At 37.3% G+C, this 144,179-nt stretch overlaps 1 protein-coding gene across 17 annotated transcripts; it reads left to right on the top strand.

The window, feature by feature from the left end:
- Positions 1–56,797: 56,797 nt before the first annotated feature.
- C2CD5 (C2 calcium dependent domain containing 5) lies at positions 56,798–142,823 on the top strand. 17 transcript variants are annotated; one of them, XM_043880929.1, is made up of 30 exons: positions 56,798–56,939; positions 57,088–57,206; positions 68,331–68,417; positions 69,993–70,164; positions 71,714–71,809; positions 74,257–74,412; positions 75,907–76,105; positions 81,138–81,289; positions 84,534–84,725; positions 86,362–86,447; positions 87,028–87,060; positions 92,027–92,135; positions 94,797–94,862; positions 103,906–104,020; positions 106,465–106,560; positions 112,270–112,461; positions 115,874–116,060; positions 119,107–119,271; positions 121,124–121,264; positions 123,023–123,086; positions 123,595–123,656; positions 123,876–123,974; positions 124,608–124,697; positions 125,175–125,262; positions 126,033–126,119; positions 134,984–135,034; positions 135,953–136,024; positions 137,358–137,548; positions 140,663–140,809; positions 141,518–142,823. In XM_043880929.1, the coding sequence occupies exons 2-30, from the start codon at positions 57,117–57,119 to the stop codon at positions 141,647–141,649; spliced, it is 3,417 nt and encodes a 1,138-aa protein (XP_043736864.1). In that variant the 5' UTR covers positions 56,798–56,939; positions 57,088–57,116; the 3' UTR covers positions 141,650–142,823. The 17 variants fall into 17 exon arrangements, with proteins under 17 accessions (XP_043736864.1, XP_043736862.1, XP_043736871.1 ...); XM_043880927.1 differs by having other exon boundaries at positions 135,923–136,024; XM_043880936.1 differs by lacking the exon at positions 84,534–84,725 and having other exon boundaries at positions 135,923–136,024.
- The last annotated feature ends 1,356 nt before the right edge of the window (positions 142,824–144,179 follow it).

The raw sequence follows: 144,179 nt of genomic DNA, 5'->3' as shown, positions 1-144,179 counted from the left end.
TAAAAAGAAAAAAAGAAAGGCTACCCAATCCAGTATTCTGGCCCAGAGAATTCCATGGACTATATATGGGTCCCTAAGAGTCAGACACGACTGAGCAACTTTCACTTCACTTCACTTCATGTTTACTGTAGCCTTGCTTACTATAGGATGCATGGATAAAAAAATTTGTTATATATATCTCTTATATCATAAAAAAGAAACAAATCATGCCATTTGCTACAACATAGCTGGACCTAGAGGACATTATGAAATGTGAAATAAGACAAAGACATATTGTATAATCTCACTTAAATGTGGAATCTAAAAAAAAACCCTCACAGAAACAGCAGATTGATCATGGGGGATTGATGAGAGAAAGGAATGAGTGAAGACAGTCAAAGAGTACAAACTTCCAATTATAAGATGAATACATTCTGAGGATCTAATGTACAGCTTGGTGAGTATAGGGAAGAACACTATTTTGTATACAGTTGCTGAACGTGAAACCTACATCACACAAGGAAAAATGGTAACTATATGAGGTGATAGATCTGAGCTACCAGGGAAGCCCAAGAATACTGAAGTGGGTAGCTTATTCATTCTCCAGGGGTTCTTCCCAACCCAGGAACTGAACAGGGGTCTCCTGCATTGCGAGCAAAACTTTACCAGCTGAGCTACCAGTTAAGCCTGTTCTTAAGGATCAGTTCAGTTCAGTCGCTCAGTCGTGTCTGACTCCTTGTGACCCCATGGACTGCAGCATGCAGGAACTACATTTTATTTTCTTTTTATTCCCTACCTAGCATCGTGCTTCAAATAGTAGGCATTTAAGAAATGACTGAGGTAATTACTGAATTAACTCACATGTATTTCTCAGTATTGAAAAACAGAAGTAAGTTTTGGATAACTAGCACATTTTGGAAAAGTCACAGATATTCATGATCACGAAGTGTTAAATGTGCTAGGTTATTAAGACCTTTTTTCTTAAGATTACAAGAGATTTACCTAACAGAGCTGATAATTGACTTTATTATCACCCAATTGCCAACACTAACACAGCTCTTAAAATTATGAAAAGCATCTAAGTTTTGTTGGCTTTTTAAGGATCACTTTGTTTACTTCAGGCTGTGATGAACTTATAAGTCAATGAACAGCTCTAAGAGATCTTAATTTCCCAGTAACATGAGAGTGAGCTGGATGGTGGAATATGACCTAAGGTTTGCAATTCTACACGAGTGTTTAACTTCTTCAAGTAACTCATTAACTATTTGAATTGCAAATAGAAAAGGCATGATGATGCTGAAAGAACTAAGCAGACTGATAAACATTTCTGGAAATGGGAAATCCTTTAAATGTTTGCAGTGTTGTAGGGGTATACAGCTTGTGAGCTGTCTTTCATTCACTGAGACATTCTCTCAAATTTTTTATTGTATGTGTAGCTATCCCAACTTCAAACATGGTGCAGTTAGGGTTGTGAACACTTCCTTTGAACTTTGTTTTGTGACTCATTTCTCATAACAAGGAAATTCCAACTTGGCACATACTCAAATATGTGCAGAGAGATAATTCTTCAAAGAAATACACATGACGACACAGTGATTTGAAAAAAACACCCTATTTTTTTTAAAAAGCTAATTTAATATTGTTTTGTGCAGATTCTTATACATGGTTGTGTATCTTTTAGATTCTAACTAAAAGTGACATTGGTATTAATGTGGCTATTATCTCAGTTTTACAAGTCTGGTTATAGGTATCTTCATACCTGTTGACTTCGGTAACATGTCTAATGGAAATATAAAATTTCCTAAGATAAAGGAGAAATATTTTCAGAAGTAGTACTAAGTGAAAACTGAGCTAAGCAATCAATTAAGGCATTTATGCCTGTCTTGTTCATCTTTTGTTTTCCTGGCTAAAAAATCCCCTACAGAAATCTAATTGTTATTTTATATTTTAAGAGTACTTAAAGTCTGGGTGTTAGTCACTAGGTCATGTCCGACTCTGCAACCCCATGGACTATAGCCCGCCAGGCTCCTCTTTCCATGGGATCCTCTAGGAAAGAATACTGGAGTGATTTGCCATTTCCTTCTCTATGGGATCTTTGCAACCCAAGGGTTGAACCTAGGTCTCCTGTACTATAGCCAAATTGTTTACCATCTGAGCCACCAGGAAAGCCCAACTTAGATGCAATTAAAGAATTTTCTTTCTTTTTTGGTATATGACTGTTTTTCACACAAAGATGGGATTTTGAGCAAGGAAAGTGTTAATTCCACTGCACTGACTGCAAATCAGACTTTTATAGGATTGTTGCTAATTCATAATGCCATCAAAATAAAGACAAAAGAATAATATTCTTTCTTGTATATTAGCTCATTTATTTTTTATTTTAAATTTCTTTATTTTTTAATCGAAGGGTAACTGCTTTATAGAATTTTGTTGATTTCTGCCAAACAAATAATACTCTTCTAATGAGTATGGATAAACATGAACAGAAAATCTAGGTTGATTATATCTCTGCTTCCTGGGAGCTAATATAATACGGCGGTCACTAGTATAGAACTAACATTCATTGACCATTACTCTATGCCAGCCAGGGTTCTGCACACTTTGTGAATATCATTAACCTTCACAAACACTATAAAAGAGAACCATGATGAGACATGAGTTCTTAGGGGAACAGATGCAGGACAAGAAAGGGAGTAAAGTTTTGAACAGAGAGGTTATTCATAAACTTAGCAAGAGAGCTGTTTTGGGGGGACTCGAAGCAATGAGTACAAATATATTCATGCCAGGGGTTTTTAAATAGTAGAAAAATAGAAATAATATAAATCCAATTACAGAAGAATAACACATTAACCACAGTATTTTCACTGGACAGAGCCTTATGCTACCATCAAAAATCTGTTTCAAATAATGTGTACTAGTATAGACATTCCATTTCTCAACAAAAGAGACCACTTTTGATAAATGGAAACACTCTCAAAGAAATATTGTTCAGATATTTTTAAAGGAATTCTTTTATTTATTTATTTATTCTTGAGTCATAGAATTTAAACACACCATTGTTCGCAGCATTCCCTCTCCTTTTCATGTCCGTGGGGGAGACGTGGTCGGGGAGTCCCGAGGGGACGGCTGAGAACTGCCCACGGACAGCACAGCAGAATGGCCCCCAGGACCAGGCAGCCAGCAGAGGCCATGAGGATAGACTCGGGGAGAGCAGTCACCAGGGGCGATCAGACCCTGGACCTGCAGTCTGAGGTCCCTGCGGCTGCTGCTGCGTCGCTTCAGTCGTGTCCGACTCTGCGCGACCCCACAGACGGCAGCCCACCAGACTCCTCCATCCCTGGGATTCTCCAGGCAAGTATACTGGAGTGGGTTGCCATTTCCTTCTCCAAAGGAATTCTTTCTTAAAAAATTTATTTGGCTGCACCAGGTCTTAGTTTTGGCAAGCAGGATCATCAATCTTCATTACAGCAGCAGGATTTTTTTGTGACATGTGGAATCTAAAACCCTGACCAGGGATAGAATCCAGGGGCCTTGCACTGGAAGTGTGGAGTCTTAGCTACTGGACCACCAGGCAAGTCCCATTAAGGAATTCCAGTAATTTGTGTGGCTCTCCTATACAGTCAGTAAAAGCAAGACTGAGAGCTGACTGTAGCTCAGATCATGAACTCTTTATTGCAAAATTCAAACTTAAATTGAAGAAAGTAGTGAAAACTACTAGACCATTCAGGTATGACCTGAATCAAATTCCTTATGATTATACAGTGGAAGGGAGAAATAGATTCAAGGGATTAGATCTGATAGACAAAGTGCCTGAAAAACCATGGATGGAGGTTCATAAATTGTACAGGAGGCAGTGATCAAGATCATCCCCAAGAAAAAGAAATGCCAAAAAGCAAAATGGTTGTCTGAAGAGGCCTTAAAATAGCTGAGAAAAGAAGAGAAGCTAAAGGCAAAGGAGAAAAGGAAAGATATACCCATTTGAATGCAGAGTTCCAAAGAATAGCAAGGAGAGATAAGAAAGTCTTCCTCAGTGATCAATGCAAAGAAGTAGAGGAAAACAATAGAATGGGAAAAACTAGAGATCTCTTCAAGAAAATTAGATACCAAGGGAACATTTCATGCAAAGATGGGCTCAATAAAGGACAGAAACAGTACAGACCTAACAGAAGCAGAAGATATTGAGAAGAGGTGGCAAGAATACATGGAAGAACTATATAAAAAAGATCTTAATGACCCAGATAACCACAGTGGTGTGATCACTAACCTAGAGCCAAACATCCTAGACTGCAAAGTCAAGTGGGCCATAGGAAGCATCACTACAAACAAGCTAGTGGAGATGATGGAATTCCAGTTGAACTATTTCAAATCCTAAAACATGATGCTGTGAAAGTGCTGTACTCAATATGCCAGCAAATTTGGAAAACTCAGCAGTGGCCACAGGATTGGAAAAGGTCAGTTTTTATTTCAATTCCAAAGAAAGGCAATGCCAAAGAATGTTCAAACTGCTGAACAATTGCAGTCATCTCACACGCTAGCAAAGTAATGCTCAAAATTCTCCAAGCGAGGCTTCAACAGTACTTGAACTGAGAACTTCCAGATATTCAAGCTGGATTTAGAAAAGGTAGAGAAATCAGAGATCAAATTGCCAACATCCACTGGATCATTGAAAAAGCAAGAGAGTTCAGGAAAAACATCTACTTCTTCTTTACTGACTATGCTAAAGCCTCTATCTGTGTAATTCATAACAAACTGTAGAAAATTCTTAAAGAAATGGGACTACCAGACCACCTGACTTCCTCCTGAGAAATCTGTATGCAGGTCAAGAAGCAACGTTAGAACTGGACATGGGACAACAGACTAGTTCCAAATAGGGAAAGGAGTACGTCAAGGCTGTATACTGTCACCCTGCTTATTTAACTTATATGCAGAGTACATCACTCGAAATGCCAGGCTGGATGAACACAAGCTGGAATTCGGGTTGCCGGGAGAAATATCAATAACCTCAGATATGCAAATAACACCACCATTATGGCAGAAAGCAAAGAAGAACTAAGAGCCTCTTGATGAAAGTGAAAGAGGAGAGTGAAAAAATTGGCTTCAAACTCAACATTCAGAAAACTAAGATCATGGCATCCGTTCCCATCACTTCATGGCAAATAGATGGAGAAACAATGGAAACAGTGACAGAGTTTGTTTTGTTGGGCTCCAAAATCACAGCAGATGGTGACTGCAGCCATGAAATTAAAAGACACTTGCTCCTTGGAAGAAAAGCTATGACCAACCTAAATAGCATTTTAAAAAGCAGAGACATTATTTTACCAACAAAGGTCCATCTAGTCAAAGCTATGGTTTTTCCAGTAGTCATGTATGGATGTGAGAGATGGACCATAATGAAAGCTGAGCACCGAAGAATTGATGCTTTTGAACTGTGGGATTGGAGAAGACTCTTGAGAGTTGCTTAGACTGCAAGGAGCTCAAATCAGTCAATCCTAAAGGAAATCAACCCTGAATATTCATTGGAAGGATTGATGCTGAAGCTGAAGCTCCAATATTTTGGCCACCTGATGTGAAGAACTGACTTATTAGAAAAGACCTTGATGAAGAGATTGAGGGCAGGAGGAGAAGGGGACGACAGAGAATGAGATGGTTGGATGGCATCACCAACTCAATGGACATGAGTTTGAGCAAGCTCTGAGAGTTGGTGATGGACAGGGAAGCCTGGCGTGCTGCAGTCCATGAGGTCCCTAAGAAATGCGCATGACTGAGTGACTAAGCTTAACAGAACTTGGCTCTCCTCTAAAGCTGTTATCACTCCAGTAACACTTCCTGCATCTCTTTTTCTCTCCTTTTCAATTTTCTGTAAACTCATATTACTCTGGAGCCTCCTAGTTACAAGGGGTTTCCCAGGTAGCTCAGTGGTAAAGAATTTGCCTGCCAGTGCAGGAGACACAAGAGATATGGGTTCCATCCCTGGATGGAGATGATCCCCTAGAGTGGCAAAAGGCAACCCACTCCAGTACTCTTGTGTGGAAAATTTCATGCACAGAGGAGCCTGGCAGGAACCTCTTTGTTAAAAGCCACATTCCAATATTTTCTCAACTCTTTTCCCTTTCTGTCCACCCCTCTTCATTACTTATTTTTAAAACAATAGGTTTTACAGTCTATTAATTTTTCTCTTCTTCCCACCGCTTCCTGATTTGGAACCGTGCGTCTCAAAAGTCCCTCAATCCAACCTGGCAGAGGGACCTTTTCTCTGGAGGAAAAGATGGGATGCTGGAATAAAACAAAACAGAAAGTCAGCATTATCTCTTTTAGCGGAGGGAGTGTCGTTTCCACATTATTATCCTGCTCAGTTATGAAGAGGCTAACAGAATTTAAGATACCAAATATTGAAACTTGCTGTCAAGTTCCAAATATTTAAACTTGCTATCAAGTTCCAAATATTTAAACTTGCTATTCAGGTATGATTATCAAACTGGCTTTTTCTTGGTTTAAGTGTGACAGCTTGTAAATACTCCCACCAGAAATTCATCATATAAACCTTTATCAACATTAGATATTTTACTTCTTTGTGTGTTTTTTCATGCGAATCTAGGAAAATTTATTTTAAAATACTGATAAATACAGAGTAACAACAATAGTAACATCAATGGAAGAGCTAAAATATAGAGCACTGGAAAGGTCTCTCAGTTAGAAGGGCAAGGGTTTTGCAGTACAAAATGAAAACTTTTATTGGAATTATGTCCTAGGATCCTGCCAACCCCTTGCTGAGCCATATAAATATGATTTACATATAACCTTTGTTTACCCTGAGAGGTCAGAGCCCTCAGAAGTAGCCAGTTGTTAACAGGGAATATGTCAAGAGGAAATAAAACAGAAGTGAGAGCTTAAAAATACTTTAAGTTGCTTCCTTGTTTTTGATTTTTTTAAAAGTTTCCATTTCTAAATATAATTGATATTACTAGAGCCCTGCTGCTCTCTTTGATTAAATGAGAAAAGATTAATTGCTCTACTTTGCACCTCAGTAGATACTTCCTGTAATATCCTGTTTTCTGTTAACTACTTAATCAATAATTCAATTAAAACTCAGCAGACTTATAAGTAGATGGGATGAAGTTTCATGAGGTCTTGGATTTACTTTAAAATACTTTAGTAATAAGAAAAAAAAGGAGGGTAGATGCAGCCAGTACGGCTAATAATAACAAACTTTTAAATCTCTGATTTGCATGTATTAGGGTTCATTATACTACTAGTCTCTCCACCTTTGTGAGTATTTGCAATTTTTCATAATAAGATTAAAATCAGTAGTTACATTGAAGGCAATTTCTAGCTCTTAGCTTTAAAGAATAAAGTTTCATATTCCACCAATCAAATTTTTATAGTTACATCTTGATTTATGCAGAATAGTAGTAAAAATTTCTGATCTAAAAAGTGTTCTAAATATCCAAGGATGACAGAAACATATGTAAACAATAAATATCAGATTTAAGACATTTTGACATTAAAAGTAACAACAACTCTCATTTCTTGTCACAAGTAGAAAATCTAATTGCTTCTTCAACCCAGATGCTTCACCAGCTCTCTGCCACCTCCCACATCTCTCCTCTCCTTGCCCTTGTACTTCTGGAAATTAAGCTTTCAATTATTTTTTTAGCAACATTCCTCTACTTTCTTTGGAAAATCACCTTTATCTAAAATAGTGTTGTTTATATTTTAAAATTAAAGGAAAATAACTTAGAGTCAGTTTTAGAGGATGAAGCAGGATTGATTTCCCACTGCAAGCCCCATTTTTGCCTTGAAATTTCACCAATCATCTGGCTTCACAAAGCTGTGTTTCTGCCTCTGAATTCCTATCATATTTACTATTCATGTTCGGGCTCTTCTCTATTGTTACATGTAAGTATATGAGCTAAAATGGAACTCATTTAAGAGCAGTGACTCTTCTAGGTCTCTCTGGACTCTCAAGGGGCTGAATGTGATGTTTTGTTTGTAGGCTAAACATTGATCTAAAACTCTGCTTTGGTCAGAGCACATGCATCTTTCCCTTACCTCTCTTTGGTTCCTTTCAGCTTAGTAACCGTCATGGACAATTGAATGTGAATCTTGGGGCTGTTACTGGTTTACCTAGCAACCAGGAGGGTTCCCAAGGATACAAACTCTGAAGACAGACCCTTTTGATATGGTAATGAATGAAACAAAGGAGGGAGTCCTAAAACAGAGTGCAGTTCCATACAAAACAAATCATATGTCAATATTAGAATTACCTTATAATTAACTGTGGCTTTATGGTCACAGAAGGAGCCATTATTGCCTTTTCTATAATCAAGCATTTTATTTCAGTCACCTCAAGCTAATAGGTCTAACTTTTTAAAAATGAAATGAGAACATATAGGAGAGTAGTCAGAACAATATTACAGATAGCCATATTCATATAAGTGAGATTTAGCAAATATTAGCACTCACTTTTCCTGTGAAATAAAAAATTATTGAGTAGAATCCCTCTTATCTCATTTTCTTTTCTCTTTCCCCAGAAGAACAGCTATCCTGAAGTTGATATGTATATTCTCATGCATGTTTTTATATTTTTAGCATATGTATTGTTTATATTCATTATATACTATGTAGTATTATTCTGTGTGTTTACAAATGTTACACAAATGTTATATTATATGTGAGCTTCCTTGGTGGCTCAGCTGGCAAAGAACCTGTCTGCCAATGCAGAAGATGCAAGACATGGGGGTTCAATACCTGGGTTGGAAAGATCCCCCTGCCTGGAAAATTCCAAGGACAGAGAAGTCTGGTGGGCTGCAGTCCCTGGGGTTACAAAGAGTCAGACAAGACTGAGCACTCACATATCCCCTTGCAAACTGCTTTTATAAAGTTAATTTTTATTAGACTATAGTTGATTTACAACATTGCGTTAGTTTCTGCTGTAAAGCAAAGTGAATCTGTTATGCACATACATATTGAATTGGCTAAAAAGTTCCTTCAGGTTTTTTTCTTAACATCATAAAGAAAAATCCAAATGAACTTTCTGACTGCCCCAACATATCCACTCTTTTTCATATTCTATTCCCATATAAGTCATTACAGAGTATTGGTAGAATTGGTAGAATTCCCTGTGCTACACAATAGGTTTTTATTACTTATCTATCATATATGTAGTAGTGTGTATATTTCAACCCCATCTTCCAATTTATCTCACCTCACACCCCTTTGTAATCATAAGTTTGTTCTCTATATCCATGACTCTATTTCTGTTTTGTAGGTAGGTTCATTAGTATGATTTTTTTTTCGATTCTACACATAGGCGATATCACATAATATTGGTTCTTCTCTCTCTGACTCAATTCACTAAGCATGACAATCTCTAGGCCCACCATGTTGCTGCAAACGGCAAACTGCTTTTTCATTAAAAATTATTCACAGGCTTCCCCTACAATCTGAAAGTTCATGGAGCATTCCTATGGTATTTTCCTAAGCCAAAGTTGTGGAGAGCAAAGAAACAATTTCCTTTAGTTCACATCCTGCTAAAGGGATTCACAAAATAAGTCGAGATAAAGCACAGGTGCTCGGAATTCAAAGCTATGGCGGCTTGAGAGTAAATCCCAGGAGAGGAGCTTGATGTTGTCCCTCTCCCTCTCTGGCACACACGGCCTCCATAATCATGGGCTGCGCAACAACTCTGGTCATTGTCGACTTTAGCCCACCAGGTGTCCATGGAAATTTCCAAGCAAGGATACTGGAGTGGGTTGTCATTTCCTCCTTCAGGGGATCTTCCCAACCCAGGGATTGAACCTTCCATCTCTTGCTTCTCCAGGTGGATTCTTTACCACTGAGCTATCAGGGAATTGTCCAAAAACAAATGCTGAAGGCTATTTTACTTTTTGCCTTTTTCCTAAGCGTAAAAGCTCTCAGATTTGATAACCGGATTTCATTTGGTTAGCAAAGACACACACTAGTGTTGGTCTTTGGTAGAAAGGGAAGGGATATTAAGCAAACATTTGGAAAGTAAGGGATACTTGTATTTAAGATTGTTGCATGCAGATATATGTAATGGATTCATTTTAATTGCTGCATAGGATTCCAGGGTGAATGACGTACGATTTGTTTACATACATATTTTCTTATGGAAAAGCATTAAAATTATAATCTCCAATTTGGGGGAAATTACACCAAAAAAGTCACTGTGAAAAACTTTTACATGATAACATATGTGAGAATCTCTTTAGTATAAACATTTGAACATGAAAAAAATATTAATATGATAAATGGTTACAGATTTTCTGCCTTTGGACCATGCTTATATTCATGGAATAAACCTTATTTGGTCATAACTTTTTTCAGTTACTATATTAGAAGCACATTTTATATATGATCTTTGGCTCTATGTTCACAATTGAGGTTTGTCTATGATGTTATTTTCTTATAGGACACAATTAATTTTGGTACCAAGGCTGCTGTGCTGTGCTTAGTCACTCAGTTGTGTCCAACTCTTTGTGACTCCATGGACTGTAGCCTGCCAGGCTCCTCTGGCCATGGGATTCTCCAGGCAAGAATACTGGAGTGATTGCCATACCTGCCTTTGGGGGACCTTCCCACCCCAGGGATCGAACCCAGGTCTCCTGCATTGCAGGTGGATTCTTTATTGTCTGAGCCACCAGGGAAGCCCAAGAATACTGGAATGGGCAGCCTATCCTTTCTCCACGGGATCTTCCTTTCCCAGGAATAGAACCCGGGTCTCCTGCATTGCAGATGGATTCTTCATCAGCTGAGCTACAAGGGAAGCCTGAAAAAAAAAAATATGTATATATAATCACTTTGCTGTATACCTGAAACTACAGAATATTGTAATTCAGTTTTTTGTACTTCAAGTTTATACTAGAACATTCAAACACAGGCCTTAAGAGGCTTCTTTTGGAGATCCAGCAGCAGTATAAATAAACTTGGACTAGACTATTGAATAGGGCTTCCCTGGTGACTCAGACAGTAAAGAACCTGCCTGCAATGCAGGAGACCCGGGTTCAATCCTTGGGTCAGGAGACTTTTGAATAGTGGAGAGACCGTAGACTTCCAAAGAGGAAACTCTGGCTTCCTGTGCTCCCTGCTAAGGCCTCAGACTTAGGAAGGAAATCATCTGGGATATTTCTACGCATTAGCTCTTAGATGCATGAACAACTTCAGGTAGCACCATATCAGACAGAGATAAGCCATGCCACTGACCCCTGCTCAAACTGCAGAATCATGAACAAATAAATGATTGTTTTTAAAACAAAATTATTGGGCTGGTTTGTTATGCAACAATAAATAACTAAAACAAGGTGCTTGAGACCATTTTGGGAGGGGGGGTGGTGGAACACATTTATGGAAACAGATAATTAGGGATTTAAATATGTTGAATTTGAGATCAGAGTGGGAAATACAAATTGAAATGTTCTGCTGTCAAATTTATAACACCTTAAAGAAGAGTAAGAATACTATCTGGTGGCTCAGATAGTAAAGAATCTGCCTGCAATGCAGGAGTTCAGTTCAGTTCAGTTGCTCAGTCGTATCCGACTCCCTGCGACCCCATGAACTGCAGCACACCAGGCCTCCTGTCCATCACCAACTCCCAAAGTTTATTCAAACTCATGTCCATTGAGTCGGTGATGCCATCCAACCATCTCACCCTCTGTCATCCCCTGCTCCTCTTACTTTCAATCTTTCCCACCATCAGGGTCTTTTCAAATGAGTCAGTTCTTCACATTAGGTGGCCAAAGTGTTGGAGTTTCAGCTTCAGCATCAGTCCTTCCAATGAATATTCAGAACTGATTTCCTTTAGGATGGACTGGTTTGATCTCCTTGCAGTCCAAGGGACTCTCAAGAGACTTCTCCAACACCACAGTTCAAAAGCCTCAATTCTTCAGCATTCAGCTTTCTTTATAGTCCAACTCTCACATCCATACATGACTACTGGAAAAATCAGGAGACCTGGGTTCAATCCCTGGGTTGGGAAGATCCCCTGGAGGAGGGCATGGCAACCTACTCCATTATTCTTGCCTGGAGAATCCCCATGGACTGGTGGGCTACAGTCCATGGAGTCACAAAGAGTAGGGCATGACTGAGTGACTAAGCACAGGCAGAGAAGAGTAAGGAGAAGGAAATGGCAACCCAGTCCAGTATCCTTGCCTGAAAAATCCCATGGAATGAGGAGCTTGGCAGGCTACAGTCCATGGGGCTGCCAAATAGTAGGACACAACTTAGCGACTAAACAACAAAAGGAGAATAAAACAGGAGTATATATTTATAAAACCATATAAGCACTGATTGGTTGAACAAGTATTTACTAATAATCTATCATGTTTCAGGCATTCTGCTAGGGGTTGAAAGACAATGTAAATGTTTTAAAATGTCTTAGGTTAACTTAGCCAGTTAACAATTTTCAGAATATTTTTGTATGTACTAGTAGCTTCTAGCAAAGATAGACTGGGCTATTTCTCTAGTCCCCTCTACCCCCACTCCCAACAGCCTTGATATCCATAGTATCTTGCAATAAAGATAAACCATAGGCCAATTTTGATAAGTGTGCTAAGGTTTATTAGAATATCACATATATATATATATATATAGATATATATATAAGTTATGCACCTTCCACATTGAGAAAGAAGAATTTCATTTAAGAAATGCATTTTAAGTGATGAAGGAAACCAAAATTGCAGTATTAATATTTTCATGGTAGGTTTTGGAATTAGCTGTTCGCCACTTTAATGTTTTATGGTTTGGTGCTTTAAGTACTTGACATATTTAATATTTTACAGGTTATCCTCATGATATTCTCATTTTCCAATGTAAAAAGTTATGTTGATTTATGTTTGCAATTTTAAGGTGAAAGATATAAGACAATGTTATTAGGTTTTATAAATAATATTATAACTTTTAAAATAGCTTAAGATTCAACATAAATACATTTACACATTTAATTTTCTAGATTTAGGAGTTATTCAAAAACTTGGGAAGTTTTGCTGATCAGACAGTTGAATTATGTAACTAAAACCATAAACAAGACTTAATATTAATCAAAAGCCTCTTAAAAGTAATTGTTAAATTTTTTCAGATTTTAAATTAATAATTTGATTGATAAGTTAAAAGCTTAAGAAGAAATGAGCTTTTTAACTTATAACTTTAATAAATCAAACATTAATTTTAATAACCTCAAGTAATCTTTTCCCAAGTCATTGTCAAGGACACCCGAATATTCTCATTTAAATCGTGTAGATTAAGGGTTCATCAGTGTTCGGTGCAGCTTTTGTTGAAAAGGAACAAATGCTACCGTGTGTATGTTCTCCTGCTTTGTTTCTCTATTTAATAGCTGAAATGTACCTTTCTAAAACTTAGTTTGAGTGTTTAAATATTTCAAATAGTTAACTGTTAAGAAAGACATTTCTTCTTTTTTTTTTTTCTTTTGAGTGCTGCTCTATAAGGAGCAGCTTTGTTCAAAACTGGCCCAGAGAACTTACTGCAGGTTTCCCAGACAATAAGCAGCTGTCTCCCAGGGGGAGGGGCTGCCTTTGAACTCAGCTATCCACCAGCTGGTGGCTTCTACCTACCAGGAGGATTACAATTTTTCACGGATTGAAAGAACTCCAGAAAGGGTTGAATCTTGGATTTGTGGAGCTTGAAATTTATGGTCTCCGTTTGCTAAACTTCCAGTTTTGTTTCCCCAGTAAATCTTATTCCTTAAGCATATCATGGGACACTGCAGAATTCACTTTGACCCTCTTCTTAAGTTCTGCTGTTTGTATGCTGATTCAGTGCTATTACTTTACATCTCTTTCACATGCAGCAATGGAAGAAATTAATTAGAAATTTTATCCTGCTCAAATACAAAGGAAGTGTAAGATATACCCTTGTAGTCACAATTACATGCAAGTGGAATGGAAGAAAACTTAGAAAGACACTTGTAATAATTAAATTAGAAACAGTCATTCCTATGAGCAAATTGTGACAGATGTGAAAAATATTTTAGGAATAAAAATGGATACTGCTGTAAATTATGTGTTGTTGCACCATATAACCCATTTTCATCTATGCAGATAATTTGCCTTTGTAGTAAATCCAAGATCTTTAAGAGAAGATCTATCTTGAGCTTGAAAGAAACCATCTAAGTATATGAACTTCGGTGTCTTCAAATGCTCCCAAGTGATGAATTGTTTTGGTCCTGGCTCTGCCTCTTTTCTGCAATGTGACTTCATTCAAGACTTCATTCATATATAAAGCAGAGAACATACAGCTTACTTTGCCAGTGTGATAGTTATGTTGTTCTTTAGCAAAGCAGATGTGAAAGGATCTTGAAAATTCAGAAAAGAGGTGCTACTGCACCCAGCACTTAGCCACTGCTCCATATTCCTGAGCACACAGCTTCCCGGTGCTTAGAAGACACAACTTTCCCCTTTTCGTGTTCTGAACAGGTATGTCCATTTAAGTCCATGTTCAATAGCTATCACCTCCTAGCACTTTCATGGAAGTGTTCAACCTCATCTGAAGTCTTCTTTAGTCTTAAAGCTTTTACTGATCATAGAATTATTTGGCTCATATGTTTTGTTATTTACTTGGATCAGTTGTATTTTATTCAATTTGGCCACACTGTGAGACTTGCAGAATCTTAATCCCCCGAGCAGGGATTGAAGCCATCTAGTGAAAGTACAGAGTCCTAACCACTGGACCGCCAGGAAATTTGCAATTGTATTTTTATAATGGAGTGTAATGTCACATATTGAAAGTTGGAAGGGGATAGTATTCAAAAGTATTCAGTATGAGCAGATGTCTGCATATTTTTTGCTAGGCTGCGTGGGGACTCCGAGGTGATCATTCTTCTTGTTTCTAGGGGTATCATAATGTAGTAGTAGAGATGAAACATTCTGCTTATTAAATATTCATAGTCATTGCCATTAAACACCATAAAATCTTTATCATCTAGACAGTATCCGAAGTCCTAAGAGTAAAGGAGCTTGATCTGAAGAGATTTTAGAGAGAAGACAGCTTATCGCAGTGGCTCAGAGATTCAATAAGTAAGAGATTCAGGAAAGGAGGCTGAGAGTCCAGGAAAGCCTGTGAGCCTAAAACTGCTTTTTTTAAAATTACATTTAAAACAACTGAGCACTAAAAATATGTTCAATGTGAAATGACAGAAATACAAATTAAAACCATAATAAGACACCATTCCCCATCCACTAGAGTGGTTAAAATTTAAAAGACTGACAACGTCAAGTGTTGGAGAATATGAAACAACTGGTACATAGAGACTGCTGAGGGAAATCCAAATTGTGCGGCCATATTGGAAAGCAATTTGGCAGTTTCCTATAAAGTTAAACATACAATTAAAACACAGTACAGCAATTCCACTCTTAAAATATCTATTCATAGAGAATGAAAATATATGTGTCCATAAGGACTTGATCCTAAATATTATGAGCAATTTTATGCATAATAGCACAAAACTGGATTCAATCCAAATGTGGTTAATGAACAAGCAAGAACGTCTCCTTTTATTACTAAGTAATGTTGGATTTTATGGGTGGGCTGTATTTTTTTTTTAATTCACTAGCTGATGAACATGGGTTGTTTCTAATTTAGGGTTATAAGTATTTATGTATAAGTCTTTCTATAGACATAAGTTTTTATTTCTCCTGGGTAAACGCCTGAGAGTGGAATTGCTGTACTGTATGCTAAAGGTATATTTTGGGAATTCCCTGGTGGTCTGATGGCTAGGACTCTGAGCTCCCAATGCAGAGGATACAGGTTCGATCCCTGGTCGGGGAACTAAGATCCTACAAATTGTGTGATGCAGGGCCCCAAAAATGCATGTTTCAGTTTATAAAAATCTATCAACATGTTTCTACAATGGCTTCACAAATTGAATTCCCACCAGCAATATATGATAGTACCAGTTGCTCTGCATCCTAGCCAGCATTTGGTATTATCATTAAAAATATTAACCTTTCTAATACTATGGATTGAATTGTGTCCTCCCCCAATTGTATGTTGAAACCCTAACCGCTGAGTATAACTGTATTTGGAGACAGAGTCTTCAAAGCTAAATGAAGTTATAGAGTGGAGGGTTAATTCAATAGGACCAGTATCCTTATAAGAAGAGGAAGAGACGCCAGAGGCACACAAGCACAGGAAAAAGGCCAAATGAGGAGACAGCAATATGGCAGCAATCTACAAGCCAGGAAAAGAGGTTGCACCAGAAACTCACCCTGCCAACACCTTGATCTCTGACTTCCAGCCTCTAGAACTGTGAAAAGATTGATTTCTGCCAGTTAAGTCACCCAGTCAGAGGTATTCTCTTATGGTAGCTAGCACAGACTACTACAAGTATATAGTGGAATCTCATATGGTTTTAATTTGCATTTCCTGAGTGATTAGTGATTTTGAACCTCTTTTCATGTACTTGTCTGACATCTCTAGGTCTTCTTGTAAAGTATACATTTGCATACAATTAATAATATTAAAGTTCCAATACTTTGGCCATCTGATCCGAAGAACTGACTCATTGGAAAAGACCCTGATGCTGGGGAAGACTGAAGGCAGGAGGAGAAGGGGATGACAGAGGATGAGATGACTGGATGACATCACCGACTTGATGGACATGAGTTTGAACAAGCTCCGGGAGTTGGTGACGGATAGGGAAGCCTGGTGTGCTGCAGTCCATGGGGTCACAAAGAGTTGGACACGACTGAGTGACTAAACTGAACTGATGAATATTGTTGTATCAAAACTAATTTTTGCTCCAGATTTCTTAATTTGTTAGATCATTGTTTTTATCATAATACTGTGATTCATCAATATTTTATATTTGAATAAACTTTGCAAAAATTAAGTTTCAATGCTGATATCTTTAAATGACATTTACAGTAACCTTCACAATAATGTTAGATGTGTAGATGTTTTACCTTAGAATGAACTTTCAAAAACTTAATTTTGATTCCATGAATTGTATTAAAAACTACTGAAATGAACTGATTTTTTATTTGAAGATCTGATAACACTGATATAAAAGCAGGCACCATTTAACTATTTACAAACCACTTGTTCTGCTAATGGACCCAACACATTAATAGCCCTTGCTCCACTTTTCATAAAAGTGCAAAAAACATTCAATAAAAAATGAATAAAATTAATTGAAACCATCATTTGATCAATGCATCACAATGTGGTATGTTAAGGCTTTCTACAACTGCACATGTTAAATTTTTGGTTTGGGGGCATAGTCTTTTTCAAAGAAGTGCTTACTTTTGAAGTATATATCGCTTCTTCAACTAATTTTTCTTTTATGGATTTTTAGCAGTCATTTCATAGCCATTATTACTGTTATCCCCATGGTGGATTTAAATAGTAGCAAATATATTGTGCAAGTAATACTTGTATCATCAATATTCTTAAGAAATGGAAACACAGTGCTTAATTTTTCACTAAACACTCATGGTATGGATTAAATTGTGCTGTTTTTCCCTTTAACATTCATATATTGCTAAGTCCTAATCCCTTTGGTGACTGTATTGGAGACAGGGACTTTAGAGAGCTGTAAAATCTTGAGATCAATGAGAGCAAAAGGGTAGGGTTCTGATCCAATAGAATTAGTATCCTTGTAAGAGGTGCCAGAGAGCATGCATATTCTCTCTCCAACATGTGGGGATACAATGAGAGGTAACTGTCACCAACAAGCTCTCACCAGAACCCAGTTATATTGACACCACAATCTTGGACTTCTAGTCTTCTGAACTGTGAAAAAATAAATTTTTGTCATTTAAGCCACCCAGTCTATAATATTTTGTTAAGATTGCCTAAGTTAAAACATACAAGAGGTCAGTAGAAGCTTTTGAGTCAAAGAGTGACATAATCTAATTCTTCATAGGAATTATTCTGGCTGCTATGTTGAGAAAACCTAGACAACCATAGGCAGCTAAGTGAAGAAACAGGAAGACCAGTTAGAAAGGTGGTGAAATAATATACATGAGATGTGATACTGGTTTGAACCACTTAGATAGTAGTTAAACATACAGTGAGAAATTATAAGAATCTGGTTTCAGAAGCCACAAACAAAATTTGCTAAAAAATGTGAGGCACAAAAGAAAGAGGAAGGAGGACCTCCCTGATGGCTCAGAGGTTAAGACTCTGCCCTTCCAATCCCGGGGGCACAGGTTCGATCCCTGCCCTGGGAACTAAGATCCTTGGTTGGGGAACTAAGATCCCATCTGCTGCATGGTGTGGCAAAAAAAAAAAAAAGAAAAGATGGAGTCAAGGATGGCTCAAAGTTTTTTTCCTCAGACAGTTGATATGATGAGAACAATTAATGAGATAGGGAAGAATGAAGATATTAATTTAGGGGAAGACTTACTAGTAAGATCAGGAATTCTATTTGAGAATGTTAAGTTTGAAATACCAATGCACATCCAATCTGTAGGAGAATGATTCAGGATGCAGATAAAAATTTAGTAGTTGTGAGCATTTAAATGATAAAAAAGTCATGATGTAACAGAGAAGAACAAACCTGACTCCATATTGAACCTATTGTTTGAGTTCTAAACTTTGTGCTTTGTTGCCTGTGTTTAGTCATGCTGGGGGTTCCCAGGCAGTGCTAGTGGTAAAGAATCTACCTGCTAATGCAGGAGACATAAGAGACATGGGTTCGATCACTGGGTGGGGAGGATCTCCTGGAGAAGAACATGGCAAATCCAGCCTGGAGAATCCCATGGACAGAGGAGCCTGGAGGCCTACAGGCCATAGAGTCACACAGAGTTGGACACAACTGAAGTGACTTAGCGTGGTCATGCTGACTTTACACCTTCTGTAAAAGAATGTTGCTTATAGACTGAAATATACAGGATAGTCCATTGTCAAGGTTCTGACCTTTAAAGGTATAATACTTTTCCATGCATATAGAGCTGAAAAGACACAGAAGAAAGAATAGTATTTGTCTTGCTGGAGGTTTGTAAGAACATTGTGATCAGCCTTATGAGGACAACTGCAAAAACAAAAGCTTCTGGCACCAAGAAATTTGCAACAACCGGTCACATCCCTTCCTTTTTTGGTATAAAAGAAGCTTGAATTCTAACTTGGATAAGATGGTTCTTTGGAACACTAGTTCACCATCTCCTCAGTTTGCTGGCTTTCTGAATAAAGTCGCTATTCTTTGACCTGACAACTAGTCTCTAATTCATTGGCCTGTTGTGCAGCGAACAGTATGAGCTTAGACTTGGTAACTCTTCAACCAAAACAACATAATTCCAATAGATTGAGTAAGAAGCAGAAATCATAATCCAGCTGGTTTCTATTAAATGAGACCAATTTGACCAGGAATAGGCAAACTTTTTCTATAAAAGTCCAGATAGTTAATATTTTAGGATTTGTAGGCCATACAGTCTCTATCACAAAAATACAACTCTTCACTGTAGTGGGAAAACTGCCGTAAACAGTATGAAAGTGAATAAGCATGGCTATGTTCCAATAAATTTGTATTTACAAAAATAGGCAGTGGGCTGAATTTGATCTGTAGGCCATAATTTGTGGACTTCTGGGCCTCTAAACTGGATAATAAAGACATTTTCAAAAGTGCAAAACCATGTCAGTTTTCTTATTAATTTGTTTTGAAGAATACAGTTTTTGTTTGTTGGTTTTTCCTAAAAAGTACCCACATCCACTGTTGAAAGTCGCTCAGTTGTGTCTCCAGGCCAGAATACTGGAGTGGGTAGCCTATCCCTTCTCCAGGGGATCTTCCCAACCCAGGGATCAAACCCAGATCTCCCACATTGCAGGCAGATTCTTTACCAACTGAGCCACAAGGGAAGTCCAAGTATACTGGAGTGGGTAGCCTATCCCTTCTCCAGGGGATCTTCCTGATTTAGGAATTGAACTGGGGTCTCCTGCATTGCAGGTGGATTCTTTACCAATTGAGCTATCAGGGAAGCCCATCCACTGTTGATGGGATTATAAATTGGTGAAGTCACTATAGAAAAGAGTATGATGTGATCCAGCAATACCACTTCCAGGTATTTATCTGAAGAAAATGCAAACATTAACTTGAAGGCCGTATCATCACCATATTCACTGCCACATTACTTATAACAACCAAGACATGGAAACTACCCAAGTGTCCACTGATGGATAAATGAATCATCAAGATGTGAAGATGTGTCTATATATATAGGGAAACTCACACACACAATGATATATGATTCAACCATAAGAAAGAAGGAGATCTCACCAGCATGAATTGCCCTTGAGGGCATTATGTTAAGTGGAATAAGTCGGACAAAGAAAGACAGATACTGTATAATCTCACATGTATGTGGAATTTAAAAAAAACAATGAGTCATAGATACAGAGAATAGCTTGGTGGTTGCCAGAGGCAGGGGATGGAAATTGGTGAAATGAGTCATAAAATAAATGTCATGGGGATGTAATGTACAGCATGGCAACTATAGTTAATAATAATGGTATTGCATATTTCAAAGTTGCTAAGACAGCAGATCTTAAAAGTTCTCTTCACAAGAAAAGAATTTTTGTTAAGTATGTGAAGTTACATACCTAGTAGCTAGTCGTACTGTGGTGCTCATTTTACAATATATACAAATATTAAATCATTACACTGTACATTTGAAACTAATACATGTTTTATGTCAATTATACATCAATAAAAATTTTAATGAAAATGATTTTAAGTATTTATGTCAACATGTATTGAGCTTATAATTATTATTTTTAAATGAGTGGGTAGAGTTTTTACATGTGTTAGTTGCTCAGTCACATCTGACTCTGTGATACTAAAGACTGTAGCCTGCCAGGCTCCTCTATCCATGGAATTCTCCAAGCAAGAATACTGGAGTAGATAGCAATTCCCTTCTCCAGGGAATCTTCCTGATCCAGGGATGAAACCTGGGTCTCCTGGCATTGCAGGTGATTCTTTACCATCTGAGCCACCAGGGAAGCTAAATTTTTAGTGGAGTAAATATCAACAGATATAAGCCACATAACCAAAGCTCTTTGAGATTCTCAACAATTTCTAAGAGTATAAAGGGAGTCCAAAGTGTTTCACTAAACTACTGGTTTAAAAGTTGGGGACATGGGACAGAATCAGAAAATGAGACAGAAGAGGGCCAGCTCATGAGGAAAGAGGAAAACCAGAAATGTGATGTCCTGGAAGCCAAATGAAGAAATTGTTTCAAGGAGGAGGGTCAGGTTAAATGTGCGAACTAATACAGAATTGTCAAGTTGCTAATGATGAGGACCCAATAGACACGGAGCTTCAGGGGAGAGGAGGGCTAATCATTTGTGTCAGAGTGCTGACGAAGAAGGTGATGACATCTGGAGCAATGGTTGAAGAATTTGCCATAAATGAGTGACAAGTTCCCACTTCAGCCTGAAACAAGAGGCAGTAAATGAAGGATGAGGGCAACTACAGGCAAATTTGTAGGAACAGGAAGAGGAAACTGAGGGGGTGCCAATGTGATGGCTTCTGTTTTCACCTAGTAGTTGGAAGTGCAGCATTGTTAGGATAAGGATGTAACATGTTTGGAGGCTTAGAAATGCAGAAAGAGTGAAAGGCAAGGAGAGAGAGCTGACTAGAGAAATGAGATGGCTAAGCAGGTAATGTTTCCAGGTGGGGTTAGAGATCATGAATATATCATCCAATTTACCAGTTGATATAACTGAAGGATTTTTTTCTCTAACAAATATTTAACATCCCAGCTGTTGGGACAGAGAAGACAGACAACAGAACTGCTGGACCAGCGATCGGTAAACTTTTTCTGCAAACAGCATGATAGTACCTATTTTAGGAGTTTTGGTCAGAAGGTCTCCATCACAGTTATTCAACTCTGTTTTTGTAGCGTGAAATCTGTCATAGACAATATAAAAGTGAATAAGAATCACCATATTCCAATAAGACTTTATTTATGGACATTGAAATTTGAATTTAATACAGTTTTTCTGTTTATATGCATTTACTTATATTTATTTATATATATCACAAATTATTATACTTCTGATTTTTTTTTCAACTGCTTTAAAACCTACAAATAAATATTAACTTGTGGGCCATACAAAAACAGGGAACAAGTGGCTTTGGTCTGTGGGGACCAAAACTTGTGAGCCTCTACACTAGACAATGTGACAGATCAGCAAAAGGTGCACCCTTGAAGAAGAACCACCCCAGAGCTCTGAGTAGAGCCGGGGTTGCCCTCCGTTTGTAGGACGCACTTGTGCCGTACACAACAAGCACCTGTGTATATGAGGGTCCTCACAGAATTAAAGTCTATCACATGATATGACAACAGGAAGAAAAGCACAGGAACTGAGGATATTGGCAGAAAAATGGCTGAAGTCATGAGCCACTGCAGTGTAAGCTGGATAGGAGTGGAAGTGAAAGTAGAAAGGGGCTGATAGACATCCAGATAAGTGAATCAAGGGCCATTAAGTCTTGACGAACCCAAGGAACTGATGATAATAGGAATGGTGAAGGGGAAAATTGGAAGGAAGATGAAAGTCCTAGAGTGGTGTGATTTTAGAGTAAAATGTTTTCAGATAACAACAGTGTGTGTGTTTCTCATCCAGGGGTCAAAGTCTGTGATGAGAAAGAAAGAATGACCAAGCTGTCAATAAGTGACTGTACTAACAAAGGTTAGAGGTTGACATAGCTGATGATGTGAATCATATAGGAGCAGTGAGGATGAAAGTATAATGACTTGAAAATGGTTCAGGACCAGAGGGGAGATCCATCAATTGCTCTAACATATGCCAGATAGTCCCTAATCATCTCCCTTCCAAAAATGAGCTCCCAACCTTTTGTTCTTACATCCTAAGGAATTAGGTCCTTTAAGATCCTTTTCTTTCCTCTCCAAGAACTGGTCTGGCAGAGAAACAGTAGTAAAGACACACAGAAGATAATAGGTGAGGGAGAAGGAAAGCTGGGTCACTTTTTGTTTTTTTGCTTTATTATATTCATATATTTAAGTTTCCTACTGGCTCTCCAGTTGAAAGTATCACAGGCTTCTTAAACTCAGCATGCCCAAATAGAACTCGATTTTCTCCTTGACACACTCTCCCACCTCCCCCATCTAAACATTTGCCTCCTCTTGAGTATACTGTACTAGTGAAAGACATCATCAACCCTCCCCTGCCACAGCTCTTTTCTTTGTTCTTCTTAATTCATCCAACTGTCTTGAGACCCAGGGCTCCTCATCTGCATTAGGTGCTCATCACATCTTTTCAATGATTTCCCTAATAACCTGGCCTTTATTTAAAATTTTCATAAGTTGTTCATCATGGATTTTTTTACATTAATTTTTATTTTTGAAAATAATGCATTAAAATACCATTTATCTTATTTACTGGTCTCCGGGGGCCTTGTTAAGTGGTACACACAAAACAAGTGTTTCACTCACTGCATCCTTGTCCCACCCTCTGTGTGTCCTCAGTCACATCTGACTCTTTGCCACCCCATAGATTATAGCCCATCAGGCTCTTCTGTCCATGGGATTTTCCAGACAAGAATACTGGAGTGGGTTGCCATTTCCTTCCCCAGGGGTCTTCCCAACCCAGCAATCAAATCCGTGTGTTTTGCATCTCCTGAATTGGTAGGTGGATTCTTTACCATTGAAACACCAGGAAGCCCAAGATCTACTTTCTAAACAATTTTCAAATATGCAATATTGATTTATTAACTATAGTTACCATATTGTACAAATGCGTGCTGCTTTAAGGTATTAAGGTACTAAGTTACTGACAATTGTGTGGCAATTTGTTAAAGCAGCAATAGGGCACACTTCCTGAGAGAAGCCTTTTTTGATGCCCCCAAACTGAGTTCGATGTTCCTCCTCAATGTTGCCTCCTTTCCCTGACCTTGCCTTCCTCATAGTACCTGCCTTACTGCATTGCATTTCTGGGATAGGACCAAGACTTGTCACTCCCAAATGTCTCTTTGGTAAGTGGATTATTTTGAGCTGAAAGCAATCAAGGCCCAAAAGACTCAGGAAAAAACTTTGACCTTCACCTTCAGTTCAGTTCAGTTCAGTCGCTGTCATGTCCGACTCTTTGCAACCCCATGGACTGCAGCAAGCCAGGCTTCCCTGTCCATCACCACTCCTGGAGTTTGCTCAAACTGATGTCCATCAAGTCTGTGATGCCATCCAACCATCTCACCCTCTGTCGTCCCCTTATCCTCCTGCCTTCAATCTTTCCCAGCATCAGGGGCTTTTCCAATGAGGCAGCTCTTCCCATCAGTTGGCCAAAGTATGGGAGTTTCAACTTCAGCATCAGTCCTTCCAATGAATATTCAGGACTGATCTCCTTTAGGGCGGTCTGGTTTTATCTCCTTGCAGTCCAAGGGACTCTCAAGAGTCTTCTCCAACACCACAGTTCAAAAGCATCAACTCTTCAGTGCTCAGCTTTCTTTATGGTCCAACTCTCTCATCCATACATGACTACTGGAAAAACCATAGCTTTGACTAGATCGACTTTAGTTGGCAAAGTAATGTCTCTTGTGTGTGTGTGTGTGTAGCAGAGTTTTATTAAAGTGAAAAGGGACAGAGAAAACTGACGTAGACATCAGAAGGGGGATGGAGAATGCCCCCTTGCTAGTCTAAGCAAGGGGATTACATACTTTTTAAATTGGTTATTACAATAAATCAATATAAGATGACAGGATTAGAACTAACAATAGAAAGATCTTACCAGGCCCACTGCATAATATACATTTTAAGATAACAGGATTAGTCAGAAGGTTTTCAAGGAGAAACTGTCCTCAAGCAGGATACATTGTTTTTATATAATCCTTACTAAGAAATGTAGGAGAAAGTTTGTCCTTTCCTCCTCCTTGAGAATTCCAGACCCCTATCTCCTCTTCGAGAGGCCCAGGGCCCTTTCTCCTCCTCAGGGACCCTGGACTTCTTATCAACCTGCCTAGGAATTGACTCTCTCTTTCTCCCCTTTTCTTTCAGGAGAATTATGTTGCCAAGGGAAAGGGGCATTGTATTCATTCCATAACTACTTCCTGCTGTTGAGAGGCATTGTCCCTAAACTATTGAGGCGTCATATTCTCCTAACTCTCATATTGAGGGTCTCTGATCCAGGGGTCCCAGGTAATAGTTGGAGGAGGTTGTGGCACTCATAGGAGCTTGAATAACCATTTGTAACCTAAAAGCTTTCAGACGGTTAGAAACATCCAGTTACACAGTTACAGATGCAGGGATCAAAAAGTAAAAGCAGAACAATTAGAATTATTGCAATTAAGATAGTTTTTCACCATGAGGAGATAGTTAACATTTCCCAAAGTGAGGTGACTGAAGCTTCAGGAGAATCCATAGCCTGAATCATCTCGTTCATGTATTTAATAAAGTGAGTAACATTAGTACTCATATCTGGTATATATGTACAACGTTGGGTATGAATAATAGTACAAGTTCTTCCTTGTGCAGCCATTAGAGTGCCTAAGGCCAATCTGTTTTGTAAAATCACCTTTCTAATTTGTATTTGTTCAGCATTAAAGGCTGAAATAGCTTTTTGAGAATCTTGTAAAGCCTGTTGAGTAAAGTTAGTCAGAACATCAACTTGTAGCATAACATCTATAGTTCCCAGAGAGATAATCATACCAGTGAAATATAGACCTTGCACAATGAGTTTTAAGGTATGGCAGATTAGCAGGCTTCTCTGGAAACTCTGAAAATATAAAGTCATGAGGAAAAGCTAGACCTAGGGTTCACCTCCCTATCCAGCCTGGGGGAGGCCACACCCATAGGTAAGAGCCACATATACAGTAGGTCCATTTTGAGGCAAGCCAGCATGACTGAGGGATCCAGTCCCAATCAGTGCCTAGCCAGGCAAAAGGAGGACCTGAACTTCTTATGTGCAGCAAAATAGTCATTAAACCAAGTTAAAATATAATCAAAATTAAGAGTCACATTATGTCCATATTTACATCAGTCTACCTTAGGATTGTTAGATGTCATCACAGAGTTGAGATCCTTTCCTTGAAGGATCACATCACATCCTTTCCTTGAAGTGGAGAAACCCACCCTGGGAAGCCTTCAGTTGATGAAGAGGTTGGAAAGCTGAAAGCTGAGTCACATAGTTAATTCTAAGGCTTCAGGATCTATGACAATATCTGTGCACAAAAGCTGTCATTGAGATAATCCCTCCTTCTTAGGGGCAGTTAAGCCCTCATTAATGCTATGGGTCAAGCTTTAAACCGACTGTCTTGTGTTTCCTGAGTTAGCTTATGCAGATGTCTCTTAATAATGTCATTAGCCTTTTCAATTTTTCTGACATTGGGGTCTCCGGGAACAGGGTAAGTGATATTCTATTCCTCGAGTTTTTGACACCCCTTGAGTTACAGCAGCTTTAAAGGTAGAGCACTGTTGCTCTGAACTTCAGAGTTTAAGATCCCACTTACATCATGAGAAGTCAGTACAGTAAGATCTTTCCCATGCAATTAACCTTGGGCTTTAGTCGATACTGCTTTTGACGTGAAAATAGGTGAGGGTCATTGAGCTTGATAATGACAGGAACAGTATTTTGTGCTCAACTCATAGTTTTTCCATCAGTCCACACTCTAGAATTTACATTTTGTTCAATTAATGAGAGAGAAAGAGCAGGCTCCACATTCAAGAAAACAGAGGCCTGGACCTTGCAGTATATCCTTCCCTAGAAGGGGTGAGTGAGACTGGCAAGATCAGAAACTCATGAGAAAAACAGCACAGAGTCCCAGTTGCAGCTTAAAAGATGACTGAAATAATAGCCTTTGGCTCATCCTGACAGTCCCATTACAGTAGTGGACTGGGAGAAAAGTGGACCAGGGGCTTCAGTGAGCACAGAGAAAGTTTCCCCGGTGTCCAAAAGGAATTGACTGATTGGCCCCCCACAATTATTAATACCCAGGGTTCCTTGGGTATTATTAGGATGGGGGCTTGTGTGGGGACCCCCAGGCACCTTCGGTCCTGATTGTCTTGAGAGTCTGACCCCTGGGGCCCACAACTCAGAGGGCAGTCTCTTCTCCAGTATGGCCCTTTGCAGACCGGACATGGAGCTGGGGGCAGCTTAGATGCCTGAGGGCATTCCTGCTTGAGATGCCCTTTCTGTTCACAGTAATAACAAGTCCATCCCTTTTCACCTGGGTCCCTCTGGGTATTTTTCTCAGGCTGTTTCAGAGCAGGTCTAACAGCCTTTGTTGGGGCTTCAGTCTTTTGCCTGATTTTTTTTTTTTTTTCCTATTTTACTCCTCATATTCTCTACCATAATATATTGTCTGAGCCAGCTGTAACAGTTCTTCTAAAGACTGATTTGGTCCAAAAGCCTGTTTTCATAACTTATGGCAGATATCTGGAGCTGACTGAGTGAGAAATCTATTGTTTAATATTACTCCTCCTCTGAACTTTAGGGAAGAACGTCAGTAAACTTGTGGAGAGCCTTCCGTAGTCTATCGAGGAATTTACCAGGAGTTTCCTTCTCTCCCTGTTCTATGTCAGCCAACTTAGTATGGTTTTAAGTCTTAGTATGCGCTTTCTTAAGTCCTTCAAGTATACATCCGGCAAAGCAGCTCTGTTATTGGAACCTCTTGGCTCCCAGTAGGAAAGAGGACTATTTCGTGTTCCCTCTTTCCCCTTGTCTCACGTTCAAGCCATTCATCTCCAAAAGTAGTAGATTTCCCCAAAACTCAAGTTTTTGAGTCAGGAGTCAGTGTCTGTCCCAAGACATGCATTGCATCTCCCCAAGTAACTTCATAAAGTAAAGTTAGTCCTGTAAAGCCTTCTATGTATCCTTTGGAACCTCTAAATAGTTCAACCACAATTGGGACTGTTTGAATTTTTACCAAGACTGAGGCAACCCCTCCTGTAAGGGGGCCCTGATTCTCAGCCTGTTCAGTTGGGAGCCTCAGATACAGGGGCAAAGTAAGAGGACAGGAAGGAGCCAAAGTTTTCACACTCAAATCTGCACTTTTAGGACATAAGTCTGGCATGTCTTTCAGAGAAATAAAGAGCAACACATATGGCACTTCTACCCATTTCTCTTGTTTTCTAGGGAACTGTTCTAGTTGTAAAACAGTATTGTAATTAAGAGACCCTTCAACAGGCTAGCAGTCCCCATCTTCTAAAGGATACTGTGACCGTTCAGTATCACAGAAAAAGATCAGGTGTGTCTTTTTTAAACTCTGGGAGTCAAACTTGCCCCCCCCCCCCTTTTTTTTTTTTAATACATTGTAAAGGAGTGGTTCTGGAACTGCTAGCTTCCATGTGTAAAAGAGAAAAAAGCGGCATCCACAACTGTGGTTTCTTTCCACCAGAGGCATCCCTCCCCACTCTAGATGGGGGTGTAGACAGACTTTCCACGGAAGCTTTCCTTCCCTGGTCAGATTTAGTCTGCCCCTTATGGATGCGGGCACCTTTCTTGTCCCTCCTGGTTCTACCACAGGGGTGGGGTGGAGATGCACCAGGGGTAGACCTGATGGCATCCCAAATTGACTTAGTTCCTTATCACCAAGACCTTTGTTTGATTTCTTCTCCTCCTCTGATGTCACCCAGAGTGGATCAGAGTAGTCTTTTGGAATGTTTCTCAAGCTAGGACGACTAGGGGAAGCATCCATCATCCCCTCTGCCTGTGCACATATCTGAGTACAGTACTGACCGCAGTAGAAATGGTGAGTCATAAAGGGATGAAAAACAACCAAGATGTCCCTTCTGGGTGTCACCATGCCAGTATATGTGATAGCAAAAGGGTCGGCCAGCAAGGAAAAAGTGATTTTTGTCCTCAAGCTATTAGGGCCAATCCTTCCAGTTCATTTCCACAGATACCACAGAAAGAATATCTAACGAGTTGAAACAGAAGCCTCTGGAGCGCTTTCTCTAGTCTGCTAAGAGCTAGCACTACCAAAGGAAGAGGCCCATTGCACTTCCAATCTGACCAGATCCTGCAATCCCTGATCTGTGTCCTCAAAAACCTCATGGTCTCCAGCAGTGCTTCTATCCACATAGATCAGAGGCACAGTCATGACAAAGATTCACCTTCAGATCACTGGGCCCTGAGGCAGGTGACCAAGAGAGATGTTGCTGAAGCTAGAGTTCCACTTCGTTCCCAAACATGCTCCTGTAACTTGTGGCTCCTAGCAAGCCTAAGTGCTGCCATACATGTGGTCTAAGTAAAAGTACACAGCGACAGCATGGATCACAAGTCCCTTGAAAGTCTATAATCTGACAGATTACATTTGTAGTTCTAATTCCCTATGCAATTATGAAATATTCAAAGGGACCAGCAAAAGTGACCTAGAAAGGAAAGTTTGGTCCACACGCTCCGCCCATTTCTGGCCATTCTCTTCACAGGGACGTTGAGTGTCTCTTGGCATTGTTCCCCTTTTTGGGACTGCCTTCAGTCATTACAAGGCACTGGAAAACCACTGAGCAGGGCTCACCACTTGCTTCAAAAAGGGTATATCATTCATTCACACAAGCACACCATAGAGTTAGTGAAGTAGAGCAGAAAACGTTATTACTGAGAAAGCAGAGAGGCTAGAGCTCTTGAGTGTTCTTACCTTGTCCTGAAGATCCTAGACAAGCCCCCAAGATTGTAGCTTATGGTGAATGATGTCAGATTCGTGATCTCCGAAGAAGAAGATATAGCTTTGGGACCAGACACCAGGCTTAGTCACTCAAGAGTTTTGTATAGCAGAGTTTTATTACAGTGAAAAGGGACAGAGAAAGCTTCCAAGGAACAAGTATCTTTTGATTTCTTGGCTGCAGTCACCATCTGCAGTGATTTTGGAGCCCCAAAAAATAAAATCTCTCACTGTTTCTACTGTTTCCCCATCTATTTGCCATGAAGTGATGGGACCAGATGCCATGATCTTAGTTTTCTGAATGTTGAGTTTTAAGGCAGCTTTTTTGCACTCTTCTTTCACTTTCATCAAGAGGCTCTTAATTCCTCTTTGCTTTCTGCCATAAGGGTGGTGTCATCTGCATAGCTGAGGTTATTGATATTTCTCCCGACAATCTTGATTCCAGCTTGTGCTTCATCCAGCTCAGCATTTCTCATGATGTACACTGCATATAAGTTAAATAAGCAGGGTGACAATATACAGCCTTGATGTACTCCTTTTCCTACTTGGAACCAGTTGTTCCATGTCCAGTTCTAACTGTTGCTTCTTGACCTGCATACAGAATTCTCAGGAGGCAGATAAGGTAGTCTGGAATTACCATCTCTTTAAGTATTTTCCACAGTTTGTTGTAATCCACACTGTCAAAGGCTTTGGCCTAGTCAGTAAAGCAGAAGTAGCTGTTTTTTATGGAACTCTCTTGCTTTTTTGATGATCCAATGGATGTTGGCAATTTGATCTTTGGTTCCACTACCTTTTCTAAGTCCAGCTTGAACATCTGGAAGTTCTCGGTTCATGTACTGTTGAAGCCTTGCTTGGAGAATTTTGAGCATTAATTTGCTAGCATGTGAGATGAGTGCAATTGTGAGATAGTTTGAGCATTCTTTGGCATTGCCTTTCTTTGGGATTGGAATGAAAACAGACCTTTTCCAGTCCTGCGGCCACTGCTGAGTTTTCCAAATTTGCTGGCATATTGAGTGCAACAGTTTCACAGCATAATTTTTCAGGATTTGAAATAGTTCAACTGGAATTCCATCACCTCCACTAGCTTTGTTCGTAGTGATGTTTCCTAAGGTCCACTTGACTTGGCACTCCAGGATGTCCGGCTCTAGGTTAGTGACCACACCACTGTTGTTATCTGGGTCATTAAGATCTTTTTTGTATAGTTCTTCCATGTATTCTTGTCACCTCGTCTTATTTTCTGCTCCTGTTTGGTCCTTTATTGTGCCTATCTTTGCATGAAATGTTCCCTTGATATCTCTAATTTTCTTGAAGAGATCTCTAGTCTTTCCCATTCTATTGTTTTCCTCTATTTCTTTGCACTGATCACTGAGGAAGGCTTTCTTATCTCTCCTTGCTATTCTTTGGAACTCTGCGTTCAAATGGATATAATCTATCCTTTTCTACTTTGCATTTAGCTTCTCATCTTTTTTCAGCTATTTTAAGGCCTCCTCAGACAACAATTTTGCCTTTTTTGCATTTCGTTTTTTGGGGTATGGTCTTGATCACTGCCTCCTGTACAATGTCACGAACTTCCATCCATAGTTCTTCAGGCACTCTGTCTATCAGATCTAATTGCTGAGAATCTATTTGTCACTTCCACTGTATAAACATAAGGGATTTGATTTAGGTCATACCTGAATGGTCTAGTGGTTTTCCCTACTTTCTTCAATTTAAGTCTGAATTTTGCCATAAGGAGTTCTTGATCTGAACCACATTTACCTCATGTCAATATAATTCTTGAACCAGCCAGCAAAAAAACCTAGAAGGGTAGAGGAAAACTTCTTCCTCCCCAAAGGGGATATTCCTTACCTCTAGACTGTAAATTCCATCAAAAAGAGATCATGTCAGTCCTTTGTATACCCAGAACCTAACTTAAAGATACACAAGACTGCAGCTCAAGAGGTATTTGTTGAGTGAATGAATGAATGTGACTTCTCAAAGAGGGCTGATATTACATGTCGCCCAAAATAAAAATGCACAAAACTGGATAAACAGGAAGGTCATACTGTATAGCGCAGGGAACTAAATTCAGCATCCTATGGTAAAATATAATGGAAAATAAATATGAAAAAGAACATGAACACACACATGTATAGTTGAGTCACGGCTGAACAGCAGAAAGTAACACAACATTGTAAACCAACTATGTGTGTGTGTGTGCTCAGTGGTGTCCAACTCTTTGCAACCCTCTGGATTATTGCCCACCAGGCTTCTCTGCCCATGGGACTTTCCAGGCAAGAATGCTAGAGTGGATTGCCATTTCCTCCTCCAGGAGATCTTCCTGATCCAGGGATGGAACCCGTATCTCCTGTACTGGCACATGGATTCTTTACCACTGAGCCCCCTGGGAAGCCAAATCAACTATACTTCCATAAAATAAACACGATATTGTGAATCAACTGTGTTCAATAAAATAAAACAAGATAAATGTGAAACTGTGAGTTAAGCTTTATTTAGGGAACTTAATGAAGACTAGAGCCTGGGAGACAGCCTGTCAGAGAGCTCTGAAGAACTGCTCTGAAGAGGTAAGGGAGGAGCTAAGATATATATGATTTTCTTTTTCTTTTGCTGAGGAAAGCATGTATTAGAGCATAAAAATATTACTACTAATTGCAAAGAACAGACACCTAAACTTAATAATCTTCATTTCAGTTCAGTTGCTCAGTTGTTTTCAACTCTTTGCAACCCCATGGACTGCGGCATGCCAGGCCTCCCTGTCCATCACCAACTCCCAGAGTCCACCCAAACGCATGTCCATTAAATTGGTGATGCCAATCAACCATCTCATCCTCTGTCATCCCCTTCTCCTCCCACCTTCAATCTTTCCCAGCATCAGGGTCTTTTCCAGTGAGTCAGTTCTTCACATCAGGTGGCCAAAGTGTTGGAGTTTCAGCTTCAGCAACAGTCCTTCCAATGAATATTCATGACTGATTTCCTTTAGGATGGACTGGTTGGATCTCCTTGCAGTCCAAGGGACTCTCAAGAGTCTTCTCCAACACCACAGTTCAAAAGCATCAATTCTTCAGCGCTTAGCTTGCTTTATAGTCCAACTCTCACATCCATACATGACTACATCCATACATGATTAGATGGACCTTTGTTGGGAAAGTAAGTCTCTGCTTTTTAATATGCTGTCCAGGTTGGTCATTACTTTTCTTCCAAGGAGTAAGCATCTTTTAATTTCATGGCTGCAATCACCATCTGCAGTGATTGTGGAGCCCCCAAAAATAAAGCTTGTCACTGTTTGCATTGTTTCCCCATCTATTTGCCATAAAGTGATGGGACCAGATGCCATGATCTTAGTTTTCCAAATGTTGAGCTTTAAGCCAACTTTTTCACTCTCCTGTTTCACTTTCATCAAGAGGCTCTTTAGTTCTTCTTTGCTTTCTGCCATAAGGGTGGTGTCATCTGCATATCTGAGGTTATTGATATTTCTCCCAGCAATCTTGATTCCAGCTTGTGCTTCCTCCAGCCCAGCGTTTCTCATGATGTACTCTGCATATAAGTTAAATAAGCAAGGTGACAATATATAGCCTTGATGTACTCCTTTCCCTATTTGGAACCAGTCTTTTGTTCTATGTCCAGTTCTAACAGTTGCTTCCTGCTCTGCATACAGGTTTCTCAAGATGCAGGTCAGGTGGTCTGGTATTCACATCTCTTTAAGAATTTTCCATGGTTTGTTGTGATCCACACAGTCATTGAAATTCTTCCTTAGATAGATTTCTTAACTATTCAGGAGTCCAGTATATCCAAAGCATGGAACACTTCTGTGTTTCTTCATCCTGAATTCCCCTCAGGGTTCCCTGTCACTGGGGGACTTCAATGACTAATGGCTTGATCCTTCTGAAACTGGAATGCCAGGCAATAATGTTTTCTTATGTTCATACTAAAATCATGTGTCATGGTTATTAAGTTTAAAATTCAGCTAAATTTGTCTTCCTAGCCCGAAAAAAGATAAAAATTAAACAGGCAAGAAGTGGGCTTTTTCCTAAATACCCCATGAATACAGATGGAGGCAGTGGTTGCCTTGACAACTATGAGAAATCTGCTTTCCACAGGGAAACAAATGAAGCAACAAAGCAAGGGGAAGTGAAATTATTAAGTAATTTGAGGTTTAACAGGGATTTCTGAGTTTCTTACATAGTAAGACACATGCTTAGACATGACCTATGTGCCCGAGACTGGATGTTTTTATTTATGACAATAATGAATTGAATGTGCCTGGACTGGGCTTCCTACCTCTGAATATGATTCCAACATGAGTCAGGGCCACATGGCAATTTATTTATTCCTATTTTTCTTTTGTCATAGATCTTTGTTATCCTCTAGCTTCATGATGTAATGTTAGTATGTAAATTCTCAAAGGGAGTGGTCATTACCAAATTGTGATGGATTATTATAGTCATCCAAGTTTCTTTTCCATCTTCTGTCTCACCAGAAGTCCAGCATGGTGTGGCCAGGCTCTCTGTTCAGGACATTACGAACCTGAAATCAAAGCATCATATGGACTGAGATTTTTGCCTGGAGGCTCTAGGGGAAAATTATCTTCCAAGTTCATTGGTGTAGATGGCCACATTCAGTTCCTTGCGGTTCTTATAAGACTGAGGTCCCCTTTGCTTGCTGGATGTCAGCTAGGAGCTATTCCCAGGAACTAGAAGCTGCCCTTAGCCCCCTTCTGCATGGCCACCATTACCACTGCACAACATGGGAAGCCAGACAGTCCTCAAATGTCCCCTTCTTCAACTAGCCAGAAAAAATGCTCTACTTTTAAAAAACATTTATTTATATCTAAACATAAATAAATCTGCCTGCAATCCCTGGGTCGGGAAGATCCCCTGGAGAAGGAAATGGCAACCCACTCCAATATTCTTGCCTGGAAAATCCCACGGACAGAGGAGCCTGGTGGGCTACAGTTCATGGGGTCACAAGAGTTGGTCACGACTTAGCGACTAAACCACCACATTTATATTTATTTATTTATTATTGGCTACCCTGGATCTTCGTTGCTGCATGTGGGTTTTCTTCTAGTGGTGGCAAGCAGGGGCTACTCTCTAGTTGTGGAGCTTGCTCTTTTTATTGTGGTGGCTTCTCTGGTTGCAGGGATGGGCTCTAGGGCACCCTGGCTTCAGTAGTTGCTGCACGCAGGCACAGGAGTTTTGCTGCATGGGCTTAGTTGCCCCGACACCGGTGGGATCTTCCCGGACCAGGGGTGGAACCAGCGTCCCCTGCATTGCAAGGTGGATTCTTAACCACTAGATCACCAGGGAAGCACCAAAATGCTCTACTTTTAAAGATTCCATAAAATTATGTCAGGTCCATCCAGATAATCTCCCTACCTTAAGGTCACCTCTTCCTTGTAACAACATAATCACAAGAGGAAAATTCATCAGATTCACAGTCCCAGGGATTATCAGGGAATGCACAACCTGTCGGTGGGATATTTGGTGACCATTTGAGAATTTTGTTGAGCATACCACTACCCATGAAAGTTTATCAGAATGGGGAGTATATTTTGAAAAGAACCCAATAAACAAAGAACATTGAGGTTTTTCTTAGTACTTTCCCCCACATTCTCAAGGAGAACCATTTCTTTAATTAAACTTGAATTATTCACAATTACATAATTAGTTTCATTCATTGTGATTTATATGACTAAATCCAATTCTTCCAGCATGACTCTGAATTTCCATTGGTTAGACAATGATGGTGGCAAGTGATTAGCATGTGTAGGTTATCCTTGCTGGCCAGTGAGTTCATTTTGGGCTAATTTAGCTAAACCATTAAAGAACAATAAAATATTTTTTTGGAGCGCTAACAATATCCAGCGATGTCTGTATTTTTGCACTAGAGTTTTGTAAGATGTTACTTACTATTGGAAAAGACCCCGATGCTGGGAAAGATTGAGGGCAGGAGGAAAAGGGGATGACAGAGGATGAGATGATTGGATAGCATCACCGACTCAATGGGCATGAATCTAGCAAACTCCTGGAGATAGTGAAGAACCGGGGAGCCTGACCTGCTGCAGTCCATGGGATTGTAAAGAGTCAGGGATGACTTAGTGACTAAACAACAACTTACTATTGGGGGAAACTGGGTAAAGGGTGCATGGGGTTTCTTTGTTACCCTTACAACTGCATGCGAACCTACAAATTTCATCTTAAAACTCAAAGTTTAATTTTAAAAAACTATCCAAAAACAACAAAGAAACAAACAAAAAAAATTAAAAAAATAAAAAACTATCCATTTCTTTTGTGTGTGGCACATTAAATTCAGATGCCAGCTATATGGAACATTGGGGCATTGATTTTGCTTTTTCCAGAAGAAAAAGATACATGATAGGGAAGCAAGATAGAATTAGAAAGTATTTTTGGAATATCCTAAGTGAGGAATCTGATCAAAAGCTCTAGACAGGCTCTTCCCCAGCTTAAGTCAGCTGAGTTTCTAGATGAGTTTCTAAATTTTACAGAGTGAGTAAATTATCTATTCATGCTTTGGAGTTTGTGCGTTGTTTAGAATATTGGAAATCCAAAGCTTCCCCTAAGTTTCTATTATATTATGCAGAGGATCAGATGTTTTAAGCAAAAATATTGTGACTTTTGTAACCACGTAAAAGAGAATGATTTACAAAAAAAAAAAAAAAAAAAAGCTGTGAAGCACCCAAAGAGCAAGGAAATGTATTTTCTCCTAGACACTGCTTATGTGATTTCAGTTACCATCACCATGCGATGAACCCATAAATATATTCTTCTCTGCGGTTAGGCTACATCCTAGGTGAGAAGAGAAAAGAGTTGAAATGAGTCTTTGATTCTGTTCATTATGATTTTTACCATGAAAAGTATTTGAAAGAACTATTATGTTTTAGCTTGTTTTATAATGAAGCTTCAAAACAAAAGTATCCTATGCTAAGAATGATATCCATCTCTTACTTATTTCTTTATTTGACCCCAAGCAAAAAATTTTTCAGGTAAGTTCCAGATGCCATTCACCAGCTATTTTCTCCTCACATCTTTGTTAAAGATGCATCACCACTCCAAGCCTGCAATAATTGAAGTCATTAACTAAGATGTCCACACTCTGCTAATCTCTGCTTATTTTTCACAAAACTGCTAATCTTCAGGAAACATCTCAAACCATCATTTCTCTTTCTGTGTCAGAAAAACAGAAAGTGGAGAACGTTATGGATGACAAGGACTCTTGGAACATTAAACTTTAACATGGGCCATGTGGCCATCTCTCTTTAATCTGGAAAGAGACAGATCTGATACACTGTCATTAAAATTCAAGGCACCCCAAAGCTATATGGTCTAAGGAAAGAGTATGAAGGATGTTTTTGTCTTTATATCTTTCTCCACATTATGAAAATTTTTGCATGTGTGTGTTCAGTGCAGTTCAGTTGCTCAGTCATGTCTGACTCGTTGCGACCCCATGAACGGCAGTGCAGCATGCTAGACCTCCCTGTTCATCACCAACTCCGGAGTTTACCCAAGCTCATGTCCATTGAGTCGGTGATGCCATCCAACCATCTCATCTTCCGTCATCCCCTTCTCCTCCTGCCTTCAATCTTTCCCAGCATCAGGGTCTTTTCAAATGAGTCAGTCCTTCGCGTCAGGTGGCCAAAGTATTGGAATTTTAGCTTCAGCAACAGTCCTTCCAATGAACACCCAGGACTGATTTCCTTTAGGATGGACTGGTTGGATCTCTTTGCAGTCCAAGGGACTCTCAAGAGTCTTCTCCAACACCACAGTTCAAAAGCAACAATTCTTTGGCGCTCAGCTTTCTTTATAGTCCAACTCTCACATCCATACATGATTACTGGAAAAACCATAGCTTTGACTAGACAGATTTTTGTTGGCAAAGTAATCTCTGCTTTTTAATATGCTGTCTAGGTTGGTCACAACTTTCCTTCCAAGGTGTAAGCGTCTTTTAATTTCATGGCTGCAATCACCATCTGCAGTGATTGTGGAGCCCAAAAAATAAAGTCTGACACTGTTTCCACTGTTTCCCCATCTATTTCCCATGAAGTGATGGGACCAGATGCCATGATCTTAGTTTTCTGAATGTTGAGCTTTAAGTCAACTTCTTCACTCTTCTCTTTCACTTTCATTAAGAGGCTTTTTAGTTCCTCTTCACTTTCTGCCATAAGGGTGGTGTCATCTGCATATCTGAGGTTATTGATATTTCTCCCAGCAATCTTCATTCCAGCTTGTGCTTCTTCCAGCTCAGCGTTTCTCATGATGTACTCTGCATAGAAGTTAAATAAGCAGGGTGACAATATACAGCCTTGATGTACTCCTTTTCCTACTTGGAACCAGTCTGTTGTTCCATGTCCAGTTCTAACTGTTGCTTCCTGACCCGCACACAGGTTTCTCAAGAGGCAGGTCAGGTGGTCTGGTATTCCCATCTCTTTCAGAATTTCCCATAGTTTATTGTGATCCACACAGTTAAAGACTTTGGCATAGTTAATAAAGCAGAAATAGATGTTTTTCTGGAACTCTCTTGCTTTTTCGATGATCCAGCGGATTTTGGCAATTTGATCTCTGGTTCTTCTGCCTTTTCTAAAACCAGCTTGAACATCTAGAAGTTCACGTGTGTTGAATGCATGTGTTGGGGAGGGGGAAATTTCCCCTTCTCCCCTTCTTGTGTCCTTGTAGCTGGAGTAATAATAAAATTGACACAAGACTGATTCATAGGAGAAAAAGGAACACAATTTAATTCATGCACATGGTGGGCCCATAGAAATGACACCTAAGAAGTGATGAAAATAGGCAACTTTTATACTTTTTATACAAAGAAACAATAAATTTGTGAGGAATTGACCAGACAAAGAAACTTAGGTTTGAGGGCGCCCAGTTAGTGAAGAATCTGAACTGAGTTTGGGCTTGGGGTAGTAAATTTTAAGAGTCGCCAGGTTTATTTACACAGGCTTCTCAGCCCCAATTTCCTACCTCAGGAGATAAGAATGTCCTTCTGCCTCCAGCTGAAAGGAGGGCATCTTTCACATGAGACATTTATTTCCTGCTTCAGGGAACAGAGAGGAGAGTCAGAGTGGCCCTCTTGCACTGGCCATTTCTTTAGCAACTTTGATTCAAAATAATCAATATGCTATTGAGGTATATTTTGGAGTGACATAGTCTGAACCCCAACACATGTAACACTTCAATTGAAAGAAGCCTGCCTTTCAAGACCCTAAGTATAAAAAAATAATTTTTTTAAATGGTGTCGTTTTAAGTATCAAGTTCACTTTGCAAGGAAAGAGGAGACTGGGTCATGACAATGGTTCCTGACTGTTAGGTGGACTTTGGAAACTTTGGAAACAATTAAGGCAAGAAATTTCAGCGACAGACTGTTTCTGCCCTACTGGAATGCTGGCTGTGTCTACCGTATTAGAACCAGTCTCTGCAGGTCAGGAAGCAACAGTTAGAACTGGACATGGAACAACAGACTGGTTCCAAATAGGAAAAGGAGTATGTCAAGGCTGTATATTGTCACCCTGCTTATTTAACTTCTATGCAGAGTGTATCATGAGAAACGCTGGGCTGGAGGAAGCACAAGCTGGAATGAAGATTGCTGGGAGAAATATCAATAACCTCAGATATGCAGATGACACCACCCTTATGGCAGAAAGTGAAGAGGAACTAAAAAGCCTCTTAATGAAAGTGAAAGAGGAGAGTGAAAAAATTGGCTTAAAGTTCAACATTCAGAAAACTAAGATCATGGCATCTGGTCCCATCACTTCATGGGAAATAGATGGGGAAACAGTGGAAACAGTGTCAGACTTTATTTTTTGGGCTCCACAATCACTGCAGATGGTGATTGCAGCCATGAAATTAAAAGACGCTTACTCCTTGGAAGGAAAGTTATGACCAACCTAGATAGCATATTAAAAAACAGACATTACTTTGCCAACAAAAATCTGTCTAGTCAAAGCTATGGTTTTTCCAGTGGTCATGTATGGATGTGAGAGTTGGACTGTGAAGAAAGCTGAGCACTGAAGAATTGTTGCTTTTGAACTGTGGTGTTGGAGAAGACTCTTGAGAGTCCCTTGGACTGCAAGGAGATCCAACCAGTCCATCCTAAATGAGATCAGTCCTGGGTGTTCATTGGAAGTACTGATGCTGAAGCTGAAACTCCAATACTTTGGCCACCTGATGCGAAGAGTTGACTCACTGGAAAAGACGCTGATGCTGGGAGGGATTGCGGGCAGGAGGAGAAAGGGACGACAGAGGATGAGATGGCTGGATGGCATCACTGACTCGATGGACATGTGTTTGAGTAAACTCCGGGAGTTTGTGTTGGACAGGGAGTCCTGGCATGCTGCGATTCATGGGGTCACAAAGAATCGGACATGACCGAGCGACTGAACTGAACTGAACTGAACTGAACCCCACCATAGGATGGTGCACATTCTCAGAAGACCTGAGACCCCCTAGTTGACAGCCAGTGTTGAACCCCCAGTCTTGCAAATTCCAGTGTTCTTGCAAGAACAGCCATTCTTGCAAATATGCAGGTGCATGGGTGGGTCAGCAAAATTGACAGAGGAGCCATCCAATCAACTCAGAACTGGCATAAGAAATCCTTGCTGTAAAGTCACTGGGTTTGGGGGCACACAGAGCGGATTGGAACAGTTGAGGAAGACTTCATGAAACTCAGTGTTTTAAAAAAGAAACAATAGTCCCAAAATAGAGTTATTTATGCTAAGTCCACGTCACCAAATCAAGACTTAATACCTAATCTTAATTGCTGTCTCAACTCCCTTGGAATGTGACCTTTAACCAGTCAGCCTGGAATTACCTGTCAGCACTAATTAAAGCAATTTGGCCAATAGGTACTTTCTCTCCCCTTAGAAAGGTGATCCTGTCTGAAACTGCATTGTTTGTTAATAATTTCCTGTTTCTATCCCCTTTCTGCCTTTAAAAACTTTTCCATAACTCAAGGGAGCTCCTATCTGTTTACTAGGTGGATGCTGCCTGATTCATGGATTATTTAATAAGGCCAATTTGATGCTTACATTGACTTGGTTGAATTTTTGCTCTTTAAAAATGTTACAAAACTAAACTCATTTTTCTTGATTTTCATTTTCCCCCTTTTCTAGTAATAGTGCCTTCATTTCTGTGTCCTCAAGTTTCGAAAATTGAGGCAGGCTTTTTTCTTTCATTTTATTTCCCTCTAATGTGCAGAGCTACGTCTCATCAATTCTTCCTTAATAATTTCCGTCTCTACTTTCCTTTCCGTTAACAGTTACCATGTTTATGCTAATTTAATAGCTAAAGCACAGCAATGATTCTTTGGCCTTCAGCAGTTCAATTTATCCTGAATCCTCATGGAATTTTCATTTCATAAAATATTGCTCTAATTATGCCTCTTTCCTCCAAAAAATCCTTAGATGGCTTCCTTTGCCAACATAACAATGTTCTTGCTCCTTTGATTTACTGATTGAATCACCTCCCTCCCAATTCTGGTTGCCATTTGTTGCCCTGGGCATAACCTATCCTTCTTCCAAGTTATCACTTTTCTCCAAAATCCCCACATCCAGCCATAACTCTAGTCATTATTTCTAGACCATTCCATAAGCATTTCTTCTTCAATAGTTTTGCTCTGATTTTTTTCTCAAAGGAATCCCCACTGTCTAGACCTTGCTAATCCTCAGATTGCCAACTCAAATCTATCTTTTATGTGAGATTTTGTCCCTGACTTTTCTCAGATTCCTTAACTCCTTTAATATTTTGTCCAAGCCATCCAGTTAACACCCAAAAGGTGGCTCAGTGGTAAATAATCTGCCTACAATGCAAGAGACTGCTTGCAATGCAGCAGACATGGGTTCAATCCCTTCTGGAGAAGGAAATGGCAAAGCACTCCAGTATTCTTGCCTGGGAAATACCACGAACAGAGGAGCCTGGCGGGCTACAATTTACAGGGTTGCAAAGAGTCGGACATAACTTAGCGACTAATTAACAACATGTAGTCATTTACTATAGTTAACATTTTTCATGTGTAATAAATGTTTCATCCACACACCTGAACTACAAGCTTCTGGAGATCAAGACCCATACCTTACACCTTGTATAAGGATAAAGCATTGTCAGTGAATAGTAACTGATGCTGAAGCAGTAAGATTTGCATAAGTGGGGAGAGAAAGGACATTCTAGAGGAACAAGAGGGACAAGAAAATATGCACTGCTTGTTCCAGAGACTAGAACGATGATATCAAATAAAGGGTCAATTTAATTCCCTAACAACAGCAATGATAAAAGCAGTGCTCAACTATCCTTCTTTCATTTGCTTACTTTTCTCCAAGGCACATTGGGGCTCATTTTTGCCTCAGGACTTCAACTCTTGTTGTGGAAAATATGATCATCAAAACAGAATTTTAAAATTACTTTGTTGTTTGCAAGAGATGTGTTACAGGAAGGAAAGAGGGGGAGTGTTCACTAACCATAGGCAAATTATCACCGAACCCCAGTTCGTTAACACATAAAATGACAGGATCTATTTATACCTGCCCCGCCCCCACCCCCCAGCCTCTCTTCCCCAGAGTTGTGTTGTGGCTTAGCAAGAGGAAATGCCTCCCTAAATGAGCAGGGTGGCAGAAGAGAGGGCCCTGTAGTCAAAAGTTCTAAAGAGCTCTTTAGAAGGGGTGCTGTTGGCCTAAATTTGAAAGTGTCATGCAGTTGGTCCAATAAAACACTCAGTAACCACTATTTACATGAGCCCTTAAATTCTCTAACAATCGATATGCAGTGGTGTCACCATTCAACAAATTCATTTATTCAACAAATATTCTCTGAGTGCTAACTATGAGATAAACACTGTGCTAGGGGAAACATGCCTCACAATAAAAAATACGAAAAATTTATATACAGAGAAGTCTTATGAGGTGGCTCAGTTGGTAAAAAAATCTGCCTGTAATGTAGAAGAGACCTAAGTTCGATCCCTGGGTCAGGAAGATCCCCTGGAGAAGGGAATGGCAGCCCACTCCAGTATTCTTGTCAGGAGAATTCCATGGATAGAGGAGCCTGGGGGCTACTATCCATGCGGTCACAAAGAGTTGTACACGAAGAGCAACTAACATTTTCACAGGCAAAAATATACCACCCAGGCAGCACAGTGGTAAAGAATCTGCCTGCCAATGCTAGGAAACACAGGAAACATGGTTTCGATTCCTGGGTTGGAAAGATGCCCTGGAGAAGCAAATGGCAACCCACTCCAGTATTCTTGCCTGGAAAATTCCAAGGACAGAGGATATGCTGTGGGAATACTGACCAAGCAAAAGCTGGTTGGGCAATATTAATAGATAAATGCTTTCATGAAAAAAAATATTGTGAGCAGTTCACTTTGTAATGTTGAAATGATCAACAGGAAGAGATCACAATTTTATTTCCGTGTCCTCTGAATAACAGCCTCAATATATAGAAAGCAAAAACAATTGATAAAACTGTAATGGAAAATAAATAAATCCACAATCATAATAGTTTATTACGGAGAAGCTAATTTCTTTACCATCCCTTCTCCCCCTACATCGTTGCATTGTGTATTCCCTCCATTTTTCCTGATATTATCTTCTAAAAGAGCTATTTTCAAGTTATTCTATTTAAAATAATTCCTATTATTCTTTTTTGTGCATATACTTGCCTGAGATTACAGTATTCATTTACCTACTTCTTAATCTCTCCTCTACTGAAATATATCCCATAAGGGCAGTGATAATGTTTCTCCTTCACCACGAAATCTTTGGTTCCCTGAACAGTTTCTGCCACATAAAAATGTTTGCTGAATAAATGAATAGCTAAACAATAGTTAATGGTTGTTGGCTACTTCTGTGTTCCAGAAACTTTTTTTTTTTTTTTTTAAGAATTATTTACTTATGGCTGGGCTGGGTCTTAGTGGCTGCTCCTGCTTTTCTCTAGCTGCAGAGGGGGCTACTCTCTTGTGGTGCAAGGGCTTCTCGTTGCAGTGGCTTCTCTTGTTGCAAAGTACAGGCTTTAGGGCAAGGGGGCTTCAGTAGCTGCAGCTCCCAGGCTCTAGAGCACAGGCTTAGTAGTTGTGGCCCATACACTTAGTTGCTCCATGGCATGTGGCATCTTCCTGGACCAGGGATCGAACCCGTGTCTCCTGTATTAGCAGGCAGATTCTTTACCACTGAGCCACCAGGGAGGTCCCTCCAGAAAGTTAAAATGCATTATTGAAATGCTCCCAGCAATTCTTAATTTCATAGGAATCCTTGGTTTTTACAGCATAAGTAACTTACTCAGTCTCAAACAGTAAATGAGGGGTTAAAGATTTAAATCCAGGGCTATTGTCTCCTTGCAAGTCCTTAGCAGTTCATCAAACCTGAGAATCCAATGAAAGTTCTTCTTACACAGGGACATGACCTATTATTCATTTAATAAAAATATACTGTTTTGCCTACTGTGTGTAATGTGCCAGCGAAGCAATGATGAAGCAGAAATGGACAGTGCTTGATTTCACAGGGCTTATTACCAGGGCAGAGGGCTTTAAACAACTACTCGCCTAATTAATTATTTAGTTACAATTATTTTAACATCAGAAGGGGTAACTTAAAGAACTACACAATGCTGACCTAATGTGCAAATTCAGGGAAGTTTTCTTTGAGAAAATGCCAATTGTGTTGAAATTAATTCCTACTCATCTTTCAACTTAAATGTCTTGAGCACCCTAGACACAGGATGAGTAAAATAATTCATGGTAGACTTAATTTTAAAAGAAAACATTTATTAATTCTATATATTTCTTGTAGGGGTGAAAAAATTTCTAGGTTCTTGGGTTGGTCTAATAATTAAATAAGACAGAATAACAGGAGAAAAACACATTTAAATATATATGTACAAGAGCCCCTCAGAGACAATGACACACAAAATCAGTCAGGAAATTGAGGCTAATATGAGGCTGTGTCCTCTTCAGCTAAGGAGACACAGGTAGGGGCCTGGGACTTCAAAAGGAGGAAGACAAGTCACCGGAAGATGAGAAGAGTTTAGCTTGCCACACACAAGTCTTTCAGATAGAGAAGTCATCTCTGGTAATAAGTCTCTGGGCCGGGCTCCCTATTTACAATCTTTCAGACAGCTGAGAAAAAAAGTTTTTCTTCAATCTGCTGGGTCTTGATTGCCTTCAGCTTAGAATAATCCACATATGCCAAAGAGATACCTTTTGGGGTGATGTATTCTGCTCCTCTTCACTCTAAAATACAAAAAGTTAAAATAACTATGACACTGTGATTAAATACTTGATAATATTATCAAATTTCCTGTTAAAATTAAACTTTAGCTGTTTCAGAAATGTTCTCAAAGTTGATTTGTTAATATAAGGGTCTAATTAGGATGCATACACTATGTTTGGTAGAATTGTGTCTTAAATCCTTTAAAATATATAACATTTTGTTGACTTTATTTACAATATTTTTGTTGGAGAAATTAAGTCATTTGTTCTATAGAATTGTCCTTATTTTAGATTTTCCTGATTGCATCCCCATGATGTTATTTAACATGTTCCTTTGTCACCTGTATTTTCTGTAAAACTGGTAGTTATGTATAGAGATTTGATCAGATTCAGGTTCAGTTTCTTTTGGCAGGAATACTTCACGGGTGCCATACACATCCTATGGTATCAAGTTGGGAGACAGATAAGCCTAATTGTTTCTCCTTTTTGATGTCTGCATCCATTGATCACCATTGCATAATTCCAAGATTTTATTAGTGATTGTAGTCTGGTAATAAATTTTTTTAACTTTTTAAAATTAAAGTATGTTGATGTATAATATTATATGTTACATGTGTACAATTATTATAAAATACTGGCCATATTTCCCATGTTGTGCAATACATACTTGTAGTAGCTTACTTTACACCTAGTAGTTTGTACCTCTAAATCCCTACCCTTAATTTGTTCTTCCTCCCTTTCAACTCCCCACTGGTAACCAATAGTTTGTTCTCTATATCTGTGAGTCTGCTTCTTATGGGTTATATTTACTAGTTTGTTGTACTTTTTAGATTCCACATATAAGCAGTATCATACAATATTTGTCTTTCTCTGACTTAGCTCACTTAGCATAATACCCTCCAAGTCCATCCTTGTTGCTGCAAGCAGCAAAATTTCAGTCTTTCTTTATGGCTGAGTAGCTGAAACTCCAATACTTTGGCCACCTCATGTGAAAAGTTGACTCATTGGAAAAGACCCTGATGTTGGGAGGGATTGGGGGTAGGAGGAGAAGGGGACGACAGAAGATGAGATGGCTGGATGGCATCACCGACTCGATGGACATGAGTTTGGGTAAACTCTGGGAGTTGGTGATGGACAGGGAGGCCTGGCGTGCTGTGATTCATGGGGTCGCAAAGAGTCGGACCCGACTGAGCAACTGAACTGAACTGAACTGAACTGAGTTTTTCATTGTATGTATATGCCATGTATTCTTTATCCATTCATTTGTTGGACACTTAGATTCATTTCATATCTTGGTGATTGTAAATAATACTGCTATGAACATTGGAGTGCATATATCTTTTCAAATTAAAGTTTTTGTTTTCTTCTGGTATACACCCAGGAGTGGGATTGCTGGGTCACATGGATAGTTCCATTTTTAGTTTGAGAAACTCCACACTGTTTTCCACAGTGGCTGCACCAATTTATATTCCCACCAAGTAAAAAGATTCCCCTTTTCTTCACAACCTCACCATTTGTTATTTGTGTTCTATTTGATGATAGCCATTCTGATATTGGTGATATTGTGTTTTTTCTTAATTGATGTATAGTTGACTTGAGTCAGATACAACTGAAACGACTTAGCATGCAATGTTGTTTTAGTTTCTAGCATAGAGCAAAATGATTCAGCTAGATACATACATTTTCCTTTACAGTTTATTATAAGGTATTGAATATAGTTCCCTGTGCCATATGGCGCAGACTGGTAATATTTTAATTTTACTATTCCTTTATTTATGAACTGGAATGGATCTATAAAGAAAAACTTTAAACTTATAAGAAAAACTCCCTTATAAATTATTCCCTTAGGTTATCCTGAGGTGAAATTCTTCTAGGAAAGGCAACATAATACTTTATTCATTCCCTATTTAGTTTCTGTTCTCAGAATAATGTGTTTGTTTCCTAGCATTCTCCAAAGGGAACAACGAGGCTTTTTATTCTGTTGCTGTAAGTATTATGAACACTGGATTTTTACACATTTGATATGTTCCAATAAAATATACGTACTATTAAATTTGATGTGGCCCAATAATAAATACATATATACACACATATATTCAATATGGATATTATTACTAAAGATTTGATCATATAAAACAGATTAAGATTTCTCTGCAGTTATTTTTGTCTCTAGGATACTTTGTAGTAGGAATATATAGATGAACTTCTATGTTGTCAAGACCTTTGGAATAATTTTTTTGTGTGTGTGTGGTTAATTTACCGTTTTTCTCTTTGAGACCCACGGACTGTAGCCCGCCAGGCTTCTCTGTCCATGGTATTTCCCAGGCAAGAATACTGAGTGGGTAGCCATTTCTGTCACCAGGGTGATCTTCCCGACCCAGGGATTGAACCCAGGTCTCCTGCATTGCCGGCAGATTCTTCGCCATCTGAGCTACGAGGCAAGCACCTTCTATATAGTTGGATTTGCCTTATTTTGGTTTCAATTAAAATTTTTTTTGCAGTTTGCTTTGTTTCCAAAGTCTGTGCCACAGAATAAAGTACTTTTCTAAAAAGGCTAGCTTCTTTCCTATCTTCTCTCTCTCCTCACAGGTAACCATTATTATTAGTTTTCTTTTATTCTTTGCTTTAAAATAATATATGTGAATACTTTTCTATTTATTATTATTCCTCCCCTTCATTCGAGAAAAGATACTTGGTGGTGGTTTTTTTTTTTTTTTTCCCCTCAACTTGGTTGTTCTCAAAACATGCTTTTTTTTCATGCTTAGCCTGTATATCCTGGTAATTGTTCCTCAGTAGTATATAGATACTGTCTTTACTCATTTTACAGTTGCATACTATTCATATTTACATATGCAAATGACATAGTACTTTATTCAGCCTTTCATGATTTTCAGTCTTTTTCATAATAGGCATTTGTGTTCCTAGTCTTCTGCTGTTACAGAGAGTGCTATCATTAATAGCCTTGTGCACACAATCTTCTATGTTTTTGTTAGTGTTTCTTTGGGATATGTTTCTAGAAGTGGGATTTTTGCATCAAACAAAAATTCGTTTGTAATTGTGCTAAATATCCCCACATTCTTCCCCATGTGCATTATGTTTTGGCATTCCCACCAGAAATGTATATCTGTTTCCCCACAGCTTCGCCAACAGAGAATGTTTGTCAAGCTTTTAGGTTTTTTCCTACCAGGTATATAAGAAATGACAGTTCATTATGGTATGATTTGCATCCTTTAAAATTATGAGCATCTTTTTATATGCTCAAGGACCGTTTGATTTTCTTCTTTGTTTGCCCCTGCACTGTGCAGCTTTTGGGATTCTAGTTCCAAGACCAGGGATTGAAACTGCACCCTTGTCAGTAAAAATCCTAATCACTGGACTGCCAGAGAATTCCCTGATTTTCTCTTTTCAGATGTTGCAGGGTACAGAATCTGCCTGCCAATGCAGGAGATGCAAGATGTGGGTTTGATCCCTGGGTTGGGAAGATTCCCTGAAGTAGGAAATGGCAACCTACTCCAGCATTCTTGCCTGGGAAATCGCACAGACAGAGGAACCTGGCGGGCAAAGGCCCATGGATCACAAAGAGTCAGACATGACTGAGCGTGCATGCACAGGATGGACATGAACCATCTGTTTACATTTCTTAGTCATTAAGAAAAATCTCTTTTCAAAGCTCTTTATACACCAGAGCTATTAATCCTTTTTCTGTGATATAAATTCCAACTATGATGTGAGGAACATGTTCAATTTTTCCTTTTCCATACAGCTATTCAGTTATCTCAACATTAACTATTAAGAAATGGAAAATGGTAATGTTTAAAGGAGACCAATGCACTAGGAATAGGTCAGTGGGAGGGAGGGTCATGAAAATTAAGGTGGTAAAGTTGGGCTTCCCTTGTAGCTCAGTTGGTAAAGAATTTGCCTGCAGTAGGAGACCCGGGTTCAATCCCTGGGTTGGGAAGATCCCCTGGTGAAGGAAATGGCAACCCACTCCAGTATCCTTGCCTGGAAAACCTCATGGACAGAGGAGCCTGGTGGGCTGCAGTCCATGGGGTTGCAAAGAGTCGGGCACGACTGAGCAACTAACACATACTTACTTACTTAAAGCTGGTAGGGGCCAAGTCACATAAAATCTTATAGTACAGTTTAGAAATTTTGGTTTTTCTCTTCGTAGCAGTAGACAGACATTCAATAGTAATATATATCAGGGGATGTTTGAGCAAACTTCCTTTGGCTAGGTGTGGTGGTGGTGGGTCAGTTTCTTTACCCAAGCGGGAGTGAAGACAAGCCACCAAGAGTTAAGTAGGAGCTAAGGTCCCAAGGTATGTAGCTGAATTTATTCTTGGAATATGTATTCGGATCCCTACATCAACTGAGTTTTGTTGTTCCACTGTGGTCCCCATAGGTATTGCTAAAATTTCAACTGGTTGCATCTGAACTGCAGTAGCTGTCTGCATGTATGTTGCCTGTAATGTGTGAAGCTACTTTCTTCTGTGGGAAGCAACTCGACCGATTGCAGGTCTAGAAATCCTTTATGCAACTGTTTGCAACAGACTGCATGCGCGTCATATCACAGTGAGCTCTACAGGGATACTAGCTGTAGAATAGGTTCATAGGTTCCCTTCTGTTCTTCTCATCAATTGCAGTAATTAGTAACTGTCTCACTTGTTAGCATTCCTTCTTTAAATAGTCCACAATGAGTTCAGCCTAGAAGCTGAATCTTGCTTATGACAGATTTTAGTAAATATATATCTCTAGCTTTACTGTTCAAGATACATTGGAACATTATTGGACATCTCCTCTAACAATAGCAAAATACTGGACATTAACAAAGGGGTTGAGAAATTTATACCAGTGTATAAATTCAATTAATGCTACATTCAGTGTCTCTGTGAAGATAATGGCCTATAGGATCAGAAAAACTCTATTAATGTCACCTAACTGGCAAAGGAAAAATAATCTGCATCACAGGAAATACAGCGGCCGAGTTAAAACTTTTAAGGGTCAGTATCTAACTTGTATATGACTTCCCAGGTGGCTCAGTGGTAAAGACTCAGCCTACCAATGCAGGAGACATGAGTTCAATCCCTGGATCGGGAAGATCCCCTGGAGAAAGGAATGGCTACCCACTGCAGTATTCTTCCCTAGAGAAAACCATGGATAGAGGAGCCTGGTAGGCTGCAGTCCATGGGGTCGTGAAGCGTGGGACAGGACTGAGCAACTTCACTTTCACTTTTCACTTTCATGCATTGGAGAAGGAAATTGCAATCCACTCCGGTATTCTTGCCTGGAGAATCCCAGGGACGGAGGAGACTAGTGGGCTGCCGTCTATGGGGTCACACAGAGTCGGACACGAGTTACGCGACTTAGCAGCAGTAGCAGCAGTACGCTTACTAAGTTTGATTTACTGCTTTAGAAGTAAATCAGCACAAAAGTAACCCAACCGAGTTCAAGTTATCATTTGTATCCACCCTCAGTCTTAAACCAGGGAGCCTCTGGCTTGAGCACTTGACTAGGCATCAGGTGGTCCTATTGTTAGAGTTGGGGGACTATCGTGGAAGAGAAAGTGAAAGTGAAGTCGCTCAGTCATGTTCGGCTCTTTGCGACCCCATAGACTGTAGCCTACCAGGTTCCTCCGTCCATGGGATTTTCCAGGCAAGCATACTGGAGTGGGTTGCCATTTCCTTCTCCAGGAGATCTTCCCAACCCAGGGATTGAACCCAGGTCTGCTGCATTGTAGGCAGACGCTTTACCGTCTGAGCCCCCAGGGAAGCTCTCACACTGGTGGAGAACTGGGTCTTTTATTTTGTTGTTGTTGTTGTGCTTGCTAGTGCTGTAGTTCTGGGAAGAGATATTAGGAAAATAGTTCCACTTTAGAAATGTTGACTTTAAGGTCACTTTGATATTCCAGATGGAAATAGGAATTAGGCAGTTGTATCAATCAGTCCAGATCCCAGGATAAAGTTGTGAATTACAGATAAAAATGTGAGATTCCTTAGCTAAACAAATAGAAATGGAAATTGTGAGCTTGAATGAGATCACCCAGGGAGAGAAGTTAGAAGAGAAGCAAGAACGAAACACTGAGAAAAACACATCATTTCTATGGACTGAGAGTAAGCTGAGAAGACAGATGTAAATAGCAGAATAGGTAAGAGAAGCTTGGAGGACTATTTCAAGCTTAATTAACTGTCAAATGTTCTTGAGAGTCATGTAAAATGTGAACTGTCCACTGGATTTAGCAAGAAAAGTTTATTGGTGGCCTCAGTGAAAGCTGTTTTGGTAGAGGTAGCAAAAGCCAGATAGAAAAAGTTTCAGGAGTGCCTGGGAGGTGAGGAGAGGACACCACATGTAGACAACCCTTGAGAAGCTTAACTTTGAGGGGATGGAGAGAGATCAAAGGATTTTAGGAAGTCAGGAAAGAGACAGCAATGTAGTAATACTGTAAGTGTTACTTAAATTTAATTCAACAAGTATTTTCTTGATCATATGAAGGGCAGGGAACTGAGAACTGAGAGCTGAGTGAGCAGAAAGCAGTCCTCAAGTTGCTCAAAGTTGAATGGGGAGAGACAGGCCAATAATTATGTATATGGACAGTGCAATATTACACATGTTAGATGCAGTGGTAGCACAGTATGTTTATTAGGAAAGAGAACTGGGAAGACATCTAAATCACATTTAAACTGAGTCATGAATTCTTTACGTATCCCTGGTAGCTCAGCTGTAAAGAATCCGTCTGCAATGCAGGAGACCTGGGTTCGATCCCTGGATTAAGAACATCCCCTGGAGGATGGTATGGCAACCCACTCCAATATTCTTGCCTGGAGAATCCCCATGGACTGTAGCCTGCTAGGCTCCTCTGTCCATGGGGTCACAAAGAGTCGGACATGATTGAGTGACTAAGCATAGCACACACATAAATTCTTGAATGTTTTCTATGATAACTATCTCAGAAAGGCATTTCAAGCAGAGAGAAAAGTACCATTTATTAGAAAACTACATGTAGCCTTTAAAGAAGAAGGGTTCTTGGAATGGCATTGTCTAGATATAAATCCTGCCTCCAAATTACCAGCTCTATGACTTTGGGTAGTCACTATGTGTTTGCCAAGCCTCAGTTTCCTCATCTATAAAATGAAAGCTGATAATTACTATCTCAGGTTTTTAGGGAGGCTTAAAAGTTGAGATGCGCTGACTGTTGCACATCAAATATTCAATATACATTAACTCTGGTTATTATGGTAGGATCTAAAATGTAAAAAGTGTGAGAGGGTATGAAGCTTAAGAGGTAATCAGGAAGCAGATCATGATGGATTTATCAGGAAAGTCAGTATTGTTCCCAGAACTAATTAAAAGAAACCAGTACAATTATTAGAAGACAAACTGAAGTCAGATTTAATTCTGCTAAAAAAAAATCTTCAGGAAGCATCTTAATTATAATCTCCTGTTGCTAAGCCTAAGGCAACAGCTATGTACAAGTAGCTCTCAGGCTACTAATTAGGAGGCTGAATGGCTAATCTCTAATTGTGCAATTTACAAATTTTTTTATTACAACATCCTGTAACATAATGCATTATTTTTCCATTAAGATTGTTGCTAAACTTCATTTATCTAATTCTTCTCTTTATATATATTTTTTGTATTAAAAAATGATAGTATAGCTACATTTTTATTTCAGTAAAAAAGCTATTTCACCTCTACCATTGAAACAAAATAAAACAAACCAAGATTAGCTGATCATGTACTTACTGTAGCTGACCTTGAGAGTATTGTAAGGGCATTTTAAGTGTAGAGTTACACTCCACAAAAACTGCAGGTAGATTTAAGGAAATTTGCATTGAAACTGTTGCCTCTATTCATTTGTCATAGTTTGGATGGATAAAGGTTTCTCTAGTTCCATCTTTCAGATTTTAATTTTGAGGTGGTCTTTTTTGGGGGGGGGCAGTTCAACTTCTCACTTACATGAACAGTATTCCTTTTGTAAAGAAATTTTTGCTTTGAAAAGATAATTCTGGGTCACCACTGTCTAGTATACTTAATTTAACCTGTTGAGTATTCTTTTTTATTGAGGTAAACCTAACATATAACACTATATTAATTTCAGGTATACAACATGATAATTTGCTATTTGTATACACTATAAAGTGATCAACACAGTAAGTCTAGTTACCATCCATCACTATACAACAGACCACTTTCACCATTTTGCTCACTCTCAGCCGTCTTGTCCTCTAATCACCAGTTTTTTCTGTTCACCTATGAGTTTGGTTTTGCTTTTTCTGTTCTCTGTTCATTTTTTTTAGATGCCACATGTGCATGAAGTCATACGGTACTTGTCTTTCTCTGACTTACTTCACTTAGCATGATACCCTCAAAGTCCATTCATGTTGGCACAAATGGCAAAATTACCTTGTTTATGACTGACTAGTGTTTCATTGTATATACATACACTGCATCTTTATCCATTCATCTATCACAGGACACAGGTTGCTTTCGTGTGTTGGCTATTTTGTAAATAATGCTGCAATTAAAATGGATGCATCTTTTCAAATTAGTGTTTTTGTGTTCAGTAGACAAATATCCATAAGCCTGACCATATCATAGTTCAATTTTTAGTTTTTTGAGGAACCTCCATAATGTTTTCCATAGTGACTGTACCAATTTACACTCCCACCACCAATGCGCATGGACTCCCTTTCTTCACATCCTCTTCAACACTTGCTAACTTTTGTCATTTTGAGAGTAGTCATCCTAATGGGTGTGTGTTGATATCTCAATGTAGTTTGATTTGCATTTCCATGATAGTGATGCTGAATACCTTTTCATGTGCCTGTTTACCATCTACATGTCTTCTCTAGAAAAATGTCTATTTATATCCTCTGTCCATTTTAAAATCAGATTATTTTATTTACTATTGTTTGAATTCTTTTGACATTTTAGATACTAACCCCTTATCAGATATGTGATTTGCATTTCCATTCAGTATGTTGCCTTTTCATTTTGTGGATGATTTCCTTTATTGTGCAGCTTTTTAGTTTGATGTAAGCTCACTTATTTTTGCTTTTGTTGCCTTTACTTTTGCATGCAGTGTGCAGTTGTGTCCGACTTTTTGCAGCCCTTCGGACTGTAGCCTGCTAGGCTCCTCTGTCCATGGGGTTTTCCAGGCAAGGATACTGGCCTGGGTTACCATTCCTCCTCTGGGGATCTTCCTGACCCAGGGATCGAAACTGCATCTCCTGTGTCTCCTGAATTGCAGGTGGATTCCTTTACCCACTGAGCCATCGGGAAAGCCCTAAAAGGCTTTGCTTTTGGATTCAGTCTAAAAATTTAATGCCAAGGCCAAAGTCAAGGACCTCACTGCCTGTTTTCTTCTAGAGGTTTCATGGTTTCAGGTCTTATATTTAAGTCTTTAATCCATTTTAAGTTAACTGTTGTGTACAGTGTAAGATAGTGGTCTAGTTTCATATATTGCATGTAGTTATAAAATTTTCCACTGTATATTCTTGGCTCCTTTTGTAATTGTATATTGTATATTGTAATTGACCATATACTTGTGGGTCTATTTATTGTTTTCTATTCTGTTCCACTAATCTGTGTGCCTATGTTTATGACAACATCACACTCTATAACTCTGCAGTGTAGTTTGAAATCAGGGAGTGTGACACCGCTTTCTCAAGGTTGCTTTGGCTATTTGTGTTGTTTTTTTTTATTCCATAAAAATTTTACAATTGTTTCTTCTAGTCCTGTGGAACATGGCTTTGTAATTTAATAGGGATTGCACTGAATCTATAGAATGCTTTTTGGTAATATGGACATCTTAACAACAGTAATTCTTCCAATGTATGAGCATGGGATATTCGTCAATATTTTGTGTCTTCTTTCATCAATGTCTTAACAGTTTTCAGTATACAAGTCTTTCACCTCTTTGGTTAAACTTATTTCTAGGTATTTTATTCTTTTTGATACAGTTGTAAATGGAATTTTAATTTCTCTGATAGTTGGTTAATAGTTTTAAAAAAAGCAATAGGTTTCTATATATTGATTTTGTATCCTGCAACTATAGAAAACTCATGTTAGTTTTAACAGTTTTTTTCCATGCAGTCTGTCTTTATACAGTATTACATCATCTGTAAATAGTGAGTTTTACTTCTTGCCTTCCAATTTGTATGCCTATTTTGTTGAGTATTTTCAAAGTTAAAAATATCTTGATATCTTCATTTGGAATTTTCCGCTCCTGATGAATTCCAGTGGTATAATCTTTCCACTGAAATTTCTAATGCTCATTCTGGTATTTAACATGGCATGCATTGTTAACGCTGTTTTTGATACTTTTGTGGAGTGATTTGTGTTACCTCATCTGTGTGTTTCAATTTCTCTAATCTTTTTCTGATGATCTGAGCTTATAAATTAGGCTTCATTTTACCAAGTTTATGTATATATACAATTGGGTCAAATCTTCAAACTGTTTAACCAAGCACGTCCAATTAGCTGAACATAATTTCCTATGGTGTGCGTATTAGTTGCTCAGTCATGTCTGACTCTTTTAGTCCCCTGACTATAGACCACCAGGCTCCTCTGTTCATGGAATTCTCCAGGCAAGAATACTGGAGTGGGTTGCCATTTCCTTCTCCAGGGGATCTTTCCAACCCAGGGATAGAACCCAGGTCTTCTGCATTGTAAGCTGATTCTTTACCATCTGAACCACCAGAGAAGCCCAATTTCCTATGGTAGGGGGTCCTGAAATTCCGGCAGAATTGAAGATCTTTAGGTCTGTAGATGCTTAATAACCACACTGAAACGAACTAAGAGCGGAGGGCAAATTCCTTCAAGAAGGTATAATAGTGTCAGGGCAGGGGCAAGCTATAGCAGCTCAGCTTTATAGCCACTGGTTAGCACCGCAATGGGCTCCTCTGCCAAGCAATTGACAGGGAGCAACTGTCAACCCTCAGCTGTCACTGGTTCTGCTCAGCGATTGGACTTCTCAGGTGGCTCAGACCCGTAAAAAATCTGCCTGCAATATGGGAGACCCAGGTTCGATCCCAAGTTCGGGAAGATATTGTGGAGAAAGGAATGGCTACCCACTCCAGTATTCCTGCCTGGAGAATCCCATGGACAGAGGAACCTGGCCGGCTACAGTCCATGGGGTCACAAAGAGTCAGACAGGACTGAGCGACTAACCCTAACAGAGTGGGCCCCTCCCCCGCTTCTGTATAAAAGGAGCCTGAATTGAGATTAAGCAGAGGTAGCTTTCTGAGGCCTTAGTCGGCCATCTTCTCAGTCTGCTAACTTTCCAAATAAAATCGTTATTTCTTGTTCCAACAACTCGTCTCCTGATTTCTTGGCCAGCATAACCAGCCAGAGATGACCTAAGGGTACGAGGCAAATTCCTTCAAGAAGTGCCTTTGGATTTCAAAATGTTTCCGTCCAAAATCTACCTTAACATCTGTAACCCAGTACACGTGTATATGACTGAATAAAGAATGTTACTATAGAATACTCGACTGTCTTACTCCAATACTTAATCGACTCTCCGAGAGGTTCCTGAAATTTCTCACTCTATTTCATATAAAACAAAAACTGTAGACCTTACAGGTAGAAACCAGTTAAGCTGATTTCACGAACTACTAAAGGGTCGTTAAAGGCAAATTGAAACCGCTCCTCTATCCGTCTCTGCTGCTGCCCGGTCTTTCCTAGCCTTTTGGAAACGCGGCGCTGGCAGCCGGGAAGGTAACGGCCAGCGGAGTCGTTAGGAGCCGCACGTGCGGTCCGCCCTTGACCGGTAGACCGGCTTCTTCTCCGGAAGCAGCTGGGCCCCAACCTACAGCCCGCGATCGCTGGATGATGCGGAGCTCCACCAGTTTCCCTGCCCTCCGCTTCCTCGAAGTCCGTCCCGCCTCTCATCTGCTCTCAGCCAATTTCGCATCTCCTCCGCGAGGTGGGCCGAGCGCCGAGCAATCGATGCCTCCTCCCCAGCCTCGGGGGCCGCCATTTTGGGGGGAGGAGAAACACTAGTAGAGGCGGCAGCGGCTCAACGGGATGTCTACTGGCTTCTGCTTCTCTTGCCAGCGCTGTGGAGTTCGGGCAGGAGCCTCCATCGGGGCCACTCCTCCGCCTGCCTCTCCGGAATGAGGCCTAAGTTCCCGCACCGGAAGGCCCCCTTTCTCTTCCAAGAGTAAGTAGCACCAGGCGGCGCAGCGCGCCCCCGCGCGCCCTCCTCTGTCAGTTACCCCGCGCGTCCCCGCGGCCGCGCGCCGTTCCCCGCGCGCTCCCCCCCTCCCAGGCTGGGCGCTCGGCGCAGACTCGCTTGTTTGTTTCTGCAGGAGCCCAAGAAGAGGCCGAAGCCGAGACGATGCCTGGGAAGCTGAAGGTGAAAATCGTGGCCGGGCGCCATTTACCAGTGATGGACCGAGCTAGTGACCTGACTGATGCCTTCGTGGAGGTTGGTGCAAGGTCCTGCCCCTCCAAACGCAGGGAGCGCCAAGCCCTGTGAAGGATCCTAGCCACCTCGCCCGCAGTCCCTCAGCCCGTTCCCGGCCCACCGGCCTGCCGAATGCGGTGCTTGGCCAGCCCTCCCTGGAGAGCTGACTGCTCAGACTGCAGCCCATGTAATGGGTGCACGGCCCGCAGGCGTCAGCGGCACGCTCAGCCGCGAGGGAAGGCTGTTATTGCTCTGTCTGCAGGGGTGACCCTGATGTCAGGACTCCTAACAGGCCACCCGCCAGTCAGGAGATCCCAAGGCGTGGCCAGGCGGCCACTGAAAGACACACACACACACCCACATCCACCCTTCTTTGCGGGGAGGGTACCTGGTTTTTTAATGCTAGAGTGATGGAGATGTTGTTTCAGAATGTAGATACAGTCTGTTATGGACACGGGAGAGCTGCAAGGCGATCTCCTCTTTAACAGTGATTTCTGAATCATCAGTGCAAGTTCTGAAACCCAAGTGTAACACTTTTCTGCTCTTGTATAGACTGGTAGGTCTGATGAGCTGTTTCAGGGTAATTTAGTGCCTTGAGGTAGGAAGCCAATTAAGTGCCATGGGTTTAAATTGCAAAATTGCTTTTTAAATCTAATGATTAGTTTAAAACTCATGCAAATTAGCACAGGCCTGGGGCCCGGAAAGTAATAATCCCGAGTCTGAAAGAAGCCTAGTAATACTGTAATAAAAAATTGTCAGGACGAGCCAGAGCATTAGAACAGTAATTGTTTGGGCTATTAATGCTTTGAGTTGATAGATACATGATAATATACAGCCTGATTCCATCTCAATATAAAATACTGTTCATGGTCCCTAAAGATTCTCTAACCTAGACAAACAGACATTCTTGGTCTCAACTTCATTTTTATTTGAGAAACAGTTATTGAGTATGTTCTTGGGCCAGATGACAAGTCATGGGGTTGCACGGATTGCAAAAGCATAGTCTTTGCTTTCAGGTATGTCAGAGACTGACCTGCACAGTTCAGGTTAATAAATAGTAGCTCACATGTATTGAGTCTTGTTATTGCCAGGTCTGTGCTAAGTATTTTTCAATTCTTAGTCTTTATATCTTAAATTTTAGTCTTACATCTTAGTCTTTATATCGGACTTCCCTGCTCACTCAGGCCATAAAGAAGCTGCATGAAGAGCAGGAGACCCGTGTTCGATCATTGCATTAGGAAGATCTCCTGGAGAAGGGAATGGCTACCCACTCCAGTATACTTGCCTGGAGAATTCCACAGACAGAGGAGCCTGGAGGGCTACAGTCCATGGGGTCGCAGAGTTGGACATGAGTGCACGACTAACACACAACCCAGCCTACTATTATTGTATTCTTATTTTCCCATTTACAATGGAAGTACCAGAAGGACACAACATATTTGTTTTAATATCAAATGGACTTTTGTTTCCAAGCAATATGTACACATAATCAATTAAAACATATCTGAAAAGAATCATGATACCTGAGAAATGCTATGAAGACTTGGTGGTACAAAGGAACCAGGCAAGTTCAGGAGCCAGGGGAACATGTTCTGAGATAACATTTGCATTGTCAACCTGTATTGACTGTTTTTACAATTAAAAATGCTTTATAACTTGAAAAAAGCCTAGGAACAGTAAATAATTTGCCAGAGGTAACTTAACCTTGTAATTCTCCATAGCCTTGTGGTCTGTTAATCCACTGTGCTCATTACCGCCTTTCCAGACAAGATGATGGGTGTTTCTGTAGACTCTGGAAACTTACTTCTGTCTCTCAAGGTTGAGGCGGTCTTCCTAAGAAAGAGACATTGGAGCTGGGCTTTGTAGAATACCCAGAATTTTCCAGGCAGAGTGGAAAGGCACAGAACATCAGAGGTGCAGAGTGGGATACATAGTGTGTGAGACCAACTTACTTTGTGATCTGCTTGGTGTCAGAGGGGATATGTGGGTAGTGGAGCTTTTGGGGGGTTAAAGCTGGAAAGGTAGGTTTGTGCCAACCTCATTTTCTGTATTAAAGGCATTTTCCTTTATTTTGTGAGTGTAGGGTAGACTGGGGAAGTTTTTCAAGCAGAAATTAAATAAGATCAGTTTTGTATTAGGTTGTTTCTTTCTAGGATGACTTGAATGGCGATGTTATTGATAGACTGGATAGATGAGAGACGAGGCAAGGAGATCAGTTGAGAAGGTGGTAAAATTATCCAGACAATGTGTGCATGCTTAGAATGATAGTGGGAATGAATTAAAGGCGGAAGATTTGAGAGACGTTTCTGAGGTAACATTCTCAGGCCTTGGTAACAAATGGTGTTTGCTGGAGAGGGAGGAGTTGGATTTAACCGTGACTCATTCATTCCTTCTTTCAACAAATAGTTACTGAGTGTGCTGTTTGCCAAGTCTTGTAGTCACCGATCTAGCTGGTAGTCACCGATCAAATATTCTTGGTTCCTGTTTTTATGGACTGTATATTTTGGTGGGAGAACCAGATGTTAAAAAGTAAAGGGAAATTAAATTTATAATTACAAATAGTTGTGAGAGACATGAAAGAAAAGCAATAGAGAACCTCAGCAAGTTTACCTTCACTGTTCGCGTGAAATTATCATGACGTTGTTAATCGGCTATACACCAATCCAAGATAAAAAGTTTAGAAAAAATTAAATACCATGTACTTGTACCCTTTTAGAAGTAGTAGGCTATTAAAAGTTTAATTTTGCATAGTCACTGTCCTGGAGTGAAAAAATAAATATATGCAGATATACTTTTCTAATTGTCAGTAACTAGTAAAAAGGAAGAATCATCTCTGGGACTTTAGGTTGGATTATCAAGGGAGGCCCCCGAGGAAGTGCCAGCTAGGCACAGAGCCGCTGGGTGAGAAGGAAGAGCTGCGTGGTGGTGGTGGTGGATGTGCGTGTGGTGGAGAGGCTGGAGGAGAAGAACGCCTCAGCAGAGGGAAGATCCTGAGGATTGGCTTATTTCAGGAAGTGAGGGAAGAGATGTGTGCTGGCAAGTAGTAAGGGAAGGAGTGAGTACTGTGAGATGACACTGGAGTTAATCAGGGAGCCAATTGTGCAGGATCCTAGAGGCCATGACTGAAGTTTGGATTTGATTCTCAGTTCAGTGGGAAGCTCTTATTAAGATGAGTAATTTCTGTTACCGTCTGGAGAATGGACTGCAGAGGGGAAAAAGCAGAAGCAGGCAACTAGTTAAGAGATTTCATAATAGTTCAAAAAAGAGATCGTGAGGCTCAAGGTGATGGTTTTGGTAATAGAAGTGGATGGATTCCAGATACACTTTGAAAATAGTAGAGGAATTGGTAGGTTGGAGTAGGGGCCAGGGAGAGGGAGACGTAAAGATGATTCCTAGCTTTCTGGTATCACTGGAGTAATTTTCTCAGTCTCCATGGGGTTCAGAGAGATTGATTGAGTGGGCTGAGCATAATCTTCCATTTGGGATGTTCAGTTTGAAGTGTCTTTGGGTCCTTTAATTGGAGTTATTGAGGAATAAAGGTCGGATTTTTGTGACTATGGTGTTTTGAAGAGAGGTGTGAGTTAAAAATAAGCTCCCACAGTCCAGTACTTCTCAACTCTGTGAGACCCAATCTTGCATTTATATAGCAGGTATTTTGGAATCTTCCCTTTACTGTCTTTACATGCTCACAATTCTAAAGAATCAATATAATGCTCTAACTGTAATATGATACAGAAATGAAAGTATTTTACAATATGTATTTTAATATGGACATACTTGTTAATGACCATAGTAGAAAACATGAAATATTCAGATTGAGTCCATGATATTTATTGAGGCTTTGTATATATCAGATACTGTACTGGCTATAGTACAGCATGCAAGGATAGAGCAGTGAGCAAAACAATTTCTGTAGTCATGGAACTTAGGTTTTAGTGGAAGGAGAGAGTTAATCAGGAAAATTGTTAAGTAAGAGAGACTATGCAAGGTGGTGAGAAGTGCCCCATGTGGAGAGAATAAAGCAGGGATTCAGGATAGCAAATGCCTCACCTCCATGTACAATCTCCTGAACATGACTGCTCCTCTCACAGAGTGAGACAGTTATGTAGTGTTGGCATCTCAGATGGGCCTTCACTGCCATAGGTTATCTGATTTTCCAAAATAGGCCGCTCATGGGAAAAAAGTCGTCCACTAATTTTCACAGTGGTTGTATTTCTTGACAATTATGTATATTAAAGTGAGTATATATTTAAATCCCATTACAATACTTATATTTGTAAAACTGAGTTAGGTTCTAGGTAGGTTTTTAACCCATCTGGCTATCTGGTGGGAACATTTGATAGTCATGACATGGGACAAGTCTTCATTGTTGGGGACTGTCTCTTGAATTGCAGGACACCTAGGATCTCTGGCCTTCTTCACTTAATACTACTACTGTTTTTCCCAAAAATACCTGCTGGCAATTTTTAAAGTTCCCTTAGAAGTTGGTTCTGTCCCTTTTGCAAACCACTGACTTTGGGGGAGAGAAGAGGGAGCAAGAAGAAGGATGGATCCTTGAACGAATTTGACATTAAGAATTTATTAGAGGTTGAGAATTGTGGGAACGAAATGTATTGTCAGCCAGTGATTTTCGGAGAGAATCAGGAAAGTAATGTCTTAGAAGGCATTGACGCTCAGAAGGAGTGATGAGGCCGGAAACCCATACAGTAGTAAAGTAAGTACTCAGGAGGTTTCCCAGGTGGCGCTCGTGGTAAAGAACCCACCTGCCAAGACAACAGACAGTGAGAGACCCAAGTTCAGTCCCTGGGTTGGGAAGCTCCGCTGGAGGAGGGCATGACAGCCCACTCCCTGGGAGAACCCCATGGACAGAGGAGCCTGGAGGGCTACAGTCCACAGGGTCGCAAAGAGCTGAACCCGACTGAAGCGACATAGCACACGTGCCCTGAACACGGGACTAAGAAAGTAAGGGTGGTGTGAACAGGCAACCATTTCAAGAAATATGACTGTGAGGGGAGAGGAGAAATAGTGTGATATTGGGGCGGGGGGCAGTATGCAGCTTTTAGTACTTAAAACATAAATTAGAAGATATTAGAACATATTTGTGTGCTAGTAGGAATAATCCAGCAGAAAGGGAAAGATTAATGCAGGAAAAAGGGGATAATGAAGGATTACAGTATAATAAAGGGATACATTGTATGGGGTAGACTCTCATTACTGTATGAATGCATAGGAAAGGGACATAATGAAGTCTGGGCTGGTGATAAGAAACCTTTGTGCTGGACTGGGAAGATGGTAACATCTCCACAGGCAGAGAGGAAAAGGGAGCATTTTTTGGATAAATAGGACAAACTTGATAAAAGCAAAAGGAGGGGGTAGAGCACATGTAATGGAAGAGAGGGTTCTTGTTGAAAAGAAGTGGGAAATAAAATTTGGCTGGGTAAAGGGGATAAGGGCTGCCCTGGTGGCTCAGATGGATACAGATTACTAAGTGGCCTGAAAAGGAGGGGGAGAAGTCTGTATGGTTGGTCCTCTCTTAACCAGTTTCTCCCAACTGACTCATTACGGTCTCCAATGCTCTGCGTTTCTGCCGTAAACACATTTTTGAATACCACGTATCATTAGATTCTGCTCTAGTGTGCGTGTTTCTCCCATCAGCTCTGATGTATTACTGAGAGGCAGTTGTGTTTATTCCCTACCCTATTTATGCCAACTCTGATTGTTATTGTTATTCGTTTAAACCTCATACAAATCAGTGATTTAAGTGGGATAATGAAGCTGATAATGCTATGTAAAGACTTATGGATACAGTTGCTAAAAATTACTCCTGACTTAGATGAAGATTTTAAAACGAGTATTCTCTATCCATAGCTTTTTTTTTTACTAGTAATTTTAAGTCTACTGCTTGAAAAAAATAATTTATTTGTTTATATGGCTGCACCAGGTCTTAGCTGTGGCATGTGGGATCTAGTTCCCTGACCAGGGATTGTACCTGGGCCCCCTGCATTGGAAGTGCAGAGACTTAGCCACTGGACTACCAGGGAAGTCTCTCTACTGCATTAAAAGGAAACCCAAACTGGCAGACATAGATAGTACATTAAGGGTGTTGTTTATACAAAAAAGATGCTATAGAACTATCAGCAGTGGATCCTTAATCAAAGATGAGGCCTTTAGTTCTATGATAAAAGATAGAAAAATGAATACTTATTTGCCTGTTTTTATTTGAAAATGTTTACTGCTTGTATCATTTTTAATGATTATCTGATCTAACCAAATTATTTGACTACTCAGATATTGGTCCTGGTTGTATTGGTTGAGGGAATTTCTGCTATATATGATGTGAGGCTTTCAGGAAGCCAGTGAAGACCAAGCAGTACTTAGAGATGACTATTAAATGGGAATCTCCAGGATGAATGGGATGGGATTCTGTACAAGGGAAGTATTATATATTAATGTGCATGTTACAAACTGTTCTGCTAAACTACATTATCATTTTGTGTTTACCCAGGAGCCTTTGAAGGAACTGGGAGAGGAAAAGAAATTAATATTTAATGAGCATCTTCTACCAGACATTTTGCTAGGTCTCTACATGTATTATCCTGATTAATGCTTACAGCAACTCCTCTTTTCAGAGGAGGAAGCAGCTTTAAATAACAGGTTAAATAACTTTCTCAAGGTAATTTAGCTAATGAGTGGGAAAAGAGAATGCCTTTACCTTACCAGGGAATCTCATTAAAATCCCTTATGTTCTTTAGGTAAATGGTGAGGCATTCATTTAATTGCTGAGTAATAAAATCTCCTTTGAATTAAATAAGACCAAATGAACTCTGATTCTTTAGTAGGTTGGGAATCACCACAATGTTGGCAGAGTACCTGCTCTAGCCTTTTTCTTCTTCTAAAATCTTTTGTTGGTTTAGAGTAGTATGGGGACTGTTAGATTTTTACTGTAGATGGAATTGGCAGTTGACCTCCCCCTCCTCAAAGAAAAGCACATTATAGCACAACACTGTAGTGGGACAGAACTTAGATTGTGGAAAAATCATAATTTAGGGAATGATATGCTGGTTTTGGGCAGTTGAGCCAAAACCCTTGAGTACATTTGGCTTTTGAATGGTGTTGAATGGTATCATGAATCCTAATGATATTCTACTTCAAATAAAGTAGTTTTTAGGTAAATTAAAAAATAAATATTTCTTTCGTGTTTTGAATGTTGAAATGTAATAAACATTAGAGAAGTAGTGAGCAGGTTTATTCTGTGGGGTCTTTTTCATCATTTCATTTCTTTTACATTTGTGATTTAAAGGTAAAAAGATAGTTACACGGTAATACAGTTGGCCCTTCACACCCCTGGGGTCCGCTTCCATGGATTCAACCAACTGCAGGTAGAAAATATTTGGAAAAAGAAATTCCAGAAAGTTCCAAAAAGCAACACTTGAATTTTTTGTGTGTGACAGCTATTTACATAGTATGGGCTTCCCAGGTGGCATTAGCGGTAAAGAACCTACCTGCCAATGCAGGAGACTTGAGACAAGGGTAGGGTTGAATCCCTGGGTTGGGAAGATCCGCTGGTGAAGGGAATGGCAACCCAGTAGTCTTGCCTTGAGAATCCCATGGACAGAGGAGCCTGGTGGGCTACAGTCCATAGGGTCACAAAGAAACAGGACTGAAGTGACTTAGCACACATGCACATGTTGTATTTACAACTGTTTACATAGCATTTTAGAGAAAGAAGTGGCAACCCACTCCAGTATTCTTGGCTGGAGAATTCCGTGGACAGAGAGCCTGGTGGGCCACAGTCCATAGGGTTGCAAAGAGTTGGACGCGGCTGAAGTGACTTGACGCGCACGCATATAGCATTTACATTGTATTAGGTACTAAAGGTAACCTAGAGATGATTTAAAGTGTACAGGGAATTGTGCATATTTCCTGTACAGGAATTTATGTGGAAATACTGTACCATTTTATAGGGACTTGAGCATCACAAATTTGGCTCTCTGTGGGTTGGGTGAAGGGTAGCGAGGAGTCCTGGAACCAATACCTGGGTACTGAGAGCCAACTGAGCATGAATAACCCCTGTTACAAAAGATTCAAATACTCAGCAGTAAACTTGAAAGCCCCTTACTTCTTACAACACTGTCCTGTGTTATCTGCTCCCTCATCAGTTCCTTCTTCAGAGATCATTGCTGTCCCTTTTTTGGCATGTACCTGTCTACTCCTGCCTCTAAATAAAGCAACTTTTACATATCATATGTTTCTTGTTTTTTCTAGTTATTATGCCATGGACATATTCCCCTCACAGCGTATATAGTCAACTCCATTCTTTAGTAGGGAATGTGTGATTCAGTCACTTTCTTGTTGTCAATAGGCTTTTGTATATTTTTTGGAGGAGGGGCCACATGTGAAAGTACTTCTTTAGGATAAATTCCTGGAAGTAAATCCAGAGTTTTATAATTTGAATTTAAACAAAGTTTTTGCCATTTGAATTTATTTTAATTTTTGATGTTTTTGACTTTTAAAATAGCCCATTTAAGAAATAGGTAATATTCATGCGTGTCAAAATTCAACAGGCACAAAACGAGTCAGCCTCTCACTGCCTCTCCTTCAGCTGATCTGCTTTGTTCTTTTCGGTGGCCTCTGTTAACATGTGTTGTATATCCTTCCAGAAATAATCTGTGCACATATAGGCATACGTCATATGCCTTATGATTTGTCATTTTTTTCCTCCACAAAGAATGCTGTACTCACCGCCCTGCAGTAGAGATGTATCTTAGATATGGTTCCTTTTTTTTTTTTTAATTTTTAAATTCAATTTATTTTGGCTGCACTGGACTCTTTCGTTCAGCACACAGACTTCTCTGCTTGCAGCACACGGTCTTAGTTGTGGTATGTGGGATCTTAGTTCCCCGACCAGGGATCACACCTGGGCCCTTAGACATTGTTCTGCACTAGTGTTAGTTTTTCTGTTTAGCACTGCATCGTGCAGCTTTCCCATACTTGATTTAGCCAGTCTCCAATTGATGGACATCTAGGTTACTTCCAATCATTCGCCACTATAATGCTGCTTGTATATGTCATTGTGCATCTCTGTATGAATTTAAAGGGTATGGGCATTTAACATTTTGATAAATGTTGTCAGACTGCACTTTGTGAAGATTGTTCAAAGTTGCACTCCCAGCAAGAGTATGAGCATGAAACTCTCACACTGTTTTTTCAGACTTTTTGACCTCTGCCGACCTAAGTAGTCAACATGTTGGTTTAGTTTGTTTTCATCTTTTGATATATTAAAAAGACATCTGCATTTCCATTTCTTTGAATTTCTGATTTTCAGTTGGTTTATTGATCTTTTTCTTACTGCTTTGTAGGAACTTGTTAGAAATCAAGGAAACTAGCTGTTTGTGACATATTTGGCAAATCCTTTTTCTCAGTTTCTTATTTATTATAGTCCTTACCATGCCTGATGGAGTAGGAAATGGCAACCCACTTCAGTATTCTTGCCTGGAAAATTCCATGAACAGTGGAGCCTGGCTGCCTACAGTTCATGGGATCACAAAGAGTAAGACACGAGTGAGCAGCTAAGCACACACACCATGCAAAAACTTAACTATTTTTGTGTGATTTCTTAAACTTTTTCTACCCTCTGACGCAACTGCCTAGGTACAAAATGGTGGGTATCATCCCTGATAATTCAAATTGTGCGATAAAATGTACAGAAGATAATGACTATAGTTTTGGGTATTTTGCTTTTAGAATATTTTCTGGACTGATTAAACATTAATATCTGCCAGTATTATAATACTAAAAGTAGGATTGTGAGTCAGGAAGGAAAGATTTCATGGGTGATCTGACTGAACCAGCATTTCCTAAGTATCTACAATGTGCAAAATTCTTTACTGGGTATTGGGATAAACCTTTAGTGAATTTTGAGGGTGGGTGATACATACTAGTGAAAACTGATAGAATTGGGAAAGAGCTTGGCAAGATCAAATTTAGGAAAGATGAGACAATCTAGGAAGTAGTTTCTTATCTGTTTTGCTCTTAAGCCTCCTGACCGCTTCTCAAGTCCAGTCTGAGGTTTCACAATCTCCATTCTTTGTTAGAAGCGTCCCAGGGATTTAGCCTGCTTTCCATCTTCATTTCCTTCTTACTTTTTCTTTTTGATTTAGTGCCCGCCAAGACTGTGAAACCCGATAGACTCCCCATCCAGCCCCTTTTATTGTCCCCGAACGTAGGAACATAAAACCCTTAATGACCATGGTTTATTGTTGATCACTGTGTATACACAAGTAAAGATTTTTTAAAATAACAAATATGAGGAAGTAAGAAAATAGAGGAGTATATGTTACTAAGTTCTTGTAATAATAGGCTGTAGTTCTGGATTCCCTTGATGAGCTGGTAAGACAGTTGTCCTTTTTACCTTCTACTTTTGTTTTGCTGGTCCTCCACCCTTAAGACTTTCCTCTTTTGTTTAAGCTCCTGTTTAGTGAAGGCTGTGTTGGGTACTTCCTCCATACGGACTTGGTGGTGGATTAGCCACTAAGTCTTGTCCCACACTTGTGACCTCATGGACTATAGCCCACCAGGCTCCTCTGTCCGTGGGATTTTCCAGGCAAGAATAGTAGAGTGGGTTGCCATTTCCGTCTCCATGGGATCTTACCGACTTGGGATTGAACTTGGGTCTCCTGCATTGCAGGTGGATTCTTTACAGACTGAGCCTCCAGGGAAGCCCTCGCACTGACATCATGGTCTGATTTTAATCTCTCCGTGCCGTGCTGTGCTTCATCGCTCAGCTGTGTCCGACTCTGTGCGACCCCATGGCCTGTATCCCGCCAGGCTCCTCTGTCCTTGGGGATTCTCCAGGCAAGAATACTGGAGTGGGTTGCCAAGCCCTCCTCCAGGGGATCTTCCTGACCCGGGGATCGGGGATCGATAGAGCTAGTCAAACAGAACAGTGGGCGAGCCCTTGTTCCCTGTTCCCAGGTATCATCTAACAACTTAGCTGGACCTGTCCTGTTTTCTCCCCTTTCGTCTCAGGGATAGTTGTCTTTTCCCCCTGCATGGTTAATCTTCCCATTGCTTAGCTGACGTTAAATTTTATTTTTATTCACATTTTTGATCTTTATATTTGAATTGTTTCTCGTTTGTTTTTAGGTGAAATTTGGTAATACCACCTTTAAAACAGATGTGTGTCTCAAGTCCCTCAACCCGCAGTGGAACTCAGAGTGGTTTAAATTTGAGGTAAGTTTTTAAATGTCAGCATTTTTTATGTGTGTATTTTTGAGATGACCCATTCCCCTCCCCAGGAATGATTGGACTACATTTTATTTCATGTATTGTAGTTTTTCTGCACCAGGAAAATATTTCCTATGTGTGTGCTCAGTCTCTCGATTGTGTCTCTTTTCGGCCCCATTAGCCTCTGCCCATGGGATTCTCCAGACAAGAATACTGGAATGGGTTCATCTTCCAGGGCATCTTCTCAACCCAGGGATCAAACCTGCATCTCCTGCATTGGCAGGCATATTCTTTACCACTAGTACCAGCTGGGAAGCCCTAAGAATATTGAATTTTCAAAAAAATTATGTTACAGTTTAGAAAAATGGTGTATGAATAGGAGAGCCCAGATTAAAAAGATATTATATTATTATGTAATAATTTTCCTCTGGATTTTAGCATATACCAAAAATCACTTAAGAACTGTGTACAGATTAAAAGTTTTTGAATTTTGTAAAAATATATCATAAATATCACCACTTTAACCATTTTTAAGTGTACAACACAACATTAATTGCATTTACCTGCATACAGTGATATGCAAGCATCACCACTATTTCCAAAACTTTATGGTCACTTCAGAGAAACTACTCATTCAGCACCAACTCCCTATGCCCTCCTCTCCCCTACTGCTTATAACCTCTCATCTACTTTCTGTCTCTGAATTTGCCTTTGTAAATATTTCATATGAGTGGAATCATAAGTATTTGTCCTCTTGTGTGTGGCTTTTTTCACTTAACATGATGTTTTCAGGGTTCATCTGTGTTGTGCACTGTGTATCCAAATTTCTTTTTATGGCTGAATAATATTCTATCTTATGAACATACCATATTTTGTTTATTCTCTTCATCTGTTTTTGGACACTTGGATTTGTTTCTGCCTTTTGGCTGTTGTGACTAATGCCACACTGGTGAACACCGGCATACAAGGATCTATTTGAATCTTTGTTTTCAGTTCTTTTGGGTATATACCTAGAAGTAGAGTGGCTTATGGTAATTTCCGTGTTTAGCTTTTTAAGGAACTGCCAAACTTTTCCACAGTGGTTGCACCATTTTGCATTCCCACCAGCATGTCTTGAGAGTTTCAGTTTTTCCATATTCTTGTCAATATTTATTTTAAAAATGTCAGTCATTTTTAAATGACTAGTAGGTCTGAAGTGGTTTTCACAATATAATTTTAATGTGCATTTTTATTATGAATGAGGTGAGTTTGATTTCTTATGGCTAAGGCTCATTTGCATTCTTTTACTTTGAACTGTCTCATATTTTAACCACCAGAGGAAGATATTTAAATTTTGGAGGTAGATTTCACCAGACTTGATGACCATTTTAATACAAAGAATGTAAATGTGAGGTGGTATCTCATTGGTTTTCTTTTGCATTTCTCTGATGACAAGTCTCTCTACCTTTACTTAGAGATAAATCTGTAAGATTTTTTTTCCCAGAGATAAGTAATCTTCTACATTATGCATACGTTTATGGTAATGAAGATTTTTATGATATTTTTATTATAAGACTTAACTTTTAAAGTATCCTTTTTTAGGTGGATGATGAAGATTTACAAGATGAACCTCTCCAGATCACAGTTCTTGACCATGATACGTACAGTGCAAATGATGCCATTGGTAAAGTGTACATTGACATTGATCCTTTACTGTACAGTGAGGCTGCAACTGTCATCTCGGGATGGTTTCCAATTTATGATACCATTCACGGTAAGCAGTACATCTTAAGAAATTAAGTCACAACCTTTTTTAAAAAATTAATTCTTCAAAATTATTTTTGGTCATGCTGGGTCTTTGTTGCTGCGTGGGCTTTTCTCTAGCTGAGGTGAGCAAGGGCTACTCTGTTGTTGTGGAGCATGGGCTCCAGGTGCCCGGGCTTCAGTAGTTGTGGCTCACGGGTTCCAGAGCTCAGGCCCAGCAGTTGTGCACGGACTTGCCCCGGGTGTCATATGGGATCTTCCTGGGCCAGGGATTTGAACCCGTGTCCCCTGCATTGGCAGACCTGTACTTAATCACTGGACCACTAGGGAAGTCCTCACAATCTTTTAATTTATCTTAAAGACTTCTGTGCTAAACTTGGTTTTTTTAAAATATGGCTTTTGTTTTAATAGACATGTGGTAGTATGTATTGTTGGTAGAATTGTAACTTTTCTGACCGTAATTTGGAATAATGCTTGCTGCATTTGTGCAATACAGTAAGCAAATACATCATTTGAAAATCATCTAATGTTAGTACTCTGTTTCTAAAGCATACTTTAAAATGAATTATTTTGAAACTTTTCTGCTTAAAAATTCTTGAAAGGAAGAAAAGTGTTCAAAGGCTTTTTGTTACCTAAAGTTCTCAAAGTCTGGTCTGGGGACATCTGTGTGTCCCTGAGATACTTTCACAGGCCCCGAGAAATGAGATGAAAATTGTTTTCAGCATGACACTTATATGTATGCCATTTGCCATTTTTAGCCTTACTTTCTTACGAAGTTACAATGGAGCTTTCTAGAGGTCTTATGATAATATCATGTTACCACACGCTGAATGCAGAGCAGAAATGAGAATCTAAGTATTTCATTAAGTTACACACTATAGAGGTTCGAAAAAATGTAATGCCACTCTTATCATTAAACATTTTTTTGTTTTTCAAAATATAGTTATTTTTACAAAAATATTTATTTTGACATAAATGGATTTCCTGTTAGTTTAAATGAAGTAATAGGTAAATATTTTTCTGAATTCTCAGTTTAAATTTGTAACATGGTAAATATTGAAAATAGGTTTTGCCCCACCTAGACAAAGACTCTTTGAGATCCTCAATAATTTTTGAGATTAGAGGGGCCCAGTGGTCAAAAAGTTGAGAACCACTAACCTAAAAATAATGTAATCTCTTTAAAAGGGCAGGTGGACTCAAACTGGCAGATGCTTCTGCCTACAGTCTTGCACTTTTCTGCCTATTTTACATTTTTGACCTGGCAATTCCATTGATAGTAGTTTATTATAAGAAGGTAAGATGTTTGATGAGATTTGTGTGTATTGTGACATTATTCATATTCTGTATTTTTACTGATATTTAAAATGGTAAAATAAGTTGGGAACAGTATTTACTTAAATAGAGCATCTGTAGAATAAAAATAATTAGGAAACAAGATTAGCATTGCTATTATGATTGATACATTATTTTAAAATCATTAATTGGCATTTATTTGCTGATTATTTAATTATACTTTAATTTCTAAAGGAGGAAACTTGATTTTCCTTTTGAAATTACAGGTATCCGTGGGGAAATCAATGTAGTTGTCAAAGTAGACCTCTTCAATGATTTAAATCGATTCAGGCAGTCATCATGTGGAGTCAAATTCTTTTGCAGTAAGTAAATATATTTTATTACTCATTTGACAGGACATTTAATAAATTTATTAATAAATATGAGAAAATTTTGTTAACTTACACATTTATATGAATAAATATGAAAATATTAATAAATATGTTAAATATTAGAAATCAAATTAATATCTCGGAAGGCTAACAGAAAACCTATCATACTTCGGTCTTAATGTCAAAGAGAAAATTGCTAGTTTTTCAGAACTAATTGCTGTAGCTCTGGAAACTTAGATCTGATTTTAAAGTAGATGATAGCCAATTTTTCACAAGTTCATAGAAAGTTTTTTCCAGAAAAATCCAGTGGGGCATTTCTGTGCGTGTGGTTGTCATGACGATGTCACAGGGGCCCACAGGGAGGCTGCCTTTGGCTGTTCCACCATTCTCTGACTTCTCTAGTCTCTATGCCAGCCTCCGCCCAGGCCCACAGAGCATGATTAGAAGGAATCACATTAATTACCGCTGGTTACAGTCACTTAACACCATTAGAAAGAGTAACAGGTGAAGATTTTTGACTCTTTTTCAGAATTTTTAAAGAAGAATCCATATGTTAATGAGAGAGAATTTACTTAAACCTTATGTTTAGTGATATTGGGTTTGAGGTGGAGAATTGATTGGTAAAACACTACATAAGAAATATCTAAGAATGACTAGAAACAAGATTGAAGATAAAGGTGAAAAGTTTTTTTCCTGCAGTGCAACAAATTAATTTAGCCTTAGAGAAATTAGTTACAGGAATGCAAAGTGTGCTAGCATTTGGTACAGTCTTAACTCAAAACGTAATAATTAAGGGAATAAACCCAAACTGATATATAGAGAATGAGCCCACAGTTCATCAAGGCTACATGTTGAAAGAAAATGAGTGCATTCTTAAACTAGGTGTGAGCCCATGTGTAATATAAAACAGCTGATACACTATATTTGAACATAGCCTACACTACCTTGATGTCAGCAGGTAGTCAGTGGTCAGAGACAACGCGAGTGGAGAGAACTTGTTGCACTTTCTCAATCAATGAAGACAAATCCCATTAATATCTACATTTGGGAAACATATTTGTTGAGGCTACATGTGTGGAATATTCAGACCTAATTCAAATGGGTTGTTCAAAATCAGACAATATAGACGTGGAACCATTTGTGGTGGATGGACATGTATATCTCACAGAAGTCTCACATGGCTTTAAAATGCAGAATTATTTAAAAAGCATAATTATTGGACACTAACTTATAGAGAAGATTGCAAGCTACTCATCTAGTTTAAGTTTTACTCTTGTACCAGTAAACAAAATCTTAAAATAATTTTCACGTATTTGTCTTATTTTATAAAAATTAATATTTTATTGCCTATTACATTTTTTCATAAATTAGAACAAGTTATTTTTGTCAAATGAGTGAAAGATCCGACTATAATTAAGCTTTGAATAACTGTCACAAAAAAGAAAAATGGAGTGGCATTTTATGCTGGTATAGGATGCTGAAAGATAGGAGCAGAGTACCGTGGTACTATCCAGAACAACATAAGCATCTACAGATATGGAGCCCTGCAAATGCCATGAAATATGGGGTTGCAGTTAAGTAGTTCTGGGCAGTTCATAGCCAGCCTGAACTAACAGGGTTGAAAACGCCTAAATAGTTGAGTTAGTTTCAAGGTACATGAATGGCTTGAAACTAATGACTCCACCACAAATGGCTCCGTATCAGTATTATCTGATTTTGAACAGCCCATATGAATTAAGTGTAAATACGCCACACATCAGATTTGTTTCCCAGATGTTGATATTAATAGAATTTTTTTAATTGGTTGAGAAAGTATGAATTCTCGAATTCTCCCCTTTTTGATAAATCCAGTGAGCTTTGTTGTTCTCAGTTTTGAATGAGTCTGTTGAGTAGTGAGATGACTACTGAACCAGTTGGCCATGGAGTCATGGATTATTAGGAACTACAAACCTGTAGGACTTCTCAGATTAAGTCAGAAAGGTAATGGTTTGATTTTTGAGTCTGCATTATGAGGTGTTCAGAACTTCTTAAAAGGACTTCCAGTAATTAGAGGTTTTTGACATTCATTATCTGCTTTCTGATTTTTTGTATAACACCTACTTAGCTCAGTTTAATTTTGACTTTTTCATATTTTGTATTGAATACTATTTAAGATGGTGTGTAGCTGTTTTGTATATTATAAAAATAGTTTGTATCTACTATGCTTATATGAGAAAGGTGAGAAGCCTCATGAAAGAAAATGATTGTTTCTAAGAATAATCATTAGAAGCAATAGAAGACTGTTTGATTGGAAGTATTATTATGATTCCACTGAGGTTATCACAATAAAAGATGTTCTTGTAGTATGTATCCACAAGGTAAGAACTAGTTGTACATTTTTAAAGGGTTGAATTTAACTTTGTGGTAAACAGAACATAATAAATAATTTTCTTTAACAGCAACATCTATTCCAAAGTGCTATAGAGCTGTAATAATTCATGGATTTGTAGAAGAACTTGTGGTCAATGAAGACCCAGAGTATCAATGGATTGATCGAATTCGCACGCCAAGGGCATCAAATGAGGCCAGACAGAGGCTCATTTCTTTAATGTCAGGTATTTGAAAAATAATAATAATAACTTCATGACTTATTGACTTAATCCTCCAAAATTCTTCACTTCCTTTTGACATGTTACTAAAACTACAGTGAAGGCTATGAATTGTAACTGACTGTTTCCCTACCCTTGGCCCCTTTCTGCTAAACACATGTGCATTGTTGACTTATAACAGGAAGAAATCTGAATCAGAAGCTTACGGTTCCTTTTTATCTAGGTGGTCAAAGGAACTTGTGCTTATGAAGTGGAATAGTAGGAAGTAGTTTTCCTCCTTTGAGTGTTTATTTGTAGTCAGAGCTTAGGTGATCTCTCTGAGGCTTTTTGTTTGCCTGCCTGCTCAGTCGCCTCAGTCGTGTCTGACTCTTTGCGAGCCCATGGACTGCAGCCCACCAGACTCCTCTGTCCGTGGCATTATCCTGGCAAGAACACTGGAGTGGGTTGCCATGCCCTCCTCCAGGGAATCTTCCAACCCAGGGATTGAACCCAGGTCTCCTGCGTAATAGATCATTTTTCCTGTATTGTGGGCAGATTCTTTACTGCCGAGCCACCAGGAAAACCCCTAGGCTTTTTGTTTAAATGTCTTTTCATAGTCCTTCTCTGATAATACCTCCTTTTAGCCCCTATTCCCCTGCCACCCTTACACCCATTACTTTATTTTCCTTTGAAGAACTTATTTCCATCTAAAGTTTGTATTTGTATGTATGTGCATGTGCACACACATACGCACATACATTCATTCTCTCGTATGTATCAGATAATACATATCTTATATTCGTATTTAATAAAAGCAAATGTGTTTATAATAAATTTGCATATTTAAATAGAAATATAGATATATTTATAGTTATTAATATATTATTAAGTATATTAACATGTACTTAATCTTTATAAATTTTTAATATGTTATAATTGATAGAATTTTAAATATTTACAAATATTTAATTTTGAATGCATATGCATGTGCATGTTATATTTAATGTTACTGTTAATATATTAATTTAATGTGTTTTATTATATTTAGTCTACATATTAAGAAATCATCTATAATTTATTATATTTATAATATATTAAAGTATATTATGTGCTGTATATTCTATGTATTTTATTTATATTATATGTAATACTTGTTTACTTGTTTTTTATCTGTTTCTCCCCCAGTATGTAAATGCCACTAGTTTTAGGGCTTTATCTTTCTTGTTCCACTCTGTATCTCTAGCACAGAAGAAAAGAATGCCAGGCACACAGTATACAGCTAGAAATTATTTAGTAAATGGATGCATGAATGAGTGAACCTTACTTAGCACGTCTGTAAAATGTAGCTAATAATATCTTACCTCCTTGACTATAGGAGTAGGTATCAGGTAATCTTCTAGATTCCCTTCAAGTTCTCAAAATCTGTGATTTTTCTGGACTCTTTCGAATCACCACCATACCCAGCTTTGTATTTTGAAACATACAGATAAAAAGCTGGCTGAATTTTTTCCCTTTTTGTAGGCGAACTGCAGAGGAAGATTGGCTTAAAAGTCCTTGAGATGAGAGGAAATGCGGTTGTCGGGTACTTACAGTGTTTTGATCTGGAAGGCGAGTCCGGGTTGGTGGTGCGAGCCATAGGGACAGCGTGCACGCTGGATAAGCTAAGCGGCCCCACAGCGTCCCTTCCCGCCTGCAGCTCCCCGTCCAAGGAGATGAAGGAGTAAGTATGAAGTGATGAATTGTTCTTACGGAGCTTTTTATCTTTTGCGTACATATTTTCATTTGATTTGAAACATTTTAGTAGAGTTGTTCAAAATGCATTTTTTCCTGTGGCAATTTTACTTATCAGAGATGACTATCAGAATTTGAAACTTAGATCTTCCTAGTATTTTTTATACTGCCTTGTGAAATTCATATTAAGTAATGTATATTTAAACTTGTTCTACCTCTTTAGGCACTGTGTACCTAAAGCATAAAATGAGCGTTTATGCATTGTGGGGAATTTTACTTGTTGTATGGGAAGTGCTTACTACCCCATACCTCATAATCCAATTATGCATATTATTAGCAACATAGTATAGAAAGCAGGGAAGACTGACCTGTTCAGGGGTCTTAAACTTCAGTGTCTATAGAGGTCAAGCAATTTATAGAAATAAAATAATTGGGTATAATTAAATGGTGAATACTGGGACTGCATAGAGTAGATGTTGGCAGACTTTTTCTGTAAAAGACCAGATAGTAAATATTTCATGTACTGGACATATAGTTTTTATCTTTGTTTACCAAAAAAAAAAAAAAAAAAGAAATTTGCTGGTTTTGACCTAAAGGAAGTTAAGAGTCTCACATTTTTTTAAAAAACTCCATCTGATCCAACAACACATTTCTGTTGGCTTGATTTGGCTTATGTGTCATCATTTGTGCTTAAGGCAGAGATTCTCAACATGGTGGTGGTGCTATCAAAAAGGAATACTTGAAATGAAAATTTTCTCTTGTAATGTTTGGGGTAAGGTGGATGATTCTATTAGGGACCAGAAATGCTGCCTGTTCTGCAGAGCAAGGGACAACTCTATACAACAACAAAGACTTGTTCTGTACTAAAAATGCTGATAGTATTTCCACTGAGAACCATTGCTCTAGAGATTCTTGTAGATCACAGGTCAAAACACTTTTTTTGGTAAATGACCAGAATGGGAATAGCAAAGACTCAACTTTGCTGTTGTTGCATGAAAGCAGCCAACAATACTTTGCAAATGAATGGGTGTGTCTTTTGTTCCAATAAACCTTACTTATTTTTGAAAAATGAATGGCAAGATGAATTTGGTCTGTACTGTGTAATGTGCTGACCTCTGACTTTCATCATCAGGGAGTCAGGGTTCTGTAGTCCAAAAACCTAACATGTTTCCTAATTCAGCAGTAAAGAGAGGTTGCCTAGAAAGCAATCACAATGTTTTTTCAAACAGTCTTTATAAAGGTGAAATTTTTCTCTGTCTCAACTTACTCTTTTTAATTATTTCTTTCTGCTGACCTTTAGTTATTAGAATTAAATTTTAATCACAAGAGGGAGCACAGTGTATGCTACCTAATTTTATTTAGAAGTATTGATAATTTTATTTAGAAGTATTGATAAGTGTAATTGTTTTAAATAAGTTGAGTGAATTTGCTTTGTATTCCATTTAAAATATGTCTTTAAAAAGGTATGAACTACTGTATGCTATAGATAAAGTCAGATGGCAGGTATAACCTTTTGGGGGATTGAGATTTTTTTCTCTTTCCATAGCAAATTTACTTGAAGACCTGGGTCCCTCCTTCCGCCACCCTCCTGCTTTATCTGTACTGCCTGAAGGGGCCTGGCCTTTGCAACTGTGATGTCTAAAGTTTTCCTCTTTTTACTAAATTACTTAGTGGAAAGAAAGCTGCAGTACCTGTTGTTATCTTAAAATGGTATATGGATAGTAGGGAAATACATTTTGCCTGCGTTCAGGGAGAGTTCTGTTAATAGTAAACTTGAGCTTGTGTAAGTTTTCCCTTTTTCTAATTTTGTTGCAGCCATTTGCCTTAAATTTTCAGATATTCACACCATGATGAATTTAAGTGGCTTCATTAGGATTTTCTGATGGCATCTTATTACTTAAGTCATGTTATTTAAAAAAAAAAACTTTCAACCAGCTTCTTTGTCTTTTTGATAAAGAATTAGTTTGGGTGCTAGTTTAAAATTGTTTTATGAGTCATCTGATTGTATTACTTTGCTATTTAATTTTAACTTTGTTGATTCTAGACAGGAATTTGATAAAGGTAGTTTGGATTATGTTCTTGTCTGAATGGATTTAATGTTAAGAAATACCACTAGCGTATTCTTGTAAGGCAACCTTTCATATAAGACCAATAAGAATTAGGGCTCCAAGAATACATTAAGGTGATGCTCCCTCCGCTGTGCTTGGATTTTAATTTGATGTCATGATTTGAACATTTAACAATGTTCGTTTTATTTTGCTTTTATTAACCATGTGTCCTATTCCATCAGTTTGTTTCATTTTAGATGTGTGGTGTATTACAGAGTATAAATCTCTTTGGTGCTTCCTAGTTGAACTATCTTAATGGTAGAAAGTACATTTAAATATGATTTATCAATTCCCTACTTTTTTTAAAAAAGTACTTTTTAGGAGCTTTTAGTTATAGTTTCTCCTCTGTATGGTGCTGATTCTTAGACTTTTTAACTCCATTAGTCTCTTGAACAGAGAAAGAAAAAACGAAAATGAAACCTCACTCAGTTGCTTGTATAGAAATTGGTCACCCGTGAGATATTTGATTTTTATTCATTAAACACTTAAAAATTTAAGTTAGAAACAAAAGCAGAAACAGTTGTCCTATAGTAAAAGCAGTGATATTTTCAGAAAGTAGATGGTCTGTAAAGGACCCCTGTTGCCAGTTAATGAGAACTCATGTTTGAATCTTGGCAAATTGTGACTGTTGGGAATGTTCACTGGGCAATGGAAAAGGAAGAAAAACCAGGAAAAGTTGGGCTCTTGAACTACTTTTAATTTGAATTCTAAAAAATGGGAGCATGAGAGCTTTTCAGACTATAGTCACTTACTTGTTTCTCTCTATTGTACATTAGGGAAGGAATTGCACAGCGAAATAATTGATTATATGAAGTCCAGGATTCTTAATTACATAATATGCTTTTTTTTTTCTTTTTGGGCATCCATTGAAACTGTGCTCTTTCAGCTAAATTTCTTTGTGAAAATTTTAAATGTTATAGATGAATGTATATCTGTGTATCTGGTCTAAATATGTATCTTTACATGTACATAGATGTGATCTATTGCAAGATATTAGTTGATATCCTACAAAGTTTCAATTCAGAATGTAGTTGAAATAAATTCTGTTTAAGTTTTAAATAATATTATCTGTTTGAAAGTTACAGAAGAGTCATTTATATTGTTTAATTAATGTTTTTATTTTTTTAAAAGCAGTGTTCTTTGCTTTGTTTTGTTCCCATTGTAACCTGGTTTTAAGGTAGATATTTGGTGTGCAGAAATAGGGATGATTGGATATACATATATCTATACATTTGATTCACTCATTTATCTTTATGCTGTCATTTTTCATATTCTTATGTACCCCAGTCTTGATATTCTAGACAGAAACAGTTCTGTTGTTAAACTTTCTTTATAGTAAAATATAATTAATTATATTAGCAATTATTCATATCTCAGTTTCAAAGGCCATGTAAGAACTTCATATTTGACTTTTCATTTTTATGGGTATTTTCTTCCTGAAATACTGTTCAGTAAGCTCAGTGGTGATCAAAATAATAACACATTTTAAAGTAACTGAAAATCCAAATTATAGTCTTTTTCTTATTTAATTCCACTGACAGTTCTGCTTGCTGTTTTTCTTATTCACAGTCATAATTTATTAATCTGATTCCTAACAAATTAATATCTAGCTCTTCTTTTTTTATCTCAACTTGTTTTGTGCATGCTAGGGATTAAAAAAATAATCCTCTCCCCTAACTAAAGCTCGTTTGAAACTATTTTAACATAACTTTGCTATCTGTTGTATGTATTGTTTTCTTTTCTTCCACTTTGACCACAAACTCCCTCAGGTCTCCGCTGGTTCATCCTCCAAGCCATGGATGCCGCTCGACTCACAACAGCCCAATTCACACTGCTACTGGCTCACGACTTACTCAGAACTTCTCTGTGTCTGTTCCCACTCTCATCTATACTGGTACGAGACTGCTCAGACTCCAGAGCTGGGGAAGCAGGCCACGGGCAGAGTGGCTGCAGAGGGCAGGCAGGCAGGTAGTGTAGGCAGGCCCCACTAGTCTTTGCTTCCTGCTTTTCTCACTCCTAGTCCAGCGGCAGTGAAGAATCCTGTATTTAGCCGCCGCAGAGGCTCTAACTACATGGAAGTGAAAATGTTCTTCCAGCTTCCAAAGTCTCTTCCACAGATCCTCTAAGAACCCTATCTTGTGTGTGTGTGTATATATGTACACATATATATATACACATACGTATAGATACTGTGAATTTGAGGAGAATCCTCCAGTATGTATTTTTGCCGTTATTTCTGCATTAGAAATAAAATAGATAATTGGAATCAAAATAAAATAGCTGCCAAAGCTTCCAATTTGCTTATTTTCTTTATGTACAAAGCTTGTCACAGTAGGGTCTGTTTCATTCTGTGGAAGAGAGCTGTTGGAAAACAGGTAAGCGACTCTTGTGCATAAAATGCAATGTCTCTGTGTAGCTAAATTCATTTTCCACTCTGCTGTGTTTTTAGCTGTGGCACTCTTGATGCTATAGGATAAGGAAACATGTTTTTTTTCCCCAAGATATCCGTGTGTGCAAATATAAAAATTATTGTGAATATTTACACACACCGTTTGCAGTCACCATTTTTTATTTTGTAACTTAAAAAAGCATTGTTTGAAAATATTTTTAATCATGTATTGATCCTTTTTGTTTATTTCTTCTTTTAATGTTTTTTTACCCCTTGAGTCTGCCATTTCATGCTTTTTTGCTTTTTCCCTTGGCTTATTAACTGTTTCAATGCAGATAATTACTTATCTGGAGAGTGGTGAATGGTTAAACAGCAGTTGGATGCCTTTGGCCTCAGACCCAGCTCCACACTTAAGAAGTGACTGCTGGCCCTGCCCCAATCCTTCCCTGGTGTTTGGATCATGCTGCCTCTGTCAGGTCCTTCGGCACATGATTGCTTAATATTTCTCCACCTTCTTCTGGCAGGATTCCCTTCAATGAAGATCCCAATCCCAATACTCACTCATCAGGACCCTCAACCCCTCTGAAAAACCAAACTTATTCCTTTTCACCTTCCAAGTCCTACAGTCGACAGTCCTCTTCTTCTGACACAGATTTGAGTTTGACACCCAAAACTGGTAAGGCACTTCCACTCACCTTTTCTTTTTTTCTTTTATTTTCCAAATTTGTTTTTTGTTCCTTATTAGCTTTCCATCCAAGCCTTTCTTCCTGTTTTTGGCATTTAAGTTAAAAGATAATGGAAATACTGATCATTTTCAGTGATTACAATTAAAATGTGAAAACTTTGTATAGTTCAGAAGTTATTTTCTTCAAAGCATGACATTTTGTTGATTTAATTATAGTTTAGATATGAAGTCCAGGATTTATTTTTGCATGTAGACATTTTTCATTTCATGCTCCAGTTAAAAGGAATAACATCTCAAAGCACTTGAATAGAAAGTAACACTAGTAGCTTGCAATCCAGTTCCTCATGTAGTATAAACATTTTTGAATTCATTGTTTCTATTTTGAAATTTAATTCTAAGATTTTATTATGAAAATAATCTTAAAAATAGCTGATATTGTTATACTGGAGTATATATATTTGTTAGCTTATTATTTAAAATGTTTGGTTTTGCTAGTTGTATTCTCTAGGTTAGAAAATAGCATTTACGCTTTACTTATTCTTGCATATTTCTTAGTGTATGAAATGTATAATTTTTCCCTCTCCTATTTGTATTTTGCTGATCTCTCAGTTTTGTGAATATGTTTTATGATAAAACTGATTAATGAATCAGATTAGTTTCTTAGGCCTTAAAATAAAATTAGCTTATTTAAATCATCAAATTAATATTCTTAAGAAAAATAAAAGATAAATGAAACATTTAAAAGTTAATAGTTTGCAGTTTTTGCAAATAGCATGTTTGGGAGTTTCCTTGACAGATTGAGGAAAACATTTTGCCTAGTTCATGTGTTATTTTTAATTTGTAATCTTTAATAACTTTATTTTTATGTTAGACAAGAAATTTAGAACATGACCCCAGATTTTATGAAAATAATGAGAAGAAATCTAATTCTAGAACCAGTGCTACTTTCAAAGTAAAGATAGGGTGTTTTTAAAAAGCCTGTAGTCATAATACCTGGAGAAGGAAATAATAACAGACTCTAGTATTCTTGCCTGGGAAATACCATGGGTGGAGGCAGGCACCTGGCAGACTACAGTTCATAGGGTCACAAGAGTTGGACACAGTTTAGTGACTAAACCACCACCACCAGACACAATATTATTTTTTATAAATGTAGTCACAAAATGTAAAGAAGATAATTATTAATACCTAATTCTTTGAAAAGCATTACTTTATTTTTACATGTATAGCTATGAACAACAACAAAATAATGAAATAATGTGATATTTGATAGTAATGGATGCTATGGAATGTGACATCTTAACCATATTGGTGTCATAAAAACTGAATCATTGAAACTGTAGGGAGGTGGGGGTGTTTTGTTTTTGGTATTTTTAAATTTTGTTTTTAAGTAAAGAATAAGATCCTGGCTTTGAAATTCATAATATCAAAACAATAAGCATGTAGCATAGCATTTGATGAGTAAGTTTTCTTAAATTTTTGAGACTTTGTCCACTGCTTGTTCATTTTTGTATTCCAAGCCACTTTTCAGTATTCCTTATCTTTTTTTTTGCTGTGCTACAGACACATTTTTTAAAGTATTTTCCTTTGTCTTTCTGTTTCTTTTTAATTCACCAAGAAAACCAAATCTAATGAAGATTGTCAAGTAATAAATTAACCAAACCAGACTTCTGTTCCCTTAGCTTTCTACTAGGCAATCAATTGTATTATCAATGAAAACTTTTTTGTATTTTCATGCTCCCAAATTTTTGGTTTTTAAAAATTCATTTACAAAAAAAAGTATTGTTCTCATGTATTTCTATATAAGCTGCCTCTAAGTAAATTACTTTGTTTTGCCTGTAATTATTCACTATCTCAGTTGCATTTTTATAGGATATTAACAGTTTTTAGGTGCTTGTCCTTATCATGGATCCTTAATACTTCTGAAAAAGTAAAAGTGTTAATTGCTCAGTCCTGTCTGCCTCTCTGCAACCTCATGGGCTATAGCCTGCCATGCTCCTCTGTTCATGGAATTCTCCAGGCAGGAATACTGGAGTGGGTTGCCATTCCTTTGTCCAGGGGATCTTCCTGACCCAGGGATTGAACCCGGGTCTCCTGCATTGCAGGCAGATTCCTTATCGTCTGAGCCACTAGGAAGTATTCCTATTTTTCATGGAGATTGAAAGTGCCAAAATTATGAATGTTCTGAAATTTCTAGAGCTGTAGGTCAGCATGTATTTCATGATAGATTGGTTACTCATGATTGATTAATTATATGTACATTGGGAAACAAAAACAGAGTAGAATAAAGTTAATAGAACTTAGACTGAGAAAGTTGTTTTTCTGTTTGTAGTTAAAGCTGTCATCCACCTTCAGATGAGTCTTGTTTTAAAAAAATTTCACGTTTATTTCTGTAGATTTTTATTTTTTGACATTTTACCAGATTTTATTTTCTTTTTTTTCAAGTATTCAACTAGGAGAAGTGGAATTTTAGAATGCTAGTGTTAAGATACTAATGTGACATCTGACTCAAGCTAATTTTTACTTTTTTTTGATCAGGCTTTTTGCCATGTATGTTTTTTGTGATTCAGAGCATATTCCTTTGACTCTCGCGTACTCAAATCTTTGTAAATGCAAACAGTGCTATGATGAGATTGGAGTATTTAAAATTTTAGAGGAAAAAAAAAGCATTCACATACATCCTGAAGCAGGATGGAAGGAAGTTAATATTTTATTTATTTAAACTTAATGATGGCTATCTGCTTAATGTGGTAGCAGGTGTTTGATTTTTTTTAAATTCAATTAAAATACTCATAAGTCAGACGTGTTTTAGTTAGTAACATTGGAAGAACTATACTCTTACCTCTTGAAAAAAAGTTTTTGTATTTGAGACAACAAATTTCTGGCTTAAAAAAATGTGATCCATTTTAACTTTACACAGTCTTAAGCAAAAAGATGGCAAGTAATTTAAATGTTTTTAAGGAGTCAGCTAAAAGTAATCAGAATGGCATAAAATCCTGTTAACCGATTTAAGTGCAGAGCTTGTAAAGGTTTTGTTAAGTTTTAGACTATGCCTTTATTTATATTATGTTGAACAGATGATCTTGCTAATGACTTCATATGCTTACTGTAATTTGTGTATGCATTTTACAGTTCATTTTTACTGTTACGTTTTGCTTCACCATTGCTTTCCTTATCCTGCATTTTCTGGTCATCTTCTGAATCTGCATCTTTTCTCTGCTACTTTCCTCCACAGCACCTTACCCACAGGGGCCTAGGATTTACCTGTGTCCCAGCTCCCCCTCTCTCCCTTGTGGGTCCCTTCATCTTAAAAAGTCCTGTCTCCTCCTCTCGGAATCTAGCCTTCCCCCTCATCCTTCTAGCCTTGTCAGCCCAGTTCTGAGGAAAAGTGTTTCTTTCAGTGAAGAGCTGTTCCTGGCTGCTTCTGGTAGGATCATATTATGTCAGCTTTTTAATCCCTTTATTCGAAATCATCGTTGAAAAAAATTAATTATTTCATACTATACAGAAGTATTTAGTATTTGACACAATGTATTTCTTATTTTTCTTATTGGCAGACAGAGTTAAGTGGTTAAAATTACCATGAGAACACGATTGAGGATTACTTGATGGATAATTATGAATATTCTGCTAAATAATCTTATGTATTAAAAATTATATGTCTAAGTGCTTAGAGCTGCATATTTCCAGTAATTACTAGGTTCTCATTACTAGAATTTCTGTTTTAGATGCTTTTACTTTCTTTCCCTTCACACCAACTCCATTCACATTGGACCTATGCCATCATGTTGCTAAACCATATGGTTACATTAGTAAATTATTCTGTTTGAATCAGTTTAAGTCTCATTTTGGTGATATTCTTCCATTATCCATTTTTTTCCTGTCCATTGCATTAATTTTCAAGTTATTCTGCTCTATTTTCTGATATTTCATTTATCTCTACCAAATTACATTTTATTTTATAACTTTCAATACGCTTCATATGAAGATCTTAGTTTTGTTTCTGTGTTTAGTATTGTATAGTCTCTAAAAATTATGTTTAGGTTACTGCAAGAAAAATACATTTCTTTAATTTTTAAAGAACAAAATGGGACTATACACATGCTAACTTTGTTTCCTTATCCAAGAACAGCTAAAAATATAAAAGTAAATTAGTTCCTTTCTTAAGTCATTGCAGTAAATATGCTTGCATGTATCTTCAGGTTTAAAAGGTGGGACTAAATTATTAGTTTGTAGAGCACTGGCTTCTCACCTGCCCCCTGCTTTCTGTAATTCTTTGACCATAGTTGGTCTATTAGTATTATCAAAAGAACAAAAGAAGGAAAGACATTTAAACTTATGCCTTAAAAATAAATACATCTAAGAGCTTGGGAAATGTAATTCTTCCATCCATAACCATGTACATTTGTGATGTGTCTATTATATGTTTTCAATTTTTAGTTTTTAAAAACTTTATATCAGTTTTTGTAAATGAGTTGTATGATATGAATATTAATGCTATTTTGTAATGAATATTAATGCTATTTTGTAATGAATAGTATGTTTATGAATGCATAATTATCAGAAAATAGATGTGACTCTATTTCAAAATTGCCTAAAATTCATGCTCTTTAGAGAATTTTGGAATATTTTAAGCTCAATTAGTGCTTTCTCTCTCTATATATATTTACTTTGAAATAAACATTTAATGTTTCTCTTATTTCTTTTAGTACTCTTGTTAGCAGGGTATAAATAATTGATATTGCATTGATTTTTTTATTAGAAGATTCAACTTTTAGAATTGAATATTACATTAAAAAGTTCATCACCTTAATGTAATTTTAAAATTCATTTTTAGAATAAATTAAGTCCACACTCACTGATCAAAATTTTGACATCTTGCTTCTAAAGAAAACCTTATGAATAAAAAAGAGTATGTGCTTAGTTGCCATCACAAATACTTCAGATGTTTAGATTTTTGTTTTTAACAGATTTTGTTCATGATATTTATGAAGATAAATGCAATTAAACTTTCTATGTCTCTAGTTGTTTTTGGTCGTTATTTACATACTGATGTTCTGTAGGAATGGGAAGTGGTAGTGCTGGAAAAGAAGGGGGGCCCTTTAAAGCTCTTTTAAGACAACAGACTCAATCAGCATTGGAACAGAGGGTAAGGTTCACTCAATATTCTTTCTTCTTACACTGTTAATATGATTTTATTCTCATGCTTCTATGCACTTACAACTTGTTTTCATATACTAGTTTTGATTAATATTGTAATTTCAATCCAAAAGGTATCACAGTAATTTGCTTATAAATGATTACTTTTAATTTTGAATAATTCTATAACTATTTTTGTCTTATCTCCCAAAATTATATTAGAAATAGTCTGTTTGGAAATAACCATTGGATAATGAAATCATTTCTAATTTTACATTAGAGTTTAATATATAAAAGGAAATAGTGGATAATTTTCTAGAAAAAAGTTTATTGGTGTTGTATTAAAAATAATTCTTTAGTATATTAACATATATTTGCTGAGATAATTTTTATCAGTGGCCAGTCTCTTTGGGATTAAGAAATGCAGATTCCATATTTTTACATATTAACATAGATATTATGATTGTTCAGTATGTGACTACATCTCTTTTAAGTACTGTAAATTTATTTAATTAAATATGTTGCATGAAGAGCTAAAGTTTTTGGATGATTTTCTCTCTTTATTTTTTTGTATAAACTTCATTGCTAAGGGAGGATCGCCTCATAGGTTCTGTAGAAGGCGGGTATGTTTCTGAACATGTGTGAGAGCCTATTTCATGTATTGGTAGCTTTTCTAGTTTTAATCTTGATCATTTAAGTTTTATTTAAGCTTTTAACAAATGTTGCCAGCTTTTTTTCTTTTCATAATGCAAAGTTGTTTGTTTTTTGTTTTAATTTAATGGCACTATGAGGCTCATGTTTTTTTTTTTCCCCCTAACTAATACAGTGCATGATTTTATATGTCATGTCAGTTATTTTAAGACACAGTTCCATAGCTTTCATTATGTCTGATTTGGAAGTTACAGGCATTTACAGAATTTTTCTTTTACATGTTCCATTTTATACGAGCAGTAAAAAAAAAAAAAGCTGAAACATAGCAAATATCTGTAAAAGGATGCTTTTATAAAACAAAGGTATTTATTTGCTAGAAGTTGGCTTTTGACAAGTGTTTTTCAGATCCTATTATTATAAACAATACAACAGGTAATTTTTTTAGATTTTCTTTCCCTGTGCTGAAAGTATCTGTGTGTACAGTTAAAAAAATCAGTTATAAAAGTCTGGAGAAAACAGAGCTGAACTCAACTTGGGACATTGGTAGGACTTGGGTGGTACCTAGTTCTTTGCCTTTCAGCTACTACTGTCACATCGGCAGGCATATCATGCCAACGACTGCCATCAGATAGCTCACCTAAACATTCAAACTATACATTGAAACCAAATATAAAAAGACTAACACCATGGGGAAGAGGATCAGAGTTAGTGAGTGTCACTTAGTTTTTAGGCCAGAGAACTCTTATCGCCTGCCCCCTCCCAGTGTTACGTTTTCTGGAGTCCCTTAGGCTAGGAATATTTTCTGTAGTCTAATTACCATTCCAGAATTCACATGAACAGAAAAACTTGACTTGTCTTGACATTTGATATAGTGAGACTTTGCCTTTGTGTTGAGTCCATGACTCTCCTGTCTGTACTAAGAGCTTTAAGAAGCACCTAGTTTTAAAAGACAAAAGAAATACTGATCAATGAAAGTGCTTTGGATTTAGTTTGGATAAAACTTATGTCTTCAAATATGCTTTCAAATATCCTTAAACTTTTGGGCACATTAACACATTGGACATACATTACTAGATAATCCTTGAGGCACTAGCAGCAGAGATGTGGAGGACTAGAGTTTTCATTTACCACTCTGTAAACCTCAGTTGGCAATAGATTTACCTTATCAACCTTGCAGTGGCAATGAGTTGTATTTGTGAGCCTCCTTCTACACCCTGTGTACATAATAGGTAGAAAAAGCATTGTCATGCTTGGTTTCCCCATTTACCTGTGACTGCCATCAGTATCAGTATGGGAAAAATTTGTGCAGAAATAATGGAGAATTCTCCCTGTATGTGGTCACTTATGCTTTAACTCTGCCAAGTTGAACACTAGGTCAAGTTGAACATACCTATTTATCATTTTATATATTCATTTTAAAAATATTCACTTCTGCCCCTTGCTACCCTTAATAAATTATATAGCTTTTTGTTTCTTGTGGAAAAGAGGAACTGTATTTGTCCATCATCTTTTACTTTGAGTTACTCAAGTAACAGTTATCAAAAATAAAAGTGCTTTTTTCTTCCTCTGTCACAAAAGCATTAAAAAATAAGTTGACAAGATCTTGGTAATTGGTATCAGATTATTGGGAGGTAAAAGTTTAGATTAAGGTTCTGCCTGTGAAGTATTTGCTGTGAGGCAAATAGATTTATTTTTCCAATATGATTCTTTTTTAACTTGCCAGAAAAATGAAGTTACTTTTTAGATTCTGGAATGTATATTTTTCTTCAATAAAGAATCCTAATTGATGTAGTTTAGCTTAGTATTTCCCAAGAAGTCTTTCCGTTTAAAATGCCTATTAGGAACCCACTTTGGGAAACTTAGACTAAAAGCAGATTCTTTGGTAAATTATGATCTTTTTTGAAGTAGGGATAAAATTATATGATAAATCATTGTAGGAACCTGGTGGGGAGTTTTGTATCTAGAAAGTTTACTATGGTGTCTTGGGATAGTAAAAAACATCTCTGATTTCAAAAAATGAAATTGACTGAATATCTTCTGAGAAAAATCCTATTTAAATCTTTTAAAAAATTCCATTTGTTCTCAGAATTTTCAACTAGCCTTCCTCTGAGCACATGCTATTAAATGATTTATGCTGCATGCGCTTGGCTTATGTCAAAGCATCAGTGTATGAAGTCTTATCTAGGCTGCACAGGGCAAAATAAGGGCTTTCCAGAGAAAATGTGGTCCTTGGCATTCCCATCTGGACACTGAAGGCAGGGTGTGCTTGGGCGGACCTTAACAAAGCTGTCCTTTTCAGTGGAGGAGAACCTATAGATTCATCAGGTGTAGTGATAGACTAGAGATTAAAATCATTTTTGTGGCTCAGAGAGTATAGGCCCTCTTCATTTCAGTGTTTCACCTGAACCATGGATTTGATAGGACATGCATCTCAGTATGGTAACGTCTGTGAAGCCTAGTTTTAAGGTACTGTGCAAAGGACTGGCACATTGGAAGTGCCATAATGGTTACTGGTGATACCGGTGGGAGGACAGCTATGTAACCCTCAGTTGAGATACTGGCGGTAGCTCTTCTGAAAGTGTTGTTTGCCGATCATAGTTTGGGTTGAATAACAATGCCATTTTAATTCTAGGTTAAGTTTGTTGGTTTGTTTTTGGCCATGCCCTGTGGCATGTGGGATCCTAGCCTAACCGTGGGTGGAACTCACGCCCCCTGCAGTGAAAATGCGAGTCCTAAGCACTGAACTTCCAGACAAGTCCCTCTAGGTTAAGTTTTGTGTTAAACTGGGGAAGTGTGCTGCCTGGATGAACTGGGGACAGTTAGGACAGAGTCTAAGTTGGCAGGACATCCTTCACCTTTAGGTCAGCTGGTCCCCTCCTACTTCTGGAGTGATGCTTCCCCTATCCTGTTCTCCCATTTTCTGAAGTTTGGGGAGAAGAGTCAGAACTCCCAAATAGAGAAATCATTTAGGTTCACTTTCTTTTTCTGTCTTATCTAAAATCTTATATGCAGATTTCCAGCATGGAATTTACTTATTTCTCAAGTTTAGGTGGAAGTATTACATTCCATTTAGCTTCCAAAATTTGCATTTTCACTGTCTGTTATCCAAAATATTTAAAATGTTAAGTATAAAGATAAAGTGTAACATGCTTTTTGGACTTTACCACAGTAGTTTGAGGAGATTTTATAACTTCTGTATTCTTAAATTGAAAACAAATCTTAAGGATCTCAAGGACACAACTTAGAAACTGAACAAAAGACTCATGTTTCCAATAGTATGAGCTTATCTGTACATTTCTCATTTAAAATTTATATGTAAAAAATTTAGGTGGAAATAAGGGGCTGTTTTGACTCACCATTTTAAGTAAAATTCCCTTCCCTTCGTCTGCCTTTTCTTCCTTTTGCTCTACCTGTCAACTGGGTCAAACCTGTCCACTTCCACTGTTTTTTTACTCCTTTTTACATAGCATAGGTTTTTCTTGCTTGTTAAAGATTACTTTTAAATTTTAATGAATTTCTAAATATGAGAGTGTGTGTGCACACACCCACACATGTATATATATTTTAATACTATACCTCATGGGTTATTGGGGTGTAGAGGACTGTTTGCCTCTGTGCTCAATGACTCCAAGTTGCTTTGCTGTGTGAATTATGCTTTGGTCAGTTCATATCTCCATGCTTTAAGCAGCCAGTCAGTAATCTTGCTGTGGTTAATGTGCTTGCTTCTCGCAGTATTCTGTATCTCTTTACTCCCAACTTTTATTTGCTGCATTTAATCTGCTGTGGTCCAGAAAAAAAGATACCAGTAGATTTTAGAATACATTTGTAATGTTATACACTTGTAATTACCATATATCATTGTATGAATATAGTCTGTGGGGATCTCTTAGGAATGAAATACATGAAGTTTAGTCCTTGCAACTGTAACAGTTCTTTTGACTGTTGAGAGCCCTGTTTTGCTTAATTTCCAGTTCTCAGTTATGTTCTGAATAGCTGAGGCTACTGGTAAGTGATTTGTGGTTAAGTGAGCTATGTTAATCTTGCAGCCAGACAGGTCAGATATTGTTTTCCTTTCTTGCATCCAGTTTTTATCATATGAGCGGCCTTAGGAACTCTCCTTTCTTTTGGGTGCTGTTTCAATAAATTTTCTTTCTCTGCTTTACCATTTCTTTCTTGCCTGCATCTCTTCATTTCTAAGTTGACAAATTTGATGTCCTCGAGAGAGAGAGGGGAATAAATCCTGGAGGAACTTGTAGAATTTGATTGCCTCCCTTGCTGTCATCTACAAACCTCTCCCCTTTCTTAATGTGCATTTATATATTTAGATTTTTTTTCCTGCTGCCCCCTTGTTGGTAGAGGAAATAAGCCCACACAGTAATTCTCTGCTTACTTGAACTTGACATTGGCTCTTCTCTTCACCTTTCTATGTAGCTGTTAACCTGCTCTGCTCATCCTCTCCTTCCTCCTCCCTCAGTCCCACCTTGTTTTAGACCTCCTGCCCCAGGACTTCAGAGTCTACCAGTAGCTTGGAACAGGCTAGTAGGTGTCTGAGGCAGAGTCTCCCCCGTGAAGAAGTAGATGTGGATTGTGGTTCAGGCAGATTCCCCATCTCATTGCCAAGTTGGATCACAATAGGCGATTAAGAGGAAGGAAGAGTGTGTTCAGATAGCTCAAATTGAAACTCTGAGAATGTTGTGTTTTTCCTCATTTAAAAGTGATAAAAAAGGTGTTCAGATTCTGTGTAACGTAATACATGTGGGAAAATGGATTGGGAACTCAACATCCAAGGAAGCTTTTCATTACAAATCATCTGTAATGTATAATTGGTAGTCTTTTGTTAACGGGTAGAATTCATTTCTTTATGACAACCTTTTTAACAGGCACTCATTTGTACTTCACACATGGTCAGGCATATTTTTCCCCCATTCTTTCTACTAGGAATTTCCATTTTTCACCCTGACGGCATTTCCTCCTGGATTCCTCGTGCATGTTGGGGGCGTTGTTAGTGCACGCTCTGTGAAGCTTTTGGATCGTATCCACAATCCTGGTATGTTCTCTAAACATTTGTTTTCCGTGTTTCATTTACTTACACTGTGATTATTATTAACACTGATTTTTATAATTTTTTAAGCTGAATTTATCCAAAAAGAAAAATGACGAAGAAAGTATAAACTAGCACACGTTGCTTTCAAATATTTGCAGTAATCTTAACTAAAAATAAGCTAAGTAGAAGTGTATATTTCAGTTACTTTTTTTTAATACAAAGCAAATCTTGATTCATTTTTGGCCAAGCTGTATCACTCTGAGGCAATCCTTAAGTCACTTTTGAGTCAGCTGTTTTCTTTGACTCAGGCAGATAACTAAATTTACAGTTTGATCATTGTGGCCATGAGCTTAAGAGGTTAGGTTAATTCTTTTCACTGGAATAATTCTTTATGGGTTATTCAGGTAATTTTCTTATTCATAAAAGAAGTCTTCTTTTGAAATGTATACATTGTGTAGAGAACCTAAAAGTTTTAAAAAAGTAATTATTGTCTTTGGGTCCTTGGTTTCTTTCAGTAGCTATTTATTTCATATAAGAAAGAAAATAGCAGCTCACTTCTTTAAAACATGAATCTTGATTATAAAAGAGAAAAAAAGCATGCAAATCCTGGGAATTTCAGACCCTTGGATTAAAAATGCTTTGCTGATTTTTCTAAATCTAAAATAAGCATGAGACGTATAGTAGGAACTTTCCCTGTGGAACCTGGTCTTGCATCTCTCATTGACTAGATGCCCAGTAACTTGCTCAAGTCACTTATTATTTTGATGACATACCTTAAACTTGAAGTTATATTAGTATTCTTACCTGGCATGTATGCAAATGTATTTTTGAAAATTGAAATGGTCACTTCCAGTAACCTATTCCTGGGGCTTGTGCTGACAGCTATGAAAAAAGAAAAATGCTTTGAAATTATTAAATGGTGACTTTGAGGATACAAAGCATTACTGTTCTTTTAGATTTTTTAAAAATTTAATCTGGACCCCATAGTTTGATGTCATTTGAATTAAAACAGAATGGAATTTTTCTAGACCCTGAATGGAATTGCAGAAAAGCAATACTATTTGGGATTAGTTAAACTCTAACATTGAGCAAATACATATTTTAAGTACCAGTCTTCTCTTTTTCTTCCCTGGTTTATTATTTTTTTCCCCTGTATCTTATTTTTGGGGTCAATTTAAAATCTTTTCTTTGTGTAGTATTTTCTGCATTCTGTAGTACTTTAAGGCAAATTTAGACTGATGCCAGTTTTAATGGATCAAGATCTTGAAGACTATGCCAAGTTTCATATCTGTGCATTTAGGATCTTGAATTATTTGAGAAGTGCAAGGAAATACTGAGTTAAGATACCTGACACTAACTGGGTGACCCAAGGCCAGTTACCTGTGTTTCTATGTACCCTTGACTCAAGTATTTTGATAATTGGCACCCACCCATCGATATAATAGCTCCAAAAATGGTTCTAGGAATATATTCAGTTGTTCATGATGGAAACATTTTGATTTCATCATTGCTCCCATGTACTCCGAGTAAGCTGTAGAGTCTAGGAGAAGAAATGAAGGTTATTTAAACTAAGTTTAAGTAGAGAGCCAAGTTTTAAAATGCATTACTTAAAAAAACTCCCCCAAAAACCTGCTTTTGAGCGTTTTCCATACTTGCCGGTTTATTTTTAGCTGTGTAAGAAATATAAAAGTCCAGGCCCAGGGAAGAAAACACAAGTTCTTCCTTCTTATAAAATATGATTTGTATATTGTAACCATAGCACATCCGTTTTCTTTCTCTGCTTCCCTGTCAGAATATTTTTTCAGTTTACGTGGAGAAATTCTCAGTTACTAATGGTTTATTTTCCAGAAGATTATGGGCATATATAATACATATAAATACTTGTAATGTTATAAATGTTGTATTTCAGTTTTGTTTTTATTTTCAGTTAAATGTAAATCTCATTCTAGTGGCCCCAATATTACATTATTTTGATAGAATTATCACATTATTTGGGTTGTTTTTTATATATGTATTGTGCCTGAAAAAGGAACATTTGTTTAACATTTTGTTAATCTTCAGGTCCCGTAAATAATTATTTGTGAAAAAATTTTAATTTGTTGACAGAAGCTGAATGTCAGAACAAAACTCAGTTAGCATCTACCATAATAAAGATATATTAATTTTATGATTCTGAGTTACTCTGCTGAAAGAAAATTATGACAGATGAGATACACGTGCTAATGTTAAAAGTCCTATATTTGCACTCTCAGATGAATCTTGCAGCTATTTTTTGACTAGTGAATATGCGAAATTTTCATTTCACACTAAATATAAAAGGAAAAGCCTTATTTTAAAATGACTACCACCTGCTAACTATTGATTATTATTTTGGAGTTACTTCTTTAGAACTTCCTCTTCTTCAATATTAAACAAACAGGTCAATACAATAAGGGAGAGAATGGGATGGTTTTAAAAGGTAACAATTAGACTTCAGTTAATGTTAGATTACTATAGCATGTTCCTTCTTCTCTATTTCTCCTTCTTATTAACTCTGCTGTCTGTGTCTTTCTAGTTCCTGTCAAGTGGTGGTGTCAATTGTGTTCTGATTTGTAGTATTTTTTGGTTTTTTTCCTACTATTCTGCACCTAAAACTGATCTACTAATTTGCTGTTTTGAACTCAGCCTTTGTCGGAATTATGGGTAACACAAGATCTTACAAACTGCTAGACTGGAATAGTTTCAATTCAGGTATTTTAATGGTCATTCAGTACTACATATGCTGACAAAAATTATGGCAGCTCAGTGAAGTTTTTAGAAGTGTTCTCAATTAAATAGGCTTAATGTCAATTCAGTTAATACAGATACGTTTTGGAATACATATGTGATAACTTTTGTAATTTCCATGGAAATACAAATATAAAAATGTTTTTACTAAAATGAATTAATCAAAACCATAGAAATACCATGAATTATGAATGACTTCTGTTAGGTGATGAACTTTCAGAATGATAATTTTAAATTATATTTATTATATTTTTGTACAGTTTTTTTCATATCAGGTAAATGATTCTAGCGTTAGCTTTATCATTAAGGGAATAGTAATTGTTAAATATATAAGTATTAAATGGCTAGTTTGATCATCTTAAAGTATATTTAAACTTAAGTTTAGATTTGAATATATTTAGTGTTCTATAAATATTATAAAAGTGTAACTGTTTTTTATTATTTTTAATTTTTTAATTTTTTAAAATTTATTTTAATTGGAAGCTAATTACTTTACAATATTGTGGTGGATTTTGCTGTATTTTTATTTATAATTCTAGAAGTGTTCCAAAATTTGCTAAGTAGGAGCAGATTTTGGGGAGATTAACAGCTTTCGTAAGCTTTCCTCCCTCCCTTTCCAAATAGGATATATTTTTTCTTTCTAAGTAATTTTACATGTGAATATAGTTTGTAGCTTTTAAAGAAACTTAAGATAGCTTTACAGCTGATGATGTGGTTTAGAGTCAAAGCCAATTAATTTTTCTTTTTGATAAAAAGCATGTTCTCAACATAAAAATGTATATATTTATCTCTATTTTAGAATTAAATAATAGAGCTGTTTTGATTCAGTATCAGAAACTGGCATTTTCCTAAAGAACTTTTTTAGTTGTGTCAGAAAATACATCTATTTACAGGAAAACAAAAGCAGAAGCACCAAGAGGCTCAGCGTTTGAGCTCATATCCCATAATCTTTTCAGAATTATAAACTTTTTTTGTTTTTAGGAGTCCAGGATGTAAGTTCTGATGTAAGTAGTGCATGTTTGACTATGAAGTAACTCATGTTCATCATGTGGATTTAACCTAAAGTCAGTCTAGTAAACAGTCTGATCTGGTCCAACCTTTGCAGATTTGGACCGACATCAATTGGTAAATCTTTGAGGAAATTACCTCTATTTCCTATCCAAGTTTTTGCCAGCATGTATCACATTGATTAGAGTTAAAGTAATCATTTGTAATGTAATGCTTTATATTGTTTTTTTTTAATGAGAAATTGAAAATATCCTGCTGGATTCATTTAGTAAAATAAGAATATATTTAAAAAAACATGGGCAGATTATGGTGGTGGGCAGAGAAAAGACTAGTTACATAAGAACAGGACATTGAAGCATCATCGTTAATAATTTAAGGAGCTGAAAGTTTGTGAGGGCAACAATGTTTAAGATGAGAGATGTAATAGATGATAGAACTGTTTTAGAAAGTGGAAAAGGCAAAAGTTAAATCTTATAGACACAGTAAAGACTTTGTTCCCTGTAAACAGAATTACAGAATTTGGTGAGGAGGAACATGGTTTAGGAAGCAGTATATCTTGCCATCATTTAAAATAAAATCCAGTAGTAAGTGTAGGAAGGAAAAGATGGATATGTAACAGCATATTAAAAGAACATAAACAATGATGCTTTCAGTTTAATGTGCTCATAGTTTTATGCTTTTGATTGGGGGTATTTAGAGTCTTTCTGGTAAGAACTAATGCATACTTAGAAACCAGGGTTTTTCTGATACTAGTTTCAGAAAAATAGCTTGATAATTCTGAAAAAAAAATTATATCTTTGGTAAATGTATTCAAATCATTTATATATTTTTCTCTGTAATTAGGGAATACTTAGCCACTCCTGTATTACCACAGAAAATAAAAAATTGTAGAAAAGTAGTTGTTGATACAGTTTCTATTAATGCTAGAAATTATTTTTTGATACTATATTTCCTGGTCTCTTTGATACCAGCTATAATATGATATATCATTGACTTCGTAAAAGCCTTCTAAGAAAAAAGAGGAACACATGGTAGTCAAACATGCTAATTATTCGATATTTTTATTTCAGAAACAGTAAAGTGTGGAACGGTATAGGAAGACATTTTATATCACACAATAGTGTTTCATGCAAAACAATAGACCATGTGGATAGTTACTAGAATTTATTTTGTACTGTGCAATTTGCTAGATAAAGAGATGCGCAAAGGTGCCTGTCCCCCTATTTTTATATTCTGGGAGGATAGAAGAATAAATGGCTTACTGTGTGGTATGGTGTGATACAAGATTCTGAGTTAAAGAGGAAGCTGGGATTAACTCTGTGGCAGGGTACCTTATAGAGGTAGTAATCTGGAGCTCAGTTTTGGGTAGTATATGAAGATTCACTTAGATTTATATTTCAGACAGTGTATTTGGAACCATGTTAATATATTCTTTGAGTGTAGTTCTGAAACTTCAAGCATTTGCAAAACAGTATCCTAGCCATTACTCATTCGATGAAGTTTATTACATAGCTAATTTGTACTTTTTGCTTGCTATTAATACAAAATGTCTTAGTTTACTTTTTTCCCCACCCCCTTTTCTTCCGCTTTGTCCTGTTAGTTTGTGTTAACTACAGTGATAGAAGGTATTTTTATAGAGCAGGAAGAAAGGAAGTCAATATTTGAAAATTTATTCAAAACTCTTCCCTTTTATTACCTTGTTTCTTATTTCTTTGGTCTGTTAACAGACTTGGAGAAAGACAAAGTGAACCTTGCTACTAGGAAGGAGAATGTAACATTTGCAGATCTTGTGTGTGACATGCCAGGGACAGGAGATTCCTCGAAGACAGAATAGTCAGATTTGCATTAAATCGCCGCCTACTCATGCAGAATGAATTTAAAAGCAGCAAGACTAGAGAGAGCACAGTTAGTGCAGTGCAGGAGTCCTAGCCAGACAGTGACCTGGGATCTGAGGGTGACAGGAGAGCTAAAGTTTTGTGGCACACTTACTGTGTACTCTTGTAAGATTTGATGGTGGTAGGTCATTTAATCCTCAAGCACAGCCCTCACATAGGCATTCTCATTTTGTACATGAGCAGTATGAAACATAGCCATTTGTCCGAGGTCAAATAGGAAGTGACTGAGCCCCAGTTTGAACCTTACAATTTTGGCTTCAGGGCTTACACTCTTAACCACAAATTTACAACTGTTTAGAATGTGAAGCCTGCAGGACTTGGTAATTATAGGAGAATGTGGTGAGTGAAGCAGGCTCTGTGCAACTTCAGCTGAGAGAGAGAGAAGGGTAATGATTGTCCCACGTGTCTGCAAGTCTTAACATCCCAGGGGGCAAATGATTCCTATCTTTTAGAAACTCTAGTCTGTTTGAAAGTTCAGTTGTAAATAATATGTTAAGAGTAAATTCTAATAGCCCTGGCTCATTACTTCTCAAATGTCTGTAATCTTTTTTTCTTCTGAGTTTACCACTAGAAATATTTCTGAATAGGTCACACATAGTTTCTTACTTAGTAACAGTCTCAGTGAGTTGAGGAAAATTCGTTATTCTTTCCTGTGTAGGATGCATGTCAATTACATAACTTTTTTAGAAGTGACAAGAGGAAATTTAAAGTAGTTATATAATGTCATTTGAAAAATACTAGTTTGAAGTAGCTTATGAACTTAGACAATATTTTTAAAGAGTGTTTTAGTGAGTTGGTAACGCAAGATGTTTGAATAGCCTTTCTTTTGTTTTTGAGCATATTCTAAAAATATTTTTTCTTTTTTTACTGTTTTAGACAGATTGTAGGTTTTAAGACTTATTAGACTGAAAATTTTCTCAATCTTACAATGAATGAACTTGAGCTAATGATAGATTTAGTGGTTTAAATTTAGAAAATGTTAACTCTTTTTCTCTTTTTTGTTTTCAGAAATATAGTTAGAAATTTGACTTTATTTTGGAGGCAAAATTAATAGTTAACATCTAAAAGTGTAGTTACTACTTTAAAAATATTTAACAAAATATGAGTCAGCTGAGGAAATATTTATATAGGGAAATTAAGGAAATATTTATGTAGAATATACTTATCACTCTGATCATTCAAATTTTTCTCCAGTAGATGTTTGTCAAGTGCCTACCATGTCTTAAGCACAATTCTGGGAATTGGAAATAACCAGGGTTCAACCAGGCAAACCTCCTGTTTACATACCAGTCTAGTCTGTTTCTTATACTACTTTGCTCTGTGTGTGTGTGTGTGTGTGTGTGTGAGAGAGAGAGAGAGTTAAATGGATAGACTTTCTTGGAATTTGAATTCTACTGATGATCTCAGCAGTCATTATTTTTCTACATTTGAGGGACATTCATGAGAAGATGTGCAAAGTAAGCCTAAAGTAGTTAAGCAGCATTTGGTTTTCAGTATTTTACTAAGGTTTCAGAAAGTAGATACAGAGAGTTCAAGAAGGCATAAATATAGCATGCATGACTTGTGAGCTTCCTTTTATAATGTGACATAAATGTAATATTTAACTTTCTATTTATATATATAATGTAACTGGATATTCATTACTTTTTACTATCTGTAAAAAAAAGTCAGATGGGTTATCTGCTTAAATGTGAAATTTCACTCTTCATATATATGGAATATGTAAAATGTAACTGGATATTCCATTACATTATTATAATGTAACATGTAAATGTAATGTATCATTCTCTGTATGAAATAATGTAACTGGTCACCAGTTACATTATATATATAAAGAATGAAATGTCACAGTCAAGGAGTAAATTACTTATTTGACTTTTTTTTTTTTTTTAAACAAATAGTAACGACTGCAGTTTGGTCCAACATGGACTGTACCTGAGCCACCATCCTAGTATTCCAAATTACCACATCTTGAAGTTCACTCTCAGTTTGCGCATTACTTCTTCTATAATGAGATTCTTCTTTTTAGTCTGTACTGAATTCCCAACCAGTTTGAGGTTCTATACTTCCTTGAACCTGGACTCTAATTTCTATTCTGTTAGTGGCAATTTATCTTCTTCAAAAGGTTGTTTTGGGTTGGACTATTACTTTCAGATATTTGAGAAGATAGCTTTTAGTGCTGCCCATTAACAAGATACATTATCCTTTTTCTGAAAATCCTACCTAACGCTTTATCTTCTCTTGTTTATTTAAAAATTAGATTGAATAACTGCCCATTTCCTTTTTTTTTTTTCCTTTCAACTTGATTAAAAGGTTCCCATGGACAGAATTATTCTCTTCTAGACCAATATAAAAATAGAACTACATTGAACTCTTCAGGTAGTCAGCATTTCTTAGTTGCAAATGTGTAATTGCCTAAAATCTTGAAGGAATTGACTTTTATAAAGGCATATTATGTTGTTCACGTCTTTACTTTTTGAGGTGTAAACTATTACTGTCATTTTAGGAATCTTTACCAGTGTCACCTGTACTTTAGAAACAAGATAAAATACTAAAAAGATGGCAAGATATCAAGCTATGGCCATGCTCTAGACAAGTAATAGAAAAACGAATTAACTGTGGTGTCAACGTAAGTGTGAGGACATTACCCTTGTAAGAGGCATCAGTGAGGCATTGATCTAGAACTCAGTTCATGCTTGCAATTAAAAGGATATAGTAAAAGATTTGTGATAATTATCTATGTATAGTTCTGACCCTTAGAAGAAAAGTACAAAATAGTATGAAATACAATTTGTATAATAAATAACTTTTAATATCTCCTAAAATGATCATCTTTTTATGATTATCAATAATTCTGTAGATTCTTGGGAGGAGCATGGTATTTTAAGTGAAGATATTTTTTCTTCACATCTCTGAAATGTTAATTTGCAACCCTCACATCTCAGCTGTATATCCTTCAAGTGACAAATTGTATCCAGTTTCATATAAGGCGTATATAGTTGCCAGTAAATTTTTAAGCCAGGTTCTTTGTTTTGCCTTTTATATAAGTATGGTAAATCCTCAGTTTTTACTTTTGTAGGGTGAAAAAAACAGTTCAGATTCACTAATGTATTTCCTATAAGAAGTATAATTAGCCATTTTTAAGCGTTAAGATTTCCATTAGTAGAGATTAAATACTGATGTTTCTGAATTTTCAGTACTAGTAAGTTAAACTGAATCCTGATTGCTACTTGAAAATTCTGTGGCTCATCTCTGGCATTAAGTATGAGATAAGCTTTGAAAACAAGTTTTTCTGTAATATTAAATAAATTGATTTTTCTTAATTTTATCTTAATTAACCCCTAAATTTAATAGCCAAAAAATTCATGCTTTGACTTCCTGCTCACAGTTGTAGGTAGTTATTTTAATCCAATGACGAGTTTGTGATGAAGTGCTCCCTACTGTATGCTTGCCTCGCTTTCACCTAGAATCTAGGGCCATTACTTTCTGTAACCATTTCAGTGAGCTGCCATAGTTTTCAGTCTGTACTGTCACCTGATCCAAGCATGCGCCAAAGTTTCCACTGTTTCTGGCTCCTGTCTGCTGAATCTGCTTTGCAAAACCCTTCGTTCTTTGAGCTTTTGCTTTAGCCAAAAACCAAATTTAAGAAATTCTTTGGAGTGTGGATATAACACCATTTGCTTCCTTAGCCCTCCTGTTATGTAACTCTTTAGCTTTTATTAAACTTGTAAATACTTTATTAACTACAACAGTGGCATCCCCCTGTGCAATTGTGTGGCTCATGTGTCAAAATAAAGGCTGCTTGTGAACTTGTCAGAAGAGTATGAATGCTCTACTTGCGCTGCATTCAGCTTTTTGTTGGTTTTTTGTTTGTTTTTTTAAATCAGCCACTTATTCTTTCATAGTGTTTGGTTTAATTATCTGATTATTTTATGTGTTATACCAAGGTAAGTTTGATGTAGATAAAACTTTGTATTCTATGTGGTTACATGTATCTCATAGCAATTATTATTACATACTTTTCCATTTAGGCATGCTGGCCTTTCTAAATAAATAGATCTTGAACTTAAGTAGCTTCTTCCAAATTTTTCATTAATTAAAAAAAATATAATACTGTTGATTACATCCTGTAAAAGTTTTAAAGCAGAAAAACTACCATGTATTACTATGTAGTAAGATGTAGGCAAACCTAATGTGAGAAAATCTATTTTTATAAAAACGTAGTATATGATTATTTGACTTAGTAAATATTATTGTAAACTTCCAGAATGATTTGAAAAGTAAATTGCAGGTTTTACTATTATATCTTAGAAAGTCAGCTTTTCATTTTACATAGTTTTTCAGGAAAATAATTTTTTTCTAAACTGAGATATAGTTCTTATTTTTGCTATCTTTTTAGAAAATCATAAGTAATTTGATAGATGGAGCAACTAGTTGAAAATAGTTTGTCTTATGATATAAAATTTCACTATTAGGAAAAGATGATGTTAATAGATGTCCAAATTGATCTGGAAACGTGTATGTCCTAAAAAGAGAGAATGGATATTAAACTGTTTTTGTGCTCTTGATGTCTACATTTCAGCTAGGAATATGAAGAAATTCTTTAACATAGTAGCATATGTGCAAAATAGGGCCACCTAATTGTCTCACACATTTCTGAATTCGTAATATTGATTGCTAACACCATATTGTAGTATTTTCTATTTCTTTTCCTTCTTTATCTCATACTTTGATCTTTTCCTCAATTTCCTGGAGTTTTGTGTCTTTTTCTTCTTTTTTGAAAGAAAGTTTTAGGGTAGCACGGTCTTGGATCTAAGACCTTAATGCAAGAACTGGCTGGCATCATTTGTAGTTCTGGTTTTTACCTCCTCACTTCTTTTTGCTGATCTCCCTGTGGGGGAAACAAAATTCCACCATAGGAATGTGAGCTATAACAAGCCTTTTAACCTTTGTTTACTTTGCTGTCTTCAGTATTTCACTAGTGAGTATGATTCTACTTATTCTACTTACTTTGAAAAACGTATTTGAAAACTGCATATGTACAGAAACTCAGAAGGCTTTTGGATTGTTGGATTTTCAGTCGTAATAGTGCCTTTTTAATGTGAAAGATTTACAGTAAGAGCGTAGCATCTTATTTAGAGTTGATCAGGTTTTTTCTTTTCCAAATTGTTCCCAAATGGAATTGGCACAAAAAGAGAAACAATTTAGGATATGCTGATTATAGACCGTTTCTGTTTTTAACATCTTTGCACATGAAAAGTTAACTATATATGCAGCTGCTGTTCATCAGTAGTTTGCAGCTAACTGCAAGTAATTAGAAGTGTATGTGACAGATGTTCCATCTATAATGCTCCATTGCAAGCAATGTTGGGCTACTCTATGGTTATAAAATGTGATCTGTGATTTGAAAGCATTTTCTTAATGACAGAGCCATATATGGAGTTACAGTGTTCTTTCTGAAATTTGTCCTTACGTACATTAACTAGATTCTTTGTGCTAATGTTTTCAGTGTATTTGCTTTCTTTATTTTGAATTGGCCAGTCCCTTTATTTCTTGTCACTTTGCTTCAGGACCCCACATCTCTTTAGAAGGATGGCTACAGATGGCTTTCTGCTTTTTAATGTTGATAAGTCTATGCCTTGCAGAGATCCCAGAATGTATTGCATTATTAAAAATTAAGTACCAGGAAATGAAATCAGAATTTAAAATAAATTTATGGATATGACTCAAGGTGCTCACTCAGTGAGGTGAGACATAGGAAGTCCTTTTAGTTTAAGATTAGAGTCTGAAAACTCTGGGTCTACCTTTCAAATTGTATCTCATAAAACAGATCCCTATAGATAGCCCTAAAGAAATAAAGGAAATAGAACTAGGTGATTTATTTTCTAGCACCTGAGTTTAAAATGTTAAACTTCTTGAGAAGTAGCATTAAATGAAAATGTTAATAAGCTTTTTGAGAAGTAGCGTTTTAAAGATGTGAAGTTTGAAAACCTGTTGTAGAATAGTAGTTCTTTGCCTTCCAGAGTATGCATACTTTACATATTTCTTGTTCAAATAGACAATGTGCTATTGAGTAGTGAACTGATTTAAAATTTATTTTTCAGATGAACCAGAAACTCGAGATGCATGGTGGGCAGAAATCAGACAAGAAATAAAATCCCATGCCAAAGCATTAGGCTGTCATGCTGTAGTGGGCTACAGTGAATCAACTAGCATCTGGTAAATGATAACAACAACTTGATTTTCTAGATGCTGTAGTTTACAGATTGTCATCTGAAAGGGTAAAAGCTTTAATGCAGATACGGAGAAAAGAAGAAAAGTGGATTGATCCAGTTAGCATGGGCTTTTTTAGAATACATCAGGAGGAGGTTCATATGCTATCTTTACTGCTTAATTAATGTGAAACTTCAGGAAAATTGCTCTACTCCTCCGAGCCTCAGTTTATACATTGGAGACAATAACTACCTATCAGTTAAGGTTATTGAGGCATTAAATGAGAATATAATACTGGCACACAGCAAGTATTAACTCCCGGCCTACTGTATTCCAGTTTGTGACTCCACCAGCTCCTTCCTCTGGGATTTTGAAACCCTTAATCTTTTGTAAATGAACTGCCATGTGTCTTTCAAGTTCATTTGTAAACTCTTTCTGCCTTCATTAATTAACTATAACTTAACTTTTTCCTACCAACAAATCTCCCTAACGCTACCCAGTTAGGAAGGGACTTCCATACTCTCAGTTCTCAATTTCTTTTTCTCCTGTCTTTCATTTGGACAACCTCTTCCCCATTTAAGTCTGTGCCAATCCACTGTTCAGGATTTTCTACCTCCAAAACTTTTTTCTGCTCTTCTTAATTAACTGCCCTGCCCATCTCCTCCAGTTAAACACAATTATTTCCCTTCTGACAGCCTGGCATTGTACTTTCTCGTTCTTAAGTCCTCTATCCTCAGTTGACTTTCAACCGTATTTTGACTTCATTATCACATGAAACTGTTCCTCTTTAAAAATTTGAAACCATAAAATTTCACTCTTGGATCACAACCTGATATTTTCCTACCCATCCCATTTGCTTATTTATTTCTGGTTTGTTTTGACCCTCCTCTTAATCAAGAGTTTTCCCAGTTCCTTACTTAGGAACTTTACTTAGACTTTAGAACCTTAAGTTCTAGCAAGAACCCGTTCCTGTTCATTGCTGAGGAGTACTCGTTTGTATATATTACACTCTTGAACTGCTCTGTTCTCATAGTAGCTGTTCTACTTTTGTTAACCTACTAACCGTGTTAGGCTTATCCTGCCTTTCTTCCCAGTAGATAGTCTTGCTCTGTTTGTGGATTTATTTTCATATACTTTCAGGTCTTAGGGATATAGTTTTAGAAGACATAGTTCTTACCATCAGATTCACATTCTTCTGGAGAATTATGACAAGCATAATACATTTTATGGTAGAGCTATCCCAAGATATCTTAGGATCCTAGAGGGCCATAGGTTAGGATTGGAAGAAAGTTTTAATGAAGTAACTGAAGCTTGAACTGTGTCTTGAGAGATGAGTTATAGCAACGAAGAGAAAAGGCATAGGGAGGGTTTTCAGGGTGAAAAGAGTAGCATGTGGAGAAGGCCAGAGGGGTGGATTCAGTTGCTGGAGATAAGTCACCGATGCAGGAGTCTACAGAAATGAGTCTAATTCATTTACTTAGAAGTTTGCATTCACCTGATGTAAGCTTCTGTTTTCCCTGGAGACCTCAGAAAATCTTTGTATTTAAACCCTGTCTTTACTAGTTTTTTCTGTTCTAACCTGTCCTACTTACTGTTACTGGACTCAGTTCCCTGCAGTGCACACCTTGAAATGCACACCTGCTCTAGTAGCTCTTTGATTCAGCACCTTCTGTGGCTTTGTGTGTTTTTTATATTCTTAGTGTGCATTTAACCATTAGAAGCCTGGCCTCTTGCAGATCATTCTATTATGGCCTTGCTTCTTGTCCATTTACTTTGTTTCAAGTGTATTGTCCCTAGATTGCTACTTTTCACATTAGCTTTGGGTGATCTCATTCATAATTCAATAATTATGTTGATTGTTTTTTGACTTTCAAGTTGGGTAATATGTAATAAAGAGTTTCAGAGAATTCTTTGGAAAACCAGTTTTTATCACATATATAATATAATGTAGCTTAAGCTCTGTCTAGTATACTTTGGATGTTTGTGTCAGTTGTCTTTTTATTATTAAGTTTAAATTAAGCTAAAGCAATATAGATATTTATAGTTGTGCTTTTAGAATAATTTTAATAAAATTCAATATTCATTTAAAGAGTATTTTATTACAGTTTAGTGGGCTGTTGCTATATCCAGCAATATAATTTGTTACTACCATTATTTTGAAACATTCCAGTCTTTATAAGCTTTGCCATATTTTAAAGGCATTGTCACTAACAATACTATATCTTTTACAATTTTTAAGTGATAAATAATACTCTTCCTCTTCGTTTTAACAATATTACTTCTATTTTCTATCCTAGATTTAGGAGGTAATCCTGTGATGATAATATTTAGTAAAGTCTATCTTAAATTTAAATTGTCACCTTGGTAATGACTTTGATATTTAACATTTTCCAAAGTTAGACTGCCTGAAAATATTAACTTGTTTTTTTTTTTTTTTTCTTTTTTTGTAGTGAAGAGGTCTGTATTTTATCTGCATCCGGCACGGCAGCTGTACTGAACCCTAGATTTTTGCAGGATGGCACCGTGGAGGGCTGTTTGGAACCGAGGTTGTCACGACAGCATGGCTTATTTTCCTTAAGGGTAGAGAAGGGAGAGTTTGACTTTCTTCTTCTCAGAGCTGGGATGATCCTTCTCTATGAGGGCGGGTTACAGGGGTGTGGTGCAGAAATCAGGACCAGGCACTTGACTGGTTTTTACCTAATCCATAGCAACACCTTAGCAACAAAGAAGTATGGGGTTCTGCACTGCATGACGCACATTATTATTTCTAAGATCTCAGTAAATGGCACATATGATTACCAACTGAAGAATTTCAGGTATACATTTTTGTGTTTGCTACAATGTAGAAATAATTTCTTTTGAGTTTTCTCTTCCTTTCTTTTCCTTTCTCTTACCTCCAAAATAGGAAAAGGTCATGAAACAATTTCCATAAAGAAAGTTCCTAATTTACACAACAGACACTATGTTGTATGAAAACTATGTATAAAAGCTTCAATTATGTATAAAAACCTTGTGAAATATGACTTTAAGATATGTGAAAGAGAAAGTAAAAGTGGAAGCATTAGGTAAAACGAAACTACTTTTTGGTTTATTTGATTATCAGTTCCTTTAATCTGTTAGTGTCCATAAATAAAAAGATGAGGTTATCAACTATATGTACAGAAAGCTGTAAGTTTGATACCAGAGCTTGCCTGAATAATATAAATCTTAAATACTTCTTACCTAACACTATGCATATTTTTCCGCAGTATTAATATATTAGTATATATTAAGGAAGAAAGCCAAAAAAAAAATCTATGTGTTATCAAATTTAGTAAAAATTTACAAGTCTCTGTGTAGCCAAGAAAGATACATTACGAAGACCTTGGTCAGTTTCTTCTTTTGTCAGTATTAAAAATAGATTTTGACCATAATATGTTTCAGAGCATTAAAAGTCATGGTAAATAATAGGAAAGTGAAGGTTGGACATTTTGAAGTATACTAAACAATTGGAATATTCTGTTGAGAAAACTGACTTTGCCGGTGAGTTGTCCCAGTGCTGCCAAATAGTTCTTGCTTGTGTTGGTAGCTTCCATTCTTTAGTAGGTAGAAGCCTAATTTAACGAACAGCCTTTCTCATGCAGTTTGATTGTTTCCATATTATGGCTTGGATGGACACAGGAAATTATTAGTGCTTACTAAAGAAAAAATGTAGGAGTAGAAGGAAGAAAAAAATTCCCTAGGATGTCAGTATTTAGAGATTATCCATTTTGTACATTTTGTATTTCAAATGTTTTCATACTTTTTTTGCATTTCTTTTTCTTTGGGATGGTTTTGATCCCTGCCCCCTGTACAGTATTATAAACCTCCATCCATAGTTCTTCAGTCACTCTGTCAGATCTAATCCCTTAAATCTATTTGTCACTTCCACTGCATAATCGTAAGGGATTTGATTAATCATACCTGAATGGTCTAGTGGTTTTCCCTACTTTCTTCAATTTAAGTCTGAATTTTGCAATAAGAAGTTCATGATCGGAGCCACAGTCAACTCCTGGTCTTGTTTTTGCTGATTGTATAGAGCTTTTCCACCTTCAGCTGCAAAAATCTGATTTTGGTGTTGACCGTCTGGTGATGTCCATGTGTAGAGTAGTCTTTTGTGTTGTTGGAAGAAGGTGTTTGCTATGACCAATGCATTCTCTTGGCAAAACTCTGTTAGCCTTTGCCCTGCTTCATTTTGTACTCTAAGGCCAAACTTGCCTGTTACTACAGGTATCTCATGACTTTCTACTTTTGCATTCCAGTCCCCTATGATGAAAAGGACATCTTTTTTTGGTGTTAGTTCTAGAAGGTCTTATAGGTCTTCACAGAACCAGTCAGCTTCTTTAGCATAAGTGGTTGGGGCATAGATTTGGATTACTGTGATATTGAATGGTTTGCCTTGGAAATAAACAGGGATCATTCTGTCATTTTTGATATTACACCCAAGCATGCATTTTGGATTCTTTTGTTGACTATGAAGGCTACTCCATTTCTTCTAAGGGATTCTTGCTCATGAGTAGATATAATAGGTATAATATAGATATAATAGATATAATAGTAGATATAATGGTTATCTGAATTAAATTCGCCCATTTCAGTCCATTTTAGTTCACTGATCCTGAAATGTCGATGTTCACTCTTGCCATCTCCTGTTTGAACACTTCCAATTAACCTTGATTCATGGACCTAACATTCCAGGTTTCTATGCAATATTGTACTTTACAGCATTGGACTTTACGTCCATCACCAGTCACAAAATGCAGAAAGGCAACATGGTTATCTGAGGAAGCCTTACAAATAGCTGAGCAAAGAAGAGAAGTGAAAGGCAAAGGAGAAAAGGAAAGATAATCCATCTGAATGCAGAGTTCCAAAAAATAGCAAGGAGAGATAAGAAAACCTTCCTAACTGATCAATGCAAAGAAACAGAGGAAAACAATAGAATGGCAAAGACTAGATATCTCTTTAAGAAAATTAAAGACACCAGGGGAACATTTCATGCAAAGATGGGCACACTAAAGGGCAGAAATGGTATGGACCTAACAGAAGCAGAAGATATTAAGAAGAGGTGACAAGAATACACAGAAATATACAAAAAAGATCTTAAAGACCCAGATAACCACAATGATGTGATCACTCACCTAGAACCAGACATCCTGGTATGTGAAGTCAAGTGGGCCTTAGGAATCATCACTATGAACAAAGCTAGTGGAGGTGATGGAATTCCAGCTGAGCTATTCCAAATCCTAAAAGATGATGCTGTGAAAGTGCTGCACTCATTATGCCAGCAAATTTGGAAAACTCAGCAGTGGCCACAAGACTGGAAAAGGTCAGTTTTTATTTCAATTCCAAAGAAAGGCAATGCCAAAGAATGTTCAAACTACCACACAATTGCACTCATCTCACATAGTACCAAAGTAATGCTCAAAATTCTCCAAGCTAGGTTTCAACAGTACGTGAACAATGAACTTCCAGGTGTTCAAGCTGGATTTAGAAAAGGCAGAGGAACCAGAGACCAAATTGCCAACATCATAGAAATTGCCAAGATCATAGAAAAAGCAAGAGAATTCCAGAAAAAATCTGTTTCATTGACTGTACCAAAGCCTTTGACTGTGTGGATCACAACAAACTGTGGAAAATTCTTCAAGAGATGGAAATACCAGACAACCTTGCCTGCCTCCTGAGAAATCCGTATGCAGGTCAAGAAGCAACAGTTAGAACTGGACATGGAGCCAGCAACAGACTGGGTTCCAAATAGGGAAAGGAGTACGTCAAGGTTGTATGTTGTCACCCTGCTTATTTAACTTATATACAGAGTCCATCATGCAAAATGCCAGACTGGGTGAAGCACAAGCTGGAATCAAGTTTGCCGGGAGAAATATCAATCACCTCAGATATGCAGATGACACCATCCTTATGGCAGAAAGTAAAGAGGAACTAAAGAGCCTCTTGATGAAGTGAAAGAGGAGAGTGAAAAAGCTGGCTTAAAACTCAGCATCCAGAAAACTAAGATCATGGCATCTGGTCCCATCACTTCATGGCAAATAGATGGGAAAACAATGGAAACATGACGGACTTTATTTTCTTGGGCTCCAAAATCACTGCAGGTGGTGACTGCAGGCATGAAATTAAAAGACGCTTTCTCCTTGGAAGAAAAGCTATGACCAACCTAGACAGCATAGTAAAAAGCAGAGACATTACTTTGCTGACTAAAGTCCATCTAGTCAAAGGAATGGTTTTTCCAGTAGTCATGTATGGATGTGAGAGGGGACCATAAAGGGAGCTGAATGCCGAAGAACTGATGCTTTTAAACTGTGATGTTGGAGAAGACTCTTAATATTTCCTTGTACAGCAAGGAGATCAAACCAGGTAATCCTAAAGGAAATTAAACCTGAATATTCATTGGAAGGACTGATGCTGAAGCTAAAGCTCCAATAACTGACTCACTGGAAAAGACCCTGATGCTGGGAAGGATTGAAGGCAGGAGGAGGAGGGAATGACTCCCAACCAAAATGAGATGGTTGGATAGCATTATCAGCTCGATGGACAGGAGTTTGAGCAAGCTCTGGGAGTTGGTGATGGACCGGGAAGCCTCATGTCATGCAGTCCATGGGGTTCAGAGAGTCAGACACAACTGAGCAACTGACTGAACTGAACGTCATACATTTTAGCACTCTTATTCTTTATGCTTTATGATACACCACCTGTGTTCAAATAACTCCCACCTGGGAGTTATTTGGTTAAAAATTGTCCCAATTTTCAAAAAAAAAAAAAAAAATTGTCCCAATTTTCATCTTTTCATCTTTCTGTGTTCCCCTTGTACCACGTGGGCTTTGGATTCAAACAAACTGGCGTTAAAATCTGAGGTCTGCTACTTAGTACTTTTTGTGACTGAGCAAATGACTTAGCATCTCAGCTTGGTTTCAGGCCAAATGAAACTAGTTTTTGTTTCCCTGTGCTTGGTGTTATATTGAAGGGGGTGTGCATTTAGCTATAGTTTTCTTACTTAATCTTTAAAAAAAAAAAGAACCTTTCTAGGTAGATACTGTTGTTCCAGTTTTATAGAGGAGACTCTCAGAGGTTAAATGACTTGCTCAGGCTCACAGCTCTGCTTATATCTGTTTCCCCTGTTACTTCTAATAGGCCAGAATGCCATCCCAACAGTAAAATATTTGGGAGAAACTTAATTTAATTTAGAGGCTTACTGAGAAAATTCTGTGAAATAATGTATACAAAGAATCTGTGCAAAGCCTGATTCCTGGGAGGTATAGTAACTTGTAAACTTTTAGATGGAACAGAATTGAGAACCCATATCTTTTCAGAGCCATGGATGTGACTGTGTGAAATCCTGCTGTTGTCCGTGGAGTTTCCCTCTTCCCTTCCTATTCTTCTCATTTCTTCCGATTTAATGACTGAAAAAAGACTTAATCATTCTAGAATGATTTCATAAACAGCCTATTACAGTAGACATTTTACAGTGAATGGAAAGTTTGTGGGTCGTTTATTTGTGCAGTATGATGGATATTCATTTCTGAAACACAGGTGTTTTGGTTTCTCTGAAAAGGTACAACAGACATTAGAAATTAGAAACTTTAGAGTATGCCTAGCTTTAACTTTTTTTTTCCCCTCTTAAATTTGTTTCTAACTGTAGATTTTTTTCAAATTGGTTTTTTCCCTTAGGCATTATTTTCTGATTTTATGTGTATTATCTTTTCAGATAATAAAAGCATATCACTCTTATTATCTAGCCATTTTAAAAAATATTTAATTTTTAGTTGATTGATGATTGGTTTGCAATATTGGTTTGATTTCTGTCATACATCAACCTTTCATTTTTATGTTGTATCCTAAAGGAGAAACCATTGGAATAATAGTGGTTTTTGTCAGGTCATCAAACATAAGAATTCAGGGAGGGGACATATGTATACCGATGGCTGATTCATGTTGAGGTTTGACAGAAAACAACGAAATTCTGTAAAGCAATTATCCCCTAATTAAAAAAATAAATAAAAAATGACATAATTGATAGAAAATGGCTTACTACTTGTATAAGCCTCTTCTTTCATAACAGAGTGTGTGGTTCTGATTTCCTGTTTATTTCTTATCAATCATAGTGGTAAGTATTATGGTCAAAGTTATGATATACTTTGTACACAAGTACTGGATAGTTAGTATTTGTTTTTGGAAAAATGCATAGACTTTTCAAGAATGCCTTTTTTCCCCTTAATGTATCCATATAGGCTAGAAGAAAATTTGCCTGCAGGCTGTGGATTTTGCCATATACCATATGATGAACTGAATATGCCGTTTCCAGCTCATCTCACATACTGCAATAACTGCAGGAAACAAAAAGTTCCTGATGTTCTCTTCACAACCATAGACCTCCCAGTGGATGCAACAGTTATTGGAAAAGGTTGTCTCATTCAAGCAAGGTATGTTTGTGAAGACAGTACTTGGGGTCCTTGAAGGAATATAGAGTATAAAGTCCAATAGACATATTTGATCCATATGATTTTACTGTATGGAAAATGGGAAGGAAAAATAATCCTGTTTATGAGACTTAGATAAACTTGTATGCAAAAGCAGTCTTAAACATTGAAATTAGGTACAAATGTTTATTATTATGAAGATTATTAACTAACCTGTCAGAGGTGAGGGATGTGACTCAGTATGCTTTAATGATGTTAAATAACTGATATATTTTGGAAGCTGACTTTTTGTTCTTTTTAAGAATGGTGCTATATGGTGTTTTGTTTTGTTTTGTTTTGTTTAACAATTTCAGTTAGCTGTTAAGAGTTCTGCTTAAAGTGTGCTGGAATAGGACATTGGAAGGCACACAGGAAACAGCTGCAGCTATCTAGGTCACTAACTGCCAGGCTGCCAAATCCATGGAGCATTTCTGTCCTCATTTTACTGAAGGTCTCAGCAGTAATCACACAGCTGATCATTTTCTCCTTGAAATTCATGGCTTCACAATGCCACACTTCCTCTTTTTTCCTACCTTTACATGTAGTCTTCATTCCTCCTCATTTCTTGTTCCTTGAGAGCCATGAGTTCAGACCCTCTTCTCAAAGCTCTTTCCCTAGTTGAAGTCATCAACTCCTATCTATCTGTATTCTGTCTGTAACTCTAGGACTCCCAAATTTATAGCTCTAGTTCAGAACTTACTTCTGAGCTTCAGACCCATATACTTTGCTGTCTACTTTACACCCCACTTTTATAAGCATCTCATACTTGTTCCTTATTGAACTGCTGATTTTATCCATTTCTTTCATATTGGTCTTTCCTGTTTTCATAAGTGGTACTTGCTCTATTCAGTTCTTCATTGCAAATATGGTATTCTTAAACATTGTTCTCTTTCCTAACCTCCCCACATCAGAGTTATTTCAAAGGCATGTTACATTTTCTTCTAAAATATATTTCTAATCTATTTCCTTTTTGCTTTCATTCCCTCTTGCACCTTAGACCTTCCATTTAGAATTGTTTCTTTCACCTGAGTTATCTTGAGTATTTTTTTGATGGATCTATTGATGATCAACTATTTTTATGTGTCTGAAAATGAGTCCATTTTATCTTTAAACAGTATCTTTGGCTAGCAGTTATTTTCTTTAAGCACATTGAAGATACTCTTCCACTGCCTTCTGGCCTTCATTGCAACTGTTGAGAAATAACCTATTAGACTAACTGTTCTTCTTTTGAAATTTGTCTATTTTTTTCCCTCAGGCTGTGTGCAAGCTATTTTATTTGTCTTCGGTTTTCTTCAGTTTCCCTGTAGAGTGTTAGGCATGGAGTTCTCTTTATCCTAGTTGTTACACCTTGGACATCTTGAATTTATAGATTGGTATCTTTCATGTGTTTTAAAAAATTTTAGGTTAGTTTTGTGATTCATCTGTTCTCTCGTCTTGATATTCCAATTAAAGTATGTGACACTTTCTGACTGCCTCCTCTATGTCTGTTACTTTCTTGTTTATATTTTTAATCTTTTTATTTCTTTATGTTACATTTTGGATATTTTCTCATCTTTCAGTTCTTTAGTTTTTGTCTTCAGCTGTCTTTAATGTGCTGTTATGTGTAATAATTGGGTTTAAAATTTTTGATTTTTTATTTCCAGAAGTTGTATTTTATTCTTTTTCAAATCTAATACCACATACTGTAGTCTTTGTTTGATTCTGTAACTGATGATTTTAATATCTAAAAATTTTTTTTCCTGTTGTTTCTGCTGGTTATTGTTCGTTGTGTTTTACTTGCTTTGGCGAGTATTGTACAAAGTCCTAGCTTCCCCGGTTGGTGGCATCTTACACAGCTGTAGTGGGGTATCAGCTAGGATATTGACCCTGTTACAGTGGCTTTAACTATGCTCCAAACCTGCATCAGTTTTACATTTTGAATACTTGCATTCATTTAAGGATTTGTGTGTGTGTGTGTGTGTGTGTGTGTATGTGTGTATATGTCTATGCAGTTTTATCCAACAAGTAGATTGTGTAAACCACCATCACAGTCAAGATACACAGCTGTTCACCACCACAAAATCACTTCCTTATACTACCTACTTATATTTATACCTTGTATTGCCCCTTGCCCTGATCCTGTGATACTTTTAGGAAGATTTTTAAAAGTACATAGTTTATCCAGTTTTGTTTTTTTCTTTTTTCCTTGTTTTAGGTAGTCTTCTTCAACAGTTCTCAGATGTGGCCCTTAGACCAATAGCATCACCATCCCTGGGGAATGTATAGAAATGCAAATTGAGGCTCTGTGCCAGAACTGTTAACTCAGAAACACTAGGGATGGAGCCCAGCATGTGTTTTTTAACAAGCCCTCCGGGTGGTTGTGATGCAAGCCGGTATTTGAAAACTACTGGCCTGAGCAGCCTGGCTTACCAGTTTGGGGATCTTCTCTTCATCTTTTCAGTCAACTTTTTAGTCCAAGCTTTTGTTGTCTGTCACCTAAGTAGCTCTTGTTCACCATCCCCACATCAGTTCTCTTTGTACCATTCTCTGTGTAGCAGTGTAAATGATGTCCTAAAATACACAATAGGTCATGTTACTTCTTAAAATCTATCTGGGGTTTCCATTGCTGGTAGAATAAAATCAAACTCCTCACCATGACCAATCCTGACACATTCATGCCCATGCTTAACTGCATCCTCCTCTGTGCCGCCCTCACCCTTGCTCACTTTTTTTGGTTCTTTTATTATGCCAGCTTCATTCCATCATTGTCTTTCTCCAGCAGTCCCAATTCCATCTTGTCTTTAAGATCCTGGCTCAGGTGTTATCTCTGCTCTGAAGCCTCTGTCCAATTCTTTCTTCACCTGGTTTATTTTCTGCACACACCTGATTCTTAGGCATTATCTGCATTTGCTTTGTTTCTTTGTCTTTTTATATTACTCCTCCCCTGGAATACAGTCATGAGCAGGGGGTCTGTGTTTTATTCCTTGATCATTGCTCACCACCTAGAACAGTGCCTGGCACATGGTAGATACTCAAGTTTTATATTCTTTTAATGAGTAAATTAAGTTTTTTTCTCTGTTGTCCGCCCATTATATGATCATGTGGAGTTATGAAACCTAAGATTTAAAATTATATTCTGTGATGATTTTGATTACTATTTGTTTCATTTCTAGAGATTTTGAGAGTTTTTTTCCTTTTGTTTATTGAAATGGGACTTTTAGCAAAAGTGTATACAGTGAAAAAATGGCAGAAAGGATTATTGATAAAACGTAATAAGCCCATCTGAAACAAGTAAATGTTTTTCATCAAGCACATTTTTAGGAAGTTTTAAAAACTGGATATTGCTTAAGATGGTATCAGGAACACTGTCCACTGACTACATTATTTTCCTTTATAGGTTGTGTCGCTTAAAAAAGAAGGCACAGGCAGAAGCAAATGCCACAGCCATCAGTAATCTCTTGCCATTTATGGAATACGAAGTGCATACTCAGCTAATGAATAAACTAAAACTCAAAGCAATGAATGCTTTATTTGGACTGAGAATTCAGATCACAGTGGGCGAAAATATGTTGATGGGCTTAGCGGTAAGTTTCAAGATGTTTTATTTTTGTTTTGTGATTCATGTAGTTGTAGATTCTGTTTTAGGTGATTCAAAGAGTCTTTTAAGAAGACTTAGCTAAAAAATTGGCATTAAGACTTCTAAGGGCCTAGGGACATTATAAGAAGAAAAGAAATCCAGTGATAGACTTTCAGGTACTTTTATATTTCTTTATGAAATTATTATTTGAAATTAAATTAATAAACTATTATCTAAATTTATATTTATGTTATTATTCTATTTTTGTATTCAGATTATAATTCATATAGCTACATTTCTAAGAATTACCATGTAGACCTTATTTTGTAAGTTGGCCACCATTGTCTGGACTTTATTATTGTTTATACATTGCTAACACAGGGTTTTTCCTTCTCAGCATTGTTAAAATTTGGGGCTGTATAACTCTGTTATATGGGGCTGTCTTATTCATTTTGGGATGTTTGGCAGCATCCCTGGCTTTGGTCCACTAGATGCTAATAGCCTCCTATACAGTGTGACAACTGACAACCCAAACCATCCCCAGTCATCACCAGGTGTCCTTTAGGGGGCAGAACCACTCCTTAGCAGGGAGGACCACTGTGCTAAAAGAATCTCTTTTTTTAATGGAGAAAATCAATACATCTGAGATACATGCAACAATAGTCAGCAGCAGAGTATGCTGTAAAATTGTGTGTTTCTGAAGTGCCAGTAAATTGTGAGGCAGCAAAAAGCTCTTTGTCTTGGCTTCATGTGAATCTTCATGCATTAGAAAGTAAGTTCTGACGGGGACTTCCCTGGTGACTCAGTGGTAAATAATCTGCTTGCAGTGCAGGAAACCCAGGTTTGACCCCTGGGTCAGGAAGATCCCCTGGAGATGGGGATAGCTACCCACTTCAGTATTCTTGCCTGGAGAATCCCATGGACAGAAGAGTCTGGCGGTCTATAGTCCATGGGGTTGCAGAGTTGGATATGACTGAGCTACTCACACACACACACACAAAACATTATCAGTGGGGAAAGTGAGAACTGCTTTTATAAGTAGCCTGAGACCCGGAGAACTAGATGTCTGCAAAATATTTATGGCAGTTCTCTCATATTCTCGACACTTTGCCAGCCAGAATTTTTGTCTGCGTCACCAGTACTTTTCAAACTGGAATTTTTTTGTCATCTTGGAGACATGCGTAGACATTTAATTTTAAGAAATTTATGAAGCTTGGATTCTTTTTCTCTGTATGCATTTGTAGACTAAAATGCTAAATTATTTCCTGCTTCATCTGTTCTTTCTATAAGAGCAAATATGCAAATTTCTATAAGTAGGTGATAATTGTGTGACGGTGATTAATTAGGAAATTTCACTTTTTTAAAACAAGCGAAATTTATAGTGATAATAAAAGCAGTTGGATTCATATTAAAATATTTGATATTTCAATGACCTATCTAAAAACTCATGCTTAGTGAGGACATAACTTAAAAATGTAGTTGGGCTGAATACAGAACTGCAGTGATTGGTGGGTGTCTTGGGGACTAAGAGCTTGGTTGGATTCTAAAGTTTAAAGAACAGTGTGCCAATTGCAGAAAGTACTTCTGATGGTTGAGCCCCAGGAAACTAGTTTGTGACCCAGGTATAATTCTTCATTCCTGCCTCAAATACTGCCTTTTCTGATTCTTACTGATCTTTTCTTCTTGATCACTAGGGACACTCATTGTAACTGTTGGAGACTTTTTAAGTCTGTACACCTGAATCTCAAGGTCCCAAGAGTAGCTTTCACAATAGGTAATCTCTGATGAATGTCTCCTGGGTATCTGGCACTGCACTGCTCTGGAAGGAATGTGACATCATTTTAACTTTGCAAGAGAAGACAGATGCCATTATAGACTGAGATTTCTCCAAAGTGATATGGTTGCACATACCAGAACTCAGTTTCAAATACAGGCCTGTGTAGTTCCAGAGTTGTGTTCTCAGCCATTCTGAGTTGTTGCCTCATTAGTGAATGCAGTTAAGAAACTGTTAAGAGATGGTGCACTAAGGCTTCATATGGTGTGGAGGGCATTCTAAGCTTGAGCATCAGAGACTGGGTTGTGGGTCCAGTCATGTGAACAGACCAGGAGAAAGAGCTTCTGGGGACCAGACTTCATAGAGCACCACACGCTTTCCAGGATGGACTTTAACAAAATTGGCAGTCATTTAAAAATTTTAGTAACAACAACAACTCTTAGAATTTATGCAACTATCCAGAGTTATAAGAATTGTCTTCTTTTTTCTCCATTCTAGTCCTTTGATAGTAACAATTTGCTGTGTGTACTTTTATACATATTTTTTGCTTTCTTTCCTTACAGAAATACATTTAAACATAAAGCACATATGTGTGCATGTTTTATCTTGTTTTGTATTTCCCCTAGTAGGTTTTTAGTACTAATGACATGCAGTACTGTTACAAAGTCAGAATTTAGTATTTAATTAAATATTTAAAATAAATCTGTATCACGTTTTCTTTCTTGGTGATTATGAAGTTAGAATGATATAGTGGAAAGTTCTTGGTTTTAAGGGTTTGAAACACATTCATATCTCTTCTCCACATTTATTGATAGTGTGATCTTGAGTAAGCTTCCTATCCTTTCTGAACTTCAGTTTCTTTACTTGCTTTGCATAAGTTTCCTTGTTACTTTTGCCACTTTAAAAAGATAAACTACCCGTTCATGAGATACTTACTTTATTACAATTTTCTATCATATTTTCCTGAGCTATTTTTTTCTGTGCACATTATTTTTTACAGTCATAAGGAAAAACTTTAAAGTACAGTTGGGTATGCAGAGCCAAGGAAATTGTCCTTTCACTACTGTGTCTGACCTACCCAGGGTTCTCACTGGAAGTAACCAACCCCTGTGCTACCTGTTCTGTGTTTCTATGTCCTTTTACATATGTCCTATGCAAACACTGGTGTTATTATCTTTTTCCTATAGGACAAGGGCCGTACTTCTGAATATGAATACTGAAGGACTGTTATGATTTAGATATTCTTTTTTTCTCATCATTCCCCCATTATTTTTACCAGTCGGCCACCGGTGTGTATTTAGCAGCTTTACCAACGCCTGGTGGTATTCAGATTGCTGGAAAGACTCCTAATGATGGCTCATACGAGCAGCATATATCTCATATGCAGAAGAAGATAAATGACACGATTGCCAAGAATAAAGAGTTGTATGAAATCAATCCTCCGGTAAGAGAAATAAATCTTCATTGTGAATACATGATTACATGTTCGTGTATTTCTAGATTCTTTTAAGGATATTTTTCTACACTGTCTATATTTGCTGTGCCTGTTACTCATTCTTTCTCCTTCCTTTATATCCACGCTCAAATGTCTTTATTTTTTAGGGAAGCCAACTCCGAACACCCTATTTAAAAAATGGTAACTCTCCCATCAGTTTTTGGTACTTCCTATCTCCCTTCCGTGTTTTATTGTTTTCCGTTTCTCTTATTTCTGTGTGTCTTTATGTGTGAAGTATGTTTTTGTGTATTGCTTGATGCTCCTGGGCTTCTGTGATAGCTCGGTTGGTAAAGAATCTGCCTGCAGTGCAGGAGACCCTGGTTTGATTCCTGGGTCAGGAAGATCTACTGCAGAAGGGCTAGGCTATCTCCTCCAGTACTCTTGGGCTTCCCTTGTGACTCAGCTGGTAAAGAATCTGCCTGCAGTGTGGGAGACCTGGGTTTGATCCCTGGGTTGGGAAAATCCCCTGGAGAAGGGAAAGGCTACCCACTCCAGTATTCTGGCCTAGAGAATTCCATGGACTGTATAGTCCACGGGGTCACAAAGAGTCGGACATGACTAAGTGACTTTCACTTACTTGCCTTGATGCTCTCAGTAGAATGAAGCTGTGTCAGGGCTGTATTCCTAATGGCTTGACCAGTTCCTCCTAGTAGTAGCCTCCTGACAGATAAGTCCTTGTTGAGTAACCAAATAAACGGCTTAAAGTTTTCTTTATTTAGTATAAAGAAAGATTGCTTATCTATGGCAAAGATACTAAAAAATGCAGGGTCTTTTCTTTCTCATTTTGTAGTCACTGTAAGAGGCACCCTGTCAGATTTATGTAGGGCAGATTAAATATGGAAAGCAAGTAACGTAATGGCTATGAAGGTGCTTCAAAGTAGCTGAGTTAGGAAACTGCGGTGGCAGTCTTATGTAAGGTGTGCACTAGCAGAGAATGTTGAAAACAGTTTGGAAAAACCTTTTTAAAAATAATTTCCTTTTTTTTTTTTTTTTTTTTTAAAGATAGCTCTGTTATACCAACAGCAGGCTTTGTCTTTTACATTTGTGTTCACATACCCACTTTCTGTTGATATCCTTGTGGCCAGCAGCTATTTAGAACCTCTAGTTAGCTGCGATCTTTGACTATAAAATAGGTAAAAACTTACAAACCCATATAAGATTGCAGCATACATTTACCTTAAAAAGATCATTGTAATTGTCAGAATTTATTTAGCTTAATAAGTTGCATAGCAAATACATGTATAATGTATGTATTATGTGTACAAACACAAACATAGATACGTATGTTATATACCATATTTTACTATTTGGGGCTTTGAAGAATTGCCACTGCATAAGATATAAAAGATAAGAACGTTATTTGGGTACATAATCTTTAATTCTGTATGCATTGTTTAGGACTCTCAAATGTCAAGCAGAAAACGCTGTGAGCTGGAAAATCTGCCAGTTCCCTGCAGTGTCCTCTGTGTACACTAGGTGTCAGTGTTGCCTCGCTGTGTCTGTTTCTGGATTCTTGTATCAAGGTGGTGGTGGTGTAGTCCCTAAATTGTGTCTGACTGAAAGAGATAGCCATGTAGTCTATAAAAGTTTAATTATTCCTAAAGATTATGGTTAAATATAGACTATGAATATATTTTACAGATCCCCCCCATAGTTTTCTATTAATATGCAAATTTAAAACCAGACTGAAGCATGCAAATATCAAATCATTGTATTGAACACCTGAAACTGCTGTTACATGTCAACTGAAGCTCCCTTAAACAGGAAAAGATATGATATAAAGCAATTATATTTCTTTTAGGAGATATCTGAAGAGATTATAGGATCCCCCATTCCAGAACCTAGACAACGCTCACGACTTTTGAGATCTCAGTCAGAAAGCTCTGATGAAGTTACCGAATTGGACCTTTCACATGGGAAAAAAGATGCCTTTGTTTTGGAGGTATTATTGCATTGAAATAATTTCTAAAAGTTTTTGGAGGATAAGATATGTATTCTTACAATCAGATCCTAAATTGGTGAGATTTTTAAAATCATTACAACTGTTATAAATGTCAAAAGAATGTTTTCTTACAGAAATTACAACAAATTTGAAGATATGAGGACTTGGTAATATATCTTTTGTTTAATACCAGCTGACTGATAAAATAGTGTAGGTGGTTTGAGAAGAATTAATGTTGGGGTTGAAATAAAAATATTAAACTTTTGGAGCTATTTTTGTAAATTTGAATTAATTTAAATAAGGTTCTAGTCCTTCACTTACTATAGTTCTTACCTACTTTATAGGTTATAATGTTACTGTAACATTTTTACATGTAACATAGCTTCCCAGGCACTCCCCTGTAGAATACTTAGCTTTAAAAGGGTTGATGATCTTTCTTTGATCCTGAAGGAAAGGAAAACAAATGAGGATACTGAGAAATGTTTCCTGGTAAGGTGACAGTTGAGAGAAAAAAATCTGACGTCTGCATCTCAGTAAAGCAGGAAGGTGATAGTAGAATTGAACTGGGTTGGGATTGGAGGCTTGAAGAGTCTAGAACAGTGCCTGTGAACAATAGAAGGTGCTCAAGGCTCAACTGAGACGAGAGTGTTACCTTGTAGAAAACTCAAACTACATGACTTTGTACGCTTTTCTCATCATTTCTACAGTCTGAGAATGGGAAAAAAAAAGTGTAGGTCAGTAAAAGATTAAGAAGTAACAAGCTCCAGGGCTCTGTTTAGAGCGGTGCTATGCAGTGTCCTGTGATGTGGCATTGCACCAGCTGGGAGTTTGTAAGAAATTCAGGCCCTGGGGCCCCTACTCCAGACCTCGTACATGAATATTTCAAGGGGGAGCCCAGGAATCTGTTTCACAAATCCTCCAGATGATTCTTAGCATTACTTAAACCTTGATGCAGAGCGTTTTTGATACTTCTGATCCTGGGATCCTAGCTCATTGGAGAATGGAAGTGCTTCAAGTGTGGACGAGAGGGCAAGGTGTAGATTCAGTAAAAGAAGGGACACAGAGACACAGGGGTTGTGTTTGGAGAGTGCTTGAGATCTTGGTGTGAAGTGTTTTGGGGAATACCACAGTTGAGGTTGGCCGTGACTGTGGGTAACTGAAGCCAAGTGTAAGTGAAAGTGGTGCTTGACATCTCAAGGGTATGAGATAGGACTTAGACCCCCAGTGTACAGATGAATGTCGGTATATGTCCAGTTGAATATGTTCACTACTTATAATTCACAACAGAATGTTGAGACATAAGAAAAATGGAATTTGTACTTATTCTTTGAAGACATACCTTTAAATTTATCCCTGTGTAATTCTATTTTAAAGCAGTTCCATATTTAGCCAGAAGATTTTTTAAAGTTACACTTTATTAGTTTAAACAGAGGTAATGATTGTTTATGTTACCTTTGTAAATCTTTTGAAACATGCCCTCAAAAAGACTTGAGAAAAGGCTTGATTTTTTTTTTTAACCCAGTATACTTTGTAATGTAAGATATTTCATTTAGAAGTATTTATAATTATTATTGCAGTAAAGTTTATAGATTCTAGAAAAGTTTTTTCAAATTTTATGCTTTAACCTAGGGGAAAATGGGTCTACTTTTCCTTGACTCTTTATGTTTTCTATTTAATAAATGATAAAAATAATCTTAAAAATTTGAAATAACTATATATTTATTATTTATGTGATAGGTTTAATCTTTTCCTTTTCAGATTGATGACACAGATGCCATGGAAGATGTACATTCTCTCCTCACTGACGTCCCACCTCCTTCAGGTAAATAGAGAAAAATTACCTGAGAGGAGACTAGTTTTGCATATCAGCATTTCAGTTCATAATTATTATAGCACTAACTTTAAAGGCTTTGTCATTGTTAAATTCTGTCATGTTCTTTGCTACCCCAAGGTTGAAAACACAGTGTTTAAAAATATTTACATTAGAACTTAGGTGAGCTGATTTTTAATCCTTTTATAATGGCAACCTACTCCAGTGTTCTTGCCTGGAGAATCCTGTGGACGGGGATGGGGGAGCCTGGTGGGCTGCCGTCTATGGGGTCGCACAGAGTCGGACACGACTGAAGTGACTTAGCAGCATGTTTATCATTACCCCCCAAAACCGTGCTATCTTATTAACGTGGTCTAAAGTTCCCCAGAGGTATAGAGTTTTAGAAAAAAAGAATGAGTAGATTTTACAGTTAGAACTTCATGTAGAAATTGAAATATGTTATCCTTTAACAACAAGAATAAATAGTATCATAAATTTTAATTGTAATTCATTTTGACAGGCTTTTATAGTTGTAATACAGAAATTATGCCTGGTATAAACAATTGGACATCTGAAATACAGGTAAGCCTTTTACTCTTAATTTTAAGCAAATGCAGCATGTGTGATTTTGGCAAGTTCTTACTTAACGTGTGTCTTCTTTCTGCCTCCTTATTGCAATTAAATCTTATCTTTTTAGAAAATAATTATTATAGTAGCAGTATGGTAGTTTATTTTATTTTCTGTTACAATATATAGTTAAAAATAATGAAATGACATGCCATTATATCTTCCCATATTTAGATGTTTACATCAGTAAGAGTAATCCGATTAAGCAGCCTTAACCTGACTAATCAAGCCCTTAATAAGAACTTTAATGATCTCTGTGAAAACTTGCTTAAGGTAGGAACCTTCTGACTAACTATTCTTTAGTTAAAACGCCTAAGGACCATGAGATTTAAAAAGAAAAGTGCTTATGTTGTCTGGAATACCTTGCACAGTGGTAGGGGGAATTATTTCTATTTATTTGTCAATCTTAACCTGCCACCAAGTAAAATGCCAAAGTTGTCCTCTGCATTCTAATATGCCCCAGTATAAAAAGTATATATTTTGAGTTATTTCATAACTTTAAAGTGCATGAAAATCTGTATTTATAAATTTTAAAAACCCCTCTTTCTTATGTTTTTATGACTTAGAAATATGACTAAATCTTATTGTCTGCTTAGATATTAAAACTGTATTCATTTTTTAATGTTTTAAAATCTCCATTTTTTATTTTTATTTTTTAATTAATTTATTTTAATTGGAAGATAATTGCTGTACAATATTGTGATGGTTTTTGCTTTATATCAACATGAATCAGCCATGGGTATACATGTGTCCCCCCCAAACTGTATTCTTAATGAAAGAATAGATAAAACAGAAATGTTTTGATCTTTTGAATTTTATTTGCCACAGTAAAATATGCATTAAAATCATTTTTTATAAATTTTTAAATTAAAAGAAGTAATATTACTAATATTTTCTTCTGTGTAGAGCCTGTATTTTAAACTACGGTCTATGATCCCCTGCTGCCTTTGCCATGTCAATTTTACAGTCTCTCTCCCTGAAGATGAATTAATTCAGGTAATTAAGGTTTAGTCTATTATTAAAAAAGGTTTCTTTGATCTGTTTTAATATTATACGTTTGCCATAATTGAGAAGTATAAGCTGCTTTATTTCAAAATATTTTTAAACATGTTAGTATGAGTCAGATCTTGTCTGTCCATTTTACTTTTGTGAACTCTAGTTATCTAAAGGTAGAATCACATGTGTGTTCCAGCATAATACCCACTGTGAGTTCTGCCTCAGTGTGACTTTTGCAGTCTCCGTCTTTTAGAGAAGTTCTTGAGCTTTTTCTGGAATACCTAGGTTTAGGTGTACATGTTGGGCTTAGTTGTAGTCTGAATACCTGAGTTTATGTGCAGTTCTGGTTAAGAATCTTAACCATTAAAGGCAAATTAACCAGTTTGTATAAGTTGTTCCATGGTAGTGAGAAAGATTTGTGAGAAGATTATTTTGGGAATGATTACTTCACTAATCATATTGTTTCTGTGATTCTAGGTTACAGTCACAGCAGTTGCAATAACCTTTGACAAAAATCAGGCTTTACAGACTACAAAAACACATGCTGAGAAGTTATTGCAAAGAGGTAAACCTGTGGTAGATGGGAGCATGGTTCAGTGAAAAAATATATTTGTCTATTTTATAGTTCAGTGAAAACATGTAGAGGATAGGTGACTAACTAAATGATATGTTTTTTGACAAGATACTGTCACTTTTCCTGTTTTCTTTATCAGGATAACTGTATGGATAAGCATATGACTGGCTTTTTTTTTCACACATGGAATAGGTGGTTCACCACTGTTTACACAGGAAATGTGGCTGTTTTTTAGACTTAGATTGTATCATTAATTCTGCAGCAATTTAGAGGCTCTGAAAAAAAAGAGAAACTTTCTGAGGTTTAATGACTTGCTGGTTAAATAAATATCTGAAATATTTTAAGTTGACTATATTACACCTGTATAGTATTGATTTAATGTCAGATTGAGAGATGTCTTAAATGATGATGTGTTCAGATATTTATCAAAGAAAATAGGCAATAACTGGTTTAAGTATCACAGAACTAGTATAGTATCAATACAAGAGTAGGATAGTAATAATTATTAGTGAGTGCTTATTCTTTGCAAGGCACTGTTGCTAAGAGGTTTATATGTATCATCCTTTCTAGATCTCCCAACAGTCCCTCCTGGAAAGATAGCAGCCACTCTCAGTGTCTGCAGGTGAAGGTAGAAAGCAAGGAGAAAATAACCAGAATAAATTGAATTTGGGGAAAATACATATATTATCCCAGATTCTTAATTTTTAAAAAATTAATAAGAGATCATTACGTAGTAATTTATATTTTTCTTGCTTCTCAAGCCTCTGCAGATAATGAAGAACTTCTGCAGTTTCCCCTGGAACTCTGTTCAGATTCACTTCCTTCTCATCCTTTTCCACCAGCTAAAGGTTGGTTAAGCAAGAGAAAAGCAAGCACAAATACTAGTGTCTGGATACTTTCACTTGCTTCTTGATTGTAGGTGATCTTAACTTAATTTTGAAATGGAGATTTGTTCTTCATTCCTGCATTGTATGTTTCTTCATGTTCATAACAGGGAGAGAATACTGTTGCTTTCATTTTAATTAATTTCTCTAGTAATCTCATCATAACTTATTAAGGTAATTTTTCATATGATAATTCTGTTCTAATACCTCAAATATATTAAAGTTTCATTTTCAGAGATTTGGATTTCCCACAGTTAACTGTTCACATATGGTATTTTTGATATTTTTATCTGGTGAACTTTTTCCAGCAACATTCTAACCTTTGCAGAAATTTTTAGATTTTCTTAGACAACAAAATACTTACTTTCTTCAGAATCTATGTGGAGACAGGTTTTGGGCAAGGATTAGTATAAGTGAGAAAGGGATGAGCTTTCTGTCTTTTGGGTGTGTTATATTTGAGGAACATGTTTTCAAATGCAAAATGATTATTCCTTAATTCAATAGCAGTAGGCCTACTTACACCTATATACTCTTTGGAGAAAAGTGGGAGGTAGTTTTTTCCATTTCTCTTATGATTTCAATGCAATTCTTATAAAAATTTCAGAATTACTGTACCTTATCTTAGAGCAGTTTATACACAATAAATGTTTGTGTTTTTTCCTAAATTTCTTAATCTGAGAAATGATGCATTCATTATTTAAAATCAGATGGCCTTTCTAATGTTTACGTTTTATAATGCGAGTGACATATGGTTTCTACTTGTCAGTTACTTTATCCGTTACCAAGTAAGTTATAATACAGAATAGCTTTAAATTCACATTGTGTATTTATCAGTAGAGTCTTTACTAAATCAGTTCAGAGTCTATGAAGATAAATAGATCTTAACTCATATTTTGGAGCTGAAAAGGTTAAGGTACTTTCAGATATGGAACTTTCTAACATGGTTACTATGTGGTTCTTTTTCCTTTTTGTCCAAATTAAAATTCTCATTTAGAACTCCATAGAGAATTTCTTTAAAAAAAAGGGGGGGGAGGGGATAAATCCAAAGATAATCTGAGTTCAGATTTATAATTTAAATATAGCTTTTAGAACAAAAAGCAGAACAGTCTAGAATCTTCCTTGAACTGACTAGATAAGATTATTTTTTTTAAACACCTACTTTCTATCGAAACTTACATTTAACACAGGGTTAGTTTCAAACTACTTTTAGTTTTCACTTAGTTTATCCTTACCCAGCAGTGGTGAGGAGGGGGCAACTAAAACCAATAACCCAATCAGCAATAAGGTTTGATCAGTTGCTAATCTATAAAAATATTTATTTGTGGAGTTGAGGTCCCTGTCAGCTCTATTTTATCATGTTGTTAATAGCTACTGAATTCTGCAGAAGATTAAATTTAAACTCTGTAAATTAGCCATGTCTATACTGATAACTTACAGTTTCTGTAATAGCTTTCAAAATGTTTTCAAAGGTAATTAAAACTAATGCTTTTTGTAGTAATTAGTATGTTTTGCACAAATGAAAATCTGTGAACTGAAAAACAAAGAAGAATTTGAGTAGAATAAATTATATCTAAACAATACCTAAAATATTTGCAGTTTATTTTAAGGAGCATGGGAAAGGGCCATAAAGTGGACTAATAAAGCAAGAGACCTGGCTTTTTTCTCAGTTCTGCTCCTGATGATGTCAATTGTGAGAACTTGGGCCCGTTAATCTGCAGTTAGGCCACTGAAGTCTCAGTTCCTCATTTGTAAAACGTGAAAAGATGAAGATTCTGGAGAAGGCTTTTAAATTCTCGGATTTTTTTGAGTTTCTATGGTGTATGGTTCTTCAATTATTACTAAAAACATAAAAGCTAAATTATGCCTGAGGTCACACTAAGCTTCTTTGAGTTCATTTTCCAAATAGCTTCAAATCAGTTAAACCAATGATTTTTAAACTCTGTCCCTCCAAACCATAGAATGTCTTCAGAGGTGCCTTGTGGCTGGCCTGCCTTCCAAGAGGCAAGGTGTCGGGGGTCGTGTGGCTCCCCTACCTCTGAACTAGAGCGGCTTTGATTCACTGTGTCTTCTCTGTTGGCTTTCTGTGTGGTTTTGTTAGAAGAAAGGGTTTCAAAAAGTTTGAAAATCACTGAATCAGATCCTGCTGCCTTTATCATCATCGTTGTCACCATTGTCAACTTCATAATAATATCATCACATCTAATACTTATATATATATATATATATATATAAAACTTTTAATACTAAGTACTTAACTGTAAAACCTATGTGCCTTTCCTTGAATGTTATATTTTAAAATCATCAGTGAACACTAAAAAGTTTATCTGTGCATTTTATTTAAAATCGTGTATATTGTGGTTTATGTTGCATGCTTATTTATTGTCATTGCTTCCTGACATCTCTCCAGGAGAACATGTGCTATGCTATATACATTAGAAAAAATTATTTCCAAGTATTTTAGAAAATTTGAGGATAGAATGGCTTTTGAAAGGTCTGAAACATGTAATAATAGAGTTATATCATGAATGTAGTAGCTGAATATTTTAACGTGAAGGCAGGCTTTGAGTAGAGAATAGAAGTTTCTGGGAACAGTTAAGCTTAGCGGTTTAGAGGAAATAGGTGGGAGATAGAAAGGCGAGGGTGGGGAATAAATGTTAAAAAAAAAACAACTTTCTTTCTGCAATCAGAGGCTTAAAAATTGATGACTGATATGATAAGTAAATAAATACATAGTTTTTATAGTTAGGTCAGTTAGCTAAGCTGACTGAGATTTATCTGTTTTAACTCTGAAAACTTTGAATACTAATTTATTTTCCATGTTCTTATCACAAATGGGATGATTTATGAAAATTTTTACTTCTTTTTAGTTGACAGAGTAGTGTCAATAGCTGTGCACAGTATGTTTATTAATATTTCCATCTTTTCACTTGTAGATAAACCTTTGCTTATCTTTTTGTGTTACTGAAAATGAGTGACTCTTTGAAGAGAAGATGTTTCAATTACATGTATTCTAATTGACTGTGTAGAGTAAGCCTGGGCCTGAGTTGTCCATCCATGTTCAGCTTTTTTTTCCTTCCATCTTTTGTTATACTTGGTTTTGTTTCTCAAGGTAAACAAAACAGTTTTGATGTATGTCTCAAATTATGGTTGATTTGGTGTTACCTTGCTAGTTATCTTGATTTTTCTGATTTGAAATACCAAAAAGTGCTGAGCCTAAGTAATTTCTTAAAGAACATTATCAAGTGAAGGTTATCAAAATTCTTTGAATACTGTGAGGAACAGAGATGATGTGGCATCACCATAAATTACTTTTTTTTCTTATGAAGCTGTGTTATAAGAGAAAAGATAACAATAGGAAATTTTTTATGGCACTTTCATAATATTTTCCCTCTTTATTAATATCTATATATCAATTTTTTTAATATGTCACTTCATTCTGAAATGGTTTTTAAGAGAATTTAAAAATCATATATATTTTATGAAGTGAAAGTGAACAAAGATTGAGCAAATATAGTAAAAATAGAGAATCTGAGTAAATGTAATCAGGGTAAAAGATGTTTAAAAATCAGTAAGATATTTCTCATGAACAGTAATCTCAACAATTTTATGTGTATAATTTTTTTACTTAAAAGATTAGCATATTGCTTTAGTAGATACACATTTAAAGGCCTGAATCTTGAGATATTAGATGCCATATTGTGGGACTTTAAGAACTTATGTTAGACAAATGTGTGTGAATCATATACCACTATATATATATATATATATATGAATAGATATCAAATACTTTGTAAATCTAATCTGTAATAGGATAATGGTTTTCATTAAAATTCTGAGAATTTAAGGCTGTGAAAGGGTTTACTTAAGTCACCTTTAGTGTTTGTATACTGTTGGATGAAACTGTATAGAGGAAACATTTTTTTATTACTCCCCACCCCCCACGGTTGTTTCTGCTGTCACTTGGCTTTATGCTGGGGTGGTATCCTCATGTTCAGTGGCATTAACTAGAGGCTGCGAGGAGTTCTCTTTTCATTGAGCAGTTGCTGACTAATGTGACAAAACATAGGTCACATTCTGGATTTCAGTAAAAAAGAAATCTTACACCCCTCAATGCATTGTACTCCATAATTAGGTATCCACATTGGAACCTTTTTCCTTTATTTTTACAGTAGGCTGTCAGAGTTTACTTTTTTGTTAAACCAAATTTGATTTTAAAATATAGTTTAATTTTTTAAACTTAAATGACTTGCTTTAAATTATTTTAAACTGGTTATTAGAAATATAAATCTATAAGAATTACAGAAATTAGCTTTTAGTTTTTCCTGCCAACTAATGGTTCTGAATTCTTACAAGTATACATAATTCTTTATATTAACTAAAATTTTTTTTATATTAACTGTTCATTGCATGTCTGTTTTTTCTATTTTTTAAGATATATTTTGTCACTATGACCAAATGGTGGGTTTCCCTGGTAGCTCAGCTAGTAAAGAATCTACCTACAATGCAGGAGACCCCGGTTCAAGTCCTGGGTCAGGAAGATCCCCTGGAGAAGGGAGAGGCTACCCACTCCAGTATTCTTGGGCTTCCCTGGTGGCTCAGATGGTAAAGAATCTGCCTGCCATGCGGTAAACCTGGGTTTGATCCCTGGGTTGGGAAGATCCCCTGGAGGAGGGCATGGCATCCCACTCCAGAATTCTTGCCTGGAGAATCCTGTGGACAGAAGTGCCGTGCAGGCTACAGGGTTGGACGTGACTGAGAGGCTAAGCACACATGACCACATGGTAGCAACTATTGAAAATGCTAAATTTTCCTTGTTGGTGGCCACGGCAATCAGTAGGGGATTCTGAAGGGAGAAAAATACAGAGGGAAAGAGAATTAACAGAAACTCTATAAGGAGTGGAAAATGTGAAAACTGCACGTAAGAAGTGTGAAGGAAGCAAAGAGTTGATGAAGAGGTAGAGATAAAGAATCTTAGCTTCTTCAGGGCAGCTCGAGGGCAGTAAAAGCGAGTCAGGGAAGGAGGGGGTGAAAAGCAAAGAAAGTTGAATTGGGCTACTGACCAAAAACCAGGATTATTTGGGGAAAAAAGATAAAGGATGGTAGTGAGAGGAGTGAATGATGGGGACTGAAGAAGAAAAGCAAGTGGGTTAGGATATTGTACACCTTTAATTGGAAGTTTTAATGATTCAAATAGGGCAACTAATTGTCTTTGTCATCTATTGTATGTATTATCTGTGTATTCTAGTTGAACTTTTTTCCCCTAGTGAAATATCCAGATCCAAACAACTTACATTTTTCTCCATGCTTTAATAATTTTTAACTGTAATATGTTAATTTCATTATCAGACCACCAATATTTGAAGACCATTAGGGTCCAGGTATATACTGAATGGTTACATACATCATTTGTTTCGCTCAGTCATTAAGCCAGATACTGATCAGTTCATTATAGACTGATGGAAATGCCTAAAGGAACATAAAACCAAGTTTTGATCATCATAGTTTAAAACTGAGAATGTTTAAATAGGAAAATAAGGCAATATAGTTTAGAGACTCCAGATTGCATATAGTTTTATCTGCCAGAGAATCATTTCAGAGTTTGCAAGAATTTTTTTCAGTTTTAGTAATTTTCTTAGGGTGACAGGAAAAGACTGTCTCAAAGAGTTTTTTAATTATTCAGAGCAAAGATGATCTGTAAATTTTAATGATAGAAAGTAAGTTGTTAGAAGAGTAGTCAGTGTAAGACTTTATCATGGCTAGTACATCCGTTTGTCCTTGGTGTGACAGATTGTTTAGGAGAATGGAAGCGTCTCAAACTTCAGAAGCACTGGCGGGTGTATAATTGAAGGAGGAAGAGTTCTTGCTAGATTTCCTTTCTGTTTTTCATCTGTATGCTCATTTCCACTAAACCACTTTAATCTAGGTTAATCCCCCTCCCCACTCTGGTAAGGCCTGTTAAAAGTCACTAGAGTATACTAAGAAAATAGTGTATTTATTTGTTCTGTTTGCCTCCTTAACTTCCCAGCATTTTTTTTCTTTTTGAGGGATTATCACAATCACTTAGTAGATTTTTTGAAAGGCAAAATTGTATTCAGTGAGCAAGGAAATGGTAAGAGAACTGGGTTGCTGTGTGGCTTGATTTAGACTCTTTTTGCAGCTTCACTGGGGACCTGACATACGAAGCATTTGTCTCAAAGTCTTCCACAGAGTTGTACAAATGGCCAGAACTGAGCATTGGCTCCCCAGCAAAGCCTCAAGGACATTTAAAAAGATTTCTACTTCTGAGTATGAAATCTGTTGTCTTTTTTTTTAGTACTGGCTTAGAGATTGAATGGGGCTTCCCCGAGGCTCAGCAGTAGAGAAGCTGCCTGCAGTGCAGGAAACAGGAGATGCGGGTTCGACCCCTGGGTCGGGAAGATCCCCTGAGGAGGAAATGGCAACCTATTGCAGTTTTCTTGCCTTAGAGAATCCCATGGACAGAGGAGCCTGGTGGGCTACAGTCCATGGGGTCACAAAGAGTCAGACACTACTGAGCGACTAACACAGACAACCAGAACTTCTGCTTTGTCAGTGAGCCAGACAGCTAATGTCTACGCTTCCTTCTCTTTTGAAAAGGCTGTTACCTGGGAAGCCAAGCTGTAATCAGAAGGAAGCAGAGAGCCTGAGGTCATTAGATGTTTGAGGTGTTCAGACTAGTCCAAAGTGCCAAAGTCCAGCTGCTGCCAGGACTGGCTTCTCTTGGGTCTTTTCTCTGATAGGAAAAATGAGCCTCCTGGCAAACATGGCGGAAGGTGAACCTGCTCTCCTTCAGCGAGGTCCGAAGTCTCCTGACTCATTCTTTCCCTCCATGTCTCCAATTTAAAAACTGTGTTCTTTTCAGATTTTAATTCAGACACATTCACACTTGAAGGCTGGGAATAAATGTTTTTCCTCTCTTGTTTCTCTTCTCCACCTTTTGTAAAATTTTTTGGGGAAAGTAGTAAGTGTACGTGACAAAAAATTCAAATCCTACAAAAAGACCACATTGTCCAAAATAAAGCTCCTTTCTCCCTTCATTTTCCTTCCCAAGAGGCAAATGCTCTTAACATCTATATTATCTCTCTTTGCAAAGATGTTCTATTTATCCTTTTTTTTTTTTAAAGCACAGATATTCTACAGATGATTGTATACCTTTACTTTTTAACACTTGACATATTTGAAGATGGGAGCAGATTCTACATGTATAAGCTCTTTTTGTGGACATTTCATATACAGTTGCTACCAGGGAATTCCATATTGCCAAGATAATATGAAGGTATAGAGGATAATTTTAGTCATTTTCATGTTTTCTTTTAGCTTCCTCTCCCTTCTTCGCATCCCCACACGATAAAACTAGGGTCTCTAATGCTGACTGTATTTTCTGTGTCTATACTCAGTGAGGCTGTACTGCCCAGGACCTCTGAGAGTCCTGGAACTCTCCTGGGATGTGTGAGCCTGGGGCGGGCCGTTTACTTTCCCAGCCTCTGCACTGGATCAGCGGTTGCTAGAAATTGAGTGTCAGTTCTGTTCGGTCTTCCTTCTGGGCTTTCAGTACCCCTTAGGATCCCGAATCAGGAGCACACTCCCTCGAGAACTTCATGATGGTCAGGGCACACCCAGTGTGATCCCCTCACAAATCATTTTGGGAACTTCTCGTGACCCCTTTTATTGGACAGCTCTGTATCATAATACAGATACAGAGGAATGTTGACCACTGTACTCTCTCCAGTGTTAGCTCGTGGTCACTAGCCTTAGAAAAAAGAGGTGGAGTGGGGATGGGAGATATGTCATTGCTTCCCAGTTGGCAGAAACATTCTGTATAAATCTTGATTTTTGAAAAGGACACCTTTTACAAATTTAAGAATATTACCCCCAAAATCAACATACGATGCAGAGACAAAAATATTATATATTTACTTATTTAGTTTATAATTTAAAAAAACTGGCTGACCCAAATTATTCTTAGTGTTTTATGAGTTATTTCTATCTTGGCAACACTGTATCCATAGTTATGAAATTCTTAGAAACAAAAATTCAAATATGCTAGTGTGGGTAGAGCCTGAAAATTAGAAATATATGATGGTTTTTTTTTTTTTTTTAATGTAGTGCTGTTTGAATTTGTACAGTTCCTTAAGTATCTATGATAAAAATATAAACTTTCAGGAAGAATTCAAGATGTTGCTTTTGTGAGCTTACTAGAAAGGAGGTTTTAGTTTGGGATTCCTAGTTATTTCTGTGAAAAGTAGTCACCTTTTAGTTCCATAAAGTCTTGACAGTTTCAGAGGAAACTATTGAAAGTGAAAGCTTTGAAAGAGGGGATTAGTGGTGAGGTGGGTGGGGCGGGACTAATGTATAGTGTGTGTTTATCTCTGAGACACAGGTCATTGCTTTGTCTGTAGCTCTTAATCTTACTGGCTTTTCCCCCACATTTACCTTCCCAGTTTCATTTCAGATTTTCTTCCCAGTACATTGACCCTTTTCTCTGTTCAGGTTTGCCACATCCTGCTTCCCTCCCACTAACATTTGTTCCTGTGTTGATGTTTTCTAACATGTAGAGTGTTCTGGAACTTTCTTTGTGTTATAATAACAAGTAATCTTTCTTGGCATGGTGTTTGTTAACTGAGCTAGTTTTCATATATCAATAGAAACTGCCATTTTAAACCTAAGTACTTCTATTTGGTTTGCTTTTATAATGAGGCCATAAAAATTTTCTCCTATTCATCTAGCTTTTAGAGAGTATTAACCAAGAGCAAAGAGATACTGGCTTGTACTTAGCATCCAAGCTAATGTTGTTCATATTGTCTTACTAGAACACCTGGAGAGTGCAAGTTCTAACTCAGGTATCCCAGCTGCACAGAGAGGTGAGTTTGTCTAATTAAGCAAATAGTCACCAAAGGTGTGAAATTCTAGTGTGGTGGTGCATAAGCATACGGACATTGAAGAAATGCACTGGACAATGGAATAGACACCAGAATGTGGCTTTATTGTAGTTAGATTGTATAATTGAAGTAATATTTATGCCGTCTAGCATTTTAATAATGTTCCAGTTTCTAAAGATAAGACTTTAGCTTTTTAATATTATTTTTTAGCTCAACAGTAGTAAAAGATATTCTTTTGAAAAGGAGAACTTGTTGGGCTTATACTTGATCCTCACTCCATGTTAATAGAAGCTTTGTTGCCAAAATCAGATGTGGAAATAGAATATTGATAAAAATGACCCTTTGGCTTTCTTGTTACTACTGGTAGAAAGAAGATATTTTGCAAAAAATAAGTTAACTAGTGATTTTTTTTCATGTATTCTTTAACATTTGATTCTCATTCTTTTTTTTTTTTTTTATTTCAGGGCAAAAATAGGGCAAGGAATATTCACAAAGTTCTGATTATAAATTAAAGTCCTAAGTATAAACAGCTAAAAAGTGTGAAATAAAAAGAAAGGAAAGGAAGTTAGTTAAAACGTAGCATGTGACCCTTTCCTTGATCTTGGTAGACCCACCCACTTCTGTTCCCCCTAAGAGACCACACAGCTCTGACATCACCAGAGATGCTCAGCCAACCAACAACTTGGTTTTGGACAAATCGGTGTCTAAAGCTTGACTCTTTACTCTCTCTCTCACCTGACTTGAAAAGGACCACCTTTCCCCCTAAGTGACAGTTAAATTACATCATCGAGAGGAGTGTTGTGACGAGTATGAGACGTCATCCATATTTTTTCTTTGTTTTTTTCTTTTGTTTTCTGTCTGTGTTTTCAGCAACGTCAGTTGATTACAGTTCCTTTGCAGACAGATGCAGCAGCTGGATAGAGCTCATTAAACTGAAAGCTCAGACCATAAGGCGCGGATCAATTAAGACAAGTAGGCGGATGTTTCTACCACGTTGTGATTTGAGAAGCATATCCCTGATTTCCCAGTGGTGAAGGCTGGCCCTGACTACTCAGTAATAACATTGCCAATCAGTCATGTGTTGGAGTGTGAAAGCTGCAGATGCTAATAATCATTTAGCAAAAGCTTTTGAAGGGCCTTTAGATGTTTAAATTGTAGCTGCAGGGTTGTGTTTTTAGTATTTTATTTTGGTGAAGGTATTCTTAGAAGTATATAAATAGATATTATGTCACATAGTGGAAGGAAATTAATGAGCTTTTATTGAAGAGACCCTCTTGCAGGGCCCAAGGTACTCAGTAGTATATGGCATCTGTCAGATTACTAAGAGTGATGTCTAGCGTGAGAATAGAAGGTATCTTCAGAGAGAAAGCGGCCAACTCTTATCTTACTGCTAGACTCAGCATCAGGACTTAGATTTTTTTTTTTTTAAATCTATACTCCGTGTGTTTTGGTAAACTTTGAGGTAAATGTATTTGAGTGAAAGAGTTCACATTAGAGGGAAGGAACTGTGTTTAGGGGGAAGCTTACAGGCTGTGGAACCAACCAGGTCTGGTTTTGAATCCTAGAAGTGCCATTTTAACAGCTGTGTGACCTTGGCAAGTTATTTAAGTTTTGTGAGCCTTAGTTTCCTCATGTGTTAAATGGGGATGATAACACCTATGTCACTGGGTTGTTGTGAAAATTATACACAGACACACGTGTGTGTGTGTGTGTGTGTGTCTGGTTCATGGTAGTTATTTGATAAGCAGTAGGTATTTGTTATTTTATGAACAATTAACCTGTAGACAGCCAAGGTCATTTGCTAAATTTTTTAAATTACAACTTTGGTCGAGAAAGTTTGGAAAAGAAACCTGCTACAACTAGTTAAGATAAGGTTTATCTACAAGTTGACAATGATGAAGTCGTCTGAAAAAAAGATGGAAAAAACTGCACTGGGAAATTTAACAACTTTCACACTCTTGTAATAATTTGTTCCTACAGCAGATAATTTTTAATGCTCTACCGCTTTTTCTTTGTCTTCACTTTATAACGATCATTGTGTGTGTAGCTGCACCGCATCGACATTTTCTTTTGCAGGAATGCCATTTTTTCTTCCCAAAGATTCCATTCCAGCATTTCCTCTTACGTTTTTCTTTCTCTCTCTCTATTTGTAATTGCATGCAGTGCATGATAATTTCTTTTCTTTCATGACATGGCTTAGCCTCACAGACAGCTGAATGTTGTCACCACTTATTTGGAAACAGTAGGGAATCATTGAGTCACCAACATGTGATCTTGATGCTTTCTCTTCTTTTTCCAATTTTAGCAGTGACAGTTGAAAAAGCAAGTCCAATGGGTGAAGGAAACTTCCGGAATCGTTCCACTCCACCTTGTGCAAATTCTACCGTTGGGGTTGTTAAGATGACACCTCTTTCTTTCATTCCTGGAGCAAAAATAACAAAATATCTTGGGATAATTAACATGTTTTTTATTCGGGAAACCACTTCTCTACGTGAGGTAAATTTATAGTTGTTATTTCATTGTGTTTGTGAATTTTCTGTGGTTGAAAGTATTAGTATCACAACCAAACATGTTTCAAATTGTTTGTTTTTTTGCCAAAAGTAGCACACACATACACACACTTTTTTCCATAACCTGTCTGGATTGGCTGTAGATTAATTAGGCTCAGATGGTAAAAGTGTCTGCCAGCAATGCAGGAGACCCGGGTTCAATTCCTGGGTCAGGAAGATGCCCTGGAGAAGGAAATGGCAACCCACTCCAGTATTCTTGCCTGGAAAATTCCATGGACAGAGGAGCCTGGTAGGCTATAGTCCACAGGGTCACAAAGAGTTGGACATGACTGAGCGACTTCACTTTCACTTTCAGTATTATCGCAAGAGTTGTGTTGGGTTTAAATTCATTTGTTATTAGAAGTTACAGATCCTTACCGGATGGTAAATTAAAGAAAAATAAATGTATCCATGTTTGACAGAGGTTTAAAACAGCCCTGAAAGAATAGCTTAGTTTCTCACTAGGTATTTGCTTGAGATGGATTTAAATGGCAATTAATTTTTAAGAGTTCACATTAAGAAATAGTAGGGGACTGTATGCTGAATAGATGTCTTTGGAGATTTTTTTATATCATTTAGTTCTGTTATTTTCTCCTGATAAAGGAGAAGGAGGCTGCTTGTTCCTTCTCTAGTCATCAGTGCATGAAAATGTTTGTTCACGTTCTTGCCTCACACTGGGTATCATTAAACTTTAATTTGTTTTTGTTTTTTAAGTAACAGCAGTTATAATCTCTTGCTTGATGAGGTCAGAATTAAGAGGCAGAGTCAGGCTATTATATCTTGCATTACAGAGGAATTTAAACTCAGGAAAAGATTATATTTCTGTCTTATGTTTCTTGAGCAGGGCTGCTAAGCAAATTAATATAGTGAGTAGGGAAAATTTTTACTTATTTAAGCGTGAAACCCAATAAACTCTTCAAAATTTACTTTAGCAGAAGTTTGTATTTTTAAAAAGTGTGTTAATTATAAATACAACTTAGTCGTGTTCCCCCCTCCCCCCATTGTTTCACCAGCAGTGTTTCTATGCCTTCTTGGAAATAGCAGCCTGCTTACCTCAGGCTCACCCTTCTGCACCTAGCATAGTACCTGGTACAGAGTAACCGCAAGCCGTTTTTGTGTAAATGATGGAGTGACTTCTGACAGATTAATTAATTAGATGTTTCCTTTAAGAAACATTATTTTTACAACCATATTCTAATTGTGTTGAGATGGAAAAGAGACTATCTGAAGATAGTCTCAAAAACCTTTTAATGTAGAATTAAAGTAGGCAACACTTTTAAATCCATTCAAGTTTGACAAAGAAACTTGGGTTTGAGAAGCTGGCATAGACTGGTGAATTAACCTTTTCCAGTTGCACATGGATATTATACTGTTGAATCCATAAAATTTTCTTTCCAAAGTGTCTTTTCAACTGCTGAAGCTACCATTCCCTGAAATGTTGCTTCACAGATTTCCCTTCAACAGAGGTTTATAGTATCAGCTATAGTATAGTTAATAGTATAATATGTAGTGTATGCATACATGTGGGCTAAGTTGCTTCAGTTGTGTCTGGCTGTTTGCAACCCTATGGACTGTTGCCCACCAGGCTCCTCTGAACATGAGATTCTCAAGGAAAGAACACTGGAGTGGGTTGCCATACTCTACAGGGGATCTTCCTGACCCAGGGATTGAACCCACGTCTCTCATGTCTCCTGCCTTGGCAGGGGGTTCTTGACCACTAGTGCCGCCTGAGAAGCCTGTATATAGTACAATATCTGAAATTTGTTCATTCCTTGTTGAGTTATTTGCTTTCAATTATGTAATATTAGAATTTACCCCTCTGTAGTGTCTGTTACTCTAAGAATGTTTTGATTTGATATGTAAGAGGAAAACTGATAAAAGTAGAAAAAAAGACTGTCTTGGACTGTGATTGAGTCAGAGGCAGGCTGAAGCAACTCCTTTAATTCCTTAATGACAAACTCTGTGTAGGATCCTGTAACTTTTCAGAAAAATGTGACCTAGACAAATGCTTTTTCTAACAGTGTTAAATTTTGCCCTTACCTTCCAATTTAAAGTTGGACATTTCTTCCTAGACTGTAAAAAACCTTCAGTACAATTTGTGAAAAATTTAGATTGTAAAGCATTTTAAGCTATTAGCTAGCCTTTGGTTTCTGTCTTGTTTGGTTTTGAACACTGCAAAAGTTCCCCAAACTGTTGGATTTCTTTGCATGACAAATATGTATAGATCACTGGATACATGCACCTGTTGAAGTAGGTGTTAGTGTATATAGTTGTAAGCATGGCAGATGCAGTCCTGGCATGATGGAATTCAGTGGACAGTAAATAATCATCATAGAGTAAATAGATAGCTCTTAGTAATAGTAAGTCATATACAGAAATACAACAAGGGCTCTCAGAGAATATTAACAGGAGAACGTAATTTAGGTCTGATAGGGGAGATTTCTCTGAAGAAGTCACATGCAAACCAGGACCTGAAGAAGTGAGTACGAGTTACCCTGGTGGAAAATTGGGTGTGGACCCTTCATGTACAATGACCCCGAGGCTGGAAAAGGTGTCAAACCTTCAAGAAACTGAAAAGACGTGCGACTTGGAACATGGTTCATTTTCACAGAATGAGAGATATGGATAGCAGGGAAGTCTCATTGTTTATATTACCATCAGTTTATTTGAATGATGGCGGGAACGGTTTCATGGAGGGAGGTGTTGACGATGGACGAACAATTAGAACTCTTGCTCTGCCATCTGTCCACAGCTCTGTGCTCCCCCTCCATCATGGGCGCGTCACGTGAGCTTCAGTTTCATCATCTCTAAAATGAAGATAGTAGTCCCTGTTGGGAGTATGACACAATTTAGTGACTGAACACCAACAACAATCCCTGTTGTAGACATGTGTTAGGTAAAGGTTTTTTCATTCATGGAACAGATCCGCATGGTGAAGGAAATTAAAATGGCCATCCATTATAGTAAGCTCACTTAAATTGTTTTCACATGTATTCTCTGATGTTTCATGTACGTTCACTTACACAGGCCTATAGTTTGGTTTCTTGTGCATTGTCCTTAGGAAGGTGGAGTCAGCGGGTTTCTGCACGCCTTCGTTGCTGAAGTGTTTGCGATGGTGCGAGCACATGTGGCTGCGCTGGGCGGGAACGCTGTCGTCTCCTACATAATGAAGCAGTGTGTCTTCATGGAGAATCCAAACAAAAACCAGGTGAGGCGGACTCAGACACCTCTGATGCGGAGACCCTACGGATTTCCCCCATGGCCTTTTCACCTCCCACCCTCCTCCAGAAAAGAGAATTGCTCCTCAGAGCTCTTTGATTCCAGAGGCTGAAAACATGTTTTAGTAAATATGTTGGTAACTGGTCATACATAGGTCAGGTGCTGTTTTCACATCCCCAGTGACTAAGTTATTAGTCTGAAATACCTCTGGAAGTTTTGCTCCTAAACTACTTTTCCCACCACCTTCTTGGGGAGTAGTCCCTGGGATCCTGTGATGGCTAATGGAGGACAGTTAAAGACACCCTCTGGTTTGAGCTGTGATGCTGTCCACTTCTGACTGCCCTGCTGGTGAAGAGGACGTCCTGATGGCGTCACACTGTTAATTCTAATAAGTAACATAATTCTGTTAATGGGGACAGGGGAGCGTTGCTTAGGTTAAATTTTAGAACAGATTTCTCTTAGCAGCTTTGTTAACATAATAATTCACTTAGAACAGTTAAAGATGGTCCTTTAAAAAATTAAATAACTATATTAATGAATTTTTTTGTTTCCTTTCCTATGCATTGCCTTCTTATCCTTTGCTCATTTTTTTCTTGGACTGTATGCTTGTTTCTGCTCTACAACGCTGCCCCCAGGGTAACGGGAGAGTATGGGTGTGTTACTGAAATGTGACTGAAATGTCCTGTTATTCTTTTAGGCACAGTGTCTTATAAATGTCAGTGGTGATGCAGTGGTTTTTGTTCGCGAATCTGAATTAGAAGTGGTGTCTACTCAGCAGCCTGCTGCCAGTTGCCAGCCCTCATGTCCTGGAGGAGAAGTCACAACCTGAAGTCAATTAGAAAGAAAGAGCGCAACTAAATGACATTCATCAGTCTCCTTTGTCTTTCATTTATCGTACTAGACGTAAAAAATGAACTTAATATGAGAGAATGAAGAAAGAATCGATCCCATATGAGGATGTTTGATTTGAATGGGATCACTTGAAGGCATGAGAATTTTCAAATCTTGACTTTTTTTTTTTTTTTTACCAAAGCTAGACAGACAGGCCTCATAGAGGCTCGACTCCCCAGGAAGTTCAGATAAATTTCTCTGAGAACTGTAGCAAAGATGCAAGCTATTTATAATTTATGTTGATTTTAATAAAATCGTAATTTAAATTATCAGGAAATTAGGCTAGCTATCCTGGTGTAATTTATAAAAATTAAGAAATTAACAAATTGTTAATAAGTGATCTGATTTGAGGAATGTATGGGGAAAATGGAGAAAAGTTTTCAGAAAACTGTGAGTTTATTAATGTGTTATTTTGATGAGGAATTTGGTAACTACTAAAAGGGAAAAGTGCTTTAGCCATCTTTGAAAAAGAAGTTAAACTTCTATGACTTGTATCCTAATTGCTACAAGAGTATAATCTGTTTATCAGAGCCAGTGTCCTTTCATTGGAAGCTTAATAATATCTCTAAGGAAGGAGGAAAAAAATTACTATATAACTTCATTTTTACCCAAGTTTCAGTTTGTGTTTAATTTTTCTGGAAGGGGCTTGGCTTCAACTGGGAAGAACAGGCCAGTGAATTTTGTTGAAGTAGTTAAAATGTGATCTAGTTGGAACATAAAATTATTTTCTAATAAAGTCATACTGAGCTCCTACCAAATAAACAGAATTTTAGTACTATCTTATTAGGGGTTTGGGGTGGTGAGGTAGACTGTATTTGGCATAGAATTTGGAAATGTAACTTGAATGTAAATATGCTCCAGAATGTTGAATGTATAGATAGAAATACTTTTTTTTTTTTTGTCAATGCCAAATACATATTACAAATGAACCTTTAAAAGTACATTCCTCCTTTGGACAATAAAATTTCTTTATGAAACTCATGATTTTGCTCTTCCAGGATAACAACTGCCCTAAAGATTAGGAGTCATTTCCTTGTTATCACAGGTGTCAATATTTTTCTGTATTTTGTTTATAATTTTATTTTTTAAATAAAAGGTTTTATAAACTGGAATATTCCTAAATCTGTTTTTTTGCCTCTTTGTAGTATTGTCAGTGGTCAGAAATCACTTTCCATATGATCATCTTCATTTCTTTAGTCAGCAATCATTTGTTATATGTCTGTTCTTCATTTGGAGGGGAAATACATTTGTAATTGTGCCACTTTCATTGTTGTTGGTAGGAAACCTGCACTGTTGAGTGAGAAAACATGTGTAGCTTGGGATGAAGGTGGCTTCCCCAAGAGGATAATACCTAAGCTCATTCTGGAAAAATAGACAGGTACTTGGAATCGACTGACTTGTTCATAGTTTCATCCATCCATTCAACAGCTGTTTTGTGATTGCTGAATATGTTTCTGAGTTCTTTCTGGGCAGGGGGTTACTAATGTAACTCACTGGTTGAGTACCTGTTTTATGTCATATCCTGCGAGTATTGCTCTTGTTCGATCACGAAGTCATGTTTAACTCTCTGCGACCCCATGGACTGCTGCATGCCTGGCTCCTATCCTCCACTACATTCTGGAGTTTGCTCAAATTATGTCAGCTGAGTCAGTGATGCTCTCTGCTAGCTGTCTGGACCTCTGCGCTCCCCTTCTCTTTTTGCCTTCAATTTTCCCCAGCATCAGGGTCTTTTCCCATGAGTCAGCTCTTCCTATCAGATGGCCAAAGTATTAGAGGTTCAGCAACAGTCCTTCCAATGAATATTCAGGGTTGATTTCCTTTTGGTTTGTGCATATACCTTATTACTAATGTTTAGAACATAATACTGGCTGTTTTTGTTTTACCTTTTGAGACCACAAGGTATTTCCATTTTGGTCTCAACATTTGGATACTTAACAGAGGCACAGACTGAATTCTAGGAAAGCTAGAGTTTCTATAACTAGGCAGGTTTTCTGTCTGCTGACAGGCCGTTTGCTCAGTGTGGGTCACATGTGAGGTACAGTCAGCCATGCCAGAAATGGCTGCTTCCGGAAAGGCTGACGTGACTTGATGCCGAAAGAGTTGCTGCTGTTTCTTGTATGTAAATCCCCTCAGAAACATCCTTTTAGACAAACGTACTGGGACTTAACCTTTTGGAAATATTGAGGCCAGTGACAGGACTTATAGGACACTTCTCATTCTCTATTGTTACTCCAAAGCTTAAGCTACACAATTTATCCAATCCTTTGTTATATTTGCTGAACTCACTGCCCCACTTCCTCACCTCCTGTGTGTGTTTAGTCACTCAGTTACCTCCAAGTCTTTGTGACCCCCATGGACTGTACCCCACCAGGCTCCTCTGTCCATGGAATTTCCCAGGCAAGAATACTGGTGTGGGTTGCCATATTCTTCTCCAGGGGATCTTCCCGACCCAGGAATCGAACCTGCAT

The sequence above is a fragment of the Cervus elaphus genome, chromosome 22, assembly GCF_910594005.1.
Source record: "Cervus elaphus chromosome 22, mCerEla1.1, whole genome shotgun sequence".
Taxonomy (NCBI): domain Eukaryota; kingdom Metazoa; phylum Chordata; class Mammalia; order Artiodactyla; family Cervidae; genus Cervus; species Cervus elaphus.
Note: the sequence above shows the minus strand (reverse complement) of the source record. Positions and strands in the feature narration are given on the sequence as shown.

Coding starts and splice junctions, on each gene's coding strand:
- C2CD5 (XM_043880927.1), top strand. CDS start 57,117: ATGCCTGGGAAGCTGAAGGTGAAAATCGTGGCCGGGCGCCATTTACCA. Junction 74,413..75,906: donor GCTCATTTCTTTAATGTCAG/GTATTTGAAAAA, acceptor CCCTTTTTGTAG/GCGAACTGCAGAGGAAGATT. Junction 121,265..123,022: donor AAGATGCCTTTGTTTTGGAG/GTATTATTGCAT, acceptor TTTCCTTTTCAG/ATTGATGACACAGATGCCAT.